We start from the raw sequence: 144,179 nt of genomic DNA on the forward strand, positions 1-144,179 counted from the left end.
AGTGCAGGAGACCCAGGTTCTATCCCTGAGTTGGGAAGATCCCCTGGGGAAGGAAATGGCAAGCCACTCCAGTATTCTTGCCTGGAGAATCCCATGGACAGAGGAGCCTGCCAGGCTACAGTCCATGGGGTCACAAGAGAGTCGGACATGACTAAGCAATGAACACTTTCAAACATCTGCTGGGTTAAATAAAGGATGTGCCATGGGGTCCCACAGAAGGCTTAAAACTACTTATCTTATCAAATGTTGTTATTAGCTATGAAATGAGTTCCAGCACATATTCTTTGCTAGTAGCAACAGTTACTGTTTTTAACAACAGAGGAACATATAATGAGATTTGACCACCAGAATTTTCCCCAGGTCTTTCCAAATTCGTAACAGGTTCAGCTGTATCTACTTGGCACACCCCCAAAGGGGAATAGGATTAAGATAGCCTTGTGTATCAGACACATTACAACTCTCTATGGACACAGTGCTCTCTTTCCAGGAAAGCCCAGCATTTTCCAGTAGTTTTAAACTCAAAATCCAGCCCCAATAATGAGGAAGAGATGTTGTTATACAGTTGTGCAAACCCATAGAATATATCACACCAAGAGTGAATGCTAATGTAATCTATGGACTTTGGGTGATTATGATGTGTCAATATAGGTTCATCAATTGCAGCAGATGTCCCACTCTGGTGGGGATGTTGATAATGGGGAGGACACGCATGTGTGAAGCCAGGGAGTGTATGGAGCCCTCTACCTTCCTCTGTGAACCTACAACTGCTGTTTAAAAAACTGTCTTAAAAAAAATCCAGCCCCACATGGAAGAGAGGCTAGACTAAGTGAGCAATGATTTGGCCAACTCTGAATTAAAGACTCAAAGAGAAGGCAAATCAGCTGGCAGCTTATTTTCCAGTCCTCATCTTATTGGTCCAGTAAGCTCATAACAATGATTATGGTAGCACCAGGGTGCTGTAAATTCACACTATACCACATTAACTGGCATCAGAGACATGTCTCCAGTGCCTACCCCTCCCCTGTATATCCCAAATCACCCTGCATTCACTGTGTGCATTTTACAAATTAAGGGTGATGATCAAGAGGCAAAAAGGCAGGCAGCTAGAAGGGCTGGAGTGAGCCACAGCAATGTCACTGAGCCCCAGAGGAAGCCTTTGTGATGTTCCTGATGGAGTGAGGCAGTGTGAATGTTTAACAGTTCTATTGAGGTATAATTTCAGAAATAACATCAGCTTCTCCCATTTGGAATGGACCATGTAATGACGTTTGGGAGCCATCCTGAGTTGGGCTACCATCCCCACAGTCCTGTTTAGGGACACTTGCATCACCCCACAGTGACCCCTGATACCCATTTCCGGTCACCCCACGCCCAGCCCTGTCTCTGTAGATTTGCCTTTCTGGATGTTTCACACAAACGGAATCATAATATGAGCTCTTTGTATCTGGCTTCTTTCAGTGAGCATAATGATTTTAAGGTTCATCCATGGCAAAGTAACATTTTGCTACAAGGAAATTTATGTCCAATCCTTAGGATTCTTAACAAAATTCATAAACCACAGACCATGCAGCTCATGAGAAGCAGAGTTTGGGTTATTCTCCTTTCCTTTTGTTTTCTATTCCATAACATTCTTTAATAGCTCAGAAACCGTGGGGACATGATCACAACCTAAAGTTCAAGGATTTTATTACAGATTTGGTGCCATCACATACGAGGGCCAAAGAGGGTGTGTCAGAGCGAGTGATGTAGTGATCTATGTCTTCCTGATACAGAAGTGACTTCATCCCAGAAGATACCTTGGTGAGAATGGGTTTTGAGTGATCATCTCCTAGATACCACTATCCTCTGGTTCCATTTTAGTTAAGTGATTGGATTCTTTCTTCAGGATAAATAGTAGTATAAATCCTACTGGATTTCACAATCATTTACATGGACAAAATAATGCTTTCCCCTTACACTCACACACAGCCTTTTCCCCTATGGATTGTTTCACTTTTTTGTAGTTGTAGCCATGCCACCCCCCTTCCCTAACCTCAACCCGCCCACGCTCCCACATTGCATTCCTCTCTTGTCATCTTAGTTAAGCTGGGTGTTAAGAGTCTCAGTGACTTACTTATGGTAGGCTAACAGATTACATGTATGTACATTGTATCTTATTTTTAAAGAACTTTCCTTCTAAAGCTGAAATCTGTCTTACGTATCTATACATTTTATACACCAACCAAGTGGCACATCTGGATAATTCTTACTGTAGTTGGATCCAGCTTTTTGTATCCTCTTCCTACTTCGATACATAGAACACCAAGGAAGAGAGCATCACCCTGCATTCATGAGGACCCTTGATTCTCAGAGAGGGTAGCTATCAAAGAACCTATAATACTCAGCTGAGGTCTAAGGAATCCCAAGAAAAACAATTTGTTACCCTTGTGTTGTCCTGTAGGTAGGGCCAACAGCCAGCCAGTCTATATAAATAACAACCAGGAAGACAAGAAATCAATCCATTCTGGATTGATTTCTTGTCTGGAATTTACTGTCTGGAATGTTTCTCTGTCTGTCACATTGGCCTGAGTTAGCCTTAGAAGATGGGAGATGTGGCCATCTTGGAACAATGACATGAGGTGTGATTTAGATGCCAGTGTGGGTAATTGTCTATGCAAGCAAATTCAGGAGCTAGCAAGAGGCACAGAGAGGTGGCATAACTTGCCCAAGGTAACACAACTGGTTGGGATTCAAAACCATGACAGGGAAGAGCCACAGGCCATTCATTCAAGGACAGTCCTGTCTCTCTGCATTGCTAAAGGGGTGACACAGAGGCCGGAAGGGCAGAAGCCACCAAGATGGACCAGCAGAAGATCAAGGCTCAGAGTAGCAATTCCAAGGAGGACTCAGGATGTTTGGAGGGTCAGGAAGAGAGTGAAGAAGGGCTCCTAGCTAAAGCAAGAAGAAAATGCTACAGTGGACCCTCCAGAAATTGACTGATTTCTCTTGAGGGCAATTTCAAAAGCCAGGGCAAGTGAGGGAGAGGAGAAAGGGCTGGCCAAGCTGTGGTCCAGGCCAGCACTTGGGTGTCTCCTAGGAACAGGGATGTTGATTGGGCCAGAGCTTCCCAATCTGTAACATGCACCAGAATCACTGGGGGTCTCTAGTGCAGATTCCAGTCCAGTGGGGCCCAAGACTCTGCACTTGCAACACACTCAAAGGTGGTGCTGGTCCATGCACTGCACTGAGGAGCAAAGGACTAGGCTGATAGAAACTTGTTGTTTAGTTGCTCAGTCATGTCCAACTCTGTGACCCCATGGGCTGTAGCACACCAGGCTTCTCTGTCCTCCCCTATCTCCCAGAATTTGTTCAAACTCATGTCCAGCGAGTCAGTGATGCCATCCAACCATCTCATCCTCTGTCATCCCCTTTGCCTCCTGCCCTCAAATTTTCCCAGCATCAGGGTCTTTCCAAATGAGTCAGCTCCCAGCTGTATTTCCAGCTCCAAGCTTGGGGCCTGGCATACAGTAACAACTATCCCTGTTCTTCAACCATTGTGTTTCTAGATACACTTGCTTGTTTTTCACGCATTTTGGGTTGAGTTTTCATTTGCTACCATCAGATGTGGGGCTTTGCTGCCCTGCTGTGATCCAGATTAGCACTGTAAAATGTGGTCAGGCGCGTTCACCACAGCTTGTGTTTTGGGTCAAGTTCCTTAACTGCGCTTAAAACCACCAGAGTTCCCGTTTGCGAGGCATTAAAGTGACTTAGTGAGCAAGCCCATTTGAGGGTCCTGTCTTGATTTTCAGCCTTCACACAGCCTGGCTCAAGTGCAATCAGAAGTAACAGTTGTCAAGCTCGCAATTTGTTCAGGCTCTTGCCCTTGTCACTGACCTACATTCCTCATCTGGAATTGATTTAAATTCACCTGACATTTGTTTGGAGGAGGTAGCCGAGTGGTGTCAAGGCCGATGGCTCCAGCCCTGTGCTGGAGAACTCTGTCTAAGCAGATCCGCCCTAAGGGACTCATTCTCGGCCTTTTGAATTAAGCCTTGGGGTCGAGTGCTAGCAGACAGCTTTGTCCTCCTGCATTGTGTGCAAGAAGCAGGCTGGGGAGGAAGAAACCAAGTTTATTTGCAAAGGAGGAAGCAATAGCAAGAATGACAAAGAGAGACAAACCGGAGTGCAGACACGGTCATTTTGAGTGATACAAATCCTCAGGGCCCACAGCCTTAGAGACGGAAAGTATCTAAGAATTATAGACTGAACAGGCCGAGTGTTTTGCACGTCGGTGAGCCAAATCATACTCCATTATCCTCATGAAACTGTCTAATCCAGTAGCCACTACCCACATGTGGCAATTTAAATTTCAGTGAATTAAAGTGAAATAAAGTTATCTCGTTCTCATGTCACACTAGCAACATTTCAAGGGTTTCATAGCCACAGGTGGCTGGTGGCATCCATGTTGGATGGCACGGACATAGAGTGTCTGCCTCATTGCACAGACTTCTGTTATCCGGCACACGTCTAAGCATGCAGCAAAGTGGTGTCTGTGCTCTCTTCTTTAAATATGCCCCTGGAGCCTTCTTTCTGGTCATTTTCCAAACGCTCTGGGGGCACCTTGCCAATTAAGCTCAGGTCTCTGAACAGAATGGAAGGGAGCTAGAAACAGCTAAGCTGACAATGACTGTCAAGTACAAGCTCATTATTTTTCATGTCTTTTATTTCCAGCCAACCCCTGCTGCCCTTGCCACCTGCTCACAGGGTCTCAGTAGCCCCGAGCAGCACACATGCTGTTTCCACCAGGACACTTCACATACTTGAAAGCAGGACTTCCAGACTGAAGGAGAACCGAACACTTCTGTGATGAGGTTTTAACAGCTTCTCCATATGTGAGGCTCAGGCCATTCCTCTGGGGACTGGCCTCAGATGTTATGGTTTCCAGCGTTTTGAAGGCAGCTTTGAATACTTCTGGATATTTTATAGGCTGAGGAAATTGGGGTCTCATTTTATGGTGTATTATTAAGGATCTCACCAGAGCAAAGAAGAAAATGTGCCCAGATTCAAAGCAGTTATTTATAGAATGGCCATTCTCTTATTTTTAAAGAAAATACATGCACCATATGAAATACATACCACCATGGTCAGGAAATAGGAATGAGAAGAAGGAATAGAAGAATTGATAAAGAAGAATTTCTCCTTTTTAAATGTTATTTTTCTTAAAATATACTTTATATAACATATAACATGCATATGTGTATATATATGTATGTATGTGTGTTTGGTGTATGAAAAAAATTGTTTGTGTCTGGGTTCCCCATTGATATCAAGAAGACACTAGAGATAATCACGAATCAGATATCCACGAGAAAGCAGGAAATCTAGAAAGGATCATCAGTTTGGATGTAGCTGAGAAAACAGCCCTGTTATTCCAGTTTCCCCAAGTGATTCCATTTTGGAAGGCCCTAGATGAAAACCATGTGGAAGAGACACTGACAAGTAAACTGTAGTCTGGCTATGGACTCCACTGCCCCCACTAATAGTCAGCCATATTCCTAATAAATTACCAAATATTTCATCAGTATATCCAGGAAACAGTAGTGTCTGTCTGTTGTTTTGTTTGTTTATAGCAGGCTATCCTTCAAGAATGGATCTAAGACAAATACAAAACATGACATACTCTTGAAACTCATCATTATAAATATACTGTTCACTAGTATACTTGTTATACATTGTGTTAAATGTATTGATTGTTATATCTCAGAAGTATCCATTGAACAGTGTTTAAACATAAGAGGCAAAGTTAACTTTAAAAATAAGTGGAGAGATTTCCTGGTGGTCTGGTAGTTGAGACTTCACATACCAATGAAGGCAATGTCAAGAACAACAACAACAACAACAAATGCACAATGTGAGTGTTGCGAGTTAAGTTTTATTTGGGGCAAAATGAGAACTGTAGCCCAGGAGACAAAATCTCCGATAGCTCTGAGAAACTGCTCCAAAGGAGCAGGGTGAAAGGTCAGTGTATATGTGATTTTGGTGAAGGTGGAATACATGCAATCGAGCACATATTTTTCCAGAAGCTTTCTGCTAGTCCTGAGAAACAGTCGTCACCACGAAGGATTTCATACCTTTCTAGATATGAGGATGTCGACCTAAAAGAAAAAAATGCAGTATGTGAGAGTTGGAAGTTAAGTTTTATTTGGGGCAAACTGGAGACTGCAGCCCTGGAGTCAGCACCTCAGATAGCTCTGAGAAACTGCTCCAAAGAGGCAGGGGAGAAGGTCAGTATATATGTGATTTTTGGTGAAGGGGAAATCCATGCCATGAAGCACTTTTTCCAGAAGGCTTCTGCTTGTCTTGTGAAATCTTCACTAGTCATGAGGAACAGTGTCACCATGAAGGATTTTAGTGGTTTTCTAGATATGAGGAGATGCAAGAATTGGGCTCATAAAATCAGCTCTTGAGAATATCTAACTATCTGAAGACCTGTCCAGCCACTTTTCCCAGAGCACAGAGGGCCTCATTTCTGCTCTCCACCCTGAACTCTTTCGGGGGTGTTAGAGTTTAGCAGCTGCAGCAGCATGATCTAATCCTTGTAGAGATAGATGGCAAGTGCCGATTTGTAGTTGACAGGGATGTGGGTTTGATCTCTGGTCAGGGCTGGGATCCCCTGTGCCTTGCAGCCAAAAAAACTGGAACAGAAACAACAGAAGCAAACTTGTAACAAATTCAATAAAGACTTTGGAAATGGTCCACATTAAAAAAAGATCTTAAAAAAGAAGTAAGTGAAGAAATTGGGCAAAAGCAAATAGAGTGAACTGCTCAACATAATTAGTTCTAAACTTCCAAACAGCCAAGACAAGAAGAGAAACACAGGCAGTTACATGATCCAGCATTCATAAAGCATAAACTAACTCTTAAGGTGTTTTCTTCTCCCCAGTCCTATCAAATAGAACAGTATAAAAGTGAAGAAGGACCTTATCAATGACCCCATGAAAAAAATTATTTGGTATTTTTGTTCTTCTAGTAGGCCAATGGAAATAGAAAAGCAATTCTGAGGCAAAGAGCTTAGGGATCAAAACACTTTTGTCTGGATGAGAATCTTTCTTATGGATCCTTTCGTCCAAGGATAAATGGTAGAGGTGTGGTTCTTAGAATAATTGGGAAAATGATCCAGCTGTTGGAATCAGCTGGGGATCTTTTCAAACTCCATAAGCACTTCCCTATTGCCATCCTCTCTGAGATTTACTAGGACCCTTGGATTTTTTTAATTGAAATAATATCAATTTACAATGTTGTATTAATTTCAGGTGTACAGAAGAGTGATTCAGATATATATTCTCTTTTTCATACTCTTCCAGTATAGAACTCTAGGATGTTTGTCCTGAAATTTACTAAAAATGAGCCTGAAGTGTATCATTCCTGTGTGTTGGGGCAGGAACCTCATGGAGAATGGAGGTTGTGGCGAGAGGGTCATCCGGAGCAGACACAAAACCACCTAGGGAGCATTCTCCATGAACTGGCTTGATGTCACCCTAGGCCTGGGAATCTGTGTCCCAGATGGAGCCATGCCCATGTATTCTTAACTCCCTTACCTCGTGGTTCTGATGCAAAACTCCCTTGAGAAGTGCCAACTAGAGCAATGGATGGAACATGTAGTGTTTGAACAAGCTCCCCTAAATACTTTTTCCTCAAGAAAAATTTTCAGAAAGACTGAATTCCAAGCTATACTCCCTAGTAAACATACCCAGAGTGCCACTCCTCTGTCATTTCAGTTGAGCAGTCCTGTGATGGATTTACCAGTTAGCTCATCCCAACATGGAGGAGGTGTCCGCTGATTAAAGCAGAGGATACCAACAGAGGGGCATTCCTAACAGGCAGCCTTCCTCCTCTGCCTACTCATGTGTCTCTGAACACAGGTAAGATAGTCTGTGGGTCAGAATCCAGATTCCATCTGTTTCTTTCGATCCTTGACCTTTGGAGGTGCCCCGTGGTGTGCAAATCTACTTCTGTACCTCCAGGCCTTGCTCAAAATGCCACTGATGGAAAGACATCATATTGATATTGTATATTTGATGCCTGAAAAGAAAATATCTGATATCTAAAATATTTTCAGCGTTCACTGAATTGATTTAAATTAAATTTATATATAACAGTGATGTGAATGACATTAACTGTTCTCAGACAACACAGATAGAGGAACTACCCACCTGGCCCAGATAATTTGACATGCCTTGAGATTCCTGAACCAACATGTTTGAGTAGAGTCAATGTCATTCACATCACCATTATTATATATAAACATTATTACAAAATATTACATATCTTATTATATATTATGTTTTATATTACATATATTATTATAAAAAGTATATGTAATTATATAAATATGTATTAAATTTTATTAAAATTTAATTTCTAAACTATAAAAAGAAGAGGATGAGGAGAAAAACGGCACAGGAGCGGCAGCTGTGATGGTGCAGGGGCGACTGAAAGGAGCTACCCCACGTCCAAGGCAAGGAGCAGTGGCTGCACTTTGCTGGAGCAGCCATGAAGAGATACCCCACGTCCGAGATAAGAGAAACCCAAGTAAGTTATGACCAACCCAGACACCATATTAAAAAGCAGAGACATTACTTTGTTAACAAAGGTCCGTCTAGTCAAGGCTATGGTTTTTCCAGTGGTCATGTATGGATGTGAGAGTTGGACTACAAAGAAAGCTGAGTGCCGAAGAACTCATGCTTTTGAACTGTGGTGTTGCAGAAGACTCTTGAGAGTCCCTCGGACTGCAAGGAGATCCAACCAGTCCATCCTAAAGGAGATCAATCCTGGGTGTTCATTGGAAGGACTGGACTGATGTTGAAGCTGAAACTCCAATACTTTGGCCACCTGATGCAAAAAGCTGTCTCATTTGGAAAGACCTTGATGCTGGGAAAGATTGAGGGCAGGAGGTGAAGGGGACGACGGAGGATGAGATGGTTGGATGGCGTCACCGACTCAATGGACATAGGTTTGGGTGGACTCCGGGAGTTGTTGATGGACAGGCAGGCCTGGCGTGCTGCGGTTCATGAGGTCGCAAAGAGTCGAACCCGACTGAGTGACTGAACTGAACTAAACTGAGGAGAAAAAGAGTAAAAGGAAGAAAAAAGGACAGAAAAGCCCTCAGTTTGCTGTGGAGGCAATGCAGGCTTGGCCCATTCCTGACAGACACATGAAAAAGCTCCAGATATTTCTTCTACTCTGCCCCAGTCCGTGAGCGTCCCAGAAAGACTTTCATTAGGGCTCTTCTTCCCTTTTTGGTACCCAGTTTATAAAAACATTCCCGAAAATGAGAGTAGGGCATACATAACAGGGAGGTAAGCACAACGGAAATTCAGCTCACTGTGACTGGTTGAAGGGACGTTGATCAGAAACTGGTTTCTTGCCACCAATAATCAGCGGCCCTGAACTTGTAACAAACAGCCTTTAGAAAACTAAAAAAAACCCTGTGGAAACAGTTCACTCAGCCACTCACCAGTAAAATTTACCTGGTTTTCACTGCAAAATCATTTTCACTTAAGAAAAAAGATGGATCTGATTGGATTTGCCTTTCTATTTTAGTTCCGATAGCTAAGTAGTATCTTGAGATTAGAGTAGTATGTTTTCTTTTTTCTTTTTCTCGGGCTTTATAAGGAACTATGAGAACCTACATCTTTAGTTGGGAGGTTACTTCTTTTAATATTTTCATTGCAGGCAGATTCTTTACTGTCTGAGCCACCAGGGAAGCCCCCGATATTTTTGATGCATGATAAGTTGCTCAGTTGTGTCCAGCTCTTTGCAATCCCATGGGTTGTAGCCCGCCAGGCTCCTCTGCCCATGAGATTCTCCAGGCAAGAATACTGGAGTGGGTAGCCATGCCCTCCTCAAGGGGATCTTCCTAACCCAGGGATCGAACCCATGTCTCTTGCATATCCTGCATTGGGAGGTGGGTTCTTTATCACTAGGGCTACCTGGTAAGCCCAGCTTATTGACAGAGGAGGTAGGGGGAGATGGATTTCATTCTTTTATTCAAAAGGCAGGCCTGGGATACTGGTGCTACTTGCATTGAATATTCCTGTCCTGAAAGGTGGGTGGAAGGACATTCCATCACGTTCAATTTCCTATTTCCATTTCAAATACAATGATCTGGTTTTGATGGAAGACAGGATAATTGTGCTTATACAGTTTGTTAGGAGTTATCTGAAATTTCTTATTTTTACTACCTTGAAAATTGGAAGAAAAAAAAACTGTAGGAATGTTGTAAATATGTTGGCATGCTTGCATTTCCTTTTGTACTTTTGAAAATTTTCATTAAATAAAAAGACTTATGGGGACTTCTATGGTGGTCCAGTGACTAAAGACTCCACACTCCCGATGCAGGGGACCAGTGTTCGATCCCCGGTCAGGGAGCTAGATGTCGCATACCACAACTAAGAGTTTGCATGCTGCAAGTAAAATTTCATGTGCCTCAACTAAGATTTAGTGCAGCTAAATAGGTAAACGGGTATATAGATCGTCAGACTTCTGTTCTGGCCTCCTACTTTCTAATATTGAGAGGAACTGTGACTTTTGCACAAAGTTCAATAAATATCTTTAAGAAGATTTAACAGTATACCTCCAGGGCAAGGATTTCTATTTTTTTTTAATTTTTATTGTAAGATAAAGCATAAACACAAGAAATCAGATAAAGCAAACATATGTCTTAGTGAAGTAGTCTAAGTCAAGCACACTTATGCTTGTAATCATTACCACATCCAGAAAGATTTTTGCGAGCCAACCCAAAAGCCCCTTCTTTGTACCCAGTCCTCATCTCTTCCCACCCATTCCCCATAAGAAACCATTTTGGCTTTTCTAGTAATCACTTCCTTGCAATTTTTAATAGTTTTGTTATCCAGATAGATGTACCTAGATATTACATAATTTTGCTGACATTTTAAAATTTGATGGCTTTTGTGTCTCTTTCAATCTATAAGTTCCCTTCTCATTCTTTCTTTTGCTTATAATTTATCTGATGAAGTTCATAGACTATTTGAACAGTCATGTTTTGACAGCATGGCATTTGCTGATGGCATACTCGTGGTTTCCAGCTTTCCAGAGGGGTGCCAATGACCCGCACTTCCTGTCATTCATACACTTGTATAGTCCCATCCTACATGGCATCAGGGTTGGTCTGTGTGACCAACAGAATACAGCCAAAGTGATAGTGTGTGGCTTCTAAGGTTTTGCCATCAATGACATTGTGCTCTGTTTTTCTCCCTTAGATTACTCAGCAGGAAATCAGCTATCACGTCATGAGGACCTATAAGCAGCCTGGGAGTGGCCCATGTGAGGAGGAGCTGAGGCATCCCACCTACAGCCAGAATTAACTTAGCTGCCATGTGAATGACCCACCTTGGAAGCAGGTATTCCAGCCCTGGTCAGGCCTTCAGATGACATCTGCCTCAGCTAACATCTTGACTGTGACCTCATGTGTGACCCTGAGCCAGAACCACCCTGGCAAAACACTCTAGAATTCCTGACCCAAGGAAACTGTGAGTATAAATGTGAATTGTTGTCTTAAGCCACTATGTTTTGGGGTCATTTGTTATGCCACAGGAAATAACTAACAGCAGTAAATAACTAACACAGCACTCTTGACTCACACAGCTCAATATATTCCTCTGTCTTCCATATTTCTGCAATTCAGCATCTGGATCCTGAGATTTGTCAGACTCAAGTCACTTCTCTATGGCCCAAACCATAGGATGGAGAGGTGTTTTCCTGTCAGGAGGCCCATAGTGTCTGTCTGTCTCTGTTTCGATGACATAACCAGCCATTGATGTCTAACACCTATACATTACCTGTGTATTCATCAAGGGTTGCAAAATGGTTATTTTTTAACTTTATCCATTCTTTTTCACTTATGAGCTGGAATATATTTACAGAGAAAGATTTTCCTCATTTACTCTCTGTTACCTACTGGTATAGTTCATAGATGTTTACTCTTTGGAAGAAAAGTTATGACCAACCTAGACAGCATATTAAAAAACAGAGACATCACTTTGCCAACAAACGTCTGTCTAGTCAAGGCTATGGTTTCTCTAGTAGTCATATATGAATGTGAGAGTTGGACTATAAAGAAAGATGAGCACTGAAGAATTGATGCCTTTGAACTGTGGTGTTGGAGAAGACTCTTGAGAGTCCCTTGGACTGTAAGGAGATCCAACCAGTCCATCCTAAAGGAAATCAGTCCTGAGTATTCATTGGAAGGACTAATGTTGAAGCTTAAACTCCAATACTTTGGCCACCTGATGCGAAGAGCTGACTCATTTGAAAAGACCCTGATGCTTGGAAAGACTGAGGGCCAGAGGAGAAGGGGATGACAGAGGATGAGATGGTTGGATGGCATCACTGACTCAATGGACATGAGTCAGAGTAAACTTCGTGAGTTGGTGATGGACAGGGAGCCCTGGTGTGCTGCAGTCCAAGGGGTTGCAAAGAGTCAGACAGGACTGAGCGACTGAACTGAACTGAACTGAAAAGTTCATAGAGGAAAGGTCAGATAAATCTCTGATTCACTTCATTTATCATTTTTTAAGACTACGAATTAGTGTCCTATCCTCCTATAAAGGTGGAAATCATCATCATCATCGTTCTGAATATTATGAACTCATGTATTTAAATATTTGAGGGATTTCAGTACATAGCAATTAGTATTATTCTAGAGCTTATATTTGGCCAGTGGGAGCCTCATCAAGTTGATTTCTAAGTCGTCTGATATGATCCTGGATGTTTTGGAGAGTGTCCTTGCTATCTGGTGTCAGAAGATGTTCCAGACTCTGTTGTGTCATGTCAGCATTTTGATAGAGATGCTATTGTCCAGAAATGCCTGAAGCTCTCACCTGGGCCCCCACTACCTGTGGCAGCCCCCATAGACACTTCCCAAACCAGAGCCAATAGTGTGGCTGGACCAGCCTTCGTGGTTCTTATGATTATGAAATGTACCTTAGCACCAAGCCTCAGGGAACTTTGAAGAATGTGATTTATTACTCACAAATCTGGGAAGGTACCTGACACGCCCAAGGACCATACAGCCAGATCACAGGTAGAGAGAGGAGGGGGAGGGGGTGCAGACCTGGGGCTCTCCCTTTATTAGGGTCTGAGGGTAGGGATCTAGGGTTTCAAGGATTCACCCTTCAGTGGCAGATGGAAAGCATAAGAGTGGCAGTGAGGGAGTGTGAAGGGAGAAACGGGGTCACTCAAGTGGCCAGTTGTCTAGGCCACCCGGGGCCTTTCTAAAAGGTGAACTTCACGGGTTAGGGTGGCCTGACTCCTTGTCTACTTGGTTTATTAGTAGCTTGTGTCATTCAACTGGCACTGTGTTTATTTGAGATGGTGGTCTTTTTTTTTTTTTTTTTTTTTTTGATTGGAGGATAATTGCTTTACAATGTTGTGTTGGTTTCTGCCATCAAAGTGAAAAGTGAAAATGAAAGTCGCTCAGTTGTGTCCAACTCTTTGTGACCCTATGGACTATACAGTCCGTGGAATTCTCCAGGAATAGTGGAGTGGGTAGCTGGTCCCTTCTCCAGGGGATCTTCCTAACCCAGGGATCAAACCCAGGGATCAGGTCTCCTGCTTGGGAGGCACACTCTTTACCACTGAGCCACCTCCGAAGTCCCAGTTTCTGCCATAGATCAACATGAATAAGCCATAGGTATACATGTGTCCCCTCCCTCTTGAACCTCCCTCCCACCTCCCACCCCATCCCACCCCTCTAGGTTGTCACAGAACACCAGATTTGAGCCTCCTGCGCTATGCAGCAAATTCCCACTGTCTACTGATTTTACAAATGGTAATATGTATGTTTCAGTGCTACTCTCTCATTGCTTCCCACGCTCTCCTTCCCTCATCATGTCCGGAAGTCCATTCTCTATGTCTGTGTCTCTATTCTTACCTTGCATATAGGTTTATCAATACCATTTTCTAGATACCATATATATGGGTTAATATATGATGTTTTCTTTTATCTTTCTCATTTACTTCACTCTGTATAACAGGGTCTAGGCTCATCCCCCTCACTAGAACTGACTCAAATTTGTTCTTTTTTATGGCTGAGTAATATTCTGTTGTATATATGTACCACAACTTCTTTATCCATTGAGATAAAGAAAAAAACCCTGTCTTTGAAATGGGTACCTTGACAATCAAGAGCCTTATGTCAGGCAGTTATCGTACAGGTTCATCCTGTTTATTTCCTGGACCAGACTTGGAGTCAGTAGTTTCTCCAGGAAGTCTGGGGGTTTTTTAATGAGAAATAATTAAGTAGTCCAGTCTGGTCACTGGGGATATTCATTGCTACTGAGTCAGTCACTGTTTCTAGTCCATTTCAGTGACCCAAGCCTGGGAGTAGGATGGGGTAATCCATACATGTGCACACACACATAAAATCTCATGAGCTCATAATGATACTTCCAATTCAGATATAAGAATACAGAACTTTGACTTAAGCATTTCTCCATTACATTTATAACTCCTTTCTTCCACACCAAGCATCCTGGTTTTCCAAGACTAGGACATAATGTAATTAGAATACCCCAAATGTAATCTGTAATCATTTGCTTTATCTCCTATTATACATCAAATGACCTCAGAATAACAGTTCTCACAGGCCCACCAATATGATTATTGAAACAAACAAACAAAAAAAAAACCCCACAAATGCTGTCTCCATTTTCTCCCAATTAAAAAAAGTTGTGCTGTACCTTGTCAGAGCATGCAGGCCTTACATATGATACTCTGTCACTCCATCACATTAGCCCTCATTTGGTCGGCTTTGTCTAACATAGGAATCAGTAACTACGTGGCTGTTAGACACTAAAAATGTGAGACTAAAGAATGGAATTTTATTTTACTTTATTTTATTTTAATTAATTTTAACTTAACCTTTTGCCTTTGAGCATGTGAAACATCGCTAGTGAAACTGATGAACTAAATTTCTTCTTTTATTTTCATTTAAATTATAATTGTATGTGCAGCTAGTAGCTACCATATTGCACAGCACAGATATATAGAAAGAAAGAGATGGACAAATCTACAAGGGTATCAAAATAAAATAAAAACTATAAAGATAAATCAGTCCATCCCAAAGAACTCACAAGTGAGTTTGAGCTGGAGGGTAAGAAGTCTTGAATGAAGTGGTGCTCAATTCTCTGAAATAGTTGATGACCTGAGATGGCCAGAGCCTGCCCCCAAGTATTCTCATTCAATTGGTCCAGGGGGAGTCAAGGGACTCTTCCAAACTTGGTGGAAATTTTTTTAAAGGTTATTGAGATATTAAGTGCAGAAATATTGACAGGAGTGAAACAAACAACAGAAAGGGAAAAACCACAGGACTCATTTCAGCAAAGTGGAAATCGTTAGATGGTTGCTAAAAATGGGGGTGAATAAAAGAGACAGAGATGCAGTTAAAACAAAAGTTTTCATACAGCATTACCAAAGGTCGTGCAGGCCAAAAGGGCCCCCTCTTAGTCCGCCAACATTAAATTACCTGATTCCAGTCTCTGGCTGAATGAGGACCACTGCTCTGGGGGCAGTTTCTCAAGCCTGAAGGAGCAGGCAGATCACCTGGGGCTTTGGTAAAATGCAAACCCTGATTCAGTAAATCTGAGCAGAGACCTGAGATTCTGCTTTTCTTTTTTTGTTCAGTGGAATGTAAATTGACACGTTGGGCTTACTAGAATAATCCAGCACAAGCTACCAAAATTAAAAATATCTCTTTGCCTGACCCAGAATTCCCCCAAAGTTATTATTGCCTGAAAACTGGGTTCCCCTCTCGGTGGGTATCAAAAGGCACAACCAAGCCAAAGGTCAGGAGAAGGATTTATTAATTGCAGCAAGTAAGGAGAACGCCAGGGACCTTTCCCAAAGCAGTGTCTCCCCAACAGCAAAACTGGGGCAACTTTATGCCAAGGGTTCATGTGTGTTCATGAAGGGGCTTTGGGCAGTCAACAGAGTTCAAGCTTGATTGAAGTCATGAGGGTCACACAGGTGAACATTATCATACCTTAGATTCCAATTGATCTGGTGGTTGAGTGCTTCAGGCTACTCTTTACTATTGAAGCAGAACTGGGGATCTTTACAATGATTTTTAAAAATACTTTTTTAATTGACATACAGTTGAGAGTCCCTTGGATGACAAGGAGATCAAACCAGTCAATCGTAAAGGAAATTAACCCTGAATATTCATTGGAAGGACTGGTTGAAGCTGAAGCTCCAATCCTTTGGCCACCTGATGCAAAGTGTTGACTCATTGGAGAAGACCCTGACGCTGGGAAGGATTGAGGGAAGGAGGAGAAAGGGGCAACAGAGGATGAGATGGTTGGATGACATCACCGAGTCAATGGACATGAGTTGGAACAAGCTCTGGGAGATGGTGAAGGACAGGAAAGCCTGGTGTCCTGCAGCCCATGGGGTCGTAAAGAGTCGGACACGACTGAGCGACTTCACTTTCACTTTTCACTTTCATGCATTAGAGAAGGAAATGGCAACCCACTCCAGTGTTCTTGCCTGGAGAATCCCAGGGACGGGGGAGCCTGTTGTGCTGCTATCTATGGGGTCACACAGAGTTGGACACCACTGAAGCGACTTAGCAGCAGCAGCAGCAGCAGCATGGACTTCCCTGGTAGTCCAGTAGTCAAGACTGTGCTTCCACTGCAGTGGGCACAGGTTTGATTCCCGATCAGGGAAGTTCTACATGCCACGTTGTGTGGCAAAAAAAAAAAAAAAAGTTTAAACAAATACAAAATTTAAAAATAAACTTTAAATAAGAGAAGACCAAAAATTCCAGAAACCTCTTTCTTGGGCAATGTTTCTTTTCTCTTTTAAAACTTTTTATTTTATACTTAAGTATAGCAGATTAACCGTGTGGCAGTTTCAGGTGAGCAGTGAAGGAACTCAGCCATGTATATAAGCATGTGTTCATTCTCCTCCAAAATCCTGTCCCACCCAGGTGGCCACATGACTATGAGCAGACTTCCCTGTGCTGCACAGTAGGTCCTTCTTGATTAGATATCACTGATTTCTAATTCTTAGCTGATATAAAATAATTATTTTATCTCATCTAGAAAACCGCAGCACTCACTATCTGAGATCACTATTTGCATATGGAAAGCAAGAAGAAAGTGCTAAAGATTTATCCTTGTGAAAAATGTGACTCTTTAGTTATTAAATAAGGCTTTGTTCAGGAAAAGAGAGAGCAAACATGGATACGAATGAGTTTCCAAGTTCAGCTTTTCTCATCAATTTTACCCATTTATTTCTTGCTCAAAAACAAAATTTAAAGCACAGATACAAGGGGTTTCATATTTCTGAAAAAAAATTTAAAAAAATAAAAATTCACTTCAGCAGAATGGTCATTTCTCAGGAAAGATTCCTAATATGAATGTAAAGAGTAAGAACCTACAAAGACATATTAATTTTTGTTCTGATTTATTACTGTTGTTCCATTGCAATCCCATAAAGACACATGAATTAAGAACTTTTGAGTTAGGGACTGCTAAGTTGAAGATGTCTCTTGAATAGTTTCTTCCTTTAATAAGCCCATGGAGCCTAAATGCAAATATTGCTACCACAATATCTATGTGCACAGTTCAGTTTTTAGAACAGTTGTCAGGAAATTCCAAAAGTTCTCCAGCCCAATTAAGTGGGAGTTGTGGCCTGAATGTAATTTTTCTACTCCTCTCTCCCTTGTAAGCTTATACTTTCAGTGCAGTTCTGTTCATGTGGTAAAAACTGTGTCATAATTTACCCAGACTATATAATATGTCCAAATTCTCATTGTTCCTAAGATCCTTAACTAGGCATTTCCTGACTTTTGATTCTTCACCCTTTAAACACTTTTGCATTAATGCATTCCATACAGAATATCAGCTTGAGAGAATAGGACGTAGGAGGATAAGTAGATTTATAAACGCATGGCGTCCACAAAAAACAGTTCAGTAAGACCATGTTTGCTGTTAGAATAAATACGCTTTGTGGGGCAGTCACCTGGTCCTTCTAAGCATAATGAGAGGAAGAGAAAGACATCGTTATTTTGTATTTTGTACAAAAGCTAGACTAGACTTGCCTCATTTATCATCAGATCAGATCAGTCGCTCAGTCATGTCCGACTCTTTGCGACCCCATGAATCGCAGCATGCCAGGCCTCCCTGTCCATCACCAACTCCCGGAGTTCACTGAGACTCACGGCCATCGAGTCAGTGATGCCATCCAGCCATCTCATCCTCTGTCGTCCCCTTCTCCTCCTGCCCCCAATCCCTCCCAGCATCAGAGTCTTTTCCAATGAGTCAACTCTTCGCATGAGGTGGCCAAAGTACTGGAGTTTCAGCTGTAGTATCATTCCTTCCAAAGAAATCCCAGGGCTGATCTCCTTCAGAATGGACTGGTTGGATCTCCTTGCAGTCCAAGGGACTCTCAAGAGTCTTCTCCAAGACCACAGTTCAAAAGCATCAATTCTTCGGCACTCAGCCTTCTTCACAGTCCAAATCTCACATCCATACATGACCACAGGAAAAACCATAGCCTTGCCTAGATGAACCTTTGTTGGCAAAGTAATGTCTCTGCTTTTGAATATGCTATCTAGGTTGGTCATAGCTTTCCTTCCAAGGAGTAAGAGTCTTTTAATTTCATGGCTGCAGTCACCATCTGTAGTGATTTTGGAGCCCGGAAAAATAAAGTCTGACATTGTTTCCCCATCTATTTCCCATGAAGTGGTGGGACCGGATGCCATGATCTTCGTTTTCTGAATGTTGAGCTTTAAGCCAAATTGGTTTGAACAACTCCCACTTCTGAGTGGTCAACATGAAACCCAAAGTTTTTAGAACTTAGAAAAAATTTTAAACAAGATAAGAAAGTTTTATTTGGAGATTCAAACCATTAAATAATGGGGATCTTGAAGGGGAATGGCAATGAAGAGAGATCAGAGCTGTCCACAAACCGCAGTTCAAATAAAGTAGTTCTGATGTGATGCAAAGATAAACTGATGTTACCATAATTAGTTCGTATCAAACATGAGTTTGAGCAGACTCCAGCAGATAGTGAAGGACAAGGACAAGGACAAGTGAAGGACAAGGATTTTAAAGCAGAAATCCCATTGCAGCCTGTTGGTGGCAAGGACACAGAAGGGAAATGGGCAGAGTCTAGGGCTTATCTTCAGAGAAAACTCCAGGCCCCAACAAGCATGTGTGCAAGTGCTCCTAAGCCATCAGACCTCTGAGGTGGGCACAAAAGGGCTTGGGAATGCAGGCATGAAATTTCAAATGATTCCTCAAAAAAACTAAAAATAGAGTTGCCATATGATTGAGCAATCCCACTCCTGGGCATGTACCTGGACAAATATATAATTCTAAAAGATACATGCTAGTTCATAGCAACACTACTTACAATAGCCAAGACATGGAAACAGTTTGTGCTATAAGAAGCCTACCTCAGCCATGTCTTCTGGGTTTCCTCTGGGGGAGTTGTTAAGCACAGCTGGCTTCCTCGGGGGCTTGGGGATGTGCTAGATCAGTATCTTGCACCTGAAAACAGAAAACGTTCATTTTTCTAATAAAAATAACTTAAGAAACAAAAGACAGATTAATAAAAAGAAAGTACACATGGTTGGGGAAACTGGATAGATACATGTAAACGAATGAAATTAGAACACCCCCTAACACCATACACAAAAATAAACTCAAAATGGATTAAAGACCTAAATGTAAGCCTGGATACTATAAAACTCTTATTAGAGGAAAACATCAGCAGAATACACTTTGCCATAAGTAGCAGGAAGATTGTTTGTGATCCATCTTCTAGAGTAACGAAAATAAAAACAAAAAATAAACACATGGGATGTAATTAAACTTAAAAGCTTTTGCACATCAAAGGAAACCATAAATAAAATGAAAAGAGAACTCTCAAAATGGGAGAAAGTATTTGCAAATGAAGCAACCAACAAAGGCTTAATCTCCAAAATATACAAACAGTTACAAAATATACAAAAAATATACAAACAAACCAAAATATACAAACAGATACAAACAATATCAAAAATAAGGAAAACAACTCAATCAAAAAATGGGTGGAAGATCTACATAGACATTTCTCCAAAGAAGACATACAGATGGCCAAGAGGCACATGAGAAGATGCTGAATATCACTAATTATTATAAAAATGCAAATCAGAGCTACAATGAGTTATCAATGCTGTTGCTGCTAAGTCACTTCAGTCGTGTCCAACTCTGTGCAACCCCATAGACGGCAGCCCACGAGGCTCCGCCGTCCCTGGGATTCTCCAGGCAAGAACACTGGAGTGGGTTGCCATTTCCTTCTCCAATGCGTGAAAGCAAAAAGCGAAAGTGAAGTCACTCAGTCGTGTCCAACTCGTAGCCACCCCACGGACTGCAGCCTACCAGGCTCCTCCATCCATAGGATTTTCCAGGCAAGAGTACTGGAGAGGGGTGCCATTGCCTTCTCCGGAGGTATCAATGGTCATCATTAAAAAAATGTACAAACAATAAATGCTGGAGAGAATGTGGAGAAAAGGGAACCCTCCTACACTGTTACTGGGAATATAAACTGGTACAGACCGCCACTATGGAAAACAGTGTGGAGGTTCCTTAAAAAACTAAAAACCAGAGCTAGCATATGATCCAGCAATCCTGGGCATATATCCAGAGAAAACCGTAATTTGAAAAGATACATGAACCACTATACTCATAGCACTATTTACAATAGCGGAGACATGGAAACAACCTAAATAGCCATCAGCCGAGGAAAGGATAAAGAAGATGTGCTACACATATTCAAAGGAGTATTAGTCATAAAAAGAATACAATAATGCCATTTGCAGCAACATGGATGGGCCTGGAGATTGTCAGACTAAGTGAAGTTAGTCAGACAGGCAATGACAAATATATGATATTGCTTTTATGTGGAATATTTGTTTAAAAAGATACAAATTAACTTATCTACAAAACAGAAACTGAGTTACAGATGGAGAAAACAAACTTATGGTTACCAGGTGGTTAGGGGATGTGGGGAAGGATAAATTGGGACGTTGGAATGGACATACACACACCACAGTATATGAAATAGATAACCAACAAGGACCTACTCTGTACCACACGGAACTCTACTCAATTGTCTGTAACGACCTATATGGGAAAAGAATATAAAAAAAGAGTAGATATATGTGTATGTATAATCGATCCACTTTGCTGTACACCTGGAACTCATACAACATTGTAAATTGACTATACTCCAATTAAAAATTAAAGGAAAAAAAAAGAAGAAAGCACACACATTCCTGTAATATAAATTTTATCCAATCTGGGAAGCTTCATAAGGAAATGAAGACTCAAAGAAACGGTTACCCCTGAGTGTTTCTATACTAGGTCTGATGAAGGGTGGAAAGTCATGGGAAGTTTCAACTGGGGGTAACTCAGCAAGGACAGTTCCTTCAGATTCCCTCCAACATCACTCCATCTGCAGAGAAAGGAATGCTCCTCTCCTCGAGTATGGGGGTGAGGGGCACCTCTAACCTGAGGGTCTTATGACCTGCCTCGGGGGAAGGGCAAAGACCTTATCCCTTACCCCCTCTTTACCCCCTGGTAGCCACAAGTTTATGTTCTACATTGGTGACTCTATTGCTATTTTGTAGATAAGTTTATTTGTACCCCCCTTTTTTTAGACTCCACATATAAGTGATGCCATATGGTGTTTGTCTTTCTCTGACACTTCACTCAGTATAACAACCTCTAGATCTCTCCATGTTGTGGCAGATGGCATTATTTCATTCATTTTTATAGCTGAATAATATTCCATTGTGTATATGTACCACATCTGCTTTATCCATTCCTCTATTGATGGACATTTAGGTTGTTTCCATGTCTTGGCTATTGTAAATAGTGCTGCAATGAACACAGGGGTGCATGTATCCTTCTCAATTATAATTTTCTCCAGATAGATGCCCAGGAGTGGGATTGCTGGATCATATGGTAGCTCTATTTTTAGTTTCTTAAGGAACCTCCATACTGTTCTCCATAGTGGCTGTACCAGTTTATGTTCCCACTGACAGTGTAGTAGTGTTCGCTCTTCTCCATACCCTCTCTTATTGTTTGTAGACTTTTTTAATAATGGCCATTCTGACTGGCGTGAGGTGATACCTCACTGTTGTTTTGATTTGCATTTCTTGCATAATTAGTGATACTGACCATCTTTTCATGTGCTTTTTAGCCATCTGAGTGTCTTCTTTGGAGAAGTGTCTACTTATATCTTGCACCCACTTTTTGATTGGGGTGTTTGTATTCTTGATATTGAGCTGCATGAGCTGTTTATATATTTTGGAGATTAATCCCTTGCCAATTCTTGGCCTATCCATCGGGATGTCTCACTGAGCTTAGGACATCCAAAACCAAACTCTTGGTCAGCTCTCCAAAACTCATTCCCTGCTTCTCAACCATTCCCCCTGTTCCAGGAGTGTCCAGACTGATTAGTGTTGAAAACCTGGGCATGTTCCTGACCACTCGCTCTTCCTCCCCACTAATGTGCAGTCAGGTGCTAAGTCCCACTCCAGACCATGTGTCAAGTCCATCTGCTTCTCTCCCTCCTGCCTGCCACCATCCAGCCCTATAACCATCCTCTCTCACCAGAACCACCCACCCCCGCAAGAGCTTCCCCTAGATTCTTCTTTTGTCCCCTCTAGTCCATGTCTTAGAGTTTTCTCCTTGAGAATAAATCAGGTCAGGTCAGCCCTCTCCTTAAAACCTTCCAGCAACTCTCCATTGGATTAAGAATAAGTGAGAGAAATACAAGAAGCAGTGAAGAGTTCCAAGTTTTGTATACTCATGGCATGGGAAATTTGAAGATGCATCAACACACACTGGGATACACTTGATAGCGTGAGCATTTTGGATTGGGTTCTCAGATGCCTACACATCCAGGAAAGTGAGATGTTTGGGGGGCATCCCTGGGCCTGCTGGACTTGGACTGTGTATGTCAAAAATGGATGGGAGCCCAGAATTTATTTTAACTAGTTGGGTACTATGGACTTGTCGTGCTGGAAGGTATGATAAAAACAGGAGAAAGCAAAAACAAATCTCTTCTGGCTGGACCTTGTTGTCCGTATTTAGAAAACACTTCATTTCTTTCGTTTGGCAATATTTAAATGTAAAAACATCAGCAAAAACGTTTTAACTTCTCAATTTGTCTTGGAGAATATCACAAAGTTTCCTGGAACCTGACCATAAACAAGCATACTAACAATTCTGGCAAAGTGTATTTGCGCAGAAAATAAGGAATCCACTGAAGAAATACTATACGACTTACACAATCCCTGGACTGTTTTAAAAAAACATTTAACTTCAGCTGTGGAGATGGCGATTTGTGATTAATCTGATCAATGTAGACAGCAAGCTGCATAGTGCGTGAAAGGAGCTCTGGGCAATTCAGCATGTAGCTCAGACAGCCACAGCTCAGGGCCTCCTCCCCACAGAGACTGTTCACCTACAGAGCCACTTTCCTGCCTCAGGACTGGGTGCCTTGAGCCTTCTATATGTCCAGTGTTTTTTAGGAAGAGAGATCAAAGGCAGAGCGCACAAGCACACTTGCACAAGCAGCTGTCTAGCCTGGTCAGATCTCCCAGGGTGGCAGCGAATGTTGGTGGGATCCTTTCAGTCCAAGACCAAGAATTCTCTTTCTAGCTTTCTCTTTCTCTTTCAGGAACTCCTTTTTTATTGATCACCCCAGGTTTACCAGGTTCCATGGAGCTGGGTTAATCCAGCCAAAGGCATCTGAGTTCCTGATACTCAAATGTCTCTTAAATTCAGGACTATGCCTTAACCATGCATTCTTGATCTCCCAGCATGCACTGCTCCAAGTTGGTACATTAAAAAAAAAAAAAAAAAAACGCTTTGCTAAATATGAAACTAAGTGCAAATCACACTGATAGCTTTCTAAGTTTTTGTTTCTTGTTTCAGTGGATTCACACATGAGAAAAATATCATGTGTACTAGACTTTAGGAAAAGAAATGGTCTTCGAATATTATTCTCTTCATCAAGGTGGGCTAACTTTATGTGTCAAACCATCCCCAAATCACAGTGGCGGAACATAGTAGAAGTTCACTTCTTTGCCTGCCTTCAAGTGCAACACACATTTGAGAGAGTCTGCTACGTGCTTTCACATGGGACCAGGTTCCATCCATCTTGAGGTGCCATCTTTGGCCAGGGCCCCAGTGTCCTCTATATGGGCTGATGGAAACGGAGTTGAGGATCCCACAGGAGGCTTTGTGCACAGGCTTGGAGACACTCTACCCCATTCTGTTGGCCAAAACCAGTTATGTGGCCCCACCTAACCAGCAGGCTGGCTGGGAAGTATAGTGTAGCTTTGTGCCCAGAAGACACAGAAATGGATTTACTGAGCACTTAGCCTTCTCTTCTGTGATTGTTAAATTGTAACATATGATATACAGATATTTGGACATTTTTAACTTATAAAATCGTAGTTTCATATGGTTTCACCTAATAGTTTGCATTTCTTATCCAGAGTACTCACAACTCGATATTAAAAGAGTGGTCAAACTAGTGGTGGGAAAGTTAGTGATTGGGCCTGGAATTAGGGCAAAAGGCAGGTAGGAGACGATGCTGGGAAAGTAATCTGAATTACTTACTAACATTTCCTTGCACTGTCCTTCGAGAACTATGAAGTTAAAGAAACAAAAAGTTAAAGCTTTTTTTTTTTTTTAGCAGTTTTTAGAAAGATTTTATAAGATAGTGTGTCCCACTGTATCATCCATATTGTGCTTGCCTGCGGTAGATTCTCTCTTCCCCTCGATAGTATTGTTTCAGCTTAATCAGAAACATTTTCAATACTTTTCTTTTTATCCATAATTTTAAATAGCTGCCATATGTGAATTAAAAAACTCACAAGCAACTAATACAGTTATGTAAAGTTTAAAAATAAAATAAAATTTAAAAAAAAAAAGAAAAAAAAAACTAAAAAAAAAAAAAAGGAAACGAACAAAAAAAAAAAAAACTCACAAGCATAGAATGTGGAACTGGATTCTTGGTGTAATACATAAATTTCCTCCTGCATCTACAAATCAGCAAGTAATTATTAGCCATTCTATACACTTGTGATTTCCCTCTTTTAAACTGTTTTCCCACTTTCCTGACCAGATGTGAATTTGATGATTAAACCAGTAAAATCCCATTTGTGGCTATCCCTTTGAAGCTGTTTCTCAACACTGGGGTGACTACATGGACTGCACACTCATTAATTACAAGGCACATTGCTCATTTATGGACTCCCATGGTTCTCTGATGGCTTTTTCTACAGAGTTCTTTCAAGGTGCTTGCTCTCCTGTAGGAAATATGCACAGAACGCGTCTCTGCATCCATAGAGCAGCTGGAGACTGAAGCGATGTTTCATGATTTGTGTAGCTGCCTGAACATCCAGAATCCATTGTATATTTCTCAGTCATGAGTTGAGTCTTAGTTGTTCTTTCCATATTTTAAACAAGTGAGCAGAAGGCTAGATGTAATGTCGAATATCTGATGTCTTCCAACAGAGCTGTAATACTAAAATGCATTTGTGACCAGGGAAGGAATCCCTGATAGTGAAGAAGAAATCTGACTTCCTTAACAAGTTTTTGATGTCTTAAGTATTCATCATTAACATTTTGGAGAACTTCACAAGTGATACTTCATACAGTGTCAAAAATGATGTCTTGGAAGGAATTAATACAACTCAGATTTCTCAGTTTCACCTTTTCACCTAAAGGCAAACATGTGAAAGCAATAAAACACGAGAAAGCAGATTTCTCTGTAGAGTTCTGTTAATGTGCAAACAGTATATGAATTTCACCTTCTGGTAATGTTCTTCTCTTAGTTAACCCCAGGCAGTATTCTCCACAATCCAAACTTATTGACTTTGACAAAAACATATGAAATGGGTTTGACCACCTGTACCAGGAACCCTAGGCTTTTTCACCAAAGTTTCTAAGTATGCTTTTTTTAAAAAAAAAAAAAATCATATTTCAGCTTTACAATTTGGTTCTTTGTAATTTCACATCTCACAGTTTCAGTAATCTTTTTTAGGTATAATTGTCATAAAACATTATGTTCATTTCAGATGTACAACACAGTGATTCAATACTTGTATACACTGCAAAATGATCACAACAATAAGTCTAGTTACCATCTCTAAATCATACATAGTTACAGCATTTTTTTCCTTGTGATAGAAACTTTTAAGATGTACTATCTTAGCAACTTTAAAATATGCATTACAGTATTATTAACGACGGGGCTTTCCTGGTGGCTCAGTAGTAAAGATCTTCCTGCCACCGCAGGAGACTTGAGTTCGATCCCCGGGTGACGAAGATCTCCTAGAAGAGGGCATGGCAACCCACTCCAGTATTCTTGCCTGGGAATCCCATGGACAGAGGAGCCTGGCAGGCTACAGTCCGTGGGGTCACAAAGGGTCAGACAGGACTTAGCAATTGAGCATGAGTGCACACAATTAACTGTAGTGGCCATGCTATATGTTACATCCCCAGGACTCATTTGTTGTATTAATGAAAGTTTGTACCTTTTGATCCCCTTTACCTATTTTGTGGCCACTGCCAGCAATCGCAGGTCTCTTCTCTGTGTCTTTGAGCTTGGGGTGGTTTTTTGGTCTGTTTTTTAGATTCCACATTTACATATATATAAGTGAGGTCATACAGAATCTTTCTTTCAGGTATACCTGAAAGGTATAATGCCCTCAAGGTCCATCCATGTTGCTGAAATGGCAAGATTTCATTCTTTATCATGGCTGAATAATATTCCATTGTATATACATACCACTTTTTTTTTCCATCCATTCACTTACTGATAAACACTTAGGTTGTTTCCATATATTGGGTATTGTAAATAATGCTGCAGTGAACATAGGGAAGCATATAGATTTTATTTGGATAAGTACCCAGAAATGTAACTGCTAGACTGTATGGTTGTTTTGTTTTCTTTTAAAATTTTGAGGACCCTCCATGCTATTTCCCAGAGTGGCTGTGCCAATATTTATTCCCAACAACATTGTAGGACGGTTCCTTTTCTTCATATCCTCACTGACACTAGTTATTTGTTGTCTTTTGATGATAGCCATTTTGGCAGGTGTAAGGTGATGCCTCATTGTGGTTTTGATTTGCATTTTCTTGATGACTAGTTGATGTTGAGCATCTTTTCGTATGTGTGTTGGCCATCTGAATGTCTTCCTTTGAAAAAATGTTGCTTCACATTTTCTACCCATTTTAAAATCAGAGTGCTGTTATTTTTTTCTGGAAATGAGTTGTTTGAGTTCCTTTTATATTATAAATATTTATATTACATTTTATATTTGGGTATTAGCCCCTTATCAGATACATGATTTGCAAGTATTTTCTTCCATTTGGTAGGTTGCCTTTTCATTCTGTTGGTTTCCTTTGCTGTGCAGAGCTTTTTAGTTTGATCTAGTTCCTACTTGTTTGCTTTTGCTTTTCTTGCCTTTGCTTTTGCGGTAATGTTTCAATAATCTTGTTGGCGCCTGTTGAGTTCACCTCACTTCTATGGAAGCTGCTTTGTGTCTTGCAAAATCCTTGCTATTTCCAACTGCTTGAAACCTCTGTATAACTCTCTGGCGCCTTTAGGATGGGCCAAATGTTTCATGTGGACACAGGCCCTTCCTTTCTGGCCCTCGTTTATCTCCTGCTCCTTCTCCCTCCCACTGTTCTGTCTGCCTCCCTCCTAACTCCCCTGATCCACACACTTTCTCTGCTCCAAGTTACAGGCCACTGACTCCTCATGTTCCTGATGGCTCCTTTTGAGGATGAAGCTGGGTTTTGGGGCATCAGGGAATAGGTAAGGCCCTTCCTATTGGAGCTGGGGCACTTATTGCTTGCAAATCTGAGGTCAAGAGGGGAAAAGTGGGAAAAGGGGAAAGGTAGGAGAGAGGGATATTTTATGAGTTTGGGATTGACCTGTGCACACTGCTATATTTAAAATAGATAATAAGCAAGGACCTACTCTATAGCACAGGGAATTCTACTCAATGGTCTGTAATAACCTAAATGGGAAAAGAATTTTAAAAGAATTGATATGTGTATATGTATAACTGAATCACTTTGCTGTACACCTGAAACTATACAACATTGTAAATCAGCTATACTCCAATACAAAATAAAAATATTTAAAAAAAGAGAAATTTACAGGTCAGCTCCATGATTTGTTGATAGATTAAAATCTCTCTAAATGAATTATACATTCCTTTTAAAAATATGGAATTAAATTCCCACAGGCAGAATATCCCCCTCTGTAGGTTTCTTCTTTGTCATGTGTTCTTTGTAAATCCACCTGAAATGGGCCATCTTCTTCTTTTCCAGGCAGAGTCAGTTTCTCCCTCCAGTCTGCTCCCCAGACTCAGCTCCACGTTGTTAAAAGAGGAGAAAACAGATGTGGGCACTTTGTCAAAGTTCAGTACAAACATGGTAAAAAAAACTGACTCTTTGAGGATCTAGATGGAAGATTTTTTTCTCAGGGTGAGGTAAAATTACATTACCTTATTCATCAGGGCATGGGGACAGCTGTTTTTACCAATTAGTTTTGATCTTTGTGTTACATTCCTAAAGATATCAAGACAAATAACCCAGTTGGAAAATGGGGAAAGGCCCTGAATAGACCTTTCTCCAAAGAAGATACACAAAGACCCAATAAACACATAAAAATTGCTCGACATCATTAGCCATCTGGGAAATACAAATCAAAGCACAGTACTACTTCTCAACCACTAGAACAGCTGTAATTAAACAATGGACACTAACAAGGGCTGGTGAGAACGTGGACGAGTTGCAGTCCTCATACACTGTTGGTGGAGGTGTGAAACGATACAGCTATCTTGGAAAACAGTGTTTTGTTGTTGTTCAGTCACTCAGTCGCATCCGACTCTTTGTTACTGCATGGACTGCAGCCAGGCTTCCATTCATTTCCTGAAATGCAAAAAGGTGAAGTGATTGACTGAGGAGGACTTAGACATAGCTGAGAAAAGAAGAGAAGCAAAAGGCAAAGGAGAAAAGGAAGGAAAACAGTGCGTCAGTTCTTCAAAAAGTTAAACATAGAGTACCTATGATCCAGCACTTTCACTCCTAGGTATATACCCAAGAAAAACGAAAACATATGTTCATACAAAAGCTAATACACAGTGTTCATAGCAGCATTATTCTTAATAGCCAAAAGGTAGATCAGATCAGATCAGTCACTCAGTCGTGTCCGACTCTTTGCGACCCCATGAATCGAAGCACGCCAGGCCTCCCTGTCCATCACCAACTCCGGGAGTTCACTGAGACTCATGGCCATCGAGTTGGTGATGCCATCCAGCCATCTCATCCTCTGTCGTACCCTTCTCCTGCCCCCAATCCCTCCCAGCATCAGGGTCTTTTCCAATGAGTCAACTCTTCGCATGAGGTGGCCAAAGTACTGGAGATTCAGCTTTAGGATCATTCCTTCCAAAGAAATCCCAGGGCTGATCTCCTTCAGAATGGACTGGTTGGATCACCTTGCAGTCCAAAGGACTCTCAAGAGTATTCTCCAACACCACAGTTCAAAGGCATCAGTACTTCGGCGCTCAGCCTTCTTCACAGTCCAACTCTCACATCCATACATGACCACAGGAAAAACCATAGCCTTGACTAGACGGACCTTTGTTGGCAAAGTAATGTCTCTGCTTTTGAATATGCTATCTAGGTTGGTCATAACTTTCCTTCCAAGGAGTAAGCGTCTTTCAATTTCATGGCTGCAGTCACCATCTGTAGTGATTTTGGAGCCCAGAAAAATAAAGTCTGACACTATTTCCACTGTTTCCCCATCTATTTCCCATGAAGTGGTGGGACCAGATGCCATGATCTTCGTTTTCTGAATGTTGAGCTTTAAGCCAACTTTTTCACTCTCCACTTTACTTTCATCAAGAGGCTTTTGAGTTCCTCTTCCCTTTCTGCCATAAGGGTGATGTCATCTGCATATCTGAGGTTATTGATATTTCTCCCAGCAATCTTGATTCCAGCTTGTGTTTCTTCCAGTCCAGCATTTCTCATGATGTATTCTGCAGAGAAGTTAAATAAACAGGGTGACAATATACAGCCTTGATGAACTCCTTTTCCTATTTGGAACCAGTCTGTTGTTCCATGTCCAGTTCTAACTGTTGCTTCCTGACCTGCATACAGATTTCTCAAGAGGCAGTACAGGTGGTCTGGAATTCCCATCTCTTTCAGAATTTTCCACAGTTTATTGTGATCCACATAGTCAAAGGCTTTGGCATAATCAATAAAGCAGAAATAGATGTTTTTCTGGAACTCTCTTGCTTTTTCGATGATCCAGCGGATGTTGGCAATTTGATCTCTCGTTCCTCTGCCTTTTCTAAAACCAGCTTGAACATCAGGAGGTTCACAGTTCACATATTGCTGAAGCCTGGCTTGGAGAATTTTGAGCATTACTTTACTAGCGTGTGAGATGAGTGCAATTGTGTGGTAGTTTGAGCATTCTTTGGCATTGCCTTTCTTTAGGATTGGAATGAAAACTGACCTTTTCCGGTCCTGTGGCCACTGCTGAGTTTTCCAAATTTGCTGGCATATTGAGTGCAGCACTTTCACAGCATCATCTTTCAGGATTTGGAATAGCTCAACTGGAATTCCATCACCTCCACTAGCTTTGTTCGTAGTGATGCTTCCTAAGGCCCACTTGACTTCACATTGCAGGATGTCTGGCTCTAGGTCAGTGATCACACCATCTTGATTATCTGGGTCGTGATGATCTTTTTTGTACAGTTCTTCTGTGTATTCTTGCCATCTCTTCTTAATATCTTCTGCTTCTGTTAGGTCCATACCATTTCTGTCCTTTATCGAGCTCATCTTTGCATGAAATGTTCCTTTGGTATCTCTGATTTTCTTGAAGAGATCTCTAGTCTTTCCCATTCTGTTGTTTTCCTCTATTTCTTTGCACTGATCGCTGGAGAAGGCTTTCTTATCTTTTCTTGATATTCTTTGGAACTCTGCATTCAGATGCTTATATCTTTCCTTGTCTTCTTTGCTTTTCACTTCTCTTCTTTTCACAGCTATTTGTAAGGCCTCCCTAGACAGCCATTTTGCTTTTTTGCATTTCTTTTATATGGGAATGGTCTTGATCCCTGTCTCTTGTACAATGTCACGAACCTCATTCCATAGTTCATCAGGCACTCTATCTATCAGATCTAGTCCCTTAAATCTATTTCTCACTTCCACTGTATAATCATAAGGGATTTGATTTAGGTCATACCTGAATGGTCTAGTGGTTTTCCCTACTTTCTTCAATTTAAGTCTGAATTTGGCAACAAGGAGTTCATGGTCTGAGCCACAGTCAGCTCCTGGTCTTGTCTTTGCTGACTGTATAGAGCTTCTCCATCTTTGGCTGCAAAGAATATAATCAATCTGATTTCGGTCTTGACCTTCTGGTGATGTCCATGTATACAGTCTTCTCTTGTGTTTTCGAAGAGGGTGTTTGTTATGACCACTGTATTTTCTTGGCACAACTCTATTAGTCTTTTCCCTGCTTCATTCCGTATTCCAAGGCCAAATTTGCCTGTTACTCCAGGTGTTTCTTGACTTCCTACTTTTGCATTCCAGTCCCCTATAATGAAAAGGACATCTTTTTTAGGTGTTAGTTCTAAAAGGTCTTGTAGGTCTTCATAGAACCGTTCAACTTCAGCTTCTTCAGTGTTACTGGTTGGGGCATAGACTTTCATTACTGTGATATTGAATGGTTTGCCTCGGAAACGAACAGAGATCATTCTGTCGTTTTTGAGATTGCATCCAAGTACTGCATTTCGGACTCTTTTGTTGACCATGATGGCCACTCCATTTCTTCTGAGGGATTCCTGCCCGCAGTAGTAGATATAATGGTCATCTGAGTTAAATTCACCCATTCCAGTCCATTTGAGTTCGCTGATTCCTAGAATGTTGACACTCACTCTTGCCATCTCTTGTGTGACCACTTCCAATTTGCCTTGATTCATGGACCTGACATTCCAGGTTCCTATGCAATATTGCTCTTTACAGCATTGGACCTTGCTTCTATCACCAGTCACATCCACAGCTGGGTATTGTTTTGCTTTGGCTCCATCCCTTCATTCTTGCTGGAGTTATTTCTCCACTGATCTCCAGTAGCATATTGGGCACCTACTGACCTGGGGAGTTTCTCTTTCAGTATCCTATCATTTTGCCTTTTCATACTGTTCATGGGGTTCTCAAGGCAAGAATACTGAAGTGGTTTGCCATTCCCTTCTCCAATGGACAACATTCTGCAAATCTCTCCACCATGACCTGCCCGTCTTGGGTTGCTCCACTGGCATGGCTTAGTTTAATTGAGTTAGACAAGGCTGTGGTCCTAGTGTGATTAGATTGACTAGTTTTCTGTGAGCATGGTTTCAGTGTGTTTGCCCTCTGATGCCCTCTTGCAACACCTACCATCTTACTTGGGTTTCTCTTACCTTGGGCATGGGGTATCTCTTCACGGCTGCTCCAGCAAAGCGTAGCCATTGCTCCTTACCTTGGACAAGTGGTATCTCCTCACCACCGCCCTTTTTTTTGAGCCAAAAGGTAGAGACATCCTAAATGTCCATCAACTGAAAAACGAATAAATGTGGTCTATTCATACAATAGAATATTATGCATCAGTAAATAAGAACTACTCTTATGTGCCACAAGATAAGTAAACCTTGAAAACCTGCTAAATGAAAAAGGTCAGACACAAACAGATCATAGAAGATATGATTACACTTCTGTGAAATGTCCAGAATAGGCAAATCTAGAGAGAGAATGTAAGTCTGTGGTTGGCAGGGAATGGAGGGAGGGGAGAATTGGGACTAAGGGCTGTTAGGTGTGTCCTGGAATTGGTGGTAACAGCTGCAGCAAGCACATGGTCAAATGTACATTCCTTGTCTGTTGACGTGCCCAGGGGTTTAATAGGCATGCATTTTATCATGTATTTACTATGCAAGAGGAAACAACCCCAGCCATCCACCAAACATACAACTGAAGCCTTTTCTTCCAGAATCTGCTGGTAACCCTCTCCAATCATGGAATGCACAGCGAGCTACCACCTTGGCACTTGGGGTTGGGGCCCACTCTTTCTGGCATCTAGGTCAAGGTTAGCAAACTGCAGCCCTCAGGCCGAGGCTAGGTGGCCCTCTGTTTCTATGTGGCTCTTGAGCTAAGAATGTCTTTTACTTTATAAATGGTTAAAACTAAACCAAAAAAAGAATATTATTGCATGACATGTGGAAAGCTTATGAAATTCAAATGTTTCAGTGTCCATAAATATGTACTGAACACAACCATGCCCATCTATCTACTGTTGCTTGCAGCTGCTTTTGCACTGGGACAAAGACCCCATGGCCCACAGAGCCTAAACTATTTACCATCTGCCCCTTTATGGAAAACATCTGCCAACCTCTGCTCTATAGATGAAGAGTTGAGTGAATTGTGTTTCCAGGAGTGAGGAGGGCGCCCTGGGCTGGAACCGCTGACAGGGCTCTGCTGGGTTGTGACGGCTCCTTCGGGCTGGAGCTGCCTCATCTGTAACAGGAGATGGCTTGCATGAAGGCTCTCTACAGCGTCTTTCCAGCTTTGACTAACTCTAGGCGATGGCACCTCACTCCAGTACTCTTGCCTGGAAAACCCCATGGATGGAGGGGCCTGATGGGCTGCAGTCCACGGGGTTGCTAGGAGTCGGACATGATTGAGCGACTTCACTTTATTTTTTCACTTTCATGCATTGGAGAAGGAAATGGCAACCCACTCGAGTGTTCTTGCATGGAGAATCCCAGGGATGGGGGAGCCTGGTGGGCTGCCGTCTATGGGGTCGCACAGAGTCGGACACGACTGAAGCGACTTAGCAGAAGCAGTGTATCAAGATTCCAGTGTGTTTGGTGGCCCCCAGGTGGCCAGTGGGGCAGAAGGGCAGGGCTCTTGTCTGGGACAAAGCCACGGGGACCAGGGAGTCACGTGAGCACACAGGGCACCGAGCTGGACACAGACCTGGGGAGCCAGTGTGTCTGGACAAAGCAGATCTGAAAACTGGCCCCCTCCATGGTTCAGAAGCAGACGATTTGGGCCACTTTCATGTGTCCTAGTTTTGTAGATTACATGTAACCCAGTTCTGTTTATTTCTGTATTTAATGGCTGCACTGGGTCTTTGATGCTGTGTGGGCTTTTCCCTAGTTGCAGAGAGTGGGGGCTATTCTCCAGTGGTGGTGCATGGGCTTCTCATTGCTCTGGCTTCTCTTGTTGCAGAGAAGGGGCTCACTAACTGTAGTGCATGGGCTTAATTGCCCTATGGCATGTAGAACCTCTCGGACCAGGGATTAAACCTGTGTCCCCTGCACTGGCAGGTGGATTCTTATCCACTGAACCCCCAGGGAAGTCCCATGTAACTCCAATTCTTTTAACCCTGGGGAAGAAGGAAATGGCTGATGCTAAATATTGGGGACCTGGAGAAGGGCATGGCAACCTACTCCAGTATTCTTCCCTGGAGAATCCTATGGACAGAGGAGCCTGGTGGGCTACAGTCCATGGGGTCGCAAAGAGTGGAACATGCCTGAAGTGACTTAGCACAATTAATGGTGAAGGCTGGCAAGGCATGATAGCAGAGGCTGGCAATCTGAAATTCAGGTTTTCAGAGTCCGATCTAGCACTTCCAGCAGGTTTGTGGCAATTGACCAGGTAACTGTCATGTCTCCTGTCCACAGAGTAGCAGGGCAGAGTCTCTGTGGTGCTTCCTGTTTTCTCAGTTCTAACATGTGGCTCTTTATCCACAGTCCAAGGGATCACGAGTTGTCGGCATCGTCGCTCCAGCCTGGTGTCTGTCACTACGGAACCATACTGGCCTGCTGCTATGGCTGGAGAAGGAGCAGCAAGGGAGTCTGTGAAGGTACTTTTGTAAAAACTCAGACCACCCAGTGCTCAGGTGGTTGGCCTGGGTCCTGCAGTTTTTCTCTGTGACACCATAACTGTCACCAGGTTGCCAGTGGCTTTCCCAGAGCAGGGACACAGTCCTAACTGACACCCAAGGTCTAAGTGCTTGTGAGATCTCTTCCCATTCAAAATATGGCTGACACCATCACCCTTGATATGATGTGTTTGTTTTAGGAGCCCTGTTTCATCAATTCTTTCTGCTGTTCTCTTAGTCAGTATGGCTGTTTTTGTTTTAACCTAGAGAAACTGAGTTAGGCAAAAACAGGTCAAGAAATACCTCATTCTAATTATAATTTTTCCAACCGACTTCTAATGAATTCCACTTTTTAATTGTGAATCACCCAATCAGTAGGCTTTGGTCACAAACAAGAAGGTTAGCCATTTATTTTGTAGTTTAGTTACTCACATTTTCCTAGTTCATCGTGCCTGTTTCTAGATGGTTTCAAGGGATGCATGCATATGTGTGCATGGTTCTGCTGTGTACATTTCAAACTAGGTTTCCATAAATTGCTTTTGACATCATTTCTCAGACCAGTGTTAGGAATTCCGAGAGAGGCCTCTGACAGTTTCAAAAGAGTTGGGGAGGCTAGGGATGAGCACAGAGTTTTGTGTTGCATTGTTTTTCATGTAAATTTCTATAATAATCAACAGTCGCAGCATAAAAGAATCAAATCTGTATTCTTCATAGCTGACTAACCAGGGGTACATACTTTCAGGGCAGGAATCTGGTCTCAGGGCCTTGTATATCTAGTAGGTGGTATAGAACCTGAATCCTTAATCTGTTAAGTGGGATGAACAGACATGTGCATGCAGTACTTTAGGCACTGGTAAGGATCATATTGGATTATAAACTATAAAGCCCAACAGTGTTAGCGATTTTTAAGAATAATAAGTCTACATTCTTTTTTCTGCTTTTTCCCTGCCCCAACCTCCTCCTCCTTGATTTAGCTGGTTCAAAAAATAATCTGGGCAGACTGTAGCTGCGGGCAGAACTTGATCATGTCTGAAACCCATGAAACATTGGAGGACGTTGATCTCATTCCCACATGTTTAGTGAAGTCGCTCAGTTGTTTCAGACTCTTTGTGACCCCATGGACTGTAGCCCACCAGGCTCCTCCATCCATGGAATTTTCTAGGCCAGGGTGCTGGAGTGGGTTGCCATTTCCTTCTCCAGGGGATCTTCCCGACCCAGGGATCAAACCCGGGCCTCCCGCATTGCGGGCAGACGCTTTACCGTCTGAGCCACCAGGGAATACCCCCACATGTTTCATATTATGTAAAACCCTGCACTGTCGCAGTTTCCTTATGAGGAGATGACAAGAGTGTGAAAATAGTAGAAGAAATGTTTGAAGGTCAGCACTGCCTGCCTAGCAAAAGAAAGTTAGAACATTCCCCTGAGACTTTGTCGGTTGAAAAGGGTGGTACTCACACTGGTCAGGTGGGTCATGATCAAGGGCATTGTCTTGAGAACCAGACTGCCGTGGGTGACCTTGGGCAAGGTAGATAAGCTTGCTCAGACTCCATTTCCTCCCTTGCAGACTTCTGTCTGTCAAAGCAGGAGGTGATAAGGGGGTTCAATGTTGCTTTTTTCTCCTTCTAAACACAACATGATACATTTTTCTTTGAAGTCAGTCAGATGGGCAGGGTCAAAAACCACACAGGATGTCTTATTTGGAATCTCTCTTAAAGTCACAGGAACCTCAGGACCTCCGGCCATAAAACTTGCATGTCTCTGGTGTATAAATGAGGGTGAGCTTTGCTTTTCTGGAGGGGCTATTCTATAATTAGATCAGAGCAGTCTGATCATGGTGCACACAGCCAATCACATTCTCACCACTTTTGTGGCCAATATTCATACCAGAGGCCTGAAAACAATTGAAAGCCAGATGCTAAAGGGCATTCCAACACACTGCTCCCACTGCGTGTTTGGCAAGCCGAAGAGATGGTTAGCCCATCCTCTGCCCCTGTCAAATGTTGACACAGTAAATGGCAATGATTTTTGTATCTATGATCTGTATCATATTACATCCAATGGGCATGGTCCTTCTTGATGGTAATGTCATACGCTCCTCGAAGCACCAGGTAACAGGCTGCTTAGTCCCTGATCACCAGTCCTCTGATTTCTAAGCCGTGGGGTGCATGGTGATGAGACAGGAATGCATGCCAACTTGCCTGAACAGGCAGAGCCAGGCTCCAGCCTGTGAGGGTGCAGTCTGCCCCAGCCTTCACCTCCATTGACTGATCAGCCCTCAGTCCTTCAGAGGCCCTGTCTCTATGCCAGAGCTTTCTAGATCTCAGTCTCTGCCCTGCTTAAATCTGTTCCCAGGGCAGGGTCTGCTTCACTCAATATCGTTAGCCTTCAGATATGGATCACTTAGTGAGATATGGGAGAAAGAGCCAGAAAGAGTGGATAAAGAGTGGATAAACACTCCAGAAAGATGGAGGAGTTTGAGTTTGCAGGGAAATTAAACAAGAGAGCTTCCTTTATCTAAAGCACACTTAAATCTCAGGCCATTTTAGACATAAATGGAATTTCCCTATGCCATAGATTGGCTGTTCCCATCACAGATCCAATGCTACTGTAAATCAAAAATGTCTTTCTGGAGTGCTGACCTCCAAACAGCAAGGGCATTAACATTCACCACTTCTCCTCTCTTCTCTTTGGCATTTATCCTGGGCTTTCCTGTCTGGACTACATTGAAAATAACTTTCCAGGGAGCAATCAGAGGTTTGGGGGCTTAAAAAAAAGGTATATTTTTCTAACATTTAGAGTTAAAGCTGCATCTCCAAGAACATAACCATAACAAAATAGACCCTGGAAATCCAATTCTATCTCGTTTGCCTCCAAAAGTAGAAGAACTTTGGTGGGAAGCGTGTTTTCCCCTACCTTCTCTCACTTACGATCTACTTCAAGCCTTGAAATGTTTCCCTGTCCAAAGTTCTACACTTACTGTTTGTCATTCAAAACTATTTCAGGGTCTAACATGTTCACACTATTACATGCAGGTGGAGAAACAGGTGAGCATTTATATCCCTGTTCTGAAAGCACTTAGCACCAGATAGTAGATAGAAGTCAAACATAGAAGCGAAATATTTGGCTCGTTCTTGAATAAGATGCAGATATCAGTTTCGTGGGAGAAGCCTGCCAGAGTTCTGTGGAGTTCTCAGAGATGAGCAGAAGTTCACGTGTGGCTGGAGAAATCTGTACAAGCTTCTGGAAGGAGGGGCCCTACAAGGTAGTCCTTGAAGGATTGTTAGGATATTAACCATTGGAGTGGCGGGGAGGGGTGCCGCAGGTGGGGTAACAATAGAGAAGCAGTAAAAAGTGCAGAGTAGCTCAGCGAAGTGCAGGCAGTCTGGTTTGACCTCATCGTTGCCTGGGTTCAGGGAACAGAGTAAGACTAAAAAAAGGCCAAGGCCAGATCATGGTTATGACCCCTGTCCTGGATTCAGGACCCAACAGAGATTATTTGATGACTTCTAGGCAATGAAATCCGTCCTGAATATTCATTGGAAGGACTGACGATGAAGCTGAAACTCCAATACTTTGGCCACCTGATGCAAAGAACTGACAGAGGATGAGATGGTTGGATGGCATCACCGACTCGATGGACATGAGTTTGAGTAAGCTCCGGGAGTTGGTTATGGACAGGGAAGCCTGGTGTGCTGCAGTCCATGGAGTCGCAGAGTCGACCACGACTGAGCCACTGAACTGAACTGAACTGAGGCAATGCATGGCATAATCAGAGGTATACTTCTGGAATATCCCTTTAATGTCACATCGGACATCGGTATTTTAGGAACGGTAACTGAGAAGTTGATTCTTGCACAAATATCCTGTTGAGAGGCACTTAGGAGAAATCAGTAAGGGAGTGAGGGAGCTGGGGAAGAAGATAGGCAAGGATGTGGCTTCAAGAGAAGAGAAGTTTGGCTTCATCCTGATTCCACAGGGAGCTCTGGAGTGTTAATTGCACCACAGCATTTGTCCTGCCTAGAAACCAGGGGCTAGGCTGTTAGACCCGTGTGTCAGCCAAGCCCTGGTCACAGACTGATGTGAGGAAAGTGAAGAGAGAGAGGTATGTGACAAATCTCCCGGACATCTATGGGCAAAGTGATTCCCAGCAGCTGGATAAATATTGGCTTGGGCAAAAAAGTTTGTTTGGGTTTCTCTGTAAGCGACTGTAGAGAAACCCAAACACACGTTTTTGCCCAAACCAAAATCGAGGAAATTGGTGGTAGAAACAGGGATAGAGGGGTAGGATACTCTGAGTGATTGTTTGGGGAACAAGAAAAAATAGAGACAGCTGAGATTTTGAGTCCAGCTAGCTTGGAGATGAATGGTGACGTTAGCAAAGGTAGGGGTGTGTCAAATGGGAACATGCTGGAGTCTTTAGGAACAGGCTTGCCTAGGGGTGGACCTTCTATGAGCCAGAGAATCAATGTACAGAGAAGCAAGCTCAGTCATCCAACAAATATTTATTGAGTTCCTAGTTTGTGTCAGGTGTCTGGATACAGAAGTGGATAAAACAGAAAACCAAATCCTGCCTTTGGCATGCCTCCATGACCAATACTATCGCCATCACCATCAAGCTTGTGGTTCCCATCCTCGGGACCGGAGGCAGCATCTCCCTGCCTCCAACCTGTGCTTTGTTCATTTTGGCTGATAACGCACAGAATGTAAAAATTTTGATCATTGAAGAGAGAAATGGGGAAATAATACAGAAGATAAAAAAAAAAAAAAAAAAAAAAAAACAGTAGAAAGTGGGAGAAGGACCTTGGCCCAGTATAACTATGGAGTTTCTTCCAGCTCACAAATCATATTCCATTTGTTAAATCTTTTGTATTTACATAGAAAACTGGCTAATTGTGATGTAGGAGGCTTTTTTTTCTTTGAATGCCACTGGAGGTGTGGCAGTGCTAGGCAAAGTTGTGGTCAACTTGTTCTTGTGAGGTGAAGGGGGTGAGGAGATGGGGACTGGTGAGCAGCCGTGAAGAGATACCCCACGTCCAAGGTAAGAGAAACCCAAATAAGACTGTAGGTGTTGCAGGAGGACATCAGAGAGCAGATAAAATGAAACCATACTCACAGAAAACTAGTCATTCTAATCACACTAGGACCACAGCCTTGTCTAACTCAATTAAACTAAGCCATGCCCGTGGGGCAACCCAAGACGGGCAGGTCATGGTGGAGAGATCTGACAGAATGTGGTCCACTGGAGAAGGGAATGGCAAACTGAGAGAGTCAGTTCCTAGGCAGGTTGATAGGGAGTCTAGGGGTCCCCAAGGAGAGAGGGGTCTGGAATTCTCAAGGAGGAAGAAAGGACAAGCTTTTTTTCTTTCTCCACATTCCTTAGGATTATTTAACAATAATGTATCCTGCCTAAGGACAGTCTTTGGATTCAACCTTTTGTTATCTTAAAGTGTTAATTATGGGAGTAGACCTGGTCTTTACAAGGATGTATCTTGCCTGAGGACAGTGTTATCTTAAAATGTAAATTACGGGGATAGGACTGATGAGGTCTTTACAGCCTCCAGATATTCTTTGGATTATATAACCTCATTGTTAACACTAGCAAGCGGGTATTCTTTCTGCCCCCTTCTGATGCCTATGTCAGAAGCTTTCTCTATCTCCTTTATACTTTAATAAAACTTTATTACACAAAAGCTCTGAGCGATCAAGCCTCGTCTCTGGCCCTGGATTGAATTCTTCTCCTCTGGGGGCCAAGAATCCCGGTGTATTCGCGTGCTTCAACAACAACCTTTCATCTTGGGGGCTCATCCGGGATCCTTCAGGACAAGGTAAGGAAGCTTGGAGCTTTAGTTCTTTGTTCTCTTAGCGAACACGTTTTCTGCCATGCTTTACTAACTCTACGGTGTGCTTGTGTGAATGAATGGCAGGCCCTGCATGAAGCAAGTAAGGGGCCCTGCTCTGCGGTTCCACAGTGATCTCATACGGCTTATGGCAGAAACCTGTCGGGCCGTTGTACCAACCTGCCAATGCCAAGAGGCACCCAGTGTCTCCTTCGGGAACCGACCAGAAATGGGCAAAGCATGTGGACCGAACTTTCCTTTCTCGGTCAAACTTTTCGGTCTCTTTGACCATTTCATAACTCCTTGGGAATTAGAAGTACTAACCTAATCTATCGGATCATAGACTTTCAAGAGACTTGTGATCTATATTGTTACTGTATACTGTGGCTTAGGTCCCAAACTTGGATTGGTATTCAAGAAAGTGCCTAGCCTCGCTAGGAATCGGAAGTTCAGAAGCTAGATGGAGCTCTAGCTCCCAGAACATCTCTGAGGTTAAAGGTTACTCAGATTGGGACTGTGATGGGTTTTTTCCTTTGGTAACGCCGGCTCTTAGTGGATCAGAGGAGGCTGTTATACTGGTGTGGTAATGCTTGGAAAGAACATCTGTTTTATGTTCGTGTCGGTCTTATTGTGGTCAGGACATACTCAGGGTCGTGCACAGGCACTCAGGTGACGAATGTTTCCCACAGCGGTTTTAGCTTGAGAGGCATTCCGGAAGGTTACTCTGATTCACCCCAGGTAACATCAGAGGCAAGCAAGGTTAAAGGTGAAGAGCTGGATGTCAAGTAGGGATGCTATCAAGTCTACCCCTGGTACATCCCCACCCCATCTCGGTGGTAGAACCGGGAGGGACGAGTATGGCGCCTGCGTCGGTAAGGGACAGGCTAAGTCCGACCAGGAAGGAAAAGCTTTTGGTGTAGCGTCTGTCTACACCCCCATCTAGAGCAGGGAGGGACGCCTCCAGTAGAAAAATGGCGCTGGTCGCTTTTTTTCTCTCTTACAGATGGGAGCTGACAATTCCAGCCTCACTCCTTTGAACTGTATCCTGAAAAACTGGGATAGATTTGATCCCCAGGGCTTAAAGAAAACACACCTGGTCTTCCTATGTGATACTGCATGGCCATGGTATCCATTGGAGGACGGCGAATGGTGGCCAGTTGGAGGGTCTCTTAAGTATAGTACTGTTCTACAATTAGACCGGTTCTGTGAGGAACAAGGGAAATGGTTAGAAGTAGCATATGTGTTGCCCTTTTACTCTCTGCGAAATATGCCAGACTTATGTCCTAAGGTTCCTCTGTTGTTAAAAACAGTAACTGTTGCTACTAGCAAAGAATATGTGCTGGAACTCATTTCATAGCTAATAACAACATTTGATAAGATAAGTAGTTTTAAGCCTTCTGTGGGACCCCATGGCACATCCTTTATTTAACCCAGCAGATGTTTGAAAGTGTTCATTGCTTAGTCATGTCCGACTCTCTTGTGACCCCATGGACTGTAGCCTGGCAGGCTCCTCTGTCCATGGGATTCTCCAGGCAAGAATACTGGAGTGGCTTGCCATTTCCTTCCCCAGGGGATCTTCCCAACTCAGGGATAGAACCTGGGTCTCCTGCACTGCAGGTTAACTCTTTACCATCTACTTAGATGATGCTTAATGCTTGCCTTCCCTCAGTGCTTTGAAGTGTTTAGTAATAGCTGGAAGAATTTTTTTTTTTAACTCAGTTGTTTCTGTTTGAAAGCACTCTTGATTTTAATCTCACCAAGATGGCGATCTTGAGCATGTGCTGAAATAATGGTTTGGTAGGGGCTCCTGATAACCAAGGGCCTCCTGCAGTGTCTATGAGACCAAATTAGTTGTCCAAACTGAGTGGCCAAATGTATGTGTAACAGAGTCACTGTGTTGTACACCTGAAACTAACACAACATTGTACATCAACTATACTTCAATTAAAAAAAACACCACTAGATAAGAGTATGGAATTGAGAGATACAAACTACTACATATGAAATAAAGAAGCAACAAGAATATATTGTACAGTACAGAGAAATATAACCATTATTTCACAATAAATTTAAATGGAGTATCATCTATAAAAATATTGAATCACTATGGTATACACCTGAAACTAATATAATATTGTAAATCAATTATACTTCACTAAAAAATAAAAGGGGCATCCCTGATAGCTCAGATGGTAAAGAATCCATCTGCCAGAAGATACAGGTTCAATCCCTGGGTCGTGAAGATCCCCTGGAAAGGGAATGGCAACCCGCTCAGTATTCTTGCCTGGAGAATCCCATGGAAAGAGCCTGGCAGGCTACAGTCCATGGGGTCGTAAAAAGAATCAGACACAATTTGGCAACTAAAGAACAACAATGACAAGAAAAATAGAATAAAATTGCAATCCCCCCTCCAAAAAAAAGACTGAGTAGTCTAAGAAATACCCTACTTATAAGCCGCCAAGTTGGCCGCCAGTTTCCCAGAGGCGGGAAGAACAGAGACAAACACAGCCAGCAGCGGGAACTTCCTGTTTCTCAAGTTCCACGAGGTGATAAGGAAGTGGGCCCAAAGGCCCACTGTAACATAGAGGCTCTGTGTCAAAGCTGAGGAACTTCAAGTTTAGGAAATGCCCAATTGCTTAACTAGGCTGCAAGCGAATCTGCCCAAACTTTGCCCTGGAGGGGGACATTATCTTTATTAGTTGGTCAGGAAATAAATCTGCCCTTAGCCTCAGAGGGAGAGACCATCTCTGTACTCCAAGGGCAGTTTGCTCTACAGACATCCTTGGAAAGATAATCTGGAACAAAAGCTGTCAATGCCTTTGCTTAACAGTGGGGTAGAAATGCAAGAGACCTGTAGAGACTTGTCCCCAACGCCACTGTCTCTATTCAGCTGTCTGCTCAGATGTCCCCTCTCTACAAGTCACTTGGTACCACTGCTGCTACTTTACATTTCTATATAGTGACTGAGCGACTGATCTGATCTGATCTGAAAGTGCCTTTATGGTCAGGCAATTCAAGGTAGCTGTTCTCTTGCTCTCTATACACCCCCTTCCCCACCAGTCCCTGCTTCACTCACATGACTACCCAACCCTCTTCATTACAGAGCTTGATTAGCCCCTGGTTACTGATGAGCCCACTTGACATCAGTTGCCCCCTATGAACAGTAGCCTCTGACTACCCTGAGTAGTGAAGACTGCTGCCACATCCCAGTTGCTACCTGCCACAAACAGTAGGGTGTTACTTCAGGGCACTTTGCTTAAGATCCCTTGTCCAATAAACCACCAATGTCTCTGTCACTGTCTCTGAGCAACTTCAAGGTTTGCAGGCCTGTGTGGTGCAGACCAATAGCACACATGGCATCCTAATATACTGCAATACTATTTGTTATATGTTTTTTCCACTAGAATGCAAACCCCATGAGAGCAGGGCATCATCTGTTTTGTTCCTGTTGTACCAACAGGGTTTTAAAATGTTGCACATGTAACATAATAGGTGCTCAATAGATACTTAATTAGTGAATGAACACATGAATATGCTTCCACAGTCCTTTGTCCTAGGCAGTTTACATTGAATAACAGTACCATGTGTGCTGTGTGCGGTGCTGAGTCGCTTCAGTCATGTCCAATTCTTTCTGATCCCATGGACTAGAGCCCTCCAGGCTCCTCTGTCCACGGAATTCTCCAGGCAAGAATACTGCAGTGGGTAGCCATTCACTTCTCCAGGAGAAACTTCCCTAGGATCATACCTGGTCTCCCTTATTGTAAGCAGACTGTTTACTGTCTAAGCCATCAGAGTGGCTCTAATCAGTTAAAAAAAAAAAAAAAGTGTATTCCAATATAGGAGGACCCAGTTCCATCCCTGGGTTGTGAAAATTTTTCAGTTCATTTGCTGTGTTTTATCCAATCGGCCTTCCTATCTGTCACCAACACCCGTGCTTGCTCAAACTCATGTCCATTCAGTTGGTGATGCCATCTAATTGCTTTTTGCAATGTGGCTGCTTTGCCTACCTACTTTCAATCTTTCCTGGCACCAAAATATCTCTTGGAAAACTCCATTCAGTGTTATGGGAATCTGACCAAAGATCCCCATACAAGATGGAGGAGGAAAAGGACGTGCCCTCATCTTCTCCTAGGAGAAGTCCAAAATTACAACTCGGAGCTGAACAACCACCAACAGGAGAATGTTGGATCCCACCAAAGAAAGATATCCCACGTCCAAGGGCAAAGGAGAAGCCCAAACAAGATAGCAGGAGGGGAGAAATTTCGTTTAGAATCAAATCCCATACCCGCCAGTGACACTTGGAGGGCTCAAAGAAAACCTTGCGCACAGCAGAGCTCAGAAACCCCACAGAGACTGAGCCAGAACTCTGTTTGAGTGTCTCCTGTGGAGGAACAGTGGGTCAGCAGTGGCCTGCCTCAGGGGCAGGGGCTCTGGGTGCAGGAGCCTTGGTCACCCAGCCTGTGGCATAAGCCCTCTTGGAGGAGGTCGCCATTAACCCCAACCATAGAGCCGCCAAGCAGATGGCCCACAAACAATCATACCAAAGAAATTCTCGCACTGTTAAAGAAGTTCTAGGACCCACAACAGATTTACCAACCTGGGGATCTGGCAAGGGAACTGAGAACCCCCAAGGAATTTGACTGTGGAGGCCAGTGGGATTTGATTACACAACTTACACAGGACTGGGGAAACAGACTCTTGGAGGGCACAAACAAAACCTTGTGCACACCAGGACTCGGGAGAAAGGAGCAGGGACCCCACAAGGGACTGACCCAGACTTGCCCGTGGGTGTCCAGGAGTCCCTGGTGGAGGCGTGGGTCGGCGGTGGACTGCTGCAGGGTTGGGGGCACTGAGTGCAGCAGTGCCTGCCTGGAACCTTTGGAAGGAGGTGCCCATTATCTTCATTACCTCCACCTTAGTTTGGGCTCAGGTCAAACAACAGGGAGGGAAGACAGCCCCACCCATCAACAGAAAATTGGATTAAACATTTACTGAGCATGGTCCCGCCCAGCAGAACAAGACCCAGTTTCCCCACAGTCAGTCTCTCCCAGCAGGAAGCTTCCATAAGCCTCTTATCCTTATCTGTCAGAGGGCAGACAGAAGGAAAACCAGTGTCAAAGAAAACTTCTCAAACTGATCACATGGACCACAGCCTTGTCTAACTCAATGAAACTATGAGCCATGCCCTGTTCAGTTCAGTTCAGTCCCTGAGTCGTGTCAGACTCTTTGCGACCCCATGGACTGGAGCACGCCAGGGTCCCTGTTCATCACCAACTCCTGGAACTTGCTCAGACTCTTGTACATCAAGGTGGTGATGCCATCCAACCATCTCATTCTCTGTTGTCCCCTTCTCCTCAAGCCTTCCATCTTTCCTAGCATCAGGGTCTTTTCTGATGATTCAGTTCTGTTTTGGCAGTCACTTTTTTTTTTTTTTTTAATAATGATTAGAGTCATCCTGATGGCTTATATAGTAAAGAGTCTGCTTCAAAGTGGGAGACCCAGATTTGATCCTGGGGAAGCTTCCCCTGGAGAAGGGAATGGCTACCCACTGTAGTATTCTTGCCTGGAGAATTCCATGGACAGAAGCCCTGGAGGGCTATAGTCCATGGGGTCACAAATAGTCTGGGCACGACTGAGGAGGTTCAGCACTCTCTTTGATTCAACAGTATAGTGAACCTTCTCTGTGTCAAATCCAGCACCCGTATATCATTATCTTAAGGCATCAATAAAATCCTTATTGAGAAGAAATCAGACTCAGAGTGTTGAGGAGGAGAAAACATGGAGTCAGAGGCCTGTGAACCAGGGACGGGAAGCTGGCTTCCTGGGAGCTTGGGCGGAGAAAGGCGTGAATCTCAGGGGCGGAGACTCAGCATTCATTTGCATAACCGTCATTCACTGCATGCAATATAGTTTGAATTTACTCTTTTAATTCATCATAGATTTCTTTTAAACATAATATTTCGATGAATGAACCTTCATGCTCTTAAGTAAAAACATCTGCTGCAAACTCTTGACTCAGACTTACCCTTGACGTGCCTCACCCTAACTGAGTTAGGAGTGCTCGTTCTCAAGGTGGGTCTTTTGTGTTGCGTTTAGTATACAGCTAGGCTTATAAGGAAGAATTTGAACTGTGTCTTTAACAGTTTTTGGAAGCTTTGTGAGCTCCACAAAGCCAATTTGGTTGTATACAAAAACAGACCTTGTGAAATGGAACTTGGGACAGGTTGTTTTTTTTTTGTTTTTTTTTTTTGGGGGGGGGGATTGCTATACTTAAATAGGTTTTTGTGTGTTTGTTTTTTCTGTTAGACTGCCATTTTTTAAGTAGACTTTCTCAGTCGCGTCCGATTACTTAGTAATTCCACGCACTGTGGCCTTTGGGGTTTCTTATCACCTATTCTCAGAGCTTACTCATATTCATATGCCTTTCGAATCCATGGTGCTATTTAACCATCTCATTATCTATTACTTTCTTTTCTCCAAACTGTAGTCCTTCCTAGCATCAGGAGAAGGAAATGGTAACCCACTCCAGTGTTCTTGCCTGGAGAATCCCAGGGACGGCGGAGCCTGGTGGGCTGCCGTCTATGGGGTCGTACAAAGTCGGACACGACTGAAGTGACGCAGCAGCAGCAGCAGCAGCAGCAGCAGCAGCAGGAGGATCTTTTCCAGTAAGTCAGTTCTTTACATCAAGTGGCCAAAGTATTGAAATTTCAGTGTCAGCATCAGTTCTTCCAATGACTATTCAGGACTGATTTCCTTTAGGATGGACTGGTTGGGTCTCCTTGCAGTCCAAGGGACTCTCCAGCGCCTTCTCCAAGACCACAGTCCAACAGCCTCAGTTCTTTGGCCTTCAGCTTTCTTCACAGTGCAACTCTCACATTCATACATGAGTACTGGAAAAACCATACTGGAAAAACCATTGAGTGGACGGATCTTTTTCGGCCAAGTAATATCTCTGCCTTTTAATATGCTGTCTTGGTTGGTCATAGATTTTCTTCCAAAGAGCAAGCGTCTTTTAATTTCATGGCTGCAGTCACCATCCGCAGTGATTTTGGAGCCCAAGAAAGTAAAGTCTGTCACTGTTTCTATTGTTTCCCCATCTATTTTCCATGAAGTGATGGGATCGGATGGCATGATGTAGTTTTTTGAATGTTGAGTTTTAAGCCAGTGTTTTCACTCTCTTCTTTCACTTTCATTAAGAGACTCTTTAGTTCCTCTTTGCTTTCTGTCATTAGAGTGGTGTCACCTGAATATCATATCTAAGGTGGTTGATATTTCTCCCAGCAATCTTGATTCCAGCTTGTGCTTTATCCAGCCTGGCATTTCGCACGGTGTATTCTGCATATAAGTACAATAAGCAGGGTGACAATATACAGCCTGGTCGTATTCCTTTCCCAATTTTGAACCGTTCCATGTCCAGTTCTAACTGTTGCTTCTTGATCTGCATACAGGCTTCTCAGGATGGTCTGCTATTCCCATCTCTTTAAGAATTTCCCACAGTTTGTTGTGATCTACATAGTCAAAGGCTTTAGCACAGTCAATGAAGCAGAAGTAGATGTTTTTGTGCAATTCCCTTGCTTTCTCTATGATCCAATGGATGTTGGCAATTTCGTCTCTGGTTTCTCTGCCTTTTCTAATTCCAGCCTGTACATCTGAAAGTTCTCAGCTCACATACTGCTGAAGCCTAGCCTGGTTATGCATATATATGTATATATTTAAATTCTCTTTTTTTCTGATTCTGTTTCATTATAGTTTCTGACAAGATACTGAATATAGTTTCCTGTGCTATGTGGCATAACTCTGTGTTTTTGTTTTTGTTTTTGTTTTTGTTTTTGGTCATTCTTAATACCAACTTCTCTTTTTTCATCCAGTTCTAGAGGCCATAGCTGATTTTTAGCAATGCTATCTTAGGGTTTTCATTTTGCCTTTTCAGCTCTCTAATACATGGGTTAACCATTCTTTATATAAAATTTTGCCTATGAAAATAATTTTATTTCTGCCTTTGGACAGGACATGATTGATACATCAACTACAGTTAATTATTCATTGTATTTGCTTTATAGCTTATTGAAATCTTAATGAAATCTTTCATTCTAATATTTTTATTTTACTAGAGGAGCCTGGTGGGCTACAGTTCATAGGGTCACAAAGAGTTGTGCAAAAAATATAAGGTAGCTAGGAATAAATCTGACAAAAGATGTACATGCCATAGAAGGAAATATTAAACAGCACCTAAATAAAAGGGGTTGGTCATAACTTTCCTTCCAAGGAGTAAGCGTCTTTCAATTTCATGGCTGCAATCACCATCTGCAGTGATTTTGGAGCCCCACAAAATGAAGTCTGACACTGTTTCCCCTGTTTCCCCATCTATTTGCCATGAAGTGATGGGACCAGATGCTGTGATCTTAGTTTTCTGAATGTTGAGCTTTAAGCCAACTTTTTCATTCTCCTCTTTCACTTTCATCAAGGGGCTTTTTAGTTCCTCTTCACTTTCTGCCATAAGGGTGGTGTCATATGCATATCTGAGGTTATTGATATTTCTCCCAGAAATCTTGATTCCAGCTTGTGCTTCTTCCAGCCCAGCATTTCTCATGATGTGCACTGCATATATGTTAAATAAGCAGGGTGACAATATACATCCTTGATGTACTCCTTTTCTTATTTGGAACCATTCTGTTGTTCCATGTCCAGTTCTAACTGTTGCTTCCTGACCTGCATATAGGTGGTGATTGCAGCCATGAATTTAAAAGACGCTTACTCCTTGGAAGGACAGTTATGACCAACCTAGATAGTATATTCAAAAGCAGAGACATTACTTTGCCAACAAAGGTCCATCTAGTCAAGACTATGGTTTTTCCAGGAGTCATGTATGGATGTGAGAGTTGGACTGTGAAGAAAGCTGAGCACCGAAGAATTGATGCTTTTGAACTGTGGTGTTGGAGAAGACTCTTGAGAGTCCCTTGGACTGCAAGGAGATCCAACCAGTCTATTCTAAAGGAGATCAGTCCTGGGTGTTCTTTGGAAGGAATGATGCTAAAGCTGAAACTCCAGTACTTTGGCCACCTCATGCGAAGAGTTGACTCATTGGAAAAGACTCTGATGCTGGGAGGGATTGGGGGCAGGAGGAGAAGGGGATGACAGAGGATGAGATGGCTGGATGGCATCACTGACTCGATGGTGGTGAGTTTGAGTGAACTCCAGGAGTTGGTGATGGACTGGGAAGCCTGGTGTGCTGCAATTCATGGGGTTGCAAAGACTCGTACATGACTGAGCGACTGAACTGAACTGAAATAAAAGAAAGATATACTATGCTAATACATTCATGGATGGGAAGCGAATATCCTTAAATATGCCAATCTTCTCCCAATCAGATCTTAGAAGGAGGCCTGGAATCTGCATTTTATCATCTTAGCAGAGTTTGAAACTGTGGTTTTGGATCAACTTTAGAAAACACTGATGAAGAAGGATAGTTTTTCAAGTCATAAATATTTTCTCCAGGACATTTTATATTGAGACCTTCCCTAGCGCCTAACCTCACAAGTATTTTGTATTTGTCTTTACCATTGTCTTTATACACATTTCCTTGAAAGTCTGTAATTCTGGCTTCTGCTGCTGCTTAAGTCGCTTCAGTCATGTCTGACTCTGTGAGACCCCATAGATGGCAGCCCACCAGGCACCCCCATCCCTGGGATTCTCTAGGCAAGAATACTGGAGTGGGTTGACATTTCTTTCTCCAATGCATGAAAGTGAAAAGTCAAAGTGAAGTCGCTCAGTTGTGTCCAACTTGTAGCAACCCCATGGACTGCAGCCTACCAGGCTCCTCCATCCATGGGATTTTCCAGGCAAGAGTACTGGAGTGGGGTACCGTTGCTTTCTCCAATTCTGGCTGAGACTTATGAAAATAAATCAGAAAAAATTTCATGAAGCCTGTATATGCAACATGGGTATTTGAATTTTTGAAATGCATGTACTCTCTCCCAATATTCCAGACAGGACAAGCGTTTCTATGTGAAGTATCCTGTTCCTTCTGGTGCTGGCACCCCAGCATGTGTCAATCTAATCGTACCCTCCACAGCCAGCCATCAGTATGCCTGAGCAAGCTGGCTATAATAATCATTTATAAAATCTTACAGTGTCTGCCAGAAACATGGAACTGGCCAAATTCCTATAAAGACTAAACTCAGGGTGAGCACCCAAGGACAGCATTGGGTAATCGAATCAAACAATCACCTCTTTGTTCTACAGAAAGGCAAATACTCTTTTGCACTACCTGCAACCCCAATAGTGTGCAAGAAACATGAAATTCGACTCTTTCGTTGAAATAATACCCTTGGCTATTTTAAAGGTTGGTAGGAGCTTTCCTTTCTCTGAAAATACTCTGAGGTAGACAAGTCAAACTAGAATGGTTACTTTATCACCTGTTGATCCTTCAAGACATGGCTCAGATGTCACTTTAAACCTTCCTTAAACTTCCCCTCCACCAGTAGAAAATAATGCTCAAGATGTTACTTTGCAATAATACCTCTATCTTCTGAGTTATGCTAGTTTTTCTTTTCAATTTTCTTTACTGGAATACAGTTGATTTACAATGTTGTGTTAGTTTGTGCTGTACATTGAATCAGTTTACATATACATATATCCACTTTTTTAAAGATTCTATTCCATATAGATTATTCCAGATGAATTATTTTACTGTTTGTTATCACGCCTGAGAGCCCTTATTCTAAATTGTGGTATGCCTGGTGTCTAATTAAGGGCTCAGAATGCAGTAGGTGGGCTTCCCAGGTGACTGAGTGGTAAAGAATCCACCTGCCAATGCAGGAGACACAGGAGATGCAAGTTCCATCCCTGAGCTGGGAAGATGCCCTGGAGAAGGAAATGGCAACCCACTCCAGTATTCTTGCCCAGGAAATGCCATGGACAGAAGAACCTGGCGGGCTACAGTGCATGGGGTTGCAAAGAGTCGAACAAGACTTAGCGACTGAGCATTTATGCACTGTAGTAGAATGTAGTAGGCACTCGGTAAATGTTTAACTGATGAATGAAAATTTTCTGTTGCCACCAAGTTTACCCTGGGATGATCTCGGTCCTGTGGCTGCCTGAGGTCTTCTCAGTACAGGAAACTCTCTGAGAGGTCGCAAGAAAGGATATCACCTGGGCAATTGGAGGTTTGGCCCTCATCTGTATAGATTCAGAAAACCAAGTGGTCAGTGCATTTTTACCATTCAGAGGCTCTTTTTCTCAAAAAGTATGTATTGAGGGCTTTCTCTGAGCCTGGCATTCTGCTGGGTGCTGAGAATATAGGAGTTTCATGAGCACAGCCCCTGCCTTCACTTCATTTACCGCTTGGCTGGGGGGAATCCATTCAACAAGCCCTAAAAGGAAACAACTCAAGGGAGTTCCCTGGTGGTCTAGTGGTTAGTTATGGTTCTAGGCTTTCACTGCTGGGGCCCAGGTTCAATTCCTGGCAGGGGAACGGAGAGCCCACAAGCCAAAACACAAAACAAGACAAAAACCAAGCCCCTTGTACTGGAAAGTAGGACTGGCCTGGTATGGGAAGTACAGCACCCAAAATATTTTGAGCGCTCGGGGGCTTCCAAACACACTCCCAGAAGGCACTGTCTCCAGAATATGGCTCTCAGGCCTGACTGACAAAGTCAAAGTGTCCCTTTATTAATAATGAGCAACGGGAGCATCTCACTGAATGCAAGTGTACGCTGTGGACAGAGAATGTTGCCTGCCATTTCAGTAAACAAAGGATGTTGAGACCATAAAGCTACCAGGCACTGCTGTCACCCCGAGGGTGGGCCCTGAGTAGATTCAGGATGGAGAAAAATAGGACAGTGCCCCTAGAAAAAGTGTATATCAAAGGAATGATTGCAATGGGCCCAGACTCTTGCATCTTCCCATACTAAAATCATTAACTTGAGATGTGTGTTTTTGTGATTACCAGTAATCTTTTGATGTTCTGATGGTTGACTACATATTTTTTTTTTCCTCAGCAAAGAACTTCCTATATATTCTGGCTCCCCTCTTACCTCTTTTTTTGCCCCACTGAGTGGCTTGCAGGATCTTAGTTCCCTTAGATCCCATTGTTCTCCAACCAGGGATTGAACCTGTGCCGCCTGCAGTGGAAGCACGGAGTCCCAACCACTGGCCCGCCAGGTAACTCCCCTGCCCCCTTACCTTTTTGGAGCAGTCTCTGAGAACTAAGAGACTGCATCCCGGGCTCAATCCTCAGTGAGTTTGTCAAACAAAACATAATTTGGGGGAGTTCTCTGGCCGCCTAATGGTTAGGGTTCTGCACTTTCACTGACAGGACTGGGGTTTGGTCCCTGGTTGGGGAACTGAGATGCCACAACTAGGTTTGCGTTTGTCTTCTCAGTCGACTACACACGTCTCCATTCTGTCTCTCTCTGGAGTCAGATTCACACAGGGAGACAGATTCTATTGGGAAGGTTGTTTGGTGAGCAAGAAATCAAAACAATTTTCCCTGTTAGGAGGCATTAGATTTGAATGTTGGGGCTTCTCTCCTCACACGAGGGACAGCCTTGGAGATGGAGCCGTTAGTTTTGAACTTCTCTTTTTTGACCAAGCTTCTCTCTCTCCTGTTGAATGGGCTTTGTCAACCTGGCCTCACTGACTCCTCTTTTCTAGGTTTCCACTCTTCTAATGAGATATATAGCTTCTTGCGATTTGTCAGTACCTTTGACCATATTATAGAGTATGATGAAGTCTGCTAATTTACTGCCAGCAAAGACAGTGTCGTAGTAGTAGCTTGTGTGTGTGTGTTGCGTAAAACTAAGAGCTAGCAATGACCCCACTCAGGATGTCACACACCAGGGGTAGTTGGCTATATTAATCAGGGAGTTTGTATCACAGCTTCTGGCTACTGCAAATGTTTCTGTTAGCCATAGCTCAATCAACAGCAGAGACTTTGATAAGTAGTGAAATGAAGGTTAGAAATGGATTTTCACTGGTGAAATTAGTAGCATGTTAGCCAGTATGATGGGTGTCAGTAATGGGCTAACAGTAGTGAAATTAATAATACCCAAGACATGTGCATTGCTTAAAATTTGTGAGTCTCTTCAACCTTGCATTTACAGGGTATGAGAACCTAGCCATCTGAAGCCTGTTCCCTAAGGAGTAATACTACAGGCCAAACCTCTAAATAGCCCTGTGTTCAGCTATGAACTCTGAGGGTTCCGGTTCCCCGATCCTGGCTGCAAGGCCAACAGAATCCTGCAAGTTGATCTTTTAACCAGACAAATTGTTGGGAGCATCATTGAGTTTATTACTCCTGATAACTTTGGGCCTCAGGCTCTTGGTTGTTGTTAGCATCTGAATAGTGTTATTCTTTCAGTCCTGTCAGACTCTGTGAGCTCCTGGACGTAGCCCCACAGGATCCTCTCTGTCCATGGAATTCTCCAGGCAAGAATACTGCAGTGGGTAGCCATTCCCTTCTCCAAGAGATTCTTCCCCAGGATTCAACCTGGGTCTCCCACTTTGTAAGTGGACTGTTTACTGTTTAAGCCATCAGGGTGACTTTAATCACTAATTAAGAAAAAAAAAAGTGTCTGCCAAAATAGGAGGGCCTGGTTCCATCCCTGGGTCGTGAAAATTGTCTAGTACATTTGCTCAGTTCCGTCTGACTGGCTTTCTTATCCATCACTAACTCTCAGGGCTTGCTTAAACCCATGTCCACCTCGGTGATGCTATCTAAGCGTTTTCCCCAATGTCGTCCCTTTCTCCTCCCATCTTCGATCTTTCCCGGCACCAGAAAAATCTGCAGGAAAACCCATCCACAGTTATGAGAACCTTACTGAGCAAAGACCAAGCAATCCTGCTGATTGAGCAACCTGACCTGCCCCGTGAGAAATCTCTATGCAGGTCAAGAAGCACCAGTTAGAACTTGACATTGAAAAACAGGCTGGTTGAAAATCTGGAAAGGAGTACATCAAGGCTGCATATGGTCACCCTGCTTATTTAACTTATATGCAGATTACAGCATCTGAAATGCCATGCTGCATGAAGCACAAGCTGGAATCAACATTGCTGGGAGAAACATCAATAACCTCAGAAATGCCGATGACACCACCTTCATGGCTGACAGCAAAAAAGAACTAAAGAGCCTCTTGATGAAAGTGAAAGAGGAGAGTGAAAATGTTGGCTTAAAACTCAAAATTCAGAAAACAAAGATCATGGCATCCATTCCCATCACTTCATGGCAAATAGATGGGGAAACGATGGAAACAGTGACAGACTTTATTTTCATCAGCTTTAAAATCACTGTGGACGGTGACTGCAGCCATGAAATTAAGACACTTGCTCCTTGGAAGAAAAGCTATGACTAACCAAGACAGTGTATTAAAAAGCAGAGAGATTAAAAAAAAAAAAAAAAAGCAGATATATTACTTGGCCAAAAAATTCTGTCCAGTCAAAGCTATGGTTTTTCCAGTACTCATGTATGGATGTGAGAGTTGCACTGTAAAGAAAGCTGAAGGCCGAAGAACTGAGGCTGTTGGACTGTGGTCTTGGAGAAGACGCTTGAGAGTCCCTTCGACTGCAAGGAGATCCAACCAGTCCGTCCTAAAGGAAATCAGTCCTGAATACTCATTGGAAGAACTGAGGCTGACACTGAAATTTCAATACTTTGGCCACCTGATGCAAAGAACTGACTTACTGGAAAAATCCCTGATGCTGGAATCGACTAAAGGAGGGAGGAGAAAGGAGACGACAGAAAATGAGATGGTTAGATAGCACCATTGATTCACAGGGCATGAGTATGAGTAAGCTCTGAGAATGGGTGACAGGGAAACCTGAAGTGCCACAGTCCACGGGGTTACAAAAGAGTCATTCACGACTGAGAGAGTCAACTGAGCAGACCAAAGCCTAGCCTCAGAATTTCACACGATAAACACACAGATAGCTCTTAAGTACAACAACCCGAGAAAAAAAAAGCCTGCCTCAAAACTTTCCCTTCATAAGGTCTGTTTTTGCATACAACGATGTTAGCCTTGTTTATCTCACAAGGCCTCCAAAAATTGTGTCACTGGGCTTATATTCCTCCTCAGGCCTAACTAACCGAATCTTAAGTACAAGACAAAAGACTCAGCTTGAGGACGAGCAAGAATAAGCATAAGAATGCTTCAGTGTGCCTGTGCACATACAGATGAGGGAACATGCATTCCTAACACAGTGAGGCAGAGGGGCGTCAAATGTAAGCCCGGGTCAAGAGTTTGCAGCAGATCTTTTCTCTTAAGTGGGTTAAGGCTCATTCATCGAAATAGTACATTTAAAAGAAATCTACGATAAATTGAAATACTAAATTGAAACTATATCACAAGTAGTGAATTCTGGTTATGCAAATATTCACTGAGTACCCGCCCCCGAGATTCACGCCTTTCCGTGCCCCAGCTCCCGGGAAGCCACCTTCCACTCCCTTGTTCCCAGGCCCCTGACTCCATGTTTTCTTCTCCTTGACACTCTGAGTCTGATTTCTTCTCAATAAGGATTTTTTTGACAGCTTAAGATAAAGATATATGGGCAGTGCATTTGACACAGAGAAGGTTAACTATAATGTCAAATGACATAGAGTGCCGAACCTCCTCAGTCGTGCCCAGACTATATGCGACCCCATGGAATATAGCCCTCCAGGCTCCTCTGTCCATGGACCGCCAGTCAAGAATACTGCAGTGGGTAGCCATTCCCTTCTCCAGGAGAAGCTCCCCAGGATCGATCCTGGGGATCCCGCTTTGTGAACAGACTCTTTACTGTCTCAGCCGTCAGGGGGACTCTAATCACTATGTTAAAAAAAAAAAAGTGACTGTCAAAATAGGAGGGCCCAGTTTCATCCGTGGGTCATGAAAATTGTCCAGTTCATTTCCTCAGTTCTGCGCGACTGGCTTTCCTATCCATCACTAACACCCAGGCCATGCACAAACTCCTGTCCACCGGGTCAGGGATGCTATCTAATGGTTTTCCCCAATGTCATCCCTTCCTACTCCCATTTTCAATCTTTCCTGGCACCAGAAAAATCTCCCAGAAGCCCATTCATAATTATGAGAACCTTACTGACCAAAATCAGTCCTGAATATTCCTTGGAAGAACTGGTGCAGGCACTGAAACTCCAATACTTTGGCCACCTGATGTAAAGAACTGACGTACTGGAAACGACCCTGATGCTGGGAAGGACTAAAGGTGGAAGGAGAAAAGAGACAACAGAAAATGAAGTACTTAGATAGCACCATTGATTCAAAAGGCATGAGTATGTGTAAGCATCGAGAATGGTGATAGACAGGCAACCTGAAGTGCCACAGCCCACGTGGTTGCAAAATACTTGGACACGACTGAGAGAGTCAACTGAGCGGACCAAATCCTAACCTCGGAGTTGCATCCCATAACCACACAGAAAACTCTTAAATATAAGAACCCCAGGAAAAAACCCTTCCTCAAAGATTTCACTTTTCAACGTCTGTTTTTTTTTTTTTTTCTTTTTATTTATTTATTTATTTATTTATTTTTTTTACATTTTTTTTTAATTTTATTTTATTTTTAAACTTTACATAACTGTATTAGATTTGCCAAATATCAAAATGAATCCGCCACAGGTATACATGTGTTCCCCATCCTGAGCCCTCCTCCCTCCTCCTTCCTCCCTCCTCCCTCCTCCCTCCTCCCTCCCCATTCCATCCCTCAACGTCTGTTTTTGCATACAACGATGTTGGCCTTGCTTTTCTCCCAAGGCTTCAAAAAATTGAGGGTAACACAGTGATGTTTTTCTCAGATCTAACCGACAGAAGACGAAATGTAAGGCAAAAGACCTGACTTGACCACGAGCACACACAACACAGTTAGGGTGAGGAGCGTCAAGGGTAAGTCCGGGTCAAGAGTTTGCAACCGATCTTTTCTCTTAAGTGAATGAAGGCTCATTCTTCAAAATACTATGTTTAAAAGAAATTATGATAAATTGAAATAGTAAATTGAAACTATATTGGGTGCAGTGCATGCTGGTTATGCAAATATTCTCTGAGTCCCCACCCCCGAGATTCGCCCCTTTCCCCGCCCCAGCACCAGGGAAAGCCAGCTTCCAGTCCCTTGTTCCCAGACCCCTGACTCCATGTTTTCTCCTCCTCGACATTCTGAGTCTGATTTCTTTTGAATAAGGATTTTGTTGACGACTTATGATAATGACATATGGGCGCTGCATTTGACACAGAGAAGGTTCACTGTAGTGTCGAATGAAAGAGTGCTGAACCTACTCAGTCGCGCCCAGACTATTTTCGAACCCCATGCCATTATAGCCCTCCAGGCTCCTCTGTCCATGGAATTCTCCAGGCAAGAATTCTGCAGTGGGTAACCATTGCATTCTCCAGGAGAAGCTTCCCCAGGACCGAACCTGGGTCTCCCGCTTTGTGAACGGACTCTTTACTGTCTAAGCCATCAGGGTGATTCTAATCACTATTAAAAAAGAAAAAAGAAAAGGTGACTGCCAATATAGGAGGGCCCAGTTCCATGCCAGGGTCGTGAAAATTGTGCAGTTCATTTGCTGAGTCTTATCCGACCAGCCTTCCTGTCTGTCACCAACACTCGTGCTTGCTCAAACTTATGTCCATTCAGTTGGTGATGCCACTTAACTGCTTTTTGCACTTTGCACTGTGGTCCCTTTCTCCACCTGCTTTCAATCTTTCCCGGCACCACAAAATCTCTTGGATATCCCCATTCAGTGTTATGGGAAGCTGACCAAAGATTCCCTTACAAGATGGAGGAGTAGAAGGTCATGCCCTGGTCTTCTCCTGGGAGAAGTCCAAAATTACAACTCGGTGCTGAACAACCACCAACAGGAGAATGTTGGATCCCACCAAAGAAAGATACCCCACGTCCAAGGGCAAAGGAGAAGCCCAAACAAGATAGTAGGAGGGGTGAAATTTCATTTAGAATCAAATCCCATACCCGCCAGTGACACTTGGAGGGCTCAAAGAAAACCTTGCGCACAGCAGAGCTCAGAAACCCCACAGAGACTGAGCCAGAACTGTGTTTGAGTGTCTCCTGTGGAGAGACAGTGGGTCAGCAGTGGCCTGCCTCAGGGGCAGGGGCTCTGGGTGCAGGAGCCCTGGTCACCCAGCCTGTGGCATAAGCCCTCTTCGAGGAGGTCGCCATTAACCCCAACCATAGAGCCACCGAACAGATGACCCACAAACTGCAGAACAATCATACCAAAGAAATTCTCACACTGTTAAGGAAGTTCTAGGACCCACAACAGATTTACCAACCTGGGGATCTGGCAAGGGAACTGAGAACCCCCCAAGGAATTTGACTGTGGAGGCCAGTGGGATTTGATTACAGAACTTACACAGGACTGGGGAAACAGGCTCTTGGAGGGCACAAACAAAACCTTGTGCACACCAGGACTCGGGAGAAAGGAGCAGGGACCCCACAAGGGACTGACCCAGACTTGCCCGTGGGTGTCCAGGAGTCCCTGGTGGAGGCGTGGGTCGGCGGTGGACTGCTGCAGGGTTGGGGGCACTGAGTGCAGCAGTGCCTGCCTGGAACCTTTGGAAGGAGGTGCCCATTATCTTCATTACCTCCACCTTAGTTTGGGCTCAGGTCAAACAACAGGGAGGGAAGACAGCCCCACCCATCAACAGAAAATTGGATTAAACATTTACTGAGCATGGTCCCGCCCAGCAGAACAAGACCCAGTTTCCCCACAGTCTCTCCCAGCAGGAAGCTTCCATAAGCCTCTTATCCTTATCTGTCAGAGGGCAGACAGAAGGAAAACCAGAGTCAAAGAAAACTTCTCAAACTGATCACATGGACCACAGCCTTGTCTAACTCAATGAAACTATGAGCCATGCCCTGTTCAGTTCAGTTCAGTCCCTGAGTCGTGTCAGACTCTTTGCGACCCCATGGACTGGAGCACGCCAGGGTCCCTGTTCATCACCAACTCCTGGAACTTGCTCAGACTCATGTACATCAAGGTGGTGATGCCATCCAACCATCTCATTCTCTGTTGTCCCCTTCTCCTCAAGCTTTCCATCTTTCCTAGCATCAGGGTCCTTTCTGATGATTCAGTTCTATTTTGGCAGTCACTTTTTTTTTTTTTTTTAATATAATGATTAGAGTCATCCTGATGGCTTATATAGTAAAGAGTCTGCTTCAAAGTGGGAGACCCAGATTTGATCCTGGGGAAGCTTCCCCTGGAGAAGGGAATGGCTACCCACTGTAGTATTCTTGCCTGGAGAATTCCATGGACAGAGGCCCTGGAGGGCTATAGTCCATGGGGTCACAAATCGTCTGGGCACGACTAAGGAGGTTCAGCACTCTCTTTGATTCAACAGTATAGTGAACCTTCTCTGTATCAAATCCAGCACCCATATATCATTATCTTAAGGCGTCAATAAAATCCTTATTGAGAAGAAATCAGACTCAGAGTGTTGAGGAGGAGAAAACATGGAGTCAGAGGCCTGGGAACCAGGGACCGGAAGCTGGCTTCCTGGGAGCTTGGGCGGAGAAAGGCGTGAATCTCGGGGGCGGAGACTCAGCATTCATTTGCATAACCGTCATGCACTGCATGCAATATAGATTGAATTTACTCTTTTAATTCATCATAGATTTCTTTTAAACATAATATTTTGATGAATGAACCTTCACGCACTTAAATGAAGAGATCTGCCGCCAATTCTTGACCCAGAGTTACCCTTGACACTCCTCACCCTAAGTGTGTTAGGAGTGCTCTTACTCAAGGTGGGTCTTTTTTGTGGCCCTCTGGTTAAGCCTCGGAAGAAGTATAGGCTGTGCTGCTCATAATTTTTGGAGGCTTTGTGAAATAGACAAAGCCAATAACGTTGTGTACAAAAACAGACCTTGTGAAACTAAAATTTTAAGACGGGGCTTGTTTTTTCTGGCGTTGTTTTACATAATAGGTTTCTACGTTTGCTTACTGTGTTAGGCTTTGTTCTGCTCAGTTGACCCTGTGAGTCGTGTCCTCTTATTTTGTAACCCCATGGCCTGCGGTCTTCTGGGTTTCACTGTCATCCGTTTTCCTAGCTTACTCATGCCCTGCGAATCCATAGCGCTATCTAGAAGTCTCATTTTCCGTTGTCTTTTTGTTTTTCTGACGTTTAGTCCTTCCTAGCATCAAGGTTTTTTCCATTAAGTCAGTTTTTTGCATCAGGTGGCCAAAGTGTTAGAATTTCAGAGTCAGCATCAGTTTTTCCAATGGCTATTCAGGGCTGATTTCCTTTAGGATGGACCAGTTGGATCTTCTTGCAGTCAAAGGGTCTCTCTCAAGCATCTACTCCAAGACCACAGTCCCACAGCCTCAGTTCTTCGGCTTTCAGCTTTCTTTACAGTGCAACTCTCACATCCATACATGAGTACTGGAAAAACCATAGCTTTGAGTGGACGGGCCTTTTTTGGCCAGGTAATGTCTTTGCTTTTTAATACACTGTCTTGGTTGATCATAGCTTTTCTTCCAAGGAGCAAGTAAGTGTCTTTTAATTTCATGGCTGAAGTCACCGTTCTCAGTCATTTTAGTGGCCAAGAAAGTAAGGTCAGTCACTGTTCCATCGTTTCCCCATCTGTTTGCAAATTGATGCCATAATCTTCCTTTTATGAATTTTCAGTTTTAAGCCAGCTTTTTCACTCTCCTTTCATCAATAGGGTCTTTAGTTCTTTGCTTTGCCATAAGGGTTATGTCATCTGCATATTTGAGGTTGTTGATGCTACTCCCCTCACTGTTGATTCCAGCTTGTGCTTCATCCAGCATGGCATTTCGCATGATGTACTCGGCATTCAGCTTAGATAAGCAGGGTGACAATATGCAGCCTTGAGGTACTCCTTTCCGAATTTGGAACCAGTCTGGGTTTCAATGTCCGGTTCTAACTGTTGCTTCTTGACCTGCATACAGGTTTCTCAGGGGGCAGGTCAGGTTGATTGGTCAGTAAAATTGCTTGGTCTTTGGCCAGTATGGTTCTCATAATCATGAATGCACTTTCCAGGAGATTTTTCTGGTGCTGGGAAAGATTGAACATGGGAAGAGAAAGGGACGACATTGGGGAAAACCATTAGATAGCATCACCAATTTGGTGGACATTTGTTTGAGCATGCCCTGGGAGTTAGTGACGGATAGGAAAGCCAGTTGGACAGAACTGAACAAATGAACTGGACAATTTTCTCGACCCAGGGATGGAACTGGGCCCTCCTATTTTGGCACTTTTTTTTTTTTGTTGTTAAATAGTGACTAGAGTCACCCTGATGGCTGAGACAATAGAGTCTGCTTACAAAGTGGGAGACCCGGATTCGATCCTGGGGAAGCTTCTCCTGGAGAAGGGAATGGCTACCCACTGCAGTATGCTTGCCTGGAGAATTCCATGGACAGAGGAGCCTAGAGGGCTACAGTCCATGGGATCCCAAATTGTCTGGGCAGGACTGAGCACACACGGTACTCTATTTCATTTGACATTATAGTGAACCTTCTCTGTGTCAAATGCAGTGCTCCTTCATCATTTTGAGCACACATGGTACTCTATTTCATTTGACATTATAGTGAACCTTCTGTGTGTGTCAAATGCAGCACTCCTACATCATTTTCTTAAGCTGTCAACAACATCCTTTATTCGACACAAATCAGACTCAGAACGTCGAGGAGAAGACATGGAGTCAGGGGCCTGGGAACAAGGGGCTGGAAGCCGGCTTCACAGGAGCTGGGGCAGGGAAAGGCGCAAATCTCAGCGGCGGGGATCAGCGTTCATTTGCATAACCAGAATGCAATGCATGCAATATAGTTTCTATTTATTATTTCAATTTATCATAATTTTTTTAAATGTAGTATTTTGAAGAATGAGCCTTCATCCTCTTAGGCGCAAAGATCTGCTGCAAACTCTTGACCTGGACTTACCCTTGACGCTCCTCAGCCTCACTGTGTTAGGAGTGAGCCTCACCTCATCAGTATGTTCACAGGCTCTTTATGGTATGTTTACTCTTGTCCTTGCTTCTACTCGAACTGAGTCTTTTGTCTCACTGAGGATTCGGTGAGGTAGGCCCAAGTAGGGATAAGGCGAGCTTCTGATAATTTTTGGAGGCCTTGTGAGATAAACAAGGCCAATATTGATGTGTGGAAGAATAGAATTTGAAACGTGGAGGGCTTTGGGCAGTTTTTCTACGCCTGCAGCAGTTAAGAGTTTGATGTGTATTTATCATGTGAAATCATGTTCTTGATTTTTAGTAAGATTTTCATAATCCTAATTTTTATGACCCAGGGATGGAACTGGCTCCTCCTATATTGGTAGACAGTTTTTTTTGTTTGTTTTTTTTTTTTTTTTGTTTTTTTTTTTTTTTTTTTAATTAGTGATTACAGTCACCATGGTGGCTTAGAAAGCGAAGACTCTGCTTTCAATGTGGGAGATGGAGGTTCGCTCCTGGGGAAGACTCTCCTGGAGAAGGGAATGGCTACCCACTGCGTTATTCTTGCCTGGAGAATTCCATGGACAGAGGAGCCTGGAGGGCTACAGTCCATGGGGTCACAAATAGTTTGGCAGGCCTGCGCACTCAGGGCACTCTGTTTCATTTGACATTATAGTGAACCTTCTTCGTGTCGAATGCAGCGCTCCTGTATCAGTTTCTTAAACCGTCAACAAAAGCCTTTATTCGAAAGAAATCAGACGCAGAGCGTCGAAGAGAAGACATGGAGTCAGGGGCCTTGGAACAACGGATTGGAAGCCAGCTTCGAGGGAGCTGGGCCGGGAAAGGGGCGAATCTTGGGGGCTGGGACTCAGCATTTATTTGCATAACCAAAATGCACTGTGCACAATACATTCAATTTATTATTTCAGTTTATCATAGATTTCTTTTAAATGTAGTTCTCGAAGAATGAGCCTTCGTCCCCTTATGTTGAAAGATCTGCTACAACCTCTTCACAGAGGCTTACCCTTTTTTTTGCTTCTCATCCTCAGTGAATTAGGAGTGAGCTCCCTCTAATCAGTATGGCCCAGGCACAGTGCAGTACCCATACTCTGTTTCTTGCTCCTGCTTGAACATAGTCTCTTGTGTTGAGGTGGAGACTAGGTCAAGTAGGGCCAAGAAAGAAATAATACTTCCATTACCAGACAATTTCTGGAGGTCTTGTGAAACTAAACAAGACCAATATTCTTGTGTAGAAAAGAAGAGGTTGAAAGATAAATGATTTCAGGCAGTTTTTTTAGACCCTTGAAGCTTGCTTTGTGTATCATTTCAGTTTGCGGGTTTGATTTTCAGTGAGTTTAAGGTGAAAGACGCTTAGTCATGTCTGACTTTTTGTGACCGCGTGCACTATGCAGTCCATGGAATGCTCCAGGCCATGATACTGGAGTGGGTTGCTGCTGCTGCCGCTAAGTCGCTTCAGTCATGTCAGACTCTGTGCAACCCCATAGATGGCAGCCCACCAGGCCCCGCCATCCCTGGGATTCTCCAGGCAAGAACACTGGAGTGGGTTGCCATTTCCTCCTCCAATGCATGAAAGTGAAAAGTGAAAGTGACGTCGCTCAGTCGTGTCTGACTCTTAGCGACCCCATGGACTGCAGCCTACCAGGCTCCTCTGTCCATGGGATTTTCCAGTAGCCTCCCCCTTTTGCAGGGATCTTCCTAACCCAGGGATGGAATGCAGGTCTCCCGCACTGTAGGCAAATTCTTTTCCAGCTGAGATACAAGGGAAACCCAATATCCATAAAGCCACAATGGGCTTTTCCAAGCGAAGACAGGATGGCCGATCAGAGACAACTGAGCAAAGAAACCAGACAGATTTTTCACTACCCACGACCGGAACCCGGGCCTTGTAATACTGGCAATGGCTTTTTTTCTTTTTTCCTTTTGTTGATTAGAGTTTCCCTGATGGCTTAGAGAGCCTGCTTTCAATTCGGTAGACCCAGGCTCAGTTCCTGGGGAAGATCCTCCTGAAAAGAGAATGGCTACCCACTGCAATAGTCTTGCCTGGTGAATCCCATGGACAGAGGAGCCAGACAGTTTCTGGTCGGACACAACTGAGCAACTTTCAGAGAGAGAGCCACCTGGGAAAAGGAGAACTCTTTTTGGGTGATCCCACGTTTCTGCCACAGGTGTAATTGTCTTTTGGGCTGTGCTTTGTTTTCTGTAGTGTCAGTCACTCAGTCCTGTGGGACTGTTAGCCACCCTATGGACTGTAACCTGCCAGACTCCTCTGTCCGTGGAATTCTCCAGGCCAGAATACTGGAGTGAGTTTCCATTCCCTTCTCCAGAGACTCTTCCCGACCCAGAGATTGAACCCGGGTCTCCTGCATTGCAGGTGAATTGTTTACCATGTGAGTCACCATTTTCTTTTCTAATCCACAGTTATTACTACCAGATTTAGTGATAGTCAACTTTCATAGCTGCATTATTCATATAGGTTTGTTTTCTTTGTTCATAAACTTATGTAGGTAGGTGTAAACTTATGTGGTAGGTGTGTTCGTTCTCTTCTCCCCCTTCCCACTCCAGGATGTAATATTTGTAAAAATCCTTAGAAGGTCTCAGGCTTCCCTGGTAGCTCAGCTGGTAAAGAATCCCTCTTCCATGCAGGAGACCTAGGTTTGATTCCTGGGTCGGGAAGATCCCCTGAAGAATAGAACAGTTACCCACTCCAATATTCTGGGCTGGAGAATTCCATGCACTGTATAGTTCATGGGAGTCATTTTAGACTCCCTATGAGGATTGCTGATCAAAGTGTATATCTAACTTTTCATTTATGTAATGCCAATTTTTCCTTGTCCCCCAAAGACAGTGTACCAGTGCACACTCAACAGCATTAAATTAACATTTCGAGGTTTCACATGCCCAGCAAATTTTGTTTTCAGGCTTTTAGAATTTTTGACTGTCTGGGAGGTATGCAATCCATCATTTAAAGTATTTACATATAATTTCACTGTTTGGAGGAGCCATCACTTGTTCAAATCAAAATTCTGGTGTAGGGCATGTAAGAGAGTTTCCAATTTTTTATTTTATACTCAAAGCAGTGGTTGTCCAATTACTTCCTTGGACAAAATTCAAGAGTGAAAATTCTGGACTAAATGTTCCACACATTGAAAGTTTTGATCCATATTACCCACCTGTCATCTGGAAAGATTTTACAATTTTACATTCATATCTACAGTATTTGCATACCTTTACTCCCAAATGCATTTCAAAAACAGCATTTTAAAAAAATCTAAGTTTTGTGTATACTTAGTATTTCTTTTTTTTTTACATTTATTTTTTAATTGAAGGATAATTGCTTTCAGGATTTAATTTTAAAGGCCAAATGACACAGGGCTCTCAGAAGAGCAAAACCCAGAATTGCTTTTTCCCAACCCAGTTCCCACTTCCCAGAAACAACCATTTTCAATCCTTAGCAGTTTCATCTGTTTGCTTCTATAACTCATAGTATGCTTATACAGCTCTTTCTTCATTTTGTTTTAAACTGTAGCAGACAGGGTAGATGCCCACTCTGATATCAATTTTTCCTCAACCTTCGGAGATAGCTTACAATTCCTGAGCTTTCCAGGGTTCTGAAGCATTAAAATGTCCTTGTCCCCACTTGGCTGCTGTTACCTGCTCTCCTGTTTTGTCAACAAGAACATATCTTTTCTTTTTATTCCTTTACTGTCATTTAGTGGGGTTTTGCGGACAGAGTAGAGATAAATGGATATGTTTAACCTGCCATATTCAACCTGAAAGCCGAAGATACTGTAGATTTTTATTATCATTGTAGTTAGTATTATTTGGTTGCTCTAGAATCCCAGGGATGGGGAAGCCTGGTGGGCTGCCGTCTATGGGGTCCCACAGAGTCGGACATGACTGAAGCGCCTTAGCAGCAGCAGCATAGGTTTTGGGAGACCTCAGTTCCCCAATCAGGGATTGAGCCTCTGCCCCTGCAGTGGAGTCACACCCACTGGACCGTCAGGGAATTCCCGTTACTTTTTGAAAACTTTGAAAATAATTAGAGTAGCATCTATGTTGGAAAGGCCTCTCCGAAAATAGGTTAACACTTGGGACACGGATGGTTGTTAGGAAACATGGAATCAGCTGAGCGCCCCCTACTGGAATACCTTTCCCAAAGCAGTCTGAGGCCTCTCATTTCCCCCAGGGCCTCTTTGTTCAGGGCCCAGCTCTTCACAATCCTGGCAGTCCACCAAAGGAGTCAGGGAGTTTCTAAAAATCCTATGCCCAGGACTCCACCCTGGGCCAATTAAATTTTTCTCTGTGTGTGTGGGGATTGGGCATCAGCATTTTTAAAGCTCTTAAGTGGTTCTGGAGTGCAGAGTCACTGTTCTCAGCTAAGCAGCTCACTGGTTTAGCTCGTTTATAACAGCATGGCAATATTTGGACCATAATCCACCCCGGGTTCTTGTTATGTAGTTACTTTTATGTGTTGTCTGGATTCTGAATAGTGTCTATTTTCATGCTTTACTTTCACAAGTATGTCTTCTGTTAATCTGAGTAATGAAGCACACAGCAGTGTTACATAGTATTTTCTTGCCACACTTATTTGGCAGAGGCATAGGATTTAGCCCAGTCCACATCACATTTATACTCTGCACTAAGTCACCATGACAGAGTGAAAACTGTCCAGTGATGTGGCCATTTTGCTGTATCTGGATTTTTGTATTGCTGGAGTACAGTAATGGCAGAGAATATTATGGTCTGAATGATTATTATTGTGATTATAACTTGGATACTTGAGTCGTAGTCACGAAAATCCTCCATTATTATGAATTGAATCAATGTCTATATGGGGTTGCAAAGAGTGGACACGACTGAGCACATCCGGATGCACTATATTAGCCACCCGCCCCGCCCCACCCCACCCTGCCCTGCAAAGCGTTATTGAGAACAGGCTTAATTCTTAGAGGGGCTGGTTAGTCTTGCTGAGTTTTAGCTTTAGCCTGCAAAAATATAGTCGTTGCTCATCATGGTTATCAGAAAAGAACAAGATGGGTCAATATATATCATCACGACTGGAGGAGGTGAAAACCCTACAACACATTTAAAGTAAAGGACTGTATGGAGCGAATTCTCTGGTGGTTAGGATTCCGTGCTTTCACTGCCGAGAGAGCGGGTTCAATCCCTTCTGGGGGAATTAAGATCTACAAGCTGAGTGAAGCCAACCCAACCAAAAAAAAGATGGTGACTTGGTTATGGTGATCTTTTATAATGAAGGACAGGTTACTAAATCTGAGAAGTCTACAGTGGTCTGTCTAGCCAAGGCTATGGTTTTTCCAGTGGTCATGTATGGATGTGAGAGTTGGACTATAAAGAAAGCTGAGCGCTGAAGAATTGATGCTTTTGAACTGTGGTGTTGGAGAAGACTCTTGAGAGTCCCTTGGAGTGCAAGGAGATCCAACCAGTCCATCCTAAAGGAGATCAGTCCTGGGTGTTCATTGAAAGGACTGATGCTGAAGGTGAAACTCCAGTACTTCGGCCACCTCATGCGAAGAGTTGACTCACTGGAAAAGACCCTGATGCTGGGAGGGATTGGGGGCAGGAGGAGAAGGGGACAACAGAGGATGAGATGCCTGGATGGCATCACCCACTCGATGGACATGAGTCTGAGTGAACTCCGGGAGTTGGTGATGGACAGGGAGGCCTGGCGTGCTGTGATTCATGAGGTCGCAAAGAGTAGGACACGACTGAGCGACTGAACTGAACTGAACTGACAGTGAAAGTAAAATCTGTTCTTAAAACTCAAGACTATCTCAGGGCAGTTTCAGTTCTAACAATAGGAGCTGACAGGTCCTCTATACCAGGAGAGACTTTTTAGTTTTCAGGAAAAACGGTAACATTTAAACCTTAAAGAAATCAGGATGCACTGAATAAATGCTATAAAATATTGTAGTTTAACAACTGAAATCATAAATGGGTTTATCTAAACACATCCCTCAGTGTGAAGACCACATAACCAAAGTGATTTGTGAGAAATGCATAACTGCATGAAATTAAAGCTTCATGAATATATACATCATCTGCCATGACTTACTAGTTTTCCAAGCATCTTTGGGGGCACTGTAACATGCATTTTGTCATTTTATTTTCTTCTTATCAACATAGTTGGATACTTTCATGAACTAATCATTCCTGAAAATAGTCTGTCTTCTCCTAATGAAACTAATTGATTGCATTAACTATATCAAAATTTCTGGCACATATTTTTTAAAACTCAAAAATAATTTGTTAAAATTGAATGCACCTAATTTCAGGGTTGAAATATGTGTACCTTTACTTTAAAATGGTGGGAAATTCTACCAGAAAGAGCAACCTACCAAATAACTCACACTATAGAAGCACATGCAGAGTCCTATTTTTTAATACCTAAAGCAGTCAAGAATGCAAATAAAAAATTGCAAGTTGAATGTAATCTTAAGGGTTTTTTTTTTTTGGTAAACTTTAAAAATATTCTGTGAATCCTATTCCTAATATTATTTTTTTAATGCTCAAAACTGTAAGAAATATGGAACACTTCTCCGAATTTGTGTGTCATCCTTGTGCAGGGGCCATGCTAATCTCTGTAGCATTCGAGTTTTAGTATATATGCTATTGAAGCTTCTAGCACTGTAACATTATTTTGATTGTGCAAAACCATCTTGGTTATAATGGGGCATCTGAAAGCACAATGAATACAAATACCTACTTTATCTCCTAAAAGATAAGCTTTTTTAATTTTCAGATATGACACATTGAGACTTGTCACTTTGTGTAAGTTAGCACTTCTGCATATAGGAGATTCTGCCACTGTGACGAGTGCATGGTAGCAGCACACAACCACATGAGATAGGCAAGGTCAGCTGAGGATTAGACTTACTTGCCATCAACTGCTGTAATTGCAAAATAGATGTATATTGTTAATTCTCGTGTGGTATTGACTCCATGCACCTAAAAGACTTAGTATGGTTCGATGCTCTATTTACCTTTTAAATGATTTTTGTTATTTAGATTTATGTGCATAAACACATCATCATCCATCCAGCCTTCACAGCCTTCAGGGTGGGCACATCAGCACTTAGATGTTGCCTGAGAACCTCAGAGAAAGCTTGTGAACATGTAATGTGGTTCTCAGAAAGCCTTGCTTCTGTGCTTGGTAGAGCCCACACTCTGAAATGTGCTATGAGAAATATCTGATTCAGCAGGATTATTCATTGTCCCCCTGGGAACTTGGATCCTCTTAATTTGGGCCTGTGGCAAGGGGAGTGGGCAACGGGTGACAACTGGAGGCACTTGCAACTAGAAAGTCAGTGTCAGCTGAGGATGCTACAGGAAGAGTAAAAAGCACCAGAAAGTTCTGGTGCCCTGAGCACATCAGTGCATTTGCGTAGCACTATCAACTCCTGCGTGTTCGCTCAGTTGTGTCTGACTCGGCGACCTCATGGACTGTAGCCCACCAGGCTCCTCTGCCCATGGGATTCTCCAGGCAAGAATCCTGGAATGGGTTTCCATGCCCTCCTCCAGGGGATCTTCCCAACCCAGGGATCAAATCCGGGTCTCCTGCCTCTCCTGTGTTACAAGCAAATTCTTTACCACTAAGCCACTGGAGAAGCCCAAGTATGTACTTATTAACTTTTCTCCAAAGAATTACCACACACACTCTGATTAATACTGGGGAGCCCCCAACGTGCTCAGATTCCTCAGTCACCTTATATTCTTAAAGGTCCTGCCAAGATTGGGATCCAAGGTCATGGTTTAAAGCAGAAATCCCATTTCAGCCTGTTGGTGGCAAGGACACAGAAGGGAAATGGGCAGAGTCTAGGGCTTATCTTCAGAGACAGCTCCAGGCCCCAACAAGCATGTGTGCAAGTGCTCCTAAGCCATCAGACCTCTGAGGCGGGGCACAAAAGGCCTTGGGAACCCACGCATGAAATTTCAAATGATTCCTCAAAAAAACTAAAAATAGAGTTGCCATATGATCCATCAATCCCACTCCTGGGCATGTATCTGGACAAAAATATAATTCTAAAAGATACATGCTAGTTCATAGCAACACTGCTTACAATAGCCAAGACATGGAAACAATTTGTTCTATAAGAAGCCTTCCTCAGCCATGTCTTCTGGGTTTCCTCTGGAGGGGTTGTTAAGCACAGCTGGCCTCCTCGGGGGCTTGGGGATGTGCTAGATCAGTATTTTGCACCTGAAAACAGACAATGTTCATTTTTCTAATAAAAATAAGAAACAAAAGACAGATTAATAAAAAAGAAAGTACACACGGTTGGGAAAACTGGACAGATGCATGAACGAATGAAATTAGAACACCCCCTAACACCATACACCAAAATAAACTCAAAATGGGTTAAAGACCTCAATGTAAGGCTGGATACTATAAAACTCTTATTATTGGAAAACATCAGCAGAACACACTTTGCCATAAATAGCAGGAAGATTGTTTTTGATCCATCTTCTAGAGTAACAAAAGTAAAAACAAAAAATAAACACATGGGATGTAATTAAACTTAAAAGCTTTTGCACAGCAAAGGAAATCATGACTAAAACGAAAAGAGAACTCTCAGAATGGGAGAAAATATTTGCAACTGAAGCAATCAACAAGGGCTTAATCTCCAAAATATACAAACAGTTCATGCAGCTCAATATCAAAAATAAGGAAAAAAACTCAATCAAAAAATGGGTGGAAGATCTTGTAGACAATTCTCCAAAGAAGACATACAGATGGCCAAGAGGCACATGAAAAGATGCTCAATCTCACTAATTAGTACAAAAATGCAAATCAGAGCTACAATGAGGTATCAATGCTGCTGCTGCTGCTGCTAAGTCACTTTAGTCGTGTCCAACTCTGCGACCCCATAGACAGCAGCCCACGAGGCTCCACCGTCCCTGGGATTCTCCAGTCAAGAACACTGGAGTGGGTTGCCATTTCCTTCTCCAAAGCATGAAAGTGAAAAGTGAAAGTGAAGTTGCTCAGTCGTGTCCGACTTGTAGCGACCCCATGGACTGCAGCCTACCAGGCTCCTCCATCCATGGGATTTTCCAGGCAAGAGTACTGGAGTGGGGTGCCATTGCCTTCTCCGGAGGTATCAATGGTCGTCATTTAAAAAATGTACAAACAATAAATGCTGGAGAGAATGTGGAGAAAAGGGAACCCTCCTAAACTGTTCCTGGGAATATAAAGTGGTACAGACAGCCACTATAGAAAACAGTGTGGAGGTTCCTTAAAAAACTAAAAACCAGAGCTAGCATATGATCTAGCAATCCTGGGCATATACCCAGAGAAAACCATAATTTGAAAAGATACATGAACCACTATGCTCATAGCCCTATTTACAATAGCCGAGACATGGAAACAACCTAAATAGCCATCAGCAGAGGAAAGGATAAAGAAGATGTGCTACACATATACAAAGGAGTATTAGTCATAAAAAGAATGCAGTAATGCCATTTGCAGCAACATGGATGGACCTGGAGATTGTCAGACTAAGTGAAGTTAGTCAGACAGGGAAAGACAAAAATATGATATTGCTTTTATGTGGAATTTTTTTTAAAGGTACGAATTAACTTATCTACAAAACAGAAACTGAGTTACAGATGGAGAAAACAAACTTATGGTTACCAGGTGGTTAGGGGATGTGGGGGGAGGATAAATTGGGACGTTGGAATGGACATACACACACCACAGTATATGAAATAGATAACCAACAAGGACCTACTCTGTACCACAGGGAACTCTACTCAGTTGTCTGTAATGACCTATATGGAAAAAGAATCTAAAAAAAGAGTAGATATATGTGTATGTATAATCGATCCACTTTGCTGTACACCTGGAACTAACACAATATTGTAAATTGACTATACTTCAATAAAAATTAAAGGGAAAAAAAGAAGAAAGCACACACATTTCTGTACTATAAATTTTATCCAATCTGGGAGGCTTCATAAGGAAATGAAGATTCAAACGGTTACCCCTAAGTGTTTCTATACGAGGTCTGATGAAGGGTGGAAAGTCGTGGGAAGTTTCAACGAGGGGTAACCCAGCAAGGTCAGTTCCTTCAGATTCCCTCCAGCATCACTCCATCTGCAGAGAAAGGAATGCTCCTCTCCTCGGGTATGGGGGTGAGGGGCATCTCTAACCTGAGGGTCTTATGACCTGCCTTGGGGGAAGGGCAGAGACCTTATCCATTATCCCCTCTTTACCCCCTGGTAGGCTGCAGTCCATGGGGTCGCTAGAGTCGGACACGACTGAGCGACTTCACTTTCACTTTCATGCATTGGAGAAGGAAATGGCAACTCACTCCAGTGTTCTTGCCTGGAAAATCCCAGGAACGGGGAAGCCTGGTGGGCTGCCGTCTATGGGGTTGCACAGAGTCGGACACGACTGAAGCGACAGCAGCAGCAGCAGCAGCCACAAGTTTATTTTCTACATCTGTGACTCTATTGCTATTTTGTAGATAAGTTTATTTTGAACCCCCCCCCCTTTTTTAGACTCCACATATAAGTGATGCCATATGGTGTTTGTCTTTCTCTGACACTTCACTCGGTATAACAATCTCTAGATCTCTCCATGTTGTAGCAGATGGCATTATTTCATTTTTTTTTTATAGCTGAATAATATTCCATTGTGTATATGTACCACATCTGCTTTATCCATTCCTCTATTGATGGACATTTAGGTTGTTTCCATGTCTTGGCTATTGTAAATAGTGCTGAAATGAACACAGGGGTGCATGTATCCTTCTCAATTATAATTTTCTCCAGATAGATGCCCAGGAGTGGGATTGCTGGATCATATGGTAGCTCTATTTTTAGTTTTTTAAGGAACCTCCATACTGTTCTCTATAGTGGCTGTACCAGTTTATGTTCCCACTGACAGTGTAGTAGGGTTCGCTCTTCTCCATACCCTCTCTTATTGTTTGTAGACTTTTTGATGATGGCCATTCTGACTGGTGTGAGGAGATACCTCACTGTAGTTTTGATTTGCATTCCTCTCATAATTAGTGATACTGGCCATCTTTTCGTCTGCTTTTTAGCCATCTGAATATCTTCTTTGAAGAAGTGTCTATTTAGATCTTCCACCCATTTTTTGATTGGGGTGTTTGTATTCTTGATATTGAGCTGCATGAGCTGTTTATATATTTTGGAGATTAATCCTTTGTCAATTCTTGCCCTATTCATCAGGATGTCTTAATGAGCTTAGGACATCCAAAAGTGAACTCTTGGTCAGCTCTCCAAAACTCATTTCCTGCTTCTCATCCATTCCCCCTGTTCCAGAAGTGTCCAGACTGATTAGTGTTGAAAACCTGGGCATTGTTCCTGCCCACTTACTCTTCCTCCCCACTTATGCACAGTCAGGTGCTAAGTCCCACTCCAGACCATGTGTCAAGTCCTTCTCCTTCTCTCCCTCCTGCCTGCCACCATCCAGCCCTATAACCATCCTCCCTCACCAGAACCACCCACCCCCGCAAGAGCTTCCCCTAGATTCTTCTTTTGTCCCCTCTAGTCCATGTCTTAGAGTTTTCTCCTTGAGAATAAATCAGGTCAGGTCAGCCCTCTTCTTAAAACCTCCCAGCAACTCTCCATTGGATTAAGAATAAGTGAGAGGAATAGAAGAAGCAGTGAAGAGTTCCAAGTTTGTATACTCATGGCATAGGAAATTTGAAGATGCATCAACACACACTGGGATACACTTGATAGCTTGAGCATTTTGGATTGGGTTCTCAGATGCCTACACATCCAGGAAAGTGAGATGTTTTGGGGGCATCCCTGGGCTTGCTGGACTTGGACTGTGTATGTCAAAAATGGATGGGAGCCCAGAATTTATTTTAACTAGTTGGGTACTATGGACTTGTCGTGCTGGAAGGTATGATAAAAACAGGAGAAAGCAAAAACAAATCTCTTCTGGCTGGACCTTGTTGTCCGTATTTAGAAAACACTTCATTTCTTTCGTTTGGCAATATTTAAATGTAAAAACATCAGCAAAAACGTTTTAACTTCTCAATTTGTCTTGGAGAATATCATAAAGTTTCCTGGAACCTGACCATAAACAAGCATACTAACAAGTGTATTTGCGCAGAAAATAAGGAATCCAATGGATAAATACAATACGACTTACACAATCCCTGAAATATTTTAAAAAACATTTAGCTTCAGCTGTGGAGATGGCAATTTGTGATTAATCTGATCAATATAGACAGCAAGCTGTATAGTGCGTGAAAGGAGCTCTGGGCAATTCAGCATGTAGCTCAGACAGCCACAGCTCAGGGCCTCCTCCCCACAGAGACTGTTCACCTACAGAGCCACTTTCCTGCCCTCAGGACTGGGTGCCTTGAGCCTTCTATATGTCCAGTGTTGTTTAGGAAGAGAGATCAAAGGCAGAGCACACAAGCACACATGCGCAAGCAGCTGTCTAGCCTGGTCAGAACTCCCAGGGTGGCAGCGAATGTTGGTGGGATCCTTTCAGTCCAAGACCAAGAATTCTCTTTCTAGCTTTGTCTTTCTCTTTCAGGAACTCCTTTTTTATTGATCACCCCAGGTTTACCAGGTTCCATGGAGCTGGGTTAATCCAGCCAAATGCATCTGAGCTCCTGATACTCAAATGTCTCTTAAATTCAGGACTATGCCTTAACCATGCATTCTTGATCTCCCAGAATGCACTGCTCAAAGTTTGTACATTAAAAAAAATGCTTTGCTAAATATGAAACTAAATGCAAATCACACTGATAGCTTTCTAAGTTTTTGTTTCTTGTTTCAGTGGATTCACACATGAGGAAAATATGTGTACTAGACTTTAGGAAAATAAATGGTCTTGAAATATTATTCTATTCATCAAGGTGAACTAACTTTATGTGTCAAAGCATCCCAAAGTCACAGTGGCTGAACATAGTAGAAGTTAATTTCTTTGCCTGCCTTTAAGTCCAACACACATTTGAGAGAGTCTGCTATGTGCTTTCACATGGGACCAGGTTCCATCCATCTTGAGGTGCCATCTTTGGCCAGGGCCCCAGTGTCCTCTATATGGGCTGATGGAAACGGAGTCGAGGATCCCACAGGAGGCTGTGTGCACAGGCTTGGAGACACTCTACCCCCATTCTGTTGGCCAAAACCAGTCATGTGGCCCCACCTAACCAGCAGGCTGGCTGGGAAGTATAGTGTAGCTTTGTGCCCAGAAGACACAGAAATGGATTTACTGAGCACTTAGCCTTCTCTTCTGTGATTGTTAAATTGTAACATATGATATACAGATATTTGGACATTTTTAACCTCAAAAATCATAGTTTCATATGGTTTCAGCTAATAGTTTGTATTTCTTATCCAGAGTACTCACAACTAGATATTAAAAGAGTGGTCAAATTAGTGGTGGGAAAGTTAGTGATTGGGCTTGGAATTAGGGCAAAAGGCACGTAGGAGACGATGCTGGGAAAGTAATCCGAAATACTTACTAACATTTACTTGCAATGTCATTCGAGAACTATGAAGTTAAAGAAACAAAAAGTTAAAGCTTTTTTTTTTTTTTTTTTTTTAGCAGTTTTTAGAAAGATTTTATAAGATAGTGTGTCCAACTCTTATCATCAGTATTGTGCTTGCCTGTGGTAGATTCTGTTTTCCCCCTCAATAATACTGTTTCAGCTTAATCAGAAACATTTTAAATAATTTTATTTTATTGCATAATTTTAAATAGCTGCCATATGTGAATTAAAAAACTCACAAGCATAGAATGTGGAACTGGATTCTTGGTGTAATAAATAAATTTCCTCCAGCATCTACAAATCAGCAAGTAATTATTAGCCATTCTATCCACTCGTGATTTCCCTCTTTTAAACTGTTTTCCCACTTTCCTGACCAGATGTAGAATTTGATGATTAAACCAGTAAAATCCCATTTGTGGCTATCCCTTTGAAGCTGTTTCTCAAAACTGGGTGACTACATGGACGGCACACTCATTAATTACAAGGCACGTTGCTCATTTATGGACTCCCATGGTTCTCTGATGGCTTTTTCTACAGAGTTCTTTCAAGGTGCTTGCTCTCCTGTAGGAAATATGCACAGAATGTGTCTCTGCATCCATAGAGCAGCTGGAGACCGAAGCGATGTTTCATGATTTGTGTAGCTGCCTGAACATCCAGAATCCATTGTATATTTCTCAGTCATGAGTTGAGTCTTAGTTGTTCTTTCCATATTTTAAACAAGTGAGCAGAAGGCTAGATGTAATGTCGAATATCTGATGTCTTCCAACAGAGCTGTACTACTGAAATGCATTTGTAACCAGGGAAGGAATCCCTGATAGTGGAGAAGAAATCTGACTTCCTTAACAAGTTTTTGATGTCTTAAGTATTCATCATTAACATTTTGGAGAACTTCACAAGTGATACTTTGTACAGTGTCAAAAATGATGTCTTGGAAGGAATTAATACAACTCAGATTTCTCAGTTTCACCTTTACACCTAAAGGCAAACATGTGAAAGCAATAAAACCCGAGAAAGCAGATTTCTCTGTAGAGTTCTGTTAATGTACAAACAGTATATGAATTTCACCTTCTGGTAACTTTCTTCTCTTAGTTAACCCCAGGCAGTATTCTCCACAATCCAAACTTATTGACTTTGACAAATACATATGAAATGGGTACCAGGAACCCTGGGCTTTTTCACCAAAGTTTCTAAGTAAGCTTTTTTTTTTTTAATCATATTTTCAACATTTCAATTTGGTTCTTTGTAATTTCACATCTCACAGTTTCAATAATCTTTTTTAGGTATAATTGTCATAAAACATTATGTTCATTTCAGATGCACAACACAGTGATTCAATACTTGTATACACTGCAAAATGATCATGACAATAAGTCTAGTTACCATCTCTAAACCATACATAGTTACAGCATTTTTTTCCTTGTGATGGCAACTTTTAAGATGGACTATCTTAGCAACTTTAAAATATGCATTACAGTTTTATTAATGATGTGGCTTTCCTGGTGGCTCAGTAGTAAAGATCTGCCTGCCACCACAGGAGAGTTCAATCTCTGGGTGGGGAAGATCTCCTGGAAGAGTGCATGGCAACCTACTCCAGTATTCTTGCCTGGTAATCCCATGAACAGAGGAGCCTGGCAGGCTACAGTCCGTTGGGGCACAAAGGGTCAGATACGACTTAGCAATTGAGCATGAACGAGCACAATTAACTATAGTGGCCATGCTATATGTTACATCCCCAGGGCTCATTTGTTGTATAAGTGGAAGTTTGTGCCTTTTGATCCCCTTTACCTGCTTTGTGGCCCCTGACAGCAATCGCAGGTCTCTTCTCTGTATCTTTGAGCTTGGGGTGGTTTTTTGGTCTGTTTTTTAGTTTCCACACTTAAGTATATATAAGTGAGGTCATACAGAATCTGTCTTTCAGGTAGCATAATGCCCTCAAGGTCCATCCATGTTGCTGAAATGGCAAGATTTCATTCTTTATCATGGCTGAATAATATTCCATTGTATATACATACCACTTTTTTTTCCATCCATTCACTCACTGATAGACACTTAGGTTTTTCCATATATTGGCTATTGTAAATAATGCTGCAGTGAACATAGGGGAGCATATATTTTTTCTTTGGATAAGTACCCAGAAATGTAACTGCTAGGTTGTATGGTTGTTTTGTTTTGTTTTAAAGTTTTGAGTACCCTCCATGCTGTTTTCCAGAGTTCCTGTACCAATATTTATTCCCAACAACAGTGTAGGACGGTTCCTTTTCTACATATCCTCACTGACACTAGTTATTTGTTGTCTTTTGATGATAGCCATTTTGGCAGGTGTAAGGTGATGCCTCATTGTGGTTTTGATTTGCATTTTCCTGATGACTAGTTGACGTTGAGCATCTTTTCGTATGTGTGTTGGCCATCTGAATGTCTTCCTTCGAAAAAATGTTACTTCACATTTTCTACCCATTTTAAAATCAGAGTGGTGTCTTTTTTTTTTTTTTTGGAAATGAGTTGTTTGAGTTCCTTTTATATTATAAATATTTATATTACATTTTATATTTGGGTATTAGCCCCTTATCAGATACATGATTTGCAAATATTTTCTTCCATTTGGTAGGTTGCCTTTTCATTCTGTTGGTTTCCTTTGCTGTGCAGAGCTTTTTAGTTCTTGCCTTTGCTTTTGCTGTAATGTTTCAATAATCTTGTTGGTGCCTGTTGAGTTCACCTCACTTCTATGGAAGATGCTTTGTATCTTGCAAAATCCTTGCTATTTCCAACTGCTAGAAACCTCTGTATAACTCTCTGGCGCCTTTAGGATGGGCCAAATGTTTCATGTGGACACAGGCCCTTCCTTTCTGGCCCTCGTTTATCTCCTGCTCCTTCTCCCTCCCACTGTTCTGTCTGCTTCCCTTCTCACTCCCCTGATCCACACACTTTCTCTGCTCCAAGTTACAGGCCACTGACTCCTCATGTTCCTGATGGCTCCTTTTGAGGATGAAGCTGGGTTTTGGGGCATCAGGGAATAGGTAAGGCCCTTCCTAATGGAGCTGGGGCACTTATTGCTTGCAAATCTGAGGTCAAGAAGGGGGAAAGTGGGAAAAGGGGAAAGGTAGGAGAGAGGGATATTTTAGGAGTTTGGGATTGACCTGTGCACACTGCTATATTTAAAATAGATAATAAGCAAGCACCTACTCTATAGCAGAAGGAATTCTACTCAATGGTCTGTAATAACCTAAATGGGAAAAGAATTTTAAAAGAATTGATGTATGTATATGTATAACTGAATCACTTTGCTGTACACCTGAAACTATACAACATTGTAAATCAGCTATACTCCTATACAAAATAAAAATATTAAAAAAATAAATTTACAGGTCAGCTCCATGATTTGTTGATAGATTGAAATCTCACTAAATCTCACTAAATCTTCACTAAAGGAATTACACGTTCCTTATAAAAATATGGAATTAAATTCCCACAGGCATAATATCCCCCTCGATAGGTTTCTTTTGTCATGTGTTCTTTGTAAATCCACCTGAAATGGGACATCTTCTTCTTTTCTGGGCAGAGTCAGTTTCTCCCTCCACTCTGCTCCCCAGACTCAGCTCCATGTTGTTAAAGGAGGAGAAAACAGATGTGGGCACTTTGTCAAAGTTCAGTACAAACATGGTTAAAAAACTGACTCTTTGAGGATCTAGATGGAAGATTTTTTTCTCAGGGTGAGGTAAAATTACATTACCTTATTCATCAGGGCATGGGGACAGCTGTTTTTACCAATTAGTTTTGATCTTTGTATTTCATTCTTAAACATATCAAGACAAATAACCCAATTGGAAAATGGGGGAAGGACCTGAATAGACCTTTCTCCAAAGAAGATACACAAAGAGCCAATAAACACATAAAAATTGCTCGACATCATTAGCCATCTGGGAAATTCAAATCAAAGCACAGTACTACTTCTCAACCACTAGAACAGCTGTAATTAAAAAATGGACACTAACAAGGGCTGGTGAGAACGTGGACGAGTTGCAGTCCTCATGCACTGTTGGTGGAGCTGCGAAATGATACAGCTATCTTGGAAAACAGGGTTTTGTTGTTGTTCAGTCACCCAGTCATATCCGACTCTTTGTTACTGCATGGACTGCAGCCAGGCTTCCATTCATTTCCTGAAATGCAAAAAGGTAAAATGATTGACTGAGGAGGACTTAGACATAGCTGAGAAAAGAAGAGAAGCAAAAGGCAAAGGAGAAAAGGAAGAAAACAGTGCGTCAGTTCTTCAAAAAGTTAAACATAGACTGCCTATGGTCCAGCACTTTCACTCCTAAGTATATACCCAAGAAAAACGAAAACATATGTTCATAGAAAAGCTAATACACAGTGTTCGTAGCAGCATTATTCTTAATAGCCAAAAGGTAGAGACATCCCAAATGTCCATCAACTGACAAACGGATAAATGTGGTCTATTCATACAACAGAATAGTATTCATCAGTAAAAAACGAACTGCTCTTATGTGCCAGATGAATGAACCTTGAAAACCTGCTAAATGAAAAAGGTCAGACACAAAAAGACCATAGGAGATATGATTACACTTCTGTGAAATGTCCGCAATAGGCAAATCTAGAGTGAGAATGTAAATCTGTGGTTGGCAGGGAATGGAGGGAGGGGAGAATTGGGACTAAGGGCTGTTAGGTGTGTCCTGGAATTAGTGGTGACAGCTGCAGCAAGCGCATGGTCAAATGTACATTCCTTGTCTGTTGACGTGCCCAGGGGGTTAATATGCATGCATTTTATCATGTATTTACTATGCAAGAGGAAACAACCCCAGCCATCCACCAAACATACAGCTGAAGCCTTTTCTTCCAGAATCTGCTGGTAACCCTCTCCAATCGTGGAATGAGTGGCAAGCTACTGCCTTGGCACTTGGGGTTGGGGCCCACTCTTTCCGGCCTCGAGGTCAAGGTCAGCAAACTGCAGCCCTCAGGCCAAGGCTAGGTGGCCCTCTGTTTCTATGTGGCTCTTGAGCTAAGAATGGCTTTTACTTTATAAATGGTTAAAACTAAACCAAAAAAAGAATATTATTGCATGACATGTGGAAAGCTTATGAAATTCAAATGTTTTGGTGTCCATAAATATGTACTGAATACAGCCATGCCCATCTATCTACTGTTGCTTGCAGCTGCTTTTGCACTGGGACAAAGACCCCGTGGCCCACAGAACCTAAACTATTTACCATCTGCCCCTTTATGGAAAACATCTGCCAACCTCTGCTCTACAGATGAAGAGTTGAGTGAATTGTGTTTCCAGGAGTGAGGAGGGCGCCCTGGGCTGGAACCGCTGACAAGGCTCTGCTAGGTTGTGACTGCTCCTTCGGGCTGGAGTTGCCTCATCTGTAACAGGAGATGGCTTGCATGAAGGCTCTCTACAGCGTCTTTCCAGCTTTGACCATCTCTAGTGTATCAAGATTCCAGTGTGTTCGGTGGCCCCCAGGTGGCCAGTGGGGCAGAGGGGCAGCACTCTTGTCTGGAACAAAGCCACGGGGCCCAGGGAGTCACGTGAGCACATAGGGCACCGAGCTGAACACAGACCTGGGGAGCCAGTGTGTCTGGACAGAGCAGATCTGAAAACTGGCCCCCTCCAGGTTTCAGAAGCAGACGATTTGGGCCACTTTCATGTGTCCTAGTTTCGTAGATTATATGAAACCCAGTTCTGTTTATTTCTGTATTTAATGGCTGCACTGGGTCTTCGTTGCTGTGTGGGCTTTTCCCTAGTTGCAGAGTGGGGGGCTACTCTCCAGTGGCGGTGCACGGGCTTCTCATTGCACTGGCTTCTCTTGTTGCAGAGCAGGGGCTCACTAGCTGTGGCGCATGGGCTTAATTGCCCCACGGCATGTAGAACCCTCTCAGACCAGGGATTAAACCTCTGTCGCCTGCACTGGCAGGTGGATTCTTATCTACTGAACCCCCAGGGAAGTCCCATGTAATCCAATTCTTTAACCCTGGGGAAGAAGGAAATGGCTGATGCTAAATATTGGGGACCTGGAGAAGGGCATGGCAACCCACTCCAGTATTCTTCCCTGGAGAATCCCATGGACAGAGGAGCCTGGTGGGCTACAGTCCAGGGGGTCACAAAGAGTGGAACATGCCTGAAGTGACTTAGCACAATTAATGGTGAAGGCTTGCAAGGCATGATAGCAGAGGCTGGCAATTTGAAATTCAGGTTTTCAAAGTCCGGTCTAGCACTTCCAGCAGATTTGTGGCAATTGATCAGGTAACTCTCATGTCCATAGAGTCTCTGTGGTGCTTCCTGTTTTCTCAGTTCTAACATGTGGCTCTTTATCCACAGTCCAAGGGATCACGAGTTGTCGGCATCGTTGCTCCAGCCTGGTGTCTGTCGCTATGGAACCATACTGGCCTGCTGCTATGGCTGGAGAAGGAGCAGCAAGGGAGTCTGTGAAGGTACTTTTGTAAAAACTCAGACCACCCAGTGCTCAGGTGGTTGGCCTTGGTCCTGCAGTTTTTCTCTGTGATACCATAAGCTGTCACCAGGTTGCCAGTGGCTTTCCCAGGGCAGGGACACAGTCCTAACTGACTCGCAAGGTCTAAGTTCTTGTGAGATCTCTTCCCATTCAAAATATGGCTGACACCATCACCCTTGATATGATGTGTTTGTTTTAGGAACCCTGTTTCATCAATTCTTTCTGCTGTTCTCTTAGTCAATATGGCTGTTTTTGTTTTAATCTAGAGAAACTGAGTTAGGCAAAAACAGATCAAGAAATACCTCATTCTAATTATAATTTTTCCAACCGACTTCTAATGAATTCCACGTTTTAATTATGAATCACCCAACCAGTAGGCTTTGGTCACAAACAAGAAGGTTAGCCATTTACTTTGTAGTTTGGTTACTCACATTTTCCAAGTTCATCGTCCCTATTTCTAGATGGTTTCAAGGGATGCATGCATATATATGCAAGATATGCATGGCTGTGCTGTGTACATTTCAAACTAAGTTTCCATAAGTTGCTTTTGACATCATTTCTCAGACCAGTGTTAGGAACTCCGAGAGAGGCCTCTGACAGTTTCAAAAGAGTTGGGGAGGCTAGGGATGAGCACAGAGTTTTGTGTTGCATTGTTTTTCATGTAAATTTCTATAACAATTGACAGTCGCAGTGTAAAAGAATCAAATCTGTATTCTTCATAGCTGACTAACCAGGGGTACATACTTTCAGGGCAGGAATCTGGTCTCAGGGCCTTGTGTAACTAGTAAGTGGTATAGAACCTGAATCCTTAATCTGTTAAGTGGGATGAACAGACATGTGCATGCAGTACTTTAGGCACTGGTACGGATCATATTGGATTATAAACTGTAAAGCCCAAGAGTGTTACCAATTTTTAAGAATAATAAGTCTACATTCTTTTTCTGCTTTTTCCCTGCCCCAACTTCCTCTTCTTTGATTTAGCTGGTTTAAAAAATACTGTGGGCAGACTGTAGCTACGGGCAGAACTTGATCATGTCTGAAATCCATGAAACATTGGAGGACGTTGATCTTGCTCTCACATGTTTAGTGAAGTCGCTCAGTCGTTTCTGACTCTTTGCGACCCCATGGACTGTAGCCCACCAGGCTCCGCCATCCATGGAATTTTCTAGGCAAGAGTGCTGGGGTGGGTTGCCATCTCCTTCTCCAGGGGATCTTCCCGACCCAGGGATTGAACCGGGGTCTCCTGCATTGCGGGCAGATGCTTTACCATCTGAGCCACTAGGGAATCCCCCCACATGTTTGATATTATGTAAAACCCTACACTGTTGCAGTTTCCTTATGAGGAGATGACAAGAGTGTGAAAATAGTAGAAGATATGTTTGAAGGTCAGCACTGCCTGCCTAGCAAAAGAAAGTTAGAACATTCCCCTGGGACTTTGTCAGTTGAAAAGGGTAGTACTCACACTGGTCAGGTGGGTCATGATCAAGGGCATTGTCTTGAGAACCAGACTGCCGTGGGTGACCTTGGGCAAGGTAGATAAGCTTGCTCAGGTTCCATTTCCTCCCTTGCAGACTTCTGTCTGTCAAAGCAGCAGGTGATGAGGGGGTTCAATGTTGCATTTTTCTCCTTCTAAACACAACATGATACATTTTTATTTGAAGTCAGTCAGGTGGAAAGGGTCAAAAACCACATGGGATATCTGATTTGGAATCTCTCTTACAGTCACACGAACCTCAGGACCTCCGGCCATAAAACTTGCATGTCTCTGGTGTATAAATGAGGGTGAGCTTTGCTTTTCTGGAAGGGCTATTCTCTAACTAGATTGGAGCAGTCTGACCATAGTGCACACAGCCAATCACATTCTCACCACTTTTGTGGCCAATATTCATACCAGAGGCCTGAAAACAATTGAAAGCCAGATGCTAAAGGGCATTCCAACACACTGCTCCCACTGCGTGTTTGGCAAGCTGAAGAGATGGTCAGCCCACCCTCTGCCCCTATCAAATGTTGACACAGTAAATGGCAATGATTTTTGTATCTATGATCTGTATCATATTACATCCAATGGGCATGGTCCTTCTTGATGGTAAAGTCATACGCTCCTCGAAGCACCAGGTAACAGGCTGCTTAGTCCCTGATCACCAGTCCTCTGGTTTCTAAGCCGTGGGGTGCATGGTGATGAGACAGGAATGCATGCCAACTTGCCTGAACAGGCAGAGCCAGGCTCCAGCCTGTGAGGGTGCAGTCTGCCCCAGCCTTCACCTCCATTGACTGATCAGCCCTCAGTCCTTCAGAGGCCCTGTCTCTATGCCAGAGCTTTCTAGATCTCAGTCTCTGCCCTGCTTAAATCTGTTCCCAGGGCAGGGTCTGCCTCACTCAATATCGTTAGCCTTCAGATATGGTTCACTTAGTGAGATATGGGAGAAAGAGCCAGAAAGAGTGGATAAACACTCCAGAAAGATGGAGGAGTTTGCAGGGAAATTAAACAAGAGAGCTTCCTTTATCTAAAGCACACTTAAATCTCAGGCCATTTTAGACACAAACGGAATTTCCCTATGCCATAGATTGGCTGTTCCCATCACAGATCCAATATTACCGTAAATCAAAAACGTCTTTCTGGAGTGCTGACCTCCAAACAGCAAGGGTATTAACATTCACCGCTTCTCCTCTCTTCTCTTTGGCATTTTTCCTGGGCTTTCCTGTCTGGACTACATTGAAAATAACTTTCCAGGGAGCAATCAGAGGTTTGGGGGGCTTAAAAAAAGGTTTATTTTTCTAACATTTAGAGTTAAAGCTGCACCTCCAAGAACATAACCATAACAAAACAGACCCTGGAAATCCAATTCTATCTCATTTGCCTCCAAAAGTAGAAGAACTTTGGTGGGAAGCGTGTTTTCCCCTACCTTCTCTCACTTACGATCTACTTCAAGCCTTGAAATGTTTCCCTGTCCAAAGTTCTACACTTACTGTTTGTCATTCAAAACTATTTCAGGGTCTAACATGTTCACACTATTACATGCAGATGGAGAAACAAAGATGAGCGTTTATATCCCTGTTCTGAAAGCACTTAGCATCAGATAGTAGATAGAAGTCAAACATAGAAGCGAAATATCTGCCCAGTTCTTGATATGATGCAGATATCAGTTTCGTGGGAGAAGCCTGCCAGAGTTCTGTGGAGTTCTCAGAGATGAGCAGAAGTTCACGTGTGGCTGGAGAAATCTGTACAAGCTTCTGGAAGGAGGGGCCCTACAAGGTAGTTCTTGAAGGATTGTTAGGACATTAACCATTGGAGTGGCATGCCTCCATGACCACCACTATTGCCATCACCATCACGCTTGTGGTTCCCATCCTCGGGACCGGAGGCAGCGTCTCCCTGCCTCCAACCTGTGCTTTGTTCATTTTGGCTGATAACACACAGAATGTAAAAATTTTGATCATTCAAAAGAGAAACGGGGAAATAATACAGAAGAGAAAAAAAAAATAAAAAAACAGTAGAAAGTGGGAGAAGGACCTTGGCCCAGTATAACTATGGAGTTTCTTCCAGCTCACAAATCATATTCCTTTTGTTAAATCTTTTGTGTTTACATAGAAAACTGGCTAATTGTGATGTAGGAGGCTTTTTTTTTTTTTTTTGAATGCCACTGGAGGTGTGGCAGTGCTAGGCAAAGTTATGGTCAACTTGTACTTGTGGGGTGAAGGGGGTGAGGAGATGGGGGCCAGTGATGTAGTTTAGAAGTGAAGCACTACTCAGTATTTTCAAGGTGAAAATAAACTGGAGAGGAAGCAGATCACCCTCTGTATTGTATGTCACCAGGGATTTCTCTGCCACACAGAAGGCGGCTAAGTTCAACACGTGTGCATTTCACTGGGCTGACTGTTCTTTTTAATTTGTTTATAGAAATATAGTTGACTTACAATGTTGTGTTGATTTCTGCTCCACAACAAAGTGATTCAGTTATATATATATATTTGTATTCCTTTTTAATATTCTTTTCTATTATGGTTTATCACAGGATATTGAATATAGTTCCCTGTGCTGTACTGTAGGACCTTATTGTTTATTCATCCTATATATACTAGCTTTCAGCTGCTACTCCCAAACGCCCAGTCCTGCCCTCTCTCATCCTCCCTTACCACTGGCTACCACAAGTCTGTTGTCTATGTGTGTGAGTCCATTTCTGTTTTGCAGATAAGTTTATATGTCTCATATCTCAGATTCCACATGTAAGTGGTATCATAAGGTGTTTGTCTTTCTCTTCCTGACTTACTTTAATTAGCATGATAATCTCTCTAGGTCCATCCATGTTGCTACAAATGGTATTATTGTGTTCTTTTTCATGGCTGAGTAATAGTCCATTGTATATATGTATCATGTCTTTTTCACCTTTTACCTTTCAGTGGATATTTTGGTTATTTCCATGTCTTGGCCATTGTTGATAGTGCATGTATGTATCTTTCCAAATTAAACTTTTGTTCAGATAAATGCCCAATAGTGGGATTGCAACTCTATTTTAGCTTTTTTGAAGAACTTCCATACTGTTCTCTCTAGTGGCTGCACCAATTTACATTCCCACCCACAGTGTAGGAGGGTTCCCTTTCCTATATACTCTTTCCAGCATTTATTATTTGTAGACTTTTTGATGATGGCCATTCCGCCTGGTGTGAGATGATACCTAATTGTAGTTTCGATTTGCCTTTTTCTGATCATTAGCCATGTTGAACATCTTCTCATATACCTATTGGCTCCTATTCTTTAATTGTCAAAATACCTTTTCTTTCGACAGCTCTGTGTGAACCTGGATGCAAGTTTGGTGAGTGTGTGGGACCAAACAAATGTAGATGCTTTCCAGGATACACCAGGAAAACCTGCAGTCAAGATCAGTACTAGAGACCATGGTGGTAATAGAGAGACCTACCCCAGGGCTTTCAGAATCAACTCAGGCAGTGCAGTGGTGTTTGGGACACAGTATAGCACTCAGGATTCTGTAGTTTGTAACTCCGATCTTCAAATGAAAGTGGTTTCAGAATAAGATTTTTCAATCAATCTCTTCTAGAAAAACGTCAAAGTCATTCTGATGCTTTTGTTAGGATGCCAGATGAAAAACATTATTTTCCCTCTGAACAATATCGTTTATTGTTTTTTTAAGCTGAGGAAGCAATGCATATATTTTATTTAAGAAAATCCAACAAAAGGATAGAAATTAAAAAGTGAATGTGAACACCCACGGTCCATCCTCCACCCATAGCTAAGAGTTTGACCTCTATCTCTGCAGTTTCTTTTCTGTTATACTTACAAATATGGCTATTTCTCATGGGCATTTTTGCATGTCAGCACCCAGAGAGCTGTCTCATAATTTTTAAGGCTGTATCCTAGTCTCTAGAGCAAATGCTTGTGTCATTTACGTAAAAATACTTTAACCACTATTACAGAAGTTGTCCCCAATGTTTTGCCACTACAAATAGCACTATATCAGTCATTATCCTATGCATATCCTTGCACCTTTGAGTATTTTTATAGGGTAAATGGGTTTCCCTGGTGGCTCAGAGGTTAAAGCATCTGCCTGGAATGCAGGAGACCAGGGTTCGATCCCTGTGTCTGGAAGATCCCCTGGAGAAGGAAATGGAAACCCACTCCAGTACTCTTGCCTGGAGAATCCCATGGAGGGAGGGGCCTGGTAGGCTACAGTCCATGGGGTCGCAAAGAGTCAGATATGACTGTGTGACTTTCACTCACTTCACATAGGGTAAATATCTAAAAATGGAATTGTTGGGTTGAATGACATTCATATTTTTATTGTAATTTATATATTTTAAAAGGCAATTTATGACTTTTGTCATAGGCTGTTTATCTGAAGATATTAAACTGGTTATAATATTAAGAACAGTGGATCTTAAGGTGGCCAGTTTTGTTCCCTAGGAAGACTTGCCAGATACAATACATATCCCTAGTTAGATTTAAATCTTATTTTAAAATGCAATTTCACATAAAAAAAAAAACACAAATAATTTTATAGTGTATGTAGGTTGCAAATATTGTATGGGACATATGGGACATATGGGACACTGAACAAATATTAGTCATTTTTCCGAAATTCACATTTACCCGAGCATCGTGTATTTTTATTTGATAAATCTGGAAGTGTTACCCCTGAGGTCATCTGGCGGTGCCTGGAGACATTCGGAGGGGTTACTACTGGCATCTGGTGGGTAGAGCCCAGCTGAACATCTATAGTCACAAGGCAGCCCCCAGCTAAGGGTGATGTGGCCCCAGATGTCCACAGTGTGGAAGAGCCCAGGCACCAAGAAACCTGCGAGATTAAGAAAGGGTCCCCTGTTCTATAACACAGTTAAGCAACAAGCAGAAAATTCAGTTCAGCTGCCCTTAGGAAAGAGCCTTGCCAGGGTTCTAGAAGGGAGAATGGAATTCCAGAGAAAGCCAGGGGTCTGCCCCACTCTGTCCCCACCGCCTCCAGCTCACTGCCAAGGCCAGAGGCTCACATAGCCTTTCTCTGTGCTGGCAGACCTGCAGGCTCAGGGAGGAGCCTCTAGCTCTCCTGTCCCCACCCCAGGTCGGGGGCCAGTACCGCCAAGGGGCTCCTTAGAACCATGTCCAGAAGGCTTGAGGGAAGTGCAGCAGGAGCCATGCTCTCAGAATTAATAATTCAACCATGTCCCTTAGCAGAGCTTTTCCCACCAGAAGACCTGGTTTTCCATATGTCTTGGATTCTGTATCAAGATACCTTCTCAAGAGAGTTGGAATGGAGAAGGTGTTTTTTCATGCTGCTTTTCAAGTCCCGGCAAAGTATTCACTTTGAGGGAGTGTCCAGTGGCTCAGATATGGGGCTGTCTGGCTTCTCCCCACAGCCTCCCTGCCCCAGGGCCGCCTGATGAAAGTCCATGTATATCCACTGATGGCCACAGGCTTCAACCCAACTGATGTCTTTCCCCAAAATGCTACTTCCAAGAGACGCCTCTGACTTAGCACCAAGTGATGGAATATCCCTGGCTTTCCTGTTATGTCCAACCAGCATTATTTGATTCATGCATTTGAAGCAGTTAGGATCCATACAGGAGATGGTAGTGTACAGGGGACTGGCAGTGGACAAGGGGGTTCAAGTGTCCAGCTAATGTGCTGGAAAAATCTCCATGTAAGGTTCTTTTCAGAGGTGAAAGCAGCCACTTACTTATTTTCCAGAATGGCCTTTACCTGTTACTGTGCTGAATTTTGGTCTTACATGGAATTTGGTTCTTTTCTCCTTTCTATATCTGCCTTGGGAGAGTTATGACACGTGGCACCCACATCACCACGTGCCCAAAGACGAAACCCATGATGGCTTTACAAGTTTTTTTCCTTATGTATCATTTTTTATTTTAATAAATGCTACTTCATTATTAATGTTTCATGTTTTAAACCCTGAAAAGCTTAGAGAAGAAAGCCCCTCTCAATCTTCCCAGGAGGTAACCATTATAAACAGGTAGAGCCTGGTGTCCCAAGGTTTTTTTTTTTTTTCCTGCTTGTGCCACATTGCTTGCAGGATCTTAGTTGCCCAACCAGGGATAGAATGCGGACTCCAGCTGTGAAAATGCTGAGTTTTAACCACTGGAATGCCAGGGAATTTCCCTAGGCAATTTTTCCTATGCTTATTTTTAAAATGTGGCATCTATATACATATTTTTGTAAACTTTTGGGTATCAGCATCCTCTGAGCACCTTGATATGGGATGAAATATTGTTCTGTGACCTGACCACCAGTAATAGCTGCCTAGCAGGGCTCGCTCAGGAAAGGTGTGAGACAAGGCCATTTGTCCATCATGAGGCCGCTCAAAATAATAATTGAAAGGAGACTGTGCTGTTAGCATCTGTCACAGACTACCTGGAAGAGCTTTAAAGGCAGCAGTATCTAGATTATGTTTTAACTTTTTATTCAAGTAGGAAACACAAAATTGTACACCTGTCAACAATGTACAACTGTGTGAATGCTCAAGAACACCCATGTAGCTGGCATTCAGATCAAGAAATGGAAACTTAGCCTCCCTGAAAACCCCTCATGCTCCCCTCCATCACTTGACCCCAGCCCCCAACAAGGGACTGTACCTTGTCTCTCACACCACAGAGTCACTGTGCCTGGATTGTTTCATTTCTTTCACTCATGCCTGGTTTTCAGTGTGCGCATTTGTGTCCAGCTTCTCCCAGTCAGGATCATGTTTGTGAGTTTCATCCACAGTTGTTTGTACTTGTGGTTTGCTCAGCCTCACTGCTGTACAGTGTTCTATTGCGTGAGTGTACAAGTCATTTATCCATCCTTTTCAGAGGAAAGATTTGGATTCTTCCTGGTTTGAGGCAATTCAGAATAGTGCTACTGTGATCATTTTAGCATGTGAGTTTTTGGTGGTTTAGTTGCTCAGTCGTGTCCAACTCTTTGCTATAGCCCTGCAGCCTCTTCTGTCCATGGGATTCTCCAGGCAAGAATACTGGAGTGGGCTGCCATTCCTTTTCCAAGAGATCTTCCTGACCCAGGGATTGAACCAGGGTCTCCTGCATTGCAGGCGGATTCTTTACTGACTGAGCCACCAGGGAGTCTGGTGGGCGTGTACCCATGTTTCTGTTGGACATTTGCCCAGGAGTGGAATGGCTGGCTCACGAGTGTCTGTATCTAGCTGCCACACAGTTTTCCAGAGTGGTTGTGCCTATATTTGCATTCCCATCAGCAGTGTAAGATGTTTCAGTTTGGTCCATATTCTCACCAATGCTTTAATGATGGTCAGAGAAGAGGTGAGTCACCACCCTTTGTACCTACCTCCACAGCTGGCGTCCAGGGAGGCCAACCCCGTTCCACATCTGGGTGTTTCCTCCTTCAGTTCACCTTTCTCCATTTCCAGACTGCCCCCTGCAGATGTGAATGAGTGTGGATTCAAACCTCGGCCGTGCCAACACAGATGTGTGAATACACAGGGTAGCTACAAGTGCTTTTGCCTCAGCAGCCACATACTCCTGCCGAACGCAACATGTTCCAGTAAGTTTCAGCAGCTGGCCTGCTCTCAGCCAATCCAGAGGCTTGACCTTTGCCATTTAATGCTTGGGGCAAAGTTAAATTAAGTTATTGGAAGGGAAACATCCACCCCAAAGACTCTCACATCACCCTAGACTAAAACATCTTTGCACACTTTTTTTTTTCAATTTATTTATTTTTTAATTGAAGAATAATAGCATTACAGAATTGTATTGATTTCTGCCAAACATCAACACGAATTAGCTATATATATATATATATATGTTCCCTCCCTCTAGGACTTATATTAAATTGTAGTAAAATGCATATATTGTGCAATTCACCATTTTGACGATTTTAAGTGTACTTCAGGCATTTTATATATTCACAGATCAGATCACATCAGTCGCTCAGTCATGTCTGACTCTTTGCGACCCCATGAATCGCAGCACGCCAGGCCTCCCTGTCCATCACCAACTCCCAGAGTTCACCCAGACTCACGTCCATCGAGTCAGTGATGCCATCCAGCCATCTCATCCTCCGTTGTCCCCTTCTCCTCTTGCCCCAAATCGCTCCTAGCATCAGAGTCTTTTCCAAAGAGTCAACTCTTTGCATGAGGTGGCCAAAGTACTGGAGTTTCAGGTTTAGCATCATTCCTTCCAAAGAAATCCCAGGGCTGATCTCCTTCAGAATGGACTGGTTGGATCTCCTTGCAGTCCAGGGGACTCTCAAGAGTCTTCTCCAACACCACAGTTCAAAAGCATCGATTCTTCGGTGCTCAACCTTCTTCACAGTCCAACTCTCACATCCATACATGACCACAAGAAAAACCATAGCCTTGACTAGACGAAACTTTGTTGGCAAAGTAATGTCTCTGCTTTTGAATATGCTATCTAGGTTGGTCATAGCTTTCCTTCCAAGGAGTAAGCATCTTTTAATTTCATTTATACATTCACAGTGTTGTGCAAACCATCACCCCTCTCCAGAATACCTCCATCACCCCAAAAGGAAACCCTGTCCCCATTAGCAGTCACTCCCCACTCATCTTCTCCTCCACCCCAGCCCTGCATTCTATCTCTCTGGATTTGACTGTTATGGCCTCATTGCTTTTAAATAAAAAGACTAACTGAGGGGAAAGATACATTTAGTCTCTCTATATATGCACAGATGAATTAGAATTCTTCATGAAAAAATAAGCATACTGAAAATATAAGCATATTGTTTCAGCAAGGTGATAAATCTCAGTTCCATCTCAGGACATCAGTTCTTCCCACCAGCTATCTTTCTCACGCCCCTTGCCCCATGCTCAAAGATTAGTGTCTCTTCTTGGAAGTCCATTCCAGTTCACATTCCTGGAAAGAAAAGCCCTTCTCTGATAAAGAGAATCCATGTCCTGTGGGGCCTAAATGTCTATATCCATTCATTTATTGAGAAGGAAGGCTTTTCAGGTTTTATGTTGCAGCTGAAAAGCAAATCCATCTGCCCTGCCACCCCCAACAAGCCTGCAGCTTGGCCTTCTGCCAGCTTCCCATGGTTGCAGGGTCCTCTGACTCCCCAGCCTATCCTGGGCTCTCCCTCCATTGGTTGTAAAATCCAGGCTCCTGCACTTCCCCCACCCCTGCCTCACCCATGAGCTGCTGGCTCCACTTGGCAAAATGCCCCAAGACCACTAGAGTCTCCATTAGCAAGCATGTTTAAGAGACAAAGCAGGCATTCAGAGAGTCTTTTTTTTTTTTTTTTTGAGTATTTAAAAAAAATATTTATTATACGTTAAACAGAAACCCCCAAGAAACAAATACGTAGCTTAATGAATCCTTATAAAGTCAGTATCCATGTAACCACTACCAAATAGAACTTTGCCAGAACTACCCTGGTCACCCCCCAGCCCCTTGGGAACAACTGTCCAGGGTTTTCTAGTCATCACGTAACATTTTTAAAAAGATACATGCTAATGGATGTTTCTGAAACATTCCACAAAAGCCTTTTTAGTGCCAAAAAAGATATCTTTCTCCAAATGGAAGAATGAAATAAGGTAAATTTTGAAGATTAATTTTGAAAGGAGACAACTAAAGAGAAAAGGAATAAACTAGAAATATAACCATTGGTCAGTGTTTGCTACATTGCCGTGGTCTGGGTGTCTGTCCTGGTACCCTCTTTGTCTATTACTATACATGTGAGGTTTGCCTCTGCCTCCCTGTTTATAGCTTCCAGTGGCCAGGTGGCCCTGAATGTCTCTCACGGATGCTGATTTTATTTACCCAGCCCTTTGCAGTCTTTTTCGTCCAGCTGGTTGACTGGCATGTTATAGATGCGGGTGTATAAAGAGAGGACATTCACTGTGCTCCCCTGTTATAGGCACTTTTGATCCATATATACTGGAACACTACTCGGGATATGTGTTTTTGTGAGACACGGTCTATTTAGCAATGCGTGACAGAAAAATCAAACTAAATTATCTTTACTTTTAAAAGCTGGAGGCAAGCAGTTCCAGAACAGGTCAGCAAGGACTCCGCCTCTGCCATCTTCAGGGTATTGATTTCATCCTCATGCTTGTGGCCTTGTGGTCACAATATGGCTGCCCTAGCTCCAGATATCACACACACATCAAAGGTAGGCAAGACCAAGGGAAAAGGAGCGATGCCGGGAAACAAACGCCTCTTTTGTGTCCATCCGTTTTGTCATGCAGCAGCATCTTTTCCAGAAACTCCAGCAGACATATTTTAATATCTCTTTGGCTATAACCGAATCATATGGCCACTCCCTTGTTGCTGCATGGGAAGCTAGGAAAAAGATATGTAACTGGCTTTTCAGCCTCAGTAATGGGAATGGCTTTTGGGTAGCTGATCACCTTATCTGCTGCGTGTTTTAATACATGCACCTAAAAGACAAGGTTTAATGATTTGAGTGACTCTCAAGGAGGCTAGATATGAATGGAGAGATGGGTAGAATTGGCACTTTTTTACCCTATTTATTCAAATGAATCATCTCCATCAGAGGTTGCATTTCAGCCAGTAGTAGAGACCAGCCAGGTGACGTAAAGGATCTTGTATAGGAAGAGAGAGAGATGCCGTCTTTGGTGACTGAGGGGTGCATGCTCTGCCTAAAGACAGGCAGGTGCAATGCATTGGCCAACAGAATCAACCATGGGGCCAACAAGACACCACCCCTGCACAGATTCCATTTGGATCTCCATCTGGGACTCAGATGATGAAGCTTATCCTCTGATACCATCCCACGTGTTACATTTCATGTCTCAGGGATCGTTCCTTAGTGAGCTTTTTTTATCATCTCCTGGGGAAAAAGCTAACCCGTGCCTATTTTCACAGACTCTAGGACGTGTGCCATGACCAACTGCCAGACAGCTGTAAAGACACGGAAGAGGGGCACACTGTCTGTGTCCATCTCCGGGCCTCCGCTTGGCCCCCAATGGAAGAGCTTGTCTAGGTAGAGTATCTGGAGCTACCTCCTCCCCTGACTTCTCCCTTTACTCCATTCCTCCTTTTTCATCCGTCACAACCTACTTGTTGACTAGACATCGAAAGTTCCTGAAATGACAGATTTATGTCCATTTCCATGACAACATTTATAGCACGAATGTTCTAGATGCACTTTGCTGTGCTAGAGGAAACACTTTTCTATAATTTGTTGGGTTGCCTGATGCCATAATGGAAAAAGATACAAGTAATTTTATTTTTGTATATTTACCCTGCACTTTTTACTTCAACTACCAAGTTGTATATACTCTTAGTGTATTTAACTATATTGCACTAAAGATAGATAATATTATGACCAAGTTAACACATAGCATTAATATGGGATGTCAAACCAGACAGAATGTTGAAAGAGTTGTTAATCTTTTTTGATGGAAGCAAGCAAATAGCACTATGATTTGATATTCTAACTTCTGGACTACAATAGAAATACTTTTCAGTTGAGGTGGTTGGTGTTTATTTACCGTAAATGTATTGATACATAACTTGATAAACCACATTTAGAAATCTCACTCAAATAGATCCTAAATCAGTTAACCACTTTAATAGAAGTCTGTATAAATTAAAATTTTGGTTCTGCTCTTTGAGAGGAGGCAATTATTTAATTAAATTCACAGGGTTTAGTGCTCTTCAGTAAAATCAGATTTATGTCAAGGCTAATTCTTGACCAAATGAATCCAAGTGTTCACCCACCTCTTTGATTTGTCAAGTGCCATTTGTATTGGAGGAGAAACTTGATGTACATGAAAGTGATCCCTGAAAAATAATTTTGGTCAATCCAACACTTACTCGTTAATTATATCAAGAATGCAAAAAGAACAATAAGCCAGCACCAAATTTCTTGTTTAACCACTGTTTCAAAATAATGATGGCTCCAAATTTACTTGATTTGACATCTGAAAGTTAAGGCAAAGTCTGAGTCTTAATGGTTTGGTCAGCATAGCTGTCAGCCCCTCGGTGATGTGACTTTCCATGGTAGCAAAGGAAGGAAGCCTCTTGTCTCCTAAGTTGCATCATGGCTTCATTCCACTTGACCCACAATGTATGTACCAGTACATTCTTTAAAAACCATGTTTCTATGATTTGGGACAATATGACAGGATTTGGGGGTGGTTGCTAATGAAATAATTCTTTCATAAAATGCAAGCTTTGAATGTTTATTAGGTTTGCCATGCAATATCCATAGCTGGAAGAATATTAATTCCTTCAGCAAAATGGAGGGTCTGTGTACCAAGTGCCACCGTATGTTCCCTGCCTCAGAAAAGGCAGGGCCTAATGAGAGAGAAAATGTGAATAGAAGTAATGCCATTACAGCAAGATAATACCTCTAAAATAAGCTGTACAAAGTGATAGAAATCCAGTGAATGTGCCTCGGGGATCCAGAACTCTTCCCGGAGGATAGGACATTGGTAGCAGAATAATCAGAGTTTTCCAGTGAAAAAACCACACGTGTGTGTGTGTGCTATGTGCTCTGGGTGCGGGCACGACAGTGTGTTGGAGGACTCCATCTTTGGGGAGCCCAGAAAGCTCATCACTAAAGATCTGGTGCAGAAGGGGTACCTCAACTACTGCCAGGTGCCCAATAGTGATCCTCCGGGCTACGAGTTCCTGTGGGGCCCGGGAGCTTATGCTGAGACCACTAAGATGAAGGTGTTGGAAGTTCTGGCCAAGATCCAGGATACGGTCCCGAGTTCCTTCCCAGACCTCTATGACGAGGCTCTGAGAGATCAAGTGGAGAGAGCAGGGCTGAGAGGCATTCCCATTTCTCCAGCTATGGCTGAGGCCAGTGCCCCTTCCAGGGCCAAGTCCTACAGCTCCTCCCACATCTAGGGAGGGGTCAGCACACTTTGTTCCCTTTGTGTTGGAAGAGAACAGTCCACCTCTTAAATAGCACGGGGTAGTAGGGGTAGGGGGAACAAAACCCATATGTTCACCACAGTTTTAAGTAGTATGGGAGTTTAGGTACAGTTTTAGCAAAATATGCATGTTTTCCTTTTATTCATATGAATAATATCTCTCAAAAATAGATGATTTAGTTAGGGAGGTAGAGGTGTTTTGTACTTTTAAATGTTTAAATAAACCTTCATAAAGTTTATTTTGCTTCAGAATCTAGGTTTATTAATGTCATGGATGTCATGTTTACTGCTCTTAGGTTTAAGACTAGGAGTTCATTATTTGTAAACAAGTTGAAAAGACTTCAATATATTCCTTATGGTCCAGAACAAGGTAACATAACATTGGAATAGAATTTTACTTGGAAATGCGTAAGAATCCTAGAGATATGTATTTGGGATCACAAAGCTTTCAGAGTAAGCACGGGTTTATTCTTTGTTTGTCTTCTTAACTGTCCTCTTTCCTTATAAAAGTTAAAAACATGGACCTAGATTTGCTTAGTTTATTCAAACTGTATGACACTTAAATCATAATAAAAGAGAGTCTTTGCTCATTATTTCCTTTTCTCCCAAATTAATTGACCATCTTCTGTTTAGAAGGCTGTCTTATAGTACTGGGTTGGTAAGATAATGAAGCCCAAGCCACTGCCCATGGAATTTTGAGTCTAGCAGCAGGTACCATATAAGGAAGGTGGTGAGCTAACTCTAAGGAATAAACAAATCATAAATTTAAATGGGGGAGGTGTGGAAGAGGAGGTTCCAGATGAGAGCAAGCAAGTCGAAGTTACCTGATTCAGGCGGCATTGGGTCTTGGGAAAAGTCTAGTTCCTCGGTGGGAGGTCATTTTCAGTCCAGATGCATGATGGGCTAGGTGAAGCTGTGGGAGTGATGCCAGACACTCATATGATGGTTCTCAGAGGTGAGTCTGTAAACCTGGAATATATCTAAACCACATGTTCACCATTATTTGGGGATATCCGCAAACCATAGGGAATGGAAGGGGCCCTGTGCACTTGAGCCAGGGCAAGTGAACACTCAAAATACACATTTTCATCAAAAGCTGTCCAGAGAGTTTCTGAGAAATAAGGGTGATACCCACTGAAGCGAAATGCCAAGACGTCACTGGACTGTCTCTCTTTTTCTGGGATGGGAGCACCAGAGCTTGCTCTGTTAAACGGGCAGTTTAATTAGGTTATGTTTAGTGTAATTTGGCAAACTTTAAGGGAGGGCTCAATTTTTACTGTCAGTGGGATTAAATTAGGGGTGGTTTGGACAAAAACAAGCACCTGAGAGGGAAGTTGCTGGTCCTTGAGACAAATGAACTTGTCCTTACATCCATGTGGAGAAGATAACCCCAAACACATATTAAAACAGGTGCTCAAATAGGGAAATACTGCTTAGTTTTACTTGCTTGGGAGCATTAGTGCTGATGTGGATTTGTTTATTGCTTGGAGTTGCATCTTCTCTAGCCTGGAAATAAAATTATGTGATGGAAGTTTGTTATCATTCGGGGTCAAAATCACCTTTGTAATAACTGCCATTCATTCAAAGTACCAAAGCTTGTCTCATACTGTGCCAGGTGATTTACATACAACACACATGTCTGTGGTCCTACACTATAGACTCTTTCAAACACAATTTTCAGATAAAGAAGCTGGAATAAAGAAGCTCAAATTCAAAGCTCATAAATGATAGGAGCTGGACTGAACCCCGGCACTGAATTCCTCCAGAGCCCATACTGTGCCACTCGTCCAGGATGAGGCCAATCTTGGGTCACTTCCTCTTTCTGAACATTAGTCCAAAAGGTATTTCACATGTTAAATAGCAGAATTTCATACCCCAAACACGGTTTTGGAATAAAAGGCCCCAGAAATAAGTAACAAAAAATGAAAATAAAAGTGAAGTATGTATAAGGAAGGAGACAGCATTCAGTGACAATTTATCTACAAAGGAAAGGTCAGTAAACCGCAATAGATCAGGGATGCAGAAAATCATTTAATTCAGCCCCTTCCTCTCAGAGAGTAAATCTGTTAGAGTGAAGGTTCTACAAGAGGCTGTGTCTGGTCAGTGAAGAGAAGGAAGAGATCAGCGTGTTTTCTCTGATAGCACACCACCTATGCTGGGGCCCCTACGGGACTGCAGCTTCCCCATCACTCCTGGGACTCTACCCATTCTCTGTGAGATTTGTTGCAGGCAGACTAAGACTTTTCAAAGACGTGGCATTTCCCAAGAAGTCTTTCATAGAAGAGACAGGAGTCAAGGTAAAGACAGATGAATGAGGAACTGAAGTCACAGAGAGACTGGCCTGTGTCTGCTCTCAGAAGGCCAAGACAGGGCTGCCAGGCTGTGCATTCCCTCACTTCTTTTCAGGGCTTGCAAGGACATGGTCTTTGGTCTACATGGGTCACCTTAGGTTGAAAGAAAGAGGAAATCCAGAGTCCCCCAGGAGTCAAGGTGAGGCACCTGAGTGAGGGCATACCCATACACTGAACACAGAGGGCCCCAAGAAGCCTGAATCCTGATGTCGTCCCTGAAGGCACAGGTAGGAGTAGCCTCGTGTGGCATTCCCAGACTTTCCCTCTCTGGAACCACAGGGAGTGAGGACCTTAGGCTGAGAGAGCTCCCTTACATAAACAGAGAAAGGAGCCCCACACCCTGCCAGGAGTCAAGCTTTGGACTTATGAAACCCCTGACCTCAGAACTCTGAGGAAACCGCACAGAACCCTGCCCTTCCTGGCATCCCTGGGATACCTGCTCATTGTTGACATGACATGCCCATTTCCTTCTATGAAGTCACAAGTGGGGTTGGGACATGGTCCAAGGGGTATAGCCTAGGGCCAGCAGTGAGATTATTTCCAGGTTTTCCAGAAACCAACTGAATACCCTGAAGATGAAGGGTACCACACACCCCATAACCATATGATTCATCTCATCCTCTGCACCTCAGAAGACCAAGGACAGGTATGGATGGATGAGGAGAATCTTACTTTTTCCTAGGGGTCTCACGGAGATGCTTGCCCTACTATAAGAAAGTATAGTAGTAGACGGGGTGGACCTAAGGGGAAGGGAGGGTAGACTTTCAGGCCACAACAGAGGTCAAAGCAAGGACTGAGGGATCATCTACCAATAAAAAGAAGTGATAATGAATCCAGCCCTGTTCCTTGTAGCCCTTGAAGAACCAGGGCAGAGCTATCAAGCTGAAGTTCCACCAACATTTATTTATATCAGGTGTGTAGGAAATGAAACCCTTAGTATGAAGGTGCAGATACTATTCCAAGAAAGGGGTGGGGACACCAGGCCCTATGGGGAACCAAAGGAAGCACTCTTAATTCATGTTGAGGACTCCAGAGGCCAGGACAGAAAACTTCCCCCTGAGCACTCAGTACTGGGTGATAACTACTGACTGGGGTGATAAGCTGAGGACCTCTTCATTTCTCAGAAATCCCAGGGAGCTTTGTGATCCCAACTAGAGAACAGCAGAGGGAATGGGTCCTATGACTGGCCACTAGTTGGGTGGTGGTCTTGAATGCGAAATAACAGATGCCTCTGTGTAGGAGACTACCAGCCTCTTCTGTCACCCCAGCGTGCCTGAGGCAGGGGTAGCAGGATGAAGCCTAAAGATCACTCTAATTTCCTTCAACATGTTTCCCAAAGGACAGCTGATTAGGAGAATAGGAACCCTGGGGGTTTTCAGAACAGTGCCCTCAAGAAAACCACAAATGTAGCCTTCCTGATAACCAACGTGGTATTTCCCTGCTGCGGCTGCACACTCAACCTTCGTCTTCCTGTGTGCCCTTATCACCTGCCCTCCTACTCACACTTCTAATCATTGTCCCCCAGCGCAGTCATCATGCCTCGGGGTCAGAATCATAAGCTCTGCATCCGTGAGAAACACCACCAGGCCCGATATGAGCCCCAGAGTCAAAAGGAAGTTCAGCCCGCTGCAGTAATGGAAGAGCTTCCTTCTACCTCTTCTCTTGTAGAAGATAATTCACAGAGCTCATCAGCTACTGGGTCAAATAGCACTTTCCAGGGGTCTTTGGAAGCCCCATCTACTACCAGCACTTTTTCAACTACTTCTGACACAAAATCTGATGAAGAAGATACCAGTCAATATGAGGAAGAGTCAGATTCCTCCAATGTCTCATCTTCTACCGAGAACGCCTACAGTGATACTCTGAACAGCACGACAAGTTTGTTGGAACAGTTCCTTCTGCATAAATATAAAATGAAGCAGCCCATCATGAAGGAAACCATGCTGAAGATTATCCACCCAAGATACCATAACCGATTTGCCGAGATTCTCAAGAGGGCCTCTGAACACATCGAGGCTGTCTTTGCAGTTGACTTGAAGGAAGTTGATTCAACCATCCACTCCTATGACCTTGTCAGCAAACTGAACCTGCCCAACAATGGGAGAGTGTGGGATGGTAGGGGCTTACCTAAGACCGGTCTCTTGATGACAGTTCTGGGTGTGACCTTCATGAAGGGCAACTGTGCCGCTGAGGAAGATATCTGGAAATTCTTGAATATGATGCGAGTATATGCTGGGAGAAAACACGTCATCTACGGAGAGCCCAGGAAGCTCATCACCAAAGATTTTGTGACGATGAAGTACCTGGAGTACCGCCAAGTTGCCAACAGCGATCCTCCACGTTACGAGTTCCTGTGGGGCCCACGAGCCCATGCGGAAACCAGCAAAATGAAAGTCTTGGAGTTTTTGGCAAAAGTCAATGATACGGTCCCCAGTGCCTTCTCATCACAATATGAAGAAGCTTTGCGAGATGAGGAGGAGAGAGCTCGAGCCACAGTTCCAGCCAGGCCCGGCACCACCAGGCATGTTCCATGTCCACGTCCAGCAGCTTCTCCCACCTCTACTGAAGACCAAAACTTTTAAAAAATCATCCAGATAAGAAAATTTGACATCAAAATAGGGACTTTTGCCGAAATGGGAAGCAATCCCACAATAATACTGCTGGGACAATGGAATGAAAAAATAAAATGAAAAGAAGTTCAAAACATGATCAACCTTGATTGTTCTCCATCTTTTCTGTCTTCTGTTTTGTAAAATTAAATAATTTATACCTCGATATGCTTCTTGAAAGATGCAGGAGGTATTAAATCTTAACAAGTTAGACCTCTTACTGTCTTCATTCATTTTTTGAGCATCTGCTCTTTGAAAGGCTCTGTGCTAGTTCTGGTGAGGCTAAGATCAAGACCTCCCCTATGCCCATCAACTTTAGAAACAAGGAGCTGCAATCACATAAGCAAGATCCTGAGATAGCCTTTAGGAATGACAGGAAAGTAAAAAGACTATCCAGGAAGAAATCTCTACCTGGGGTAACGTACCGATTTGTTAGGCTTTCCACAACAAAACCCCACAGAATGGGTGGCTGAAATAACGGAAAATTATTTTCTCAGAGTTCTAGAGGCTGCAAGTCCAAGATGAGGGCTGGTTTGCCCTGAGGCCTCTCCCCTTGGCTGCCAGGTGGCCACCCTCTTCACTTGGCATTCCTTTTGAGTGCATATATCCCTGGTGCCTCCTTTTGTGTCTCAATTTCTTCTTAAAGTCACACTGGGTTATGGCCCATCCTAATGGCTTCATTTTAACTCAACCGTCGCTTTAAAGACCTTATTGCTAACTACAGTTGCATTCTAAAGTACTCCGAGTTATGCCTTCAATATGCATTTGTGGAGGGGACACAATCTGGCCCCTAACAGACAGAAATCTCAATGTAGGAGATTCCAGGACACAGACTGGTATTCTACGCACATCGTCTCCAGGGAGTTTCTGAGATGTAAGGGTGAACTCCCTTGAGGTGTTTAGGGAAGAAGGACATTCCTCCCTTTACCCCTTTTGAATTCGTGTGGTTGGACTACTAGTAAACTTGACACAAGACAGGGTAACAGGAGAAAAAGAGACAAACTGCAATTCATGTGCACAAGAAGTGTCATAGAAACGGGACCTAAGAAGTGGGCAAAGCAGGCAGCTTCTTTATTTTGTAGACAACAAAACAATTTGTGAGGAATCGACAGGACAAATCAACTTAGGTTTTAGGTACTCAACTAGTAAGGAATCTAAACTGAATCTGTACCCAGGGTAGTAAATGAAAGACTTAACAAGGTGTGTGTATACAGGCGTCTCTGCTTGAACTGCCTATTTCTGGTTAGAAGGGTTTCCCTCTGCCTCCAGACGCAGGCAGTACATCCTTCCTATGAGATGTATTTCCTGCTCTCAGGGAGGCAGATATCAGGGGGCGGCGGAATGTCCCTCCTCTGTTGGCTGTTTCTTAAGTAACTTGAATTCAAAATAATCAATATGCCACTGTGGTATACTTGGGGGCAGAGCGCCCTAAGCCTTGACAGGTCCCTCCTCTGAAACTTGCCTGCAAGTCTCACATGGTAAAAGCTGATCTGGTCACTGTGGGGAGAGAGAATGGATTAGTGGAGTCCTCCAGTTCATGGCAGCAGTTGCATAATTCTGAGAACAGGTCAGTTCATTTAATGAGCGGTATCTCATTTCAATAGGTGGTGATGCAGGTGGGCTCCCATGTGGAGCACAGACCTGCCAAAGGCACCATGGGCTTACTGTGGAAGGGCAAATTTAGCCCTTCCACCAACCAACTGAACTAAATCTACTTTTCTCAAAAAGCAAAGAAAGGGAATGTTCTACAATACCGTATTAAGACTTTTCTTTGGGAGTACCTTAAAAACACTTTCAATGGTAAAGACAAATTGCTTGTGGTTTAAACATCCAGAGGGCAAGATACTTTATCCCTGACTTCTTGATTTCTTCAAATAATTACAAATTATTCTCAGTAGAAAAATTAGACTCATTTTCTTCACAAGTCTATGAGAGTTTCAAGTCCCCATCCTAACATAAGTGGCCCTGTGGCATTGCAAATCTCCAGTCAGTGGAACAATTGGTTGACTTTGGCAGTCTCTATGACTAATGCACTAACTCCAGCCAATCGAATGAACTGAAACCAAGCGTGTTTGAATATTTGGTCTACAGATAAGCCTACTGGGGGCATTCAAACAAATGAGGTGAACTTGACTTTTCTGGTCCTTTCAAGATTATGTTCAGAGGAAAGCTTACCCAACAATTCAGCAGAGCCAAGCCAAAAACATCCACTCCCAAAGCCTTCCTTTCAACAACAAACTGTCTTTGCATTTTGCTAAAATTTTGTTACTTGGAATTAAAAGCTTATTAGAAGCAAGTCTCCCCTGCAAGCTGACATATTCAATTACAGTCATCTGTTCTAGAGAACAGACTGCGTCTAGACAAAAGAATACCACTGTGGCTTAGAAGGGACACGATGCGTTTCAGAGGCTGATTTGAGGCCTGGGTGACCGTTTTTACGATCTGTGCTGGGAACACCGTCTGATAAACTGTTTTGCAGTTTCCCAAATGCACGTAGAGACAAAATGACCTGAATGACTATAGCCGAGAACAAAAAAACAATGAGAGTAAAGGATGGAAGAAGAAGGCATAAGCCAAAGAGAAATAGGAACCAGAACATTAAAAGTGCAAAATAAAAGCAAGCAAACAAAACCAGATTAATAGAAATTAAAGCCAAGATTCAAGCTTTGTGAGAGAAAAAATTCTAGTCTTTGTTGCATGTTCCAGGATCTTCGCAACAGTGTTTAGGGCTGGGGTGGTGGTGGTGGTGGAGGGGGGTGAGTTATTTATTCCCACCTTTGTGGAATAAGAACAAGCAGTTGGCTGGCTACAAGAAATTAAGGATCTGTCCTGGGAACGTCCTCCCCAAACAGAACCATATTGAGAGCACATCACAGGAAAGGGAATAGGCTAGGTGAACTGGCTGGTCCTGATAGAAACTTGTAAGAAAGCAGTCTTCACAGTTTGAAACGTTTAGGCTTAAATGCACGTCTAGCACTTTAGTGACTAACAATGCAGTAGACGTGTTCGCTCTTGGGAAGAATCTCAGTTTAAATCAATTTTCCTAAGATGAGTTTACATGTGCTATAAATCACGTGGGCTCTGCGAGGCCATTGCCAATATGGAAGAATAGGACTGTGCTCCCCAATGTACCCCCACGTCCCCCCACCCCCGGCCCAGGAAATTGGTCATCATTCTGAGAGACTGAAAATGCAATCATTGTCAATTTTCTGGTTTCCATGGCTTAGAAATCTGAGAAGGCAGGGGTTCATTTCTTACTACATTTGCCCCCTAGGTTGGAGAAGGAAGATGCAAATAAAAGGAAGGACATGATGTTGGGCAGTTGCTAAGAAACATGCAACTGAACACAAACAGCCACTTAATAATGGCCAAAGAGGGTATGCGCTATGATAACATCAGCCATGATAGTGCTGCCTGTCACCCCAGCAGGGGCCAGTGCAGTGGGGAGAATGAAAAAGAAGGCAGTCTTGTTAGGGAAAATGTAAGAAGATCTGGAAAGGGAAATGAAAGCCTGAGGCCACTCTCCTACTGAGATGGTGCCTTGTGGGAAAAGGTAAGCTTTGTGCTATTTTCTACTAGTAATGCGGGTGGGTGAGACTGCTTTCCACTCTACCACTTGCTCACGTGGTAGCCCAGAGGTCTTTGAAAGAACTGGGCCCTGTGAGTTCATTGCTCAGGACTCCAGGAGCCAACCCATGTGCCTGACTTGATCAGCCTCATCAAGAGGGAAAAGGAGGCTTCCCTGATGGCTCAGTGGTAAAGAATCCACCTGCCAACGATGGAGACATGGGTTCAATCCCTGGTTCGGAAGGATCCCACATGCTGCAGAGAAACTAAGCCCATGAGCCACAACTACTCAGCCCACAGGCCGCAACTACTGAAGCCCGCGTGCCCTGGAGCCTGTTCTCCGCAACAAGAGAAGCCACCACAATGAGAAGCCCATGCGCCGCAACTAGAGAGTAGCCCTCGCTCGCTGCAGCAAAGACTCAGCACAGCCAACTATAAATGATAAAATAAATACATTTTAAAAAATTGAGAAAGGAAAAAGGGACTTTAGCCCTGAGCTAACTAGCCAACTAGCTCCAAACAGTCATAAAACGGATGTTCTGTATTATGCAACTGCCGTGATCAGCCCAGCCCAGTGGTCCAGAGTATAGCTTCTGGGGTCTGGCTAACCTGGGTTCAGATTCTGATCCTTCTACCCAATGACCTGGGGAGAGTAACACAAACTTGTCAAGTCTCCGAGTCCTCACTGTGTTTGTGGTGGTGGTAGCTTAGTTGCTAAGTTGTGTCCAATTCTTGTGACCCCATGGACTGTAGCCCACCAGACTCCTCTGTCCATAGGGATTCTCCAGGCAAGAATACTGGAGTGATTTGCCATTTCCTTCTCCAGCACTGTGTTTAAAGGGGCATAACAGTATACCCTCTGTACAAGCTCTTTTTCAGTCTAGCACCATGTGCCCCTTTTCTTCCAGTAACAGTCCTCCCTGCTCTTATTCCAGAGAAATCCCCAGCCAATGTAGGCTCTAGTGGGGGTTTACAAGTAGAATACCAACACCTGCCAACCTCACCTCTACCTCAGTGACCGTCACTGGTCCAAGGATTTGGGCAATTACTCAACCCGGTTGACCAGAATCCTGCTATTGGGATTGGAACTAGATTGGGGGACAGGGTTCACATATGTCCAGGGGAAGACCCTTTCTTTCCAGTGGTGAAGCTGGCAGGGCTACTGGCAACCACTATTCCCATCACATGGATAAAGTCGGTCTATGGGGGAAAAACATGACACTGACAAGCAAAGACACAGATGGGAGAAAGAAGTACCTGGCTCTAGTTCCTGAGTTCCCTGAGACCACCTTGGTTCTCACCTTTCATGGAGCTACGTGACAGTTAGATGAGAAAATGCCTGTCAAACCTTCAGCACAGTGCCTGACATGGAGTATTTCATAAATGTTTAGATCAATACTCTCTCCCACTCCAGTGAAGAAGTCCACTGGGATGGCTGCTTCTCACCCCATTTATTAACTGAGTCCTATGGAAAGTGGCCTGTCCAGGACGGAGGAGAGAGGACATGGTGGGGTGACAGAGATCACCCTAAGAGTACCACCTGACTCACTGCAACTGCCCAGATGTCCCGGCCTCCAGAGGGATTTAATCCTAGTGGCTAAGAGTTCCTGGTTTTCACTAAGTTAAATCCAAACAGCTCAATGAAAAGGGCTGGACAAAACCATGACAGAGATTAGATCATGGCCCTGATTCTACCACAGGTAAGGTTAGGGCTAAGTATCACTTTGGCAAGTGGTAGAAACTGAGTTTGCCCTTTGTGTTTACAGCACTATCGAGAAGTTTCCATTCTTGACAAGTATAAACTCTAGAGAGTTTGAGAATGTGCGGAAGAGTTATTAATATTCTTCTAGAGGTGAAGGGAGGGCTTCCCTGGTGGCTCAGTAGTAAAGAATCCACCTGCCAATGCAGGAAATGCAGGAGATATGGGTTCAATCCCTGGGTTGGGACGATCCCCTGGAGAAGGAAATAGCAACTCACTCCAGTATTCTTGCCTGGAGAATTCCATGGACAGAGGAGCTGGACAGGCTACAGTCCATGGGGTTGCAAAGAGTCCAAACAACAACAACAAGAGGCCAAGAGAACTGGTATTGTGACCAAGCCATTTCTACACAGGCAGAAAAGAGAGAGAAGCAGCAGAGATTCAGACCATCAATTAATGTACGGAGCATCTTCTACATGTCTGCACTGAGCTTAGGGAAATTAACCACAATTGCTACTCTTTTGGTGTTCACAGTCCATCCAACTGAAACAAATCCAGAGACAAGGACTAAGAGAGCAGTCAATTCCCAGAGGAAGACATGATGATTTACATCTGGGAGGAGGCCACGGAAGGAGACACAACGCGATAATGTTTGATCTGAGCTTTGACTTTCAGCAGGCAGAGAAGAGCTGGGAGGGCTTCCTGAGCAATGTGCTCATGGAGTCAGGGGGCTTGACAGTGCACAAAGCATGTTTGGGAAGAGCCAAAGAAGCAACAAGGACTGTGGCTAGAACACGAGATACACTGGGCTCGACATCCAGCTATGCAGACAAGGGAGCCATTGAAGATGTTGGGGCTTGGTGGTGAGGGGCTCAATCTGTTAGTGGGCACAGCAGGGAATGGGGAAGGCTGGAAGGGAGAGGGGCGACTAGAGGAAACAAGAACTATCATTATCTTTGAGGACAGAGCTGACGAGGATTACCATGGTCATGAGAGTTAATGCAGTGGCAGCTTGGAGATGAGGGTTTGTTTTTCTGTTTTGTTTTTAGCAATCTATGAGTCAGAGGATTCCAAAACATTCACAGTCCATTTTAAAACCCAAATATTTGTGAATTTCAAGTGAAAGCAGCTCTTCAAAAATTGCTACTTCAAGACTTCATAGACCTGCTATATATGTGCGTGTTCTTAGACGTTCTGACTCTTTGTGACCCCCGGACTGTAACCTGCCAGGTTTCTCTGTCCATCAGATTTTCCAGGCAAGAATACTGGAGTGGGGTGCCATTCCTTTCTCCAGAGGATCTTCTCAAACCCAGGGATCAAACCAGTGTCTCTTGTGTCTCCTGCATTGGCAGGCAGATTCTTTACTACTACTGCCACCTGGGAAAGCCTGACCTGTTATATAAATTTTCCTAATTAAGGCACAGGCTATGCATGGTAAGACAATAAAGGGATCATTTGTGTGTGTGTATGTATTAAAATTTTTCTCTAGGCTTTAAACTCATTTCTTCATGGAAGGCTTCCTCGCATTCCCTTCCTTCTTGCCTGAACTTCAAAGCAATCCATTAAGTAGTCTCTCCTTTGAGCCCCAAATTTGTGAAACTTCTTTTATGGGGAGACATGCTTATGCATGTAAGATCTGCACACACCTTCGAAAAAAATCCTCCCACCATACCTTTGAAAACCCAAAGCTCCAGACATTAGGCCTGATTTTTCAGGGAAAAAAGAGGATTTTTTTTTTTTAAGGTGTATCAGTTCTTCAAGCTTTTGGGATCCATTTAATGAGCTGGAGATGACAATGGTTCATGAGATGCTAGTGGCCCAAATCATGAGGAACTTCCAGTCTTGCTGCCCCCGGGAATCATATATTTCTGTTGACAAATGGCTCCAGCTTTCCCCATTGGGCTGGCCTCTCCCCTGCGTGCTGTCTATAAGGCCCTCCTTCAAGCGGCCCCATTGTTCTTCAGCTCCCACCCATCGAGTCAGCTGCCATGATGCCAAGACACAGAGCCAGCAAAGGCAGAGCGGCATGGTCCCAGGCCCGGGTTCAATTTATAGCCCTCTCTCATGGGAGAGCAAACAACTAAATGTGCAAACGCACCTTTGATTTATGCAGTGCACTCTGTGAAGTCTGAAATTAAACAACAAGCAAGTTGAGATCATGCTGGTCGATGTGGCTAGTCTCAAAGATTTATACACTAGCCTGAACAACTCAGAAGGAGGGCTGAGTTATAGATGAGTGCAGATTTACAGGTTATTGATGCCTCTACAGCAAGACAACTCTTTATTTATATGAAGTGACTACAATGATGGGTTGTTCTCACTTGAGTCATTTATTGCTATGAATTAATCCATCCTCCAAAGCTAGTGGAAACTTATCATCACTATAATGAAATCAATGAATGGAAAACAAAGCCGGGTTTAGGGAGATGTAAAGCCAATTTCGAGGTTATCAATACACACCCTGGTGGTCACATTGCACATATGTGATGTCGCCCCGAAGAAAAATGGCTTCATCCACAGTGTGCAGTAGATGGTGGGTTATCGGACAAACAGGGGTATGACCACTGGTACGTTCACCTTCATTAATTAAATGTGCCAGAGAAACCTGTGACAGGACATGTGGGTCCCATGGGCGGTGGGAGGAACACTCTGGTACTGTCATAAGGGCCAGAAGGTGTTTGCTGCTGCAATTGCAAGTGTCCCTTCTTCCTACTGCTCCTCTGCAGTCATCTCTGGGCTCGTGCATATTTTTCATTTCTGCAGAGCAGACTATTTCTGGGAGGTTCCGACCCTATCCTCGTGCACAGTCACACTATGGGATGGGGAATGTTTCATGTATCTTCACTGCCAGAAAGGCTTCTACTAAGAGTTCACCATTTCCCCATCCTCTTTTTCAACTTTGTCTGAAATTCCCATCAGAGGGGATCTTCCTCAATGTTTGATTAGACCTGGAAGAGCCCTGTCTCCACAGGACACTGATAAATTGCAGACATCAGATAAATTGTGGAGAGGAAGACCCAAAGCATCTGAGCAGACATCATCATCAGAAAAGGTTAAGTGTGGTCCCTGGACCCGCAGGGCTAGCACCTCCTGGGAACTTGGTAGAAATAAGGAATCATGGGCCTCACCTCAGACCCACTGAGTCTGAGCCTACACTTGGACCAGAGGATCTGAGGGAACATGACACTTTACACTGACCTTGAAGAAAGAAGAGCAGTGCTGTTTGGAACAAGGATGGTCAAACCAAGATGACTGAAGAGATGGTTGGAAATAAACTGGCTATTGTGTCAAGGACTCTTCTAGAACAATATTCTACCCCTTGGTTTCTGAAGCAGGTTGAGCATCTGACTATTCACAAGTACACATTTCCAGATCACATATCAGAGATTCAGGTTCTACTGATCTGAGGAGGTGCCTAGGAATTTTCACTTTTAGCAAGCACCTTTGTGATTCTCCTGGTTGTTGCTGCTGTTGTTTAGTCACTCACTTGTGTCCTACTCTTTGTGACCCCATGGACTGCAACCTGCCAGGCTCCTCTGTCCATGGGATTTCCCAGGCAAGAATACTGGAGTGGGTTACCAGGAGATCTTCCCGACCCAGGGATCAAATCTGCATCTCTTGCATCTCCTGCACTGGCAGGCAGGTTCTTTACCTCTGAGCCACCAGGGAAGCCCAGACACTACTGACCACTGCTTCTAAGTCACCATCCTAACTTCATGGCCATCAGCGTCCAATCTGGTTGCTGGGTAACCCAGGACCATTCTCAAATCCATGGCCATCTTCAGATTTACCGACCACAAAGACTTGAAATTATGGACCTGCATTTGCTGTTGGCTTGACTAGAGTTATGCAAGACAGCTGATGAAGTGGGAGTCTGTATTTAGAAGGCCACTTGTGAGTACACAAGTGTTGAGGGGAAATGCCAGTGATTCCAAATGGGCAGTGGGCACAGGGTTATGTCACTGGTGTCACAGTGACGTCTGCTGGTGATGCTGCCACTTCAGCCGAAAGTGATCCAAGGTCAATGAAGGATCTCTCTCAGAAAACGTTCTCATTTCAAACAAGGGTCTTTACTGCCTGAAATAAGAGAATTTCAGGTCTGACGTTGACTGACAATTGGCCCTTGTCCTCTCTCTCCTTTCTCCAGGCTTTGGAAGAAACACCCAGCTTTCCACATGGGGGCTTCTTTCACAAAGGACTTTGCCTCATAGGCAGTGATTTGGAAAGAGTCTTCTCTAAAAATGCCAAAGTAAGGAGTACTTTCCTGGTAGCTTCCCTGGTGGCTCAGTGGTAAAGAATCCGTCTGCCAATGCAGGAGACGTGGGTTTGATCCCGGGGTCAGGAAGATCCCCTGGGGAAGGAAATGGCACCCAGCTGCAGTATTCTTGCCTGGAGAATCCTGGTGGACAGAGGAGCCTGGTGAGCTACAGTTCATGGGGCTGCAAAGAGTCAGACACTACTGAAGCGACTTAGCATGCATGCACGTGTCACAGGGCGACCAAGAGGATTAAATGGGAAAATACAAGGCGATGTATCTAGTAGAAAGCATTGTCAACCTGCTCCCCAAACAGTCCCTCCACCCAGAAACTTGCAAGAGCAGATGGAGGCCAACTGCCTAGACCTCTTCTTCCACAGCCTCTTGCATATTCAGATTTCTCTAACCTCTGCAGTGAACCTGGCACCCAAGTGGGGACATTGTTTTGTTGCATAGCCCATCAGATGAGGACATGTTGTTTTTTTTTTTTTTTTGGCTTTCTCTTGCTCGCCTCACCTCTCAGAGTCTAGAGTCTATTACTGAGTTCTTCATTTTGTTTTCTTCAAAAGGAAATTCTGCAAGGACTTCACTCTAACCTGCTCAATCAAAACTCATCTGAGGGCTTCCCTGGTAGCTCAGTGGCAAAGAAATCTGCCTGCCAATGCAGGAGACACGGCTTCGATCCCTGGTCCAGGAAGATCCCACATTGCATGGAGCAACTAAGCCCGGGTGCCACAACTACTGAGCCTGTGCTCTAGAACCTGGGAACCACAAGTGCTGAGCCCATGGGCCCTAGAGCCTGTGCTCTGTAATGAGAGAAGCCACTGCAGTGAGAAGCCTGTGCACTGCAATGAAGAGTAGTCCTCGCCTGCCGAAACTGGAGAAGGCCCGCGTGCAGCAATGAAGACCCACTACAGCCAAAAATAAAGGAAGAAATACATTAAAAAAAAAAAAAAATATATATATATATATATATATATATATATACACACACACACACTTCCAAAAAAATGCATGCATTTTAACTTCCAAAGGCCAGGCTCCTGTCTGCCCAGCAAGGGCCCTTTCATCTGGCAGTTTTTAATCTAGAAACAGTTAGAATGGCCCCTTCTCCTCTCTAAGTCCTGCCCTTTTTTGCAGACGCCTGTTGAATCTGCCCTGTGTTGCCTCTGTTTGCTCCAAAGGCTTTTGTGGTATGAACGGGAAATGGGAATAGGATCTGTGGTGGGAAGGGGCGGGTGGAAACAGAAATCTTAAAAGATAGAACAAATGAGCGCTGAACCCCCAGCTTCCTTATGTAACATCAGTGGGAGTCACAAGGTTGCAGAACGGTGGCAGTCGTCTGCTAACTAGGAGGGTGACCGGTATGCTCTGTGTTCATTTGGCTGAAAAGAGTCTCTTCCCTAGTAAGCAAATTATTGATTATAAACTGTTATGATTCAATCGGAGCCACTGTGGCCAACTGTATTATTCCATCTGCCTTAAATATCTGCTGTGTTCCCATGCCAAAACCCTTATGAAATTTCCACTGGAAAAAAAAAATGAGTAGCAAATTTGGGTCTCAGTGCTCATATATAATTTCAGATTTCATTAATGGTTATTAAATATATGCCCTGAGGAAGGATAAAGTTCCTCATATGAATGGAAAGAGAATTGAATTTATAAATAAGGTGACTCTGTTTTCAAGGACTATTCATTAGACATATCCAGGACATACTTAAAAAAAAAAAAAAAAAAAAAACAAAAAACTTTCAAATGAAAGGCATTTAAAATCTCACAGGATAAAAGTGTTGGGAAAATATAGTCTTGTTTGAAAAACTCCCCCAAAATCCCATGTCTGAAACATTTCTCTGCTTGGAATTTGAAAATGAATTTTGGGGGATTTTTTTTTAAGTTGTAAAATGTTTTTATATTGTGACCAAAAGATATGCATATTTAGTAAATATGGGTGTATCTATTGATAGGTAGAAACCTGGATGCTAAAAAGAATGTTGTAATTTTTAAGACATCTCCTTTTAAGAACCACAGTTATGAAGAGATGAAGAGAGGCTATTTAGGTAATTTTGACTAAGTGAAGTCCTTTGAAGCTTTAGGCTACTGAAGCCCCATAACCTCGACAATATATTCTTAGGAGCTGTCAAACATCCAAGTAAGAAATTCAAATCTTTTTCAGAACTATTGCAAATCTCCTTAAATCTGTGAAAAATCTTAGCTTACAGTGAGTAAATAGATGATAAATGTTCGAAAGAGACAGTGAAGCTGTCAAAAGTTGAGAAGAATGAAGCAGAACAGTTTTGTATTTTTGTTTTATTATCTTAGGGCAAGTGAAGTATTTGTCTGAGTGCTAAATTCCTAAGGAGAGATATTACTAAATTCAAGACTTCTGGGTCACGTGAGTTTTCTGACATCTATTTACACTGAATTGTCTGATTAGCACAGAAGAGACGAGATCATTTTGTTGTCACTGCTAGCCTGAGGCTGCTACACAAGGTATCATGAGAGATAAGATATACAGAAGGTCTTCCAGAGTAGAGAGTTCAAATTCCAGCTTTTCTCAGTGAGAAACAAAGGTGGGGATATTTTTTAGACACCCCCCAAAAAATGACAGCTTTTGTAAATTACCTTAAGGCAAATAAACTGTTGAAGCAACGAGGACAATTTTTCTATTTGAATTTTATGGAATTTTATCTTTGAAAACAAAATAATTATCAGAGAGCAGCTGAGATGAATAAAACCCTTCCTGCACTATCTTGTACTGATTTCTCACGTGAGATGCACTCTATGAAGGAGCAGATGAGATTAGCCTGAACTGTGGGACCAAAAGGCCATTTTTGGGTGACCCTGTAATCTCCACAGTGAGTCTCAGATCTAGGGAACATTTGCCTTGGAAAGTTCACATCATCGCAAATGAAGTCTCATTGTTCAAAAACCGGAATTATTCAGTTGTAGAATACATCAAACATAATTCTTATAGATGGTATTCTATGTATCCAGATTCAACAAAGTTAGCCCCAAACATATGAAAATGTTGAGCTTTACATTATTCTACATTTTTTTTCTTTTAAGTCTGAATCTAAGATGAACGATTTATTTTTAACTAGGCTGCTTCTCATACCCAAAGTGCAATGCCAGAGAACTTGTAGGAAAAGTTTGACAAAGCCATCCTAAAGTGACATTTACATAAGGGGATAAGCCTGAAAATGCTTGTGTAAATCCTATCCATCCGGTTAGAAAGTGGACTGTGGTTGGCGTTTGTTTGTAGACTAAAGATTTACACAGAAATGCTTTGGAAAAATAAGCAAAAAGCAACATGAATCCAAATATGCCTGATAGGCTACAGAGCAGTATAAGGGATTCCTAGAGAATATTGGACAGGGAGGCCTGTTGTGCTGTGGTTCATGGGGTCGCAAGGAGTTGGACACAACTGAGTGACTGAACTGAACTGAGACAATATTGCAGAAAACAAAAATCTCCTTCCTTCCCTGAAATAGTAACGGAAAGTAGAAAAAAATGAAGAATATCGACTCATTTCCATATTCATTGTCCAGTGTACAGATTCTTTCCCCCCAGAGCTGCTGATAGGAGATAGTATCTAATCTGGCAGCAAGCATGGAAAAAAAAGATTTTAAACCAACAAACTAAATGTCAAATGATGCTTTCATGGAGCAAGGGGAGTTACTTGTCATTTCATAGGGAGCAGGAGAAAAAGAACAGATTTATCTGTTTCTTCAGTTCAGTTCAGTCGCACAGTCGTGTCCGACTCTCTGCGACCCCATGAACTGAAACACGCCAGGCCTCCCTGTCCATCACCAACTCCCGGAGTTCACTCAGACTCACGTCTATCGAGTCAGTGATGCCATCCAGCCATCTCATCCTCCGTCGTCCCCTTCTCCTCCTGCCCCCAATCCCTCCCAGCATCAGAGTCTTTTCCAATTTGGTACAAGGCAGACTAGAGAGACCCTGGCTAAATCAGAATCTCGCCAAGCCTCAAGCCAGGGGTCCTTATTGCCTGTATAAAAGCTCAGGTGGCAGTTGTGGAATCTCAGATGAACTAATAAATATGGAGCGAGCGAGCGTTCAGTGAGAAAGAATGCCAGCAATTTACCAGTGGACGCCTCGGAGCATGTTTTGAGTACATCTCGTCACGGTTTTCAAAGAAACCAAGTTCCAGAAACTTCAGAATGGCAGAGATCGCCCACTGAAGTCGAGAAATTCAAGAAAAATCAGGCTGGGACAGATGGTGAAAAGGGGACATGGCTTGTTTTTATTCTGTTGCTAAATGCTTTCCCATGCCAGCACACCCAAACTTACTATGAAGAAGCAGACAAAGAAGGTGTACTTTGTCCAAAGTTTGTAATAAGTCGAATTCCACTCTAGGATGTGAATCTGTCACTAATTTTCTTGGTGACCTGACACCACCTTAAGAAATGAGTAAGATACCCAGGAGATAATCCTCTTTCGATATTTATGCACACATGGACACATACGGTCTCGTATGGAGAAGCAAAATTAAAAACACACAGCAAATAGCCATTTACAACACAGAAGGTTTCTGTAGTCTGTATAAATTAATCTCCTTTGGAAGGAAAAAAATCCATGCTATTTATTTATGCAGGTGTTTTCAAACAAGTTTCTCAGATTATCTGATGGTAAGTATAATGTTATCATCTACAGAAGAGTAGTGAAATTTAAAATCAAGACATGGCATGTGTGAAGCAAAGCAGAGAAATTTCATGAGGAGCTTTTAGTTTTGGGAGGAACACTGTGAACAGAGTATTAAGATTGACTGTACCTAATTACAGTGCTAAATCATATAGTGAACAAAGACAGACACAGGGAAATACTGGGGTCTGCGGCCTTGCAGTGAAGGCCTTTGGGAGCCCCCAACTCCCTCCCTTTGCAGACAAGGAGCCTGAGATCCCGGACATTCCTACCATGTGAAATCACACACACAAACTCAGGTCAAGGTTACGTGTCCAGTCATTTACGCATGGATCAGAAGGGGGAGATAGATATACACACACTCAAATGCATAGAGAAAGAAAGGATGCGAACACAATGCTGCATGCAGGGGTGGGAATGGAGCATCCCCCAGGAAGAAAACACAAGCTCTACAGAGAAAAAGAACTCGTCAAACCACGGTGAGCCTTCCTGTTGTGCACTGAAAGGCTGGATGGCAGAGTGGGACTCTCAGATGAAGTGAAAATGACAAGGGAGTTCCATTCACTTGTAAAGGATGCCTGCAACTTCCCAGGGAACCCCCATGGCATGGTCAGCCTACCTCTGTGTTGTCCTATGAAACCGGAGGCCCTTCACCTCTTTTAAAAACCACTTCCTCTCTGAAGCTCTCTGGCTGAAAAATCTCCTCTGCCTGGAGTACCTGGACCTTTCCGTCTCATTCATAACATTTTGACTGCTTCCGGCGTGCACCCAGAAACCTCGGCATGGTGGGCTTGTCAAGGCAGTTTCTGGGGTTCCACCTCTTGCATTCCTGACTCAGTTATTTGGGGCAGGGGGGCTGAGAACCTGTATGTCTAACAAGTGTCGCAGTGTGCTGAAGCTGCTGATGCACAGGTCACAGTTGGATTCACGACCCTCACTATCGCAGTTGAGGTTGGTTGAAACTGGATTACTGACTTGATGGATGAAAATGATGCCCTTTTATGGGACCACATAAAATATGGTATATGCATCTGGCACTGGCAGTGCCATCAGGAAAATGTTGACAAGCAACCCTTAAAAAATTTTTCCAAAGATGGGTTTAAATGATCTCCGTATGCAACATCGATGGCATGGGACTTAACAAAATTGTCTCCATAATAAAAGCAAAGTGAGTAATTACTATGACTGTTGAGGTGGATGCATGCAGTTCCAAGAAGTGTGGGGAATACTTATGTCATTTTGGGGGTAAATTAAGTATTTCTGAAACTACCTCACTAGAAAAGAACTTTTTAAAGTTCTTTTAATTATTGAAACTCTACATCTGAACTCTTCCTTTTTAAAATATTACAGAGTTTAAGCTGGACAGGCTTATTATTGGATTTTACTTTTCAGCAGAAAATGGAACTCTATCCAAATAAAGAAATGAATGTTATGCTCAAGCCTGCTATTCAGAACCATGCAGTTACCTATAAATTAGGTTTTCTGTTTTGGCTAACTTATTATGTACAAGAAAGAAAAATAATAGTCATTCAAATATAGATTTGGGGGCAACTCGAAAATTTATTAATCCTGGTAATGGTGTTAAACCATATTAATGTACATCAACTTCTCTCACAATTCACTTTATATTTTGCATTGAAGACAAGTTTATCTATCAAGACAAGATACAAGGCTTCTTTGTTCTAAACTGGTTTATTTATTCTCTTGATTAACCCTCATCTGATTCTGCAGGCCACTGACAAGGAGTTTTGTTAGGTCTCCAAATGGCCGTATGTCTTCTTGAAAACAATCTTTACTAGTACTTTTTACCATGTCAGTCTCCTCCACACATAATTAAAATAGAGTGAACATTTTCTCAACCTTTAGGAAAAGCTGCTAAAATTTAAAGAATGCAAATCACAAATTCTATCTGCATAACAAGCAGATGAAATGAACTATTGAAAATCTGTACCTGGTTAATTAGTTTTTCACTGGCTGGCAAATGGTTACAGATGTTCCCCAGTTTGCATCTTTCATCCTGTAAAATGCTTGTTTTCTTCGCAGAATCTCCCAGACAGTAACTATTCCATTTTCAAGGGACGTGGAAAACATATATGTACATCATTCTAGTTGAATACTGGAGGGAGAGTGAGGTGGTAGGCTCAACTTGCTTGTGCTGCTTTTAGGCTATGAGGCAACCAGAATTAATGATTTTCAGAACTTTCCCCTGCAGTGTGAGGTGACTGGAAACACAAATGCATCAATACGATTTCCACCATGATGTGAGGTAAGGAAAGCTTGCGGTGAATGATGCCCACGGGCAAGGTCACCTTAGTCACTTTCTGCCCATCTGTGCAGCCACCTTCCTTTACCTACTACCCTGGGGGCACCTGTGTAGTCTCCCTGCTTCAGAGAGCACCTTCACCTCGCCTTCCACTCCCCTCTCCCTCCCCTATCCCTGGTTTCTCCTTAGTCACTTCTGTCACTGACATCACCGTGCTGCCTGCTACATACATGATTCTCTGCCCCCATTTCATGTGCACAACTTTGAACTCCTCTCTTCCACCTCTCTTCCACAGGTCACCTCTGCACTCGGTTCTTTAGCAAAAGAAGTGTCCCTGTGGTTGGTAAAAGTGAAAGTGTTAGCTGCTCAGTGTTGCTGACTCTTTGCAACCCCATGAACTATAGCCCACCAGGCTCCTCTGTCCATGGAATTCTCCAGGAATTCTCCACTGGAGTGGGTAACCCATTCCCTTCTCCAGGGTGGTTGGTAAAGCATGACCTAAAAACAGTCATACTAAGTATTCCAGGCAAGTGAATTCACCTGCCAGATATATTAGGCAAGAGGCAACCCAATGGCAATGCTGGTGGGAATGTAAGTTGGTACAGCCACCATGGAGGAGAGTATAGAGGTTCCTCAAAAAACTAAACATAAAACTACCATACGATCTAGCAATTCCACTCCTGGGCATACATCTGGAGAAGATGAAAACTCTAATTTGAAAAGATACACACATCCCAGTGTTCATAGCAGGACTATTCACAACAGCCAAGACACGGAAACAACTTAAGTGTCCATCAGCAGATGAATGGATAAAGAATATGTGGTGTGTATATACAATGGAACATTACTCAGCCATTAAAAGAGATGAAACAATGCCATTTAGTAACATGGATGGACCCAGATATTATCACACTAAATGAAGTCAGACAAATATATAATATTGTTTATGTGTGAATCTTAAAAAAATGATACAAAGAAACTTATTTACAAAATAGAAACAGATTTGCAGACAGAAAACAAATTTATGGTCATTAAAGGGGAAAGGGGGTGGGAAGGAACAAATTAGGACTTTGGGATTAACATATACACACTGTTATATCTACAATATTAATGGATAACCAACAAGGTCCTACTTATAGCATGGGGAATTCTACTCAATATTTTATAATAACCTATAATGAAAAAGAATCTGAAAAAGAATATATGTTTATGTAGAAGTGAATCACTTTGCTGTATACCTGAAATACTGTAAATCAATTATATTTCCATTTAAAAAAAGAGGAGGGTTAAGGGGACTCTTGGCTGGACCCTCAGCCAAACCCTGAGGACTCCTGTCCTCTCCAATGTAATCTCACAGTGCTTCTGTGCCCACTTAGCACAGGTCTCCCCTTCCAGAATGCCCAGCCTCAAGGGCACAGTCTACATGCCATCCAGGAACTGCTTTTTCAAACCAATCCATTTTTGAGTTGAACACTTTGCATCAAGTCAATGACCAAACACATCCATGACAGATGAAGGCTCAGGCATGACTGTGATGTGAGCCCTGGATAGTCAAGGGTAGGTGAAGGGTTCCACTCAGGAGAAATAAAAGTACACATAATTCCTTTCATTAATCTACGACTGCACCATCTGTAGTCATGGTAAATACTGCTCACTCTCCTTTTCTCCTATCTTTAGGGAGAGGAGGGCTAGTTAGGTCTGTGTTACCTAGTTAAGAGCTCCTCTCCCTAAAGATACAAGAAGAATGTAATATAACCTACATGCATGCTTAGTCACTCAGTTGTGTCCAACTCTTTGTAACTCCCTGGACTGTAGCCCACCAGGCTCCTCTGTACATGGGATTCTCCAGGCAAGAATCCTGGAGCGGGTTGCCATGCCCTCCTGTAGGGGATCTTCCCAACCCAGGGATCAAACTTGAGTCTCCTTTGTCTCCTGCATTGTAGGTGGATTCTTTACCCACTGAGCCATCGGAGAAGCCAACTATAGACTACATACTTCATTCCAAAACTGTAAAATGACTTATTTTCTTGGGCTCTTATTTTCTTCAGAAAACAAAGAAAATTTTAAAATTTACATTTCCTTTTTATGCTGTACCCGTAAACATCTCATGTGCTTTTTTTACTAGATTATTTGGGGGGGTGTGTGTTGGGGGAAGAATGTTAATATGAAGTTGTCTTTGTCTTGTCAAAAAATAAAATGAAAACAAAAAGGGAAAGTGCACTCATCTTGAAAAAACCAGGTTGCTCTAAACTTTGGGTAATCATTGGGCAAAGTCCAGAATTGTCTGCTCTTCCGGCGGGAGAATCTATAGAATATTCCCACCAATCAATACTTCCTGCCTGGAAAATTATTTTCTAAGCTTCACGATCAGTTTTATTTTCTATAAGTGACTGTGTAAGTACCTGAGAATGGCTGGAAGTTATCTTATCACAAGGCTGGCATCAACCAATCTCTATTACTCAGAGCCACTACCAGTAAGGAAGTCATTCCTTTTACCAAAATGCAGCCTAGGACTTTCAGGTAAATTTTTACAAGTCTAACTACATGGAAGCCGCATTCCGTTCTTTCACTCCCTGCTCCCTTTTTGCCCTCTCATGTGCACATGTACATATCCACACACATGCACACTGCACTTGTAAATCTTCTATAGGTGGAGAAGTTGCTGCTTTCCTTAACTGGTAAACGTGAAGTCGCTCAGTCGCGTCTGACTCTTTGCGACCCGATGGACTGTAACCTACCAGGCTCCTCTGTCCATGGGATTTTCCAGGCAAGAATACTGTACTGGGTTGCCATTTCCTTCTGCAGGAGATCTTCCCAACCCAGGGGTTGAACCTGGGTCTTCCGCATTGTAGGCAGACACTTTACCGTCTGAGCCACCAGGGAAGTCCGATGTGCTCCAACAAGCACTGTCGTGTTTTCTGACCAAGTACGATGAAGTGCTGGCTACTCTCAGGGCAGAGTTTAGTATAAAATAGGACTCAGGTGGTTGAAAAGGGTCCAAGGAACTCTGTGAGGCTGTTTCCAGAATTCTCCATGTGCACCTCAGATGTTCCTGTCATGAGGTCTTGGTAGAGAACACTGCCTCTTTGGTTACAGGGTAATTACAATGGAAAACAAGCATAATTCTGGGCCTGGATTTCAGATAATTCAAATGTATAACATTTGGAATAGTCCTTTTAATTTTAATCAATCTGTGAGTGGAAGATTGGCCCTGATCCTTCATTTCTCCCAGCATCCCAGCCCTCTGCCATGGCACACTGGTGGCAGGCTATACTTCTCTGTCTCTTGACCTAGCCACATGATTTGTTTCAGCCTGTGGAAGGAGGCAGAAGTGACACAGTGCCAGTCCTAAGCCTTGTGTGTTTCCACCCGCTTTCTTGCAACTCTGCCTTTGCCAGGAAAATGAGATGTCTGGGCTTGCCTGCTGGTCCCAAGAGAAGAATGCAGCAGAGTCCTCCCCAAGCCAAGACTGATCAGCAGACTTGCTGCTGCTGCTGCTGCTAAGTCGCTTCAGTCGTGTCCAACTCTGTGCAACCCCATAGAGGGCAGCCTACCAGGCTCCTCTGTCCCTGGGGTTCTCCAGGCAAGAACACTGGAGTGGACTTGAGAAACATCATAAATCATACCTGTTCTACCCCACTACATGTGGGCATGTTCTGTTATGTGGTATTAACTGACTGATATATCATTAAATCACTGTCAGACAGGTTTGGTTTATGGTATTAATCAGGAGTGGTCTGTTTGATTAGTTTATTTTTAAATGTGATATAACAATACAATGTTACACAGTATAATCTTAAAGGAATCCTAATAGAAACAGATTGACTTTTGAGTCAGATGGCTTGATATTTATTCAGAGGGAAAGTTCCCTTGTCTTTCAGAGCTTCACTATGTGCAGCTGTAAAGCCAGAATTATCACACTTGGTAAAGAATCCTCCTGCCAGTGCAGGAGATGCAAGAGATGCAGGTTCAATAGCTGGGTCAGGAAAATCCCCTGGAGTAGAGAAATGGCACCCCAATCCAGTATTCTTGCCTGGAAAATCCCATAGGCAGAGAAGCCTGGTGGGCTACAGTCCATGGGATCACAAAAAGTTGGACACGACTGAGTGATTGAGCACAGCACACCTTGAAGAGTAGGAGTTAATGGGTAAAGTATGTAATTTATGTTAGGTGTTACTTTTATTCAGTACAATGTATAAGAGAACATCTATTTATACTTGAGTCATTATTTGTATTCCATGATTTTTTTCTTTTAATTTTTTGTTCATTTTCTTCTGGTTTCAATTACATAAACTCCTCTCTTTACCTTGCTTTAGGTCTTCTGAAAAATTCAAGTACAGAATCTAACATTCTTTTTGCTCAGAGCCTCCAAACGATGATTTATCAGAAGTTCTAAGTCCCACTGAGCTATTTATATGGCTCTGGATGCAAGTTTCATGTTATGGACAAATTTTCAAACATTAAGTTCTTTGAAAGAAAATCAAGTATGGCAGATCATTAAATGTCCTCCTTAAAAAACGAACATTTTTTTCTCTCCCCTCTCTTCCATAAACTCCTTCAAGTAAGTATTTGATATAACTGATATGTTTTCTAATTAAGCCCATGACCCACTCTGTGTAAAGCAATGACAACAAGAAAATGCTTGCCTTCCTTTCTGTCATAGATACAGAAGTTATCTCAGTTTGCAACTGATCGTCAAACGATTTGCTGAGGAGCAAGCAACCTTTTTCTAGAAAGGGCCAAAGAGTACATATTTTCAGCTTTGTGAGCCATATGGTCTCTCTTGAAACTACTAAACTGTGTCCGTTGTAGCACAAAAACAACCACAGACAATATGTAAAAAATATGTATGGATGTGTTCTAATAAAACCCTGTATTCAAAAGCACTTGGGCCATAGTTTGCAGACAGTTACTATAAACAACAAATTATAAGACAAAAGTCATGCTGATATTAATGCAAAATGAGGCACAATAAAGTTCAAATATATTCTTTAATATAATATCCACACTATGTAAATATCACTTGGGCTTGCTTTAAATGTTAGAATTTTTTAAACGTTCTGTGTAGGACAATAATAAGGTTGGGATTTATTTATTTTGGGCTTCCCTGATAGCTCAGTGGGTAAAGAATCTGCCTGCAATGCAGGAGACCCAGATTCGATTCTTGGGTGGGGAAGATCCACTGGAGAAGGGATAGACTACCCACTCCAGTATTCCCGGGCTTCCCTTGTGGCTCAGCTGGTAAAGAATCCACCTGCAATGAGGGAGACCTGGGTTCAACTCCTAGGTTGGGAAGATCCCCTGGAGAAGGGAAAGGCTACCCATTCCAGTATTTTGGCCTGGAGAATTCCATGGACTATATAGTCCATGGGATCATAAAGAGTAGTCAGATACGACTGAGTGACTTTCATTTTCACTTTATTTATTTTATGTATACACATGGTCCAAAGTTCCCTAGCATTTTCAGGACAGAAATTTGAGTTTAAATTCTGCCAGAAATCTAATTTAATTTCATTCTAATTATTCTGCTATTTTCATATATATGAACACTGGATCTCTGTAGCACCAATATACCTGTATTTCTATCTATTTGCATGTTACTCAGTTCTGTTTTAATGGTGACTGTATTAGACAATACATTTTTTGTTTCCCAAATAAGAGCCAACAGGAACATACAAACATACAACAGGAACATTCAAAGGAAATACATATCCCCTGCCCAACTGCCCATTTCATGTGGAATCTCCCCCTGGCTTCTGAAAACTCATCATTAAGGCGTACTCCAACACTACGTTTATTTAGCTCCTCCTCATGTTAATAGCAACTCACACCAACCCAATAACTGTTCTGGTTCACCCTTGTGAAAACCGGCTAACTAACACATTCAGCCCATAAGAAACACGTTACAGAAAGGCATGCAAGTGCACAGAGTTCACACGAACACAGCTGCCCTGACATGCTAAGGAAGTATTCACGTGCAAGCTGACTTTGGCATGCAGATGTTGGTGAATGGTTCATGAAGACCTCCATGAGAACATCAAGCTTGCCGCCCAGCAAACTAGCTCAAGGTGAATTTCTTCCAGGTTTCCATCATTAAAAACATTTAATTTGCTAAGATGGGTTTCAGCAATCTCCCAGTGTGACATTTATTTTATCGGGTAATTTAATCTGCCTTTAATTTCAAAGTGGGGTAGTATTCTGAGATAAAGCTAGACTCTGGTGTATCTCTTTTGTGAGGCAAGATGCAGGTTCCTCTGGTCTTGGAAAAGAAATGATTTATCATGTACCGTGTGATGGATCAAGCCAAAAGATTCCCTTTCATCTTTGAGCCTGTGTGTATTCTCAGTTTTTAAGACTTTGGATTTTCTTTGACTGTCCTGATTTTGATTATTTTGGGTTTCAAACTATCCTAACCAAAAGTGTGGCCGAGGTGGGCTATGGAAAAAAAAATCCAGTTCATCATTGTTAATGTGAGGAAAGAGAGAGTCAAGAAATTCACATGAAACTGGAGTCCTGGTTTGGACAATGAGTATATGTAGAAACCTCAGCTTTTCTAAAAGCTCACTTCCTGATACTACATGAAAATAAATGGATGTTTTCAACAGCAGAATTTGAGTAACAATTGTTAATACAAAGTTAAAAGCTGACACAGAACCCTTTCATCTAGGAAGCATGCTGTCTACTGTCATGAAGACTGAAAGACAAAGACACACACACACACACATACACTCACACACACACACAAAATGGTGCTCAATTCCCCAAAGCAGACCTTCCTACCTTAGAGTCTAAGCAGGGTGCAGATAGATACTCAGACACCCAAGGGGAGGCAGGCAGGGAGCCCATCTGAGGGCACTGTTAGGTTATAAGAAAGAGAACAACAGTCATGGCATAAATGGTCTTATCTCTCTGCCATTGTGTTTGGTAGATAGCCCACTGCCCTGAGCTAATGGTTCTCAGTGTGTGTGTGTGTGTGTGTGTGTGTGTGTGTGTGTGTGTGTAGGAGAAGTGATTTTGCATACCAGAGGACATCTTGTAATATCTAGAGACATTTTTGGTGGTCACAATGAGAAGGGGGATGCTACTGGCATTTAGTGGATAGAGGATATTTAGGAAGCTTCCTAGGTAAAACTAGTTGGTAAAGAATCTGCCTGCCAATGCAGGAGAAACAAGAGAAGCAGTTTCGACCCTTGGGTTGGGAAGATCCTCTGGAGGAGGAAATGGCAACCCACTCCAGTATTCTTGCTTGGGAAATCCCATGCACGAGGAGCCTTGGTGGGCTACAGTCCATGGGGTTGCAAAGAGTCAAACATGGCTGAACACATACTATTGTATTGTGTTGTACATATCCTACAGGACACAGGGAAGCTCCCGCAAGAAAGAATGATCTGGTACTTAATGCCAGCAGTGCTGAGGCTGAGAAACCCTGTCTTGTCTTTGACAGTGTTTTGGGGGACTGTGGTCAACTGCAGACTATCAGCTGTCTCTAGGGGCAGCAACTCAAAGGTTCCAGCTGATGTGGGCATGTGGGAACCTTCCATACAGGAAAAGAACCAAAGAAAGAATTAAGACTAACTCAGGATATGATGGAATAATAACTTCAAATTATCTTTAGCGCCAGATCAGAAGAATTAAAATATCTTAAGCCTTTTTGCCAGAAAGACAACACAAAGAAAGCCAGTTTCTTTCAACCTAAATCAAATGAAAGAAATAGGTAATGAATGGGGAGGGGATAGGGAGACACTTGGACTGGGAGTTTGGACTTAGTAGATGCAAACTATTACATTTCAAATGGTCCTACTATAGAGCATGGATACCGCAATTTAACAAACTCAACCACTGAACCATTTAAATCATAAAATTATAAATAGTTTAATATTTTAAAGGTAATAAGTTGAAACATTTCAAGTTCAAGTGGTAATGAACTTAAATATATATGCTTATTGAATAAATGAATGAAAAGGCAATGGCACCCCACTCCAGTACTCTTGCCTGGAAAATCCCATGGACAGAGGAGCCTGGTAGGCTGCAGTCCATGGGTCGCTAAGAGTTGGACATGACTGAGCGACTTCACTTTCACTTTTCATTTTCATGCATTGGAGAAGGAATGGCAACCCACTCCAGTGTTCTTGCCTGGAGAATCCCAGGGATGGGGGAGCCTGGTAGGTTACCATCTATGGGGTCACACAGAGTCAGACACAACTGAAGTGACTTAGCATAGCATAGCATAGCATGTATTACGTTTACAAAAATTGTTTGAGATTTTTAGAAAGACTTTGCCTATTAGGGTTGTAAGTTTGCCTGGTTAGATAGATACTGAATGGTTAAACAGAAAACAGAATATATTAACCTCATACAAGTAGATTAAAATGTATAAAGAATTTTAGCTAATTAAGTTTAGAAATGAGAGCAATTGTTTGAGTTGAGGTTCAATTAATTTACCACTAATCAAAACCCTCCGTAAAACTATTTACTCTTATTGTATACAAAAATGTTATTTGAATTATAGGCAGAAAAAGAATATCTGCAAGATGAACTTAGAGCTTGAGGGATATTTTGATTTTTGTCACTTTAATAAATTTATCAGTTTTTTAAAAAATTATTTTTAATTGCATTACAATGTTGTGTTGGTTTCTGCCCTTACATCAATATGAATCAGCCACAGGTATACATATGCCCCTTCCATCTTGAACCTCCCTCCAACCTAATTACCAGTTAAAAGCCTACAAAACCGGAAACAGCCCTTCCTGTAACAAAAGAAACAAAAAGAAAATGCTAGCCTTAGACATTTCAAAAATCATTAATAACAACCCAACTTGTCTTTTAGCAATCAAGAAATAATGTCCCTTTAGAGCAAAGGGGATGTATCAGGAAGGTTTGTGACTTTTCAGGTTCCAAAAGTACAGGATTTCTGGAGCCAACCGTATGTTTACCTTCAGGAAACTGGAAAGGATTTTTTTTAGCCCCTTGACAGATAAGGCCTCTGGAGAAGGCAATGGCACCCCACTCCAGTACTCTTGCCTGGAAAATCCCATGGACGGAGGAGCCTGGTAGGCTGCAGTCCATGGGATCACTAAGAGTCCGACACGACTGAGCGACTTCACTTTCATTTTTCACTTTGCACTTTCCTGCATTGGAGAAGGAAATGGCAACCCACTCCAGTATTCTTGCCTAGAGAATCCCAGGGAAGGGGGAGCCTGGTGGGCTGCCGTCTAAGGGGTTGCACAGAGTCGGACATGACTGAAGCGACTTAGCAGCAGCAGCAGATAAGGCCATAGTGATGACTTTAATCCTTTCTTGAAGCTCAATTACCATTAAATAGAATATAAAAATAGTGCTGGTAGTTTAGTCCCTAAGTCGTGCCTGACTCTTGCAACCCTGTGGACTGTAGCCCTTCAGACTCCTCTGTCCATGGGATTTCCCAGGCAAGAATACTGGAGTGGGTTGCCATTCCTTCCCCAGGGGATCTATCCTACCCAGAAATCGAACTGGGTCTCCTGCATGGCAAGCAGATTCTTCACCACCTGAGCTATGAGGGAAGCCCTGTTATGCTTGGTCATTCAGTCATGTTGGATTCTTTGTGGCCCCATTGACTGTAGGCTGCCAGCCTCTTCTGTCCATGGGATTTTTCAGGCAAGAATACTGGAGTGGGTTGCCATTCCTTCTCCAAGGGATCTTCCCAACCAGGGATTGAACTCATGTCACCTGTGTCTCCTGCATTGCAGGTAGGTTCCTTATCCACTGAGCCATGGAGAAAGCCCGTGGCTCAAAAATGTTAGTTCTGGAATGATCCTTAGAGATCCAGAGCCTCACCCTCCTCCTCACTCCCCCCCAGGGGTGACATGGTAGGACTAGTTCCAGGCGCCAACTATAGAGGACCTTCCCAGCAGGGTTACCCACACACCCTTCCCCTCTGTTAATTTGTTAGGGTTCATTTTACAATATTTGGCAATTTTTATATATCAGTTTCTATAAACCTCAATGAGTTCCTTTTCTCGGTGAGCAGCTGAGCAATGAAGTGCCATGAAACAAACAATGTTGTTGTGCCATGCAACAACACACTTCAGAGAACTGACAGTGATGGGTGTGGGTGGGGGGCATCTGTTTGCGTGCAGGAGGGGGAAGTGAAGGCTGGCATCTACTTTTTCTTGGACTTTTTTATCACTTGAAAATGATACCAAGGCTATAAAAGAGGCCTATGAATTTATTTTCTTTTTTTCTTACTCTGAACTTAGAAAATGTATTGAGATGACCTGTGAGGACCCCCTCCTAACAGCAAGGAGTGGTATTTAGACAGACCTGATGACAGGATCAGGCTCTTGAAAATAAAAGGGGAACTGTCTTTATCTTAGTGCCTTAAGAAAAGAAAAGAAAAACCAGGAAGCTCTCAATTTAGTGCTAAACCAAACAGCACCGTCTGCTGGCTGTTTGCTAATAAGCGTTATCTAATCAGGGCCACCAAACAAAGGTAGTTGATAGGAAAAAGGGAGAAGCAGGCTCCCTCCCCACTGTTTCCTGGTGTCCTGGGACTCCCTGTCACAGGCCTTCTGAAACCCAAAGATGACATGGCTGGCTTCTATGAGATAGACTCCCATGTGCACTGGGACCCCTTTTCATCCCTTCTTTCAGTGAAGCATGCAAGAACCTAGAATACCTTGGATTTGGCTTGGCCACCAATACATACATTTTTAAGCAAACAAAGACTACGTTTAATGCCCTCATTTTCTTTTTCCACTCCTGTTCTTTTCAATAGAGATTAACTAGGAGCTGGCCACCCAATCAACACAAATACACAGAGACTCTGACTCTTTTTCACTGAAGCTCCAGAAGGAAAGCCTGGTTGGGAGGTGGCAAAGGTCACTGAGGTCTAGCTAACTCTAGCACCAAGCAGGCTGTTTGTTTCTACCTGCTGGCTTAACATTGCCATTCACCATGGCATCCGGGCAAAGTGATATATGATACAGCTAGGCTGTGGATCGTCTTACCAATCCATAGATGAGCTGGCGTGAAAAATATTTACACTTTAATCAAATACAAATCCACATGCAACTGTCTTTTTCAGAGTTTCTTTCCCTGTGTAAAGAAGTGAAATGAGGGAAAACACTGACCTGACTAATCAGATTCGCCACTCCAAAGAAGCTCAAATGTCATCACTATGGCAACAGAACAGTCAGGGTCCACCCTGTCTCTTCCCTCACACAGCGCCCTGGCTAATGAATGAACGTGGCAAACACTAAAAACAGTGAGTTTGGAGCTATGAGCAGGGTCTTAAGAGTGATCACCTTCATGAAACATTCTATCCTATTTTTACTTTTCTTTCTCTGAATTTAATTCACCTCTGAGGACCTGCTTTGCACAAAGGAGGTGCTCACTTGCTGGCTTGCTCTGTATTTTCAGAAGGATCCTATGTTATTGAGCCCTTTGTTCTGGCAAATGACAGGGATCATTTCTACTTTGGAATCCAAACTGGGCTAATCTCAGGGGAAGTAATGCAGAAGGTGAGTCTAGCGTATATACCAGGGGGGTACATTTAACATGGTAAGACGGTATGCAAAAGATCCTCTATTCATTCAAAGATCACTGATCGAAAAAATTGAATGAGATTCTGATTAAATTTCTCCGAGGCTGGTGTTTACGTAGGCAACCAATTAGTTTTAGAACTCAGGAGAAATGTCCCTTTGATCAATTAGGTGCCTGATATTCATGTTCCTTATGAGAGAAAATGAACCTACACAGCTAGTCTAAAGCCTTCATTTTATCATAATTAATCATTTCTTTTTATCCACTCTGAAAATTGTAGAAAATGGCTCAAAACTATCTTCCTTAAAGATTCTTTTCACATCTTATAAACTTAAGTTAGGATTTCTCTTAGCTTTCACACAAGGTCAATTTGCCAAAAGTTAATTTTCCAAGAAGCCCAAAACACCAAATCTAACCCTTGTAGGTTTAATCACTTTAATGGTTTTAAGTGGAATGTTAGATTTTAGTGACTGATACATATTATCTGAAATTTAAGTTAAGTAAGGGTAACATAAGAATTCTAAATATGCTAAAAGTCTGGCAAAAGAGAAATAAGGTAAACTTCCCATATGGAAAACTATTTTTAATTCAAAAATAGGCATTTTTAATATACAAAGACTGTTTCAGCTACTTCTGATTTTAGTCTGGATGTTTTTAAAAGACACTCCCCATTTTTTCTATTTTAAGCAATTTATGTAATTTTCGATGAATCTTTCTATGAATCTTAATTTTTAATGAGTCTTTCTATTACAACAAGCAACTCAAAAAATTTTACATTGTAAATGAAACAGAAATGAAACTTTAATAAGTAAAATTTTCAATACAAATTAAAAAGCAGATCAGATAGATTGGTATTTAAAATTAACAATGAAGTTGAAGATTAATTCATATTAAGTACTGATATTTAGACCAAAAGCAAATATTCATAAATTGCCAAAACAATTCTAATACATGATTTGATTATATATATCAGTTCAGTTCAGTTCAGTTCAGTCTCTCAGTTGTGTCCGACTCTTTGCGACCCCATGAATTGCAGCATGCCAGGCCTCCCTGTCCATCACCAACTCCTGGAGTTCACTCAGACTCACGTCCATTGAGTCAGTGATGCCATCCAGCCATCTCATCCTCTGTCATCCCCTTCTCCTCCTGCCCCCAATCCCTCCCAGCTTCAGAGTCTTTTCCAATGAGTCAACTCTTCCCATCAGGTTGCCCAAGTACTGGAGTTTCTATATATATATATATACATACATACATATATATTTTAAATAGTTGACATTTCATATGGGAGGTAAAATCAATTAAAGGAGTGGGAAGTGGTTATGGTAATCCAGGAGGGAACATGGAAAGAGTAAAGTGAATGGTAGCTCAATTTCAAAATATATTAACTGTAAATACGGAGTCCAACATGAACGATTACAAAAATAAACTGGTTAAAACACTCGAACATGCTGAAAGATGACTGTAAAACCAAAGTACATTAATTTAATTTAAACTGAAAAGCAACCGATTCTGATATTTTGATTATTGCTAATGAAATAATACATTTCTGAGCACATTTATTATGCTTTATTAATTACTGACTGTACAGAAAATGTACATGTAACCCATCATCAGATGCTACAGTTGAATAGTTATGTTAAAGTTGTTTAGGCTTTCCCTGGTGGCTCAGTGGTAAAGAGTCTGCCCGCCAACACAGGAGACATGGGTTCGATCCCTGGTCCGGGAGAATCCCACATGCCACAGAACAACTAAGCCCATGCACCACAACTGCTGAGCCTGTGCTCTAGCGTCTGGGAACCACGACTACTGAGCCTATGTGCTACAACTACTGAAGCCCGCGAGCCCTAGAGCGGTGCTCCTCAGCAAGAGAAGCCGCCACAATGAGAAGCCACCACAATGAGAAGCCTGAGCACCACAACCAGAGAAGCCTGCACACCAGTGAAGACCTAGCACAGCCAAACATAAATTAGAATTTTTTTTAGAAAAAGCTGGTTAGATACCCCTTGGAATGTTCTAATGCCACCTTTTACTAAATCAGGACATTTATATATAAGCTTTTTGGTGAATGGACTGAGAGTCACTGTGTGTGTGTGCCTACACAAGTATGTGTGTGCATATGTGTGCATGTTGTAAATCTAGCTATTTCATACCTCTCCTTTATTTACTGTGCTCTGACCAGTGCAGAGAACAGCAATTCTAATGATTTTTCCATTTTAAATGCTACGATTCTATTAATGCAGCCTCAGAGTACACTGCTTAGTTCCCAAGTCATACTTGCCTCTTATTAGAGCTTTAAGTCAACTGATACTCTCAATTATTTTTTGCTAGAACTGATATAAATTTCAATCACCCTGATTCTACCATTGTGCACTAGAACTTTCTTGAACTTAAGTACTAGATTTTTTTTCCCCTGGTTATATTTTAACTTGTTTTACATGCTGTGTAGCATTGCTTGCTGTGTATTAGTTGTCTGCTCAGTTTTATTGAAAACCTCCTGTCATCTCAATGATATTGCTTCTTTCTCCCCATTTCTATGGCTCCATTTCAGTCTAAGGTAGCCTATGAAACAAATCTGTCACGGTGGTAAACAACCCGCCTGGCAATACAGGAGACGTAAGAGACACGGGTTTGATCCCTGGGTAGGGAAGTCGCTCTGGCGGAGGAAATGACAACCCACTTCAGTATTCTTGCCTGGAGAATCCTATGGACAGAGAAGCCTGGTGGGCTACAGTCCATGGGGTCGCAAAGACTTGGAATGACTGAAGCGACTTAGTATGCACGAGGAGTGACACAGACTTGCTGAACAAGTCCTGTGCCCAGAGCAAATACCTCTAATACCTTTGAAGATTCCATTTATCCAAACTTTGAAATGAATATTTTCATCTCTCCTGCCCTCATTTATTTGAAGTCAAATTATTGAAACAGAAGAAAAATGCATTTACAGATGGCATTTTAGTAAAAACTTAATTAATGAACAAACCATGCCAAGTTAATTAAAAACTGAGATGAAAACAATCTGATAAAATCATTAATTTTCCTGAAGTGCCTAATTAAAGCACAGAGTATATCTTAATTCATATGAATGTCACAAATATATCAGTTACAGTGATATCTACATACTCAAATCTAAGTTTCAGGTAGCTATCTAAAACAACAAAAAAGTTTACATTACTTATATTTTCCTGGGGATTGGGGTATATTGAAATACCTGGTGTGCTGCATGCAGTCCATGGGATCGCAGGGTTGGACATGACTGGGTGACTAAACAAGAACAGCAATGGTGCATATATCCAGCATTCTGAGAACTCACCATCACTCTAAACAAGATAATACTAATCAAACAATAAAGAGAAGAAAACTTCAAAACCTCAACAATAAGGAAGAGACAACTTCTCTTAGTCAATTCTTCAAGAAGAGAAGAAATCTAGTGTTTAAGTGACCTTCCCCATCCCAAACTCAGAATTCTAAAGAATGCTAAGAAATTACAGACTTACTGAGGGAATACTTCTGAAGTCTCCAGAGGAGCAATTCCGCATTTTAGCAAATTCTTTCTTGGAGATAATTATGGTCTCAATTATAAAACTTCATAGGCTTAATAAAAGTTTTAGTGTGTCACTCACAAACTTCAAAATAAAACATTAAAATAAAGTAATAAATAGAATCTTGTAATAATTTAGAATAAAAATAATCCCAAATCCAGGATCATTTGTTTCAGAAATATTAGGATAGCTCGGTAAATGGAAATCCATGGACACAGGATTCTATACTTTAATGAGAAAGAGATCATATGAACATTTCAAGAGGTAACAAAAGAGATAAAAATGAATGTATACTTCCTTAAAGAATTAAAGAATAGAAATAATGCCCATTAGGATGTCACTGTTGAACTCCCTTACACTGAAAGCCAAGAGCCACACCCTAGGACATCATTGTCTAGAACTTTCTATGATGATGGAATTTTTTTTTCCTGCACTGTCCCGTATGATAGCCACAAGCTATTTATGGCTCCTGAGTACTTGACATGTGGCCACTCTGACCACAGAACTGAATTTTCACCTTTATTTCATTTTTATCCATTTGAATTTAAAAAGCCACATGTGGCTAATAGCCATTGTAAAGCACAGTACAGCCCTAGGGGATATTTCTTTATTCAAGGTGAGAGGGAGGGCAATAATGTACAACGTAACCATTATTTTTGATAGTTTAGCAGTTGCTGCTATCAATCACTAAGACTTTTTAAATCAAAATTATAAAATTTAGTATTATAATTTTCTATCTAAACAAATAGATAGGATTGTTTGCCGGGAGAAATATCAATAACCTCAGATATGCAGGGCAGAAAGTGAAGAGGAACTAAAAAGCCTCTTGATGAAAGTGAAAGAGGAGAGTGAAAAAGTTGGCTTAAAGCTAAACATTCAGAAAATGAAGATCATGGCATCTGGTCCCATCACTTCATGGGAAATAGATGGGGAAACAGTGGAAACAGTGTCAGACTTTATTTTTTTGGGGCTCCAAAATCACTGCAGATGGTGACTGCAGCCGTGAAATTAAAAGACGATTACTCCTTGGAAGGAAAGTTATGACCAACCTAAACAGCATATTGAAAAGCAGAGACATTACTTTGCCAACAAAGGTCCGTCTAGTCAAGGCTATGGTTTTCTCTGTGGTCATGTATGAATGTGAGAGTTGGGCTGTGAAGAAGGCTGAGTGCCGAAGAATTGATGCTTTTGAACTGTGGTGTTGGAGAAGACTCTTGAGAGTCCCTTGGACTGCGAGGAGATCCAACCAGTCCATTCTGAAGGAGATCAGCCCTGGGATTTCTTTGGAAGGAATGCTGCTAAAGCTGAAACTCCAGTACTTTGGCCACCTCATGCGAAGAGTTGACTCATTGGAAAAGACTCTGATTCTGGGAGGGATTGGGGGCAGGAGGAGAAGGGGACGACAGAGGATGGGATGGCTGGATGGCATCACTGACTCGATGGACGTGAGTCTGAGTGAACTCCGGGAGTTGGTGATGGACAGGGAGGCCTGGCGTGCTGAGATTCATGGGGTCGCAAGGAGTTGGACACGACTGAGCGACTGAACTGAACTGAACTGATCCTTTAAAAATATAGTGTTAATTAGCATGGCGTAAAAGAGAGAGAGAGAGAAAAGCAAATTTACAAAAGTGAGTAGCCCTGATGCCCAAACAGCAATACTGACACACTGACAATGATGGAAGGTAATGCCACTGTCAGCAGCAATGAGAAAAGAGAAAGGCCATCACAGCTATTAGAGGAGGGCTTCCCAGGTGGCTCAGTGGGAAAGAATCTACCTGCCATTGCAGGAGACGCAGGTTCTATCCCTGGGTCGGGAAGATTCCCTGGAGAAGGAAATGGTATCCACGCCAGCATTCTTGCCTGGGAAATCCCATGCCTGAAAAATCCCTGGTGGGTTACAGACCATGGGGTCACAAAGAGTTGAACATGACTGAGCATACACACAGCTATAAGTGCACATGGAAAGACTATAATATGGCTTATCCAGAAATGAGAGCATAAGTCTATCAAAGAATATCCTACACATATCTTGGGGGACTTTTCTTCTAGATTTTCAGACTAACACTAACCTTTTCAGGCCACAGAAGAAGAAAGCTAACACTGAGTTATGGTAGATGATTTTTCTCTCTCTGCTCATTGTAGAAGAACAACTGGATCCATTGCTTATTAATATTTCCCAAGCCACTTTTATGGGTAAAGAAACTGAGGCACAAGACACAGATAAATGGCCACCCTGGGGCTTAACTCTTCCTCCAAAGTCAGTCTTCACAGCATGAAAATGTGTCTATTCGGTTTCTCGTTTTTTTCCCTCCAACATTTGTCTTATTTATTTCAGATATCTGGGCATCTGATTTAAAATGACTCATTTGGGACTACAGAGGGTGTGAAGGCATAAAAACCAAAAGAAACACCTAGAAACGGTTATAGACATTAGTTGAAAAGAAGAGTTTAGTGTTGATGCAAGGTGTAAGTAAGCCTAGCTCACATGCAGGCCAATAGCAGGTGTTGACAGTGGTTGTTGGGAGCAGGGAACCCATATTTCATGAAACACCGATATAATGAAGACACAGAATTCCAACAGTGACTAATAATGCACATACTGGAACTATATGTCTAAGTAAGTATCAGTCCTTGGAAAGGGCCATCTTGGAAGCATAAATGTAAATTCTAATTTAGCTAAAGTTGTTCAAGAATTTCTGACTTACTCTTACAAAAGTTCCTTTAGAGCTAGTATACAGGTAACAAAAATAGCCTTATAGATTTTCTGTGAGAAAATAAACCAAACAATATTGTGAAAGAACAGACAAAATACATGCTGCTGCTGCTAAGTCACTTCAGTCATGTCCGACTCTGTGCGACCCCAGAGATGGCAGCCCACCAGTCTCCCCCATCCCTGGGATTCTCCAGGCAAGAACACTGGAGTGGGTTGCCATTTCCTTCTCCAATGCATGAAAGTGAAAAGTGAAAGTGAAGTCGCTCAGTCATGCCCGACTCTTCACAACGCCATGGACTGCAGCCCACCAGGCTCCTCCGTCCATGGGATTTTCCAGGCAAGAGTACTGGAGTGGGGTGCCATCACCTTCTCCACAAAATACATGAGGAATACCTTTAAAAGGGACTTTAACTTTAATTCTGACACTCCAGGAAAAGCAGCTTTGACTAGGAGAGAAATATGGAGGCAGTCAAAGGTTTTCAGCAAATTCTAAAGGGGGCTTCCAAGCACTTTCATGGGCTTTAGAGATCCGTATCTTTGACACTTTATGACTTCTAAGTCCATTTCAAATCTCGACAGCTTTTACGTTCTTTGCTAAAGCGCTACAGTTCTTACTACTCCTCTGCTGTGATGATCTTGGAACCGTCTTCCAGCTTTAGAATGCTCTGAATCTTAGCAAGCAGCAAACTGCAGTGGGATTGTTGTAGAGGTCTTGAATGACAGTGAGCACTGGGGCAGGAGATGGGGATGGAGCGAGGAAAAAAATGGCAGAGACAGGAAGGTGGGGAGGGAGAGAGAAAGAGAAGAAAAGATGACCACGCAGGAGTTGGGAGTGAGGAAGGACAGCCAATGGGGACTGCAGAGCATGTGTATTAGAACAGAAGATCTAGAAGTAACTGAGCTGCAGGAAGGGCCAGTTGGGAAGGGAAGAGCAAGGCACATTGGAAAGAAAGGAGGAAGAGGGAGAACTTGGGTCAAAAATATCACACATTAGATAGTCCCCTATGTTGGACACCAAAGAACACTCAACTCAGATGTGCTTGAGCCACTGTCTACCATGGGAGAGGGAAGGGGAAGGGAGGCGAGGAGTCAGGGAGTCAGGTCTAGGACTCATCGAGTCATGCATGAATGATTAGTTTTCAGATATCACATTGACAGCCTCATGATGGAAGCACAGCATTAAGCAGTATAAAACAGAATAACTCCAGCATTACAGAGGGATTCCTTGGTGGCTCAGATGATAAAGCATCTGCCCGCAATGCAGGAGACCCAGGTTTGATCCCTGGGTCAGAAAGATCCCTTGGAGAAAGAAATGGCAACCCACTCCAGTATCCTTGCCTGGAGAATCCCATGCACAGAGGAGCCTGGTGGGCCATAGTCCATGGGGGTTGCAAGAGTCGGACACAACTAAGCACGTGCACTGTAGCACTAAGGAAGCCCCTGCATCAGACAGAGACAGGATAAATGTCCTTCTACCAGTCAAGAATGCTCAAACTACCGCACAATTGCACTCATCTCACACACTAGTAAAGTAATGCTCAAAATTCTCCAAGCCAGGCTTCAGCAATACGTGAACCATGAACTTCCAGATGTTCAAACTGGATTTAGAAAAAGCAGAGGAACCAGAGATCAAATTGCCAACATCCGTTAGATCATTGTAAAAGCAAAAAAGTTCCAGAAAAACATCTATTTCTCCTTTATTGACTATGCCAAAACCTTTGACTGTGTGGATCACAACAAACTGTGGAAAGTTCTTCAAGATATGGGAATACCAGACCACCTGACCTGCCTCTCGAAGGTCAGGAAGCAACAGTTAGAACTGGACATGGAACAACAGACTGGTTCCAAATAGGAAAAGGAGTATGTCAAGGCTATATATTGTCACCCTGCTTATTTAACTTCTATGCAGAGTACAGCATGAGAAATGCTGGGCTGGAAGAAGCACAAGCTGGAATCAAGATTGCCGGGAGAAATATCAATAACCTCAGATATGCAGATGACACCACCTTTATGGCAGCAAGTGAAGAGGAACTAAAGAGCCTCTTGATGAAAGTGAAAGAGGAGAGTGAAAAAGTTGGCTTAAAGCTCAACATTCAGAAAATGAAGATCATGGCATCTGGTCCCATCACTTCATGGGAAATAGATGGGGAAACAGTAGAAGACTTTATTTTTATGGGCTCCAAAATCACTGCAGATGGTGACTGTAGCCATGAAATTAAAAGACGCTTACTCCTTGGAAGGAAAGTTATGACAAACCTAGATAGCATATTCAAAAGCAGAGACATTACTTTGCCAACAAAGGTCCGTCTAGTCAAGGCTATAGTTTTTCCAGTAGTCATGTATGGATGTGAGAGTTGGACTGTGAAGAAGGCTGAGTGCCAAAGAACTGATGCTTTTGAACTGTGGTGTTGGAGAAGACTCTTGAGAGTCCCTTGGACTGCAAGGAGATCCAACCAGTCCATTCTGAAGGAGATCAGTCCTGGGATTTCTTTGGAAGGAATGATGTTGCAGCTTAAACTCCAGTACTTTGGCCACCTCATGCAAAAAGTTGACTCATTGGAAAGGACTCTGATGCTGGGAAGGATTGGGGGCAGGAGGAAAAGGGGACGACAGAGGATGAGATGGCTGGATGGCATCACCGACTTGATGGTTGTAAGTTTGAGTGAACTCCAGGAGTTGGTGATGGACAGGGAGGCCTGGCGTGCTGCAATTCATGGGGTCACAAAGAGTCAGACATGACTGAGCGACTGAACTGAACTGAACTGAACTGAACCAGTCAAGGGAGTGTATCACAGGGGATCCTGCAAGGTGGCCTTGGCCTTCCTGAAGATGGCAATTCTCTGGATTCCTTATCGTGGGGGATGGCAGCCAATCATGCAGACCTGTATATTCAGGTTGGCTCAAAAACAAGTGACCCCCAGGAAGAGAGGTATTTCTTCTAATACAATCAGCAACAGCTTCAAGGGTTCTTAAACCTGCAGTTCCTATACAAACACCTCGTGACAGGCAGACTATGGAGGAAGCCTGCTATCTTTGGAAGAGTTGTGAGTTCGAAGAGCCACATAGAAGGAAGATATTCAATTCCCACGGTAACTGTCCAGGTTATATAGAGGCATAAAGGCTTGTCCTCTATTCCTTCTCCATCAGCATGAAGATGGAGGATTTCCAAGAGTGTGAACTATCAAGACAAAGCAAAATACCATTTTTTTCCCCCAAAGCAGAATCCCAACAATGAATTGCACTCAAATAGCAGTCTGTGCCTTTTTCCAAGATGCCCTGCTAGTATCCTGTTTGATCTTGGCAATACTATGAGGAACAGACAGGCAAGTTTTCAACATGAGGACAGAGATGCTTCAAAAGGTGAAGTGATGAACCTCAGGCCATGCCACACAAGTTCATTACAGAATCCAGACAGAGCACAGATGGTGTGATGTCTAGTACAATATTCATGACAGCCAGAATATTCAATTTCAGGCTTCTTGCCAGAATTAAACCCCGGTTTAACTTTATCTGAATTAAGTTCTTGCAAAAGGAATGAAAAAAGAGCATCCCGTTCAACCCCACACAATTACTGAGCACCTAGAATGCTCTACATGGTTAAGTTCGGTTACAATAAACTAGATGTAGTCCCCATATTATTTAGCCTAGGAGACAATTAAACAGGGACACCAACAGTTAAATGAGTTATATTTTTCCAGGTAGAGAAGGTGGCAATAGGTATACCTGTCCATTCACTTATTTTTATTTATGTACTCAATACATTTACATTAAGCAGTCACTACATGCCATGTATTCAACCCTGAACACTCACTGGAAGGACTGATACTGAAGCTGAAGCTCCAATACTTTGGGCATGTAATGTGACGAGTCAACTCATTGGAAAAGACCCTGGTGCTGGGAAAGATTGAAGCCAGGAGAAGAGGGCGACAGAGGATGGATAGTTGGATGGCATCACCAAGTCAATGGACACGAACTTGGGCAAATACTGGGAGATGGTGGGGGGCAGAGAGTTCTGGCATGTTGCAGTCCGTGGGGTCACAAAGAGTTGGACACAACTTAGTGACTAAACAACAACAACGTGCCATGTACTGTGTGGCCATGCGCTAGGGTCACAGAGATGAAAGGTATGTAATTCCTTCTCCCCAGAATCTAGGAAAGAAATACATATGTAATGGCCAACTGTCATGCAATGAGGTTATGTCTAGAGTGAAGAGAGGCACATATAAGAAGAAATGGAATCACAGAGAAAGAAGCCGAAAATCTAACTGGGGGTTGCAAGAAGCTTCCACTGACCATGCATATGAGAGGAGATTATCTAAACTTAACAGAGCTGCAAGGAGGGCAAGTTGGGGGTGGGGTGGGGAAAGACAAAGGAGATTGGAAAGGATGGGGAAAGAGGGAGAATTTGGACTCTCACCCTGAAAAGTAGAGTCATAACACCTTGTCTCCCCCATATGAAACATCACATAGCCAGAACAAGCCATATAAACAGAGAACTACCATAAACCATGGTAGGTGCCACTGTATTTACGAAGCGCTGGTCTAACACATCTTCTAACAATTCCTGTTGAGTGCATGAGCAAGCATCACGGTGCTGAAGACTGAGCAGGCCCTTGGAACATGACCAAGTCTAGGAGGGGCAGAAAGGAGAAAGCCATCACTGACAGATGGGAACATAGAAAAAAATCTCTGAAGCATGAAAGAGCATAGTACCAGGGATTGGGAAGACTGGAAACAGGAGCTGATATTTGATTGAATAGAGGAACAGGACAGGAGGCAGGAAAGCAATTTTGGATGGTGTTTCAAGAATCCAGGGTAAAAAAGTAGAGAGAGGGCATGAAAAGAGGCAGTGATGATTAAGATGGATGGATTGTATATTTATGAGGAGGTTCAGCTGAAGAATATGTGGGACCTGGGAAACTTTGCATCTAAGGGATGCAAGACAGGAGTGGAAGATGGCTCAAAAGTTTCTAACATCACTAGCTGAGCAGCTGGAGAAGCAGTCACTGAGGTATGAAACCCAGAGAGGAATGGGGTTGGGGGTGTGGTTAGCAGAATCAGATCAGATCAGATCAGTTGCTCTGTCATGTCCGACTCTTTGCGACCCCATGAATCACAGCACGCCAGGCCTCCCTGTCCATCACCAACTCCCGGAGTTCACCCAGACTCACGTCCATCGAGTCAGTGATGCCATCCAGCCATCCCATCCTCTGTCGTCCCCTTCTCCTCTTGCCCCCAGTCCCTCCCAGCATCAGAGTCTTTTCCAATGAGTCAACTCTTCGCATGAGGTGGCCAAAGTACTGGAGTTTCAGCTTTAGCAGCATTCCTTCCAAAGAAATCCCAGGGCTGATCTCCTTCAGAATGGACTGGTTGGATCTCCTCGCAGTCCAAGGGACTCTCAAGAGTCTTCTCCAACACCACAGTTCAAAAGCATCAATTCTTCGGCGCTCAGCCTTCTTCACAGTCCAACTCTCACATCCATACATGACTACTGGAAAAACCATAGCCTTGACTAAACCAACCTTTGTTGGCAAAGTAATGTCTCTGCTTTTGAATATGCTATCTAGGTTGGTCATAACTTTCCTTCCAAGGAGTAAGCGTCTTTTAATTTCATGGCTGCAGTCACCATCTGTAGTGATTTTGGAGCCCAGAAAAATAAAGTCTGACACTGTTTCCACTGTTTCCCCATCTATTTCCCATGAAGTGATGGGACCGGATGCCATGATCTTCATTTTCTGAATGTTGAGCTTTAAGCCTACTTTTTCACTCTCCGCTTTCACTTTCATCAAGAGGCTTTTTAGTTCCTCTTCACTTTAATGGTCCCCAAAGGTGTCCATGTCCTCTTCCCTAGAAACTATGAGTATGTTACTTTGTATGCAGTGAGGGTGGAGGAGAGGAGAAGGAGGAGAGGCAGAGGAAGAGACATTGATCAAGTTGAAGATGCTTTGGTGCTGGCATTCAAGATGCAGGAAGGGATCTTGAGTGAAGAAATACAGGTGACCACTAGAAGCTACAAAAGGCAATGAAAGAAATTCTCCCCCAGCACCTTCAGGAGGAAGGCAGGAAAGCTGAACCATTTTGGACTTTTTTCATTGCTTTAAGCCACTAAGCTGTGGTAATCTGGTACAGCAGCAATAGAAAACTAATAGAGGAAACAAACAGGAAAGTGAAGAATTCGATTTTATTGAATTCTTTACTTGTGGCGTGACTTCTTGGAATTCATAGCAAAGCTGGAATGAAAGGTAACGGTGATGTCAAGGGGGTGAAAGGGGTTATCACTAGGAGCAAGAACCAGAAAAAAAAAGTGGTTTTAAAAAATATCAAATCTCCTTTAGTTTGTAAACCTAAGAGTTTTCAGTGACGTAAAGTATAAACAATGCATTTTTCACTTTCTGACAAATGTAAGGAGTAAAGTGATATATAAATATGAAATATCCTTCCTCTCATCATGGAAATGTGCCCAAACACCTAGGACAGTGATATCGTAACTGGATCCCTGTGATGTGCAAATCCATTGAAGATAATACTCTCAAGATGGCCACGCTGCTATTTGTAGGTCTAAATCTGATAGATTTGTTATGGATATTGAACAAGAAAGGAAACCATCAAATTCCTTTTAGTGACCTGAGGAGATTTCCCAGAGCCTTTCTAGTGTGTTATATGACATTCATTTGTTGTTGTTAAAATCCCCCAATATTTCATAACTCTTGTGAAATTCAAAGAGAATGTCACCATTTGCTTTTGTGGGTTTAAAATGGTTTCTATCTAGAACTCCATGTGTACATGGCATTGAGGATGAACTTTTGGATACTTAGTAACATTCCAGTAAGCTTGCTCAGTGTTATCCAGTGTTCCCGGAAATTTGATTTTTTATGTATTAAATAACAATCCATTTTCCTGAATATCAAGACATGGAGTTGCTGTATGAAGCAACAGACATTGAAACCCAGACTGGTTCCAAATCGGGAAAGGAGTACATCAAGGCTGCGTATTGTCACCCTGCTTATCTAACGTGAATGCAGAGTACATCATGCGAAATACCATGCTGGATGAAGCACAAGCTGGAATCAACACTGTGGGGAGAAGCATCAATAACCTCTGATATGCAGAGGACACCACCCTTATGGCAGAAAGTGAAGAACTAAAGAGCCTCTTATTGAAAGTGAAAGAGGAGAGTGAAAAAGTTGGCTTAAAACTCAAAATTCAGAAAAGGAAGATCATGGCATCCGGTCCCATCACTTCATGGCAAATAGATGAGGAAATGATGGAGCAGTGACTTTACTTTCTTTGGCTCTAAAATCACTGAGGACAGTGACTTCAGCCATGAAATTAAAAGACGCTTGCTCCTTGGAAGAAAAGTTATCACCAACCAAGACAGGGTGTTAAAAAGCAGAGATATTACTTGGCCGAAAAAGGTCTGTCCAATCAAAGCTATGGTTTTTCCAGCACTCATGTATGGATGTGAGAGTTGCACTGTAAAGAAAGCTGAAGGCTGAAGAATTGAGGTTGATGGACTGTGGTTTTGGAGAAGGTGCTCGAGAGTCTCCAATGCAAGGAGATCCAACTAGTCTACTCTAAAGGAAATCAGCAATCCTGAATATTCATTGGAAGAACTGATGCTGACACTGAATTTCCAGTACTTTAACCACCAGATGAAAAAAACTGACTTTACTGGAAAACACCATGATGCTAGACGTTGGAGGAGAAAGAAGACGACAGAAAAAAATCAGGTGGTTAGACAGGACCATAGATTCAGAAGGCATGAGTATGAATAGGTTGGGAGAATGGGTGATTAAAAAACCGGAAGACCGCAGTCCACGGAATTACAAAATAACGCTGAAAGAATCAACTGAACAGCCCCAATCCTAACACAATAAACAAACACACAAAAAACTAACAAGTATAACAACCCCAGAGGAGAAAATAAAAAAATAAAA

The 144,179-nt window shown here is 42.8% G+C and overlaps 1 protein-coding gene, 1 long non-coding RNA gene and 1 other non-coding gene across 5 annotated transcripts; 2 read left to right on the forward strand and 1 right to left on the reverse strand.

Annotated features, from left to right (window-relative positions):
- The first annotated feature begins 11,400 nt into the window (after positions 1–11,400).
- Positions 11,401–102,229, forward strand: LOC129639268 (melanoma-associated antigen B5-like). 3 transcript variants are annotated; one of them, XM_055564321.1, is made up of 5 exons: positions 11,401–11,531; positions 82,596–82,708; positions 94,189–94,327; positions 95,044–95,161; positions 100,941–102,229. In XM_055564321.1, exons 1-5 carry the CDS (start codon positions 11,468–11,470, stop codon positions 101,995–101,997), a joined length of 1,491 nt encoding a protein of 496 aa, XP_055420296.1. In that variant the 5' UTR covers positions 11,401–11,467; the 3' UTR covers positions 101,998–102,229. The 3 variants fall into 3 exon arrangements, 2 of the variants coding, with proteins under 2 accessions (XP_055420296.1, XP_055420297.1); XM_055564322.1 differs by lacking the exon at positions 11,401–11,531 and adding an exon at positions 40,288–40,829; XR_008708319.1 differs by lacking the exons at positions 11,401–11,531; positions 94,189–94,327; positions 100,941–102,229 and adding an exon at positions 40,288–40,829 and having other exon boundaries at positions 95,044–98,055.
- On the forward strand, positions 62,642–63,651 carry LOC129639270 (uncharacterized). Its single transcript, XR_008708320.1, has 2 exons — positions 62,642–62,811; positions 63,421–63,651. It is a non-coding gene; the product is annotated as an uncharacterized LOC129639270 (long non-coding RNA).
- LOC129640458 (U6 spliceosomal RNA) lies at positions 69,307–69,414 on the reverse strand. Its single transcript, XR_008708828.1, has one exon. It is a non-coding gene; the product is annotated as a U6 spliceosomal RNA (small nuclear RNA).
- Positions 102,230–144,179: the final 41,950 nt, after the last annotated feature.

This window comes from Bubalus kerabau, chromosome X, assembly GCF_029407905.1.
Source record: "Bubalus kerabau isolate K-KA32 ecotype Philippines breed swamp buffalo chromosome X, PCC_UOA_SB_1v2, whole genome shotgun sequence".
Taxonomy (NCBI): domain Eukaryota; kingdom Metazoa; phylum Chordata; class Mammalia; order Artiodactyla; family Bovidae; genus Bubalus; species Bubalus kerabau.

Excerpts from the sequence above, each read along its gene's own strand:
- LOC129639268 (XM_055564321.1), top strand. The coding sequence starts at position 11,468 with ATGTGTGACCCTGAGCCAGAACCACCCTGGCAAAACACTCTAGAATTC. Across the intron at positions 11,532-82,595 it reads ATTCCTGACCCAAGGAAACT|TCCAAGGGATCACGAGTTGT; the intron begins GTGAGTATAAAT and ends CTTTATCCACAG. Across the intron at positions 82,709-94,188 it reads CAGCAAGGGAGTCTGTGAAG|CTGGAGGCAAGCAGTTCCAG; the intron begins GTACTTTTGTAA and ends TACTTTTAAAAG.